This window comes from Pelobates fuscus, chromosome 10 (assembly GCF_036172605.1).
Source record: "Pelobates fuscus isolate aPelFus1 chromosome 10, aPelFus1.pri, whole genome shotgun sequence".
Taxonomy (NCBI): Eukaryota; Metazoa; Chordata; class Amphibia; order Anura; family Pelobatidae; genus Pelobates; species Pelobates fuscus.
Window position 1 is genome coordinate 97,994,335 of NC_086326.1, and position 144,179 is coordinate 98,138,513.

At 43.6% G+C, this 144,179-nt stretch overlaps 3 protein-coding genes across 4 annotated transcripts; 1 reads left to right on the forward strand and 2 right to left on the reverse strand.

Annotated features, from left to right (window-relative positions):
- Window positions 1-4,152: 4,152 nt before the first annotated feature.
- On the reverse strand, window positions 4,153-29,142 carry VDAC2 (voltage dependent anion channel 2). The gene is made up of 9 exons (XM_063434242.1): window positions 29,035-29,142; window positions 18,620-18,691; window positions 16,343-16,392; window positions 11,797-11,949; window positions 11,452-11,504; window positions 10,922-11,149; window positions 10,073-10,223; window positions 5,988-6,045; window positions 4,153-4,761 (listed from the first exon to the last, which is right to left on the reverse strand). Exons 2-9 carry the CDS (start codon window positions 18,684-18,686, stop codon window positions 4,670-4,672), a joined length of 852 nt encoding a protein of 283 aa, XP_063290312.1. The 5' UTR covers window positions 18,687-18,691; window positions 29,035-29,142; the 3' UTR covers window positions 4,153-4,669.
- Window positions 29,143-34,587: 5,445 nt separating this feature from the next.
- Window positions 34,588-96,222, reverse strand: SAMD8 (sterile alpha motif domain containing 8). Of its 2 annotated transcripts, XM_063435359.1 has the most exons (7): window positions 96,095-96,222; window positions 72,985-73,167; window positions 59,196-59,782; window positions 42,996-43,091; window positions 41,926-42,043; window positions 39,063-39,213; window positions 34,588-35,971 (listed from the first exon to the last, which is right to left on the reverse strand). In XM_063435359.1, the coding sequence occupies exons 2-7, from the start codon at window positions 72,994-72,996 to the stop codon at window positions 35,667-35,669; spliced, it is 1,269 nt and encodes a 422-aa protein (XP_063291429.1). In that variant the 5' UTR covers window positions 72,997-73,167; window positions 96,095-96,222; the 3' UTR covers window positions 34,588-35,666. The 2 variants fall into 2 exon arrangements, with proteins under 2 accessions (XP_063291429.1, XP_063291430.1); XM_063435360.1 differs by lacking the exon at window positions 72,985-73,167.
- Window positions 96,223-118,601: 22,379 nt separating this feature from the next.
- Window positions 118,602-128,185, forward strand: LOC134575911 (dual specificity protein phosphatase 13A-like). Its single transcript, XM_063435361.1, has 3 exons — window positions 118,602-118,791; window positions 121,931-122,148; window positions 127,902-128,185. Exons 1-3 carry the CDS (start codon window positions 118,640-118,642, stop codon window positions 128,132-128,134), a joined length of 603 nt encoding a protein of 200 aa, XP_063291431.1. The 5' UTR covers window positions 118,602-118,639; the 3' UTR covers window positions 128,135-128,185.
- Window positions 128,186-144,179: the final 15,994 nt, after the last annotated feature.

Here is a 144,179-nt window from a genome sequence, read left to right on the forward strand (position 1 = left end):
GTCTCGTCTTTCCTCCAAGCTATACATGTTAAGATCCTTTAACCTTTCCTGGTAAGTTTTATCCTGTAATCCATGAACAAGTTTAGTAGCCCTTCTTTGAACTCTCTCTAAGGTATCAATATCCTTCTGAAGATATGGTCTCCAGTACTGTGTACAGTACTCCAAGTGAGGTCTCACCAGTGTTCTGTACAATGGCATGAGCACTTCCCTCTTTCTACTGCTAATACCTCTCCCTATACAACCAAGCATTCTGCTAGCATTTCCTGCTGCTCTATTACATTGTCTGCCTACCTTTAAGTCCTCAGAAATAATCACCCCTAAATCCCTTTCCTCAGATGTTGAGGTTAGGACTCTATCAAATATTCTGTACTCTGCCCTTGGGTTTTTACGTCCAAGATGCATTATCTTGCACTTATCCACATTAAATGTCAGTTGCCACAACTCTGACCATTTTTCTAGTTTACCTAAATCATTTGCCATTTGGCTTATCCCTCCTGGAACATCAACCCTGTTACATATCTTAGTATCATCCGCAAAAAGACACACCTTACCATCAAGACCTTCTGCAATATCACTAATAAAAATATTAAAGAGAATGGGTCCAAGTACAGATCCCTGAGGTACCCCACTGGTGACAAGCCCAAGCTTCGAATATACTCCATTGACTACAACCCTCTGTTGCCTGTCACTCAGCCACTGCCTTACCCATTCAACAATATTGGAATCCAAACTCAAAGATTGCAGTTTATTGATAAGCCTTCTATGTGCAACAGTGTCAAAAGCCTTACTGAAATCTAGGTAAGCAATGTCTACTGCACCACCCTTATCTATAATTTTAGTTACCCAATCAAAAAAATCAATAAGATTAGTTTGGCATGATCTCCCTGAAGTAAACCCATGTTGTCTCTGATCTTGAAATTCATGTGTTTTTAGATGTTCAATCCTATCCTTTAACATGGTTTCCATCACTTTCCCCACTACTGAAGTAAGGCTTACTGGCCTATAGTTGCCCGACTCCTCCCCATTACCTTTCTTGTGAATGGGCACAACATTCGCTAACTTCCAATCTTCTGGGACTACTCCTGTTAACAATGATTGGTTAAATAAATCTGTTAATGGTTTTGCTAGTACACCACTAAGCTCTTTTAATAGCTTTGGGTGTATTCCATCAGGTCCCATTGACTTATTTGTCTTTACTTTTGACAGTTGAAATAGAACCTCTTCCTCTGTAAACTCACATGTAATAAATGACTCATTTATCCCTTTTTTTTAACAGAGGTCCCTTTCCTTCATTTTCAGCTGTAAATACCGAACAAAAATATTCATTGAGGCAGTCAGCTAGACCTTTATCCTCATCTACATACCTTCCTTCTTTTGTTTTTAATCTAACTAATCCTTGTTTTACTTTTCTTTTCTCATTTATGTATCTAAAAAAAGTTTTGTCCCCCTTTTTTACTGACTGTGCTATTTTCTCTTCTGTGTGTGATTTGGAAGCTCTTATAACTTGCTTAGCCTCTTTCTGCCTAATCTTATAGGTCATTCTGTCTTCCTCACTCTGGGTTTTTTTATAATTACTAAATGCTAACTTTTTGTTTTTTACTATTTTGGCCACATCTGCGGAGTACCACAGTGGTTTCTTGAATTTTTTGCTTTTACTGACAAGCCTAATGCAATTTTATGTTGCCTTCAGTAGTGCAGCTTTTAACCCCTTAAGGACACATGACATGTGTGACATGTCATTATTCCCTTTTATTCCAGAAGTTTGGTCCTTAAGGGGTTAAATAATCCCATTTATTTTGGACTCCATTTAAGTTGCTCCAGTCTGATAATGACTCCTTTACACATATTCTAATTTTAGAAAAGTCTGTTTTTCTAAAGTCTAAAACTTTTGTTTTTGTGTGGTGTGACTCAGTCACTGTTCTTATATTAAACCACACTGACTGATGATCACTGGATCCTAAACTTTCACCTACAGTAATATCTGATACCAAATCTCCATTTGTGAACACTAAATCTAGTATGACCTCTTTACGAGTTGGCTCCTCAACGACTTGTTTTAGAGACAATCCCAGTAGGGAGTTTAGAATATGTGTGCTTCTGGCACAAGTAGCTATTTTTGTTTTCCAATTCACATCAGGAAGATTAGTCACCCATGGTGATAACTTCCCCCTTCATTGTCATTTTAGCTATTTCTTCAACTAGTAGATTATCTAACTCTTCAATTTGTCCTGGGGGCCTATAAATCACACCTACACGAACTACTGTGTGATTACCAAATTCTAACGTAACCCAAATGGACTCTATGTTCGTCTCACTAACCTTTATTAGGCTAGATTTTATGCTATCCTTCACATACAGAGCCACCCCTCCCCCTTTCTTGCCTTCCCTGTCTTTTCTATATAAAGAGTACCCTGGTATTGCTATGTCCCAGTCATTTTTTTCATTATACCATGTCTCAGTAACAGCGACTAAATCTACACTATCAGTTGCCATTATTGGCACAAGTTCATGGATCTTATTCCCTAAACTGCGAGCATTTGTAGACATGACTCTAAGCTTATCATTTTTTAACACACTTGCTACAGGCACCTTCTGTCCTTGTTTTGGGGGACAATTGGATTGATGAATGGGCGGTGTTGTGTATGGGTTGCTTGTAGTATTGGGTGTGTGGTGGTGTTGCGATGACTGAATTATGTCTATATTAGGATGGCAGGGGGTATTTACTAAACGTGTAGAACAGCATATTTTGCTTTCATCCTCCCGCTTTCCTAACTTTGGAAAGAGAGCAGGAATTTGTTCTAATACCGGTTGGTCCAATGGTGGAACGGTCTATAGTGCATCCTCCATAGGTGGTAACATGACAGGTTATCCATTGCCATGGTAACCTGCAGCAGTGCTCTGACTTATTACTAGTACTGGATTGTAGTGTCAGCCTGCTCTGTGGGTGGAGAACACAGGCTCCCTTGCTCTTAGATTGCTGGGAGAGCCTCACATGCCCTAGGTTACAAACCCCTGCACTAAGCTTTAGTGCAGGCTTCCTCAAACTCCGGCCCTCCCAGATGTTGCTGAACTACAACTCCTATAATGCTCAGCCTATTTCATTCATAGAATCATGAGAGTTGTAGTTCAGCAACATCTGGAGGGCCGGAGTTTGAGGAAGCCTGCTTTAGTCGTTAAATGGATACTATAGTGCTAGGAATACACGTCGGTATTCCTAGCATTATACTTCCCTCAACCCTAGCAAGCAGGAAGTGCTTCTAGTAGCTCTATGATTGGCAGCCACCAGAGGCAGTCTTAGTCCTGCAATGTAAATGATTGCCTTTAAGAAACTGCAATAATTACATTGCAGTACTAAGTGGGACTGTGCCACTGCACCCTGACAACTTGATCTTAAGTGATCTGGGTGCCTATAGTCTCCCTTTAAGGTGCAAGTTTTGTGTGCTCTATAAATACCATGTTCTTAAACTTGCAGGTAGGGCAGACCTCCTTAAATCTGTATAGTCAAACCTTGTACTGTGTATCCAGTAGTGCAGAATCTGTTTCATTTCATATAAATAATACCTTTCTAAAAGGGTAGTTAAAGGACCACTCTAGGCACCCAGACCACTTCAGCTTAATGAAGTGGTCTGGGTGCCAGGTCCAGCTAGGGTTAACTAATTGTTTTATAAACATAGCAGTTTCAGAGAAACTGCCATGTTTATCAATTAGTTAAGCCTTCCCCCTAATCCTCTAGTGGCTGTCTCACTGACAGCCACTAGAGGCGCTTGCGTGATTCTCACTGTGAAAATCACAGTGAGAGCACGCAAGCGTCCATAGGAAAGCATTATGAATGCTTTCCTATGTGACCGGCTGAATGCGCGCGCAGCTGTTGCCGCGCGTGCGCATTCAGCCGACGGGGAGGAACGGAGGAGGAGAGCTCCCCGCCCAGCGCTGGAAAAAGGTAAGTTTTAACCCTTTTCCCCCTTTCCACAGCCGGGCGGGAGGGGGTCCCTGAGGGTGAGGGCACCCTCAGGGCACTCTAGTGCCAGGAAAACGAGTATGCTTTCCTGGCACTAGAGTGGTCCTTTAAAGCTTGCCGTTTGCAAACACCAACCTATTTTTTGGTAAAACACATGTACATTAACAAAAAAAATGAGAAGGGCACAAGTCACATGTTGGTTTTTGTTTTTATTCATAATTCTTACTTTTAAGGATATCAAAAACCGTCACAAAATAAAGTTGACTTCTACAAACCGTCAGTCCCTCTGGCTGAAGAGACCTACGTTTGTTGCTTGCTTCAGAGTTGGCATTTTCAAATGTTAAAAGGAACATAAAAAACAGACATGCAAAACATGTACATTTGTGTTTTTAATAGGAGAGGTTTATTTAATCTGTGGTGGGAAGCACTACGAAATATAATAAGAGTTGTACACATTTTAATAAATGTGTAAGGGAGTGCTTCATGGTAGGATCCCAACCAGGAGGGATAACTAGGCTCATCCAGATCGGATGGGATATCTACCTCAATACAGCTCCTTTCCTATGATGACAACAATGACAATTTGTAAGGGTGGGAAAGAAAAGAGGGAAGTACATATAAGTTTTGCTGGTTCTGGAAACAAAATATATAGGTAAGGCCAATTTTCCTGGATATCCCTTGGCGCTAATTTTAGACAGAACAAATGGACACTTAAGCCTCCATTTCTAGACCCATGCCAAGTTTGTGTCCTCCGGCATTTATGTTCTTTCCGTCTACCAAGGCGGCAAGAGTGAGTTTCACTCCTAAACAGAGAGAAGAAGAATGGTATTGGTCAATCTGTGGCATCTGCTTCTTTGGAAGTTTAAAACACATTCCACCATTGTATAATATAGTTTAAAAAAATAAAAAAAATCAAATATATGCAACACTATGTGCGTGTTTTTAATTATTGAGAAATCCAGGATTGTGACCAAGAACAAAACATGCAAACTGAAAGAGATGTAGAGTAAAACTATATAAACATGACATTATCCTACTGTTATATGGAGTGGAAGTATGTTTTGTACTGCATTAAAAAATGCATTGCTGTTTTAAAGTTAATGTATCTGCTATAAAAGCCCAGGCTTTAGTTTATGGTGAGCGCTCTACAGACCAGTAAGAGGCTCAGTCAGTAAAAGCAACTTATTTCCTCTTAAACCGTATGGACTGCAGCAGTCCATTCAGCTTGAACGAATAGCAGAGAATGCCATTTAAAACTGGTGAAGACACAGAGGGGTCTATTCACAAAATGCCAATTTAATTTGGTTCCGTTCTTCTGTTTGATAAAATTCCTTTGAGATTGACTGTATTCATGAATAACTGAATGTCAGCAGAAAGGATCTCTGATATTTCTGAAGGGAAATAGCGGGAACTGCAGCTTACTTAGCACAGAATCGGAACACATTCTGCATTGTATTGGGATGCTTTTAACAGGACACGATTAGTCCTTTATGTTCATATCTTTCCATTATAACCAACCAAAAAGTTAAGTGTTCATAAAAAGAATTCAGCAGAATACTTTAGCAATTAGTTTTTTGATGGTTCTAGGGGGGGAAAAAAGTTCAGGTACTACAAGGCACTGCAGGGGATAAGCTGAGCTTCTGCTCAATCATCAGTCAATCTGTTGCTACAATAAAGCACAACCCCAGCAGCTGCTATTGTCTGTGGATGTGATGGTACCTGTAGGAAATGGAGTTAAGCCTGACAAAGCAGATAGGATTGACTATTTGATCAGCCTTGTACTTATGCAGCTGCAACCTCAGGAAGGTTAAAAGGCAAAGGGGACAGGTCATTGGAATATGGTTTAGATGCAGTTCCCCTGGTCGACATCAGGGGAACTGAAACTACCAAACAAGGCTAATTTTATTAGGTTATTGACTGACAGTGTGAGGATAATGGGCCAAATACAGATAGATAAATGAAGGCTACTGTTCTGCTGCACACATAGCTGCTTCTCAAACAGGTTATGACTTACACCAAAAGCACTTACCTGGCCTGAGGGTTTGGGTGTATCCTACACCAACAAGGCTGGAATTATCCACCTTTGCCTGGAAGGGGGAGAAACATTTTTTTAGCGGTTAGCATAGCATTGAAGAACCAAAATCCCATAGTTGTGACTTTTCACACAGAATATACCACTTCATCAGTTCTAAAACCAAGATAAAGAATGTGTAGTTGTGCAACTTTGTCTGCAGTGAAACATGGGCATTTTTTAGTGAAGGCGTCACTGGGGCCGTCCTATTAAACAGGAAAGAGGAGTGCAGTCCCCTTTCCCACACAGCGAGATATTATTTATCAAAATATTCTGAAATCAGACTATTAAGTTCAATCATGTCGATTGTATTTATTAAAAAGTGTTCTAAAAGTGATTGAAATGTGACTGTTTTATGTAACGTTTGCCAGTTTTGGCAGCAGTTATAGAGGACATCCACATTTAAAATGGTGGGAAAAAGGTTAAGTAGAACACTTATTGGACAAAGTGGAGGAAAATTGATAAATATGTTGCCTCCCCCCAAAAATCATATATTCAGATATTACTGGTTTGTTTTGGGTTGTTTTTTTGGCACCCAAACAGCAACAGCCTAAAAAAGTTCAACTGATTTAGTCAATTCCATCTAAGATTTGATATACAAGTGTCTAAAATACTATGTGATGTCAATTAATTGCCTCAAAAGAAATAAATTAAACAAAATTATGTTTTTCAGACTTTAATATCTCCCAATGTGTCCTGTGCTTATATTTAATAGAGCAGGTGGTCTTAAATATGTCCATCTATTTAATGTAGGATTTCTTACCACTATTTATATTTTCTACCAGCAACAAACCTCTATTATCAAGTTTAGAGTAAGTAATCCAACTTACATTGGCTTTTTAACAACCGTTATTAATGTTCAGGGTAACAGTATCAGCAGAAGAGAAGAATCAGCACAGCCCAACAATGGGTGAATATTGTGCACTTTGTAAGCTGTAGAGTGGTACTTGCCATTATTACTATTCCAGTTATTATTACTGTACACGTTAACCCCTTAACGACGAGTGACGGACGAGGTCCGTCACTCAGGGGAATGCGTTAATGACGAGTGACGGACCTCGTCCGTCACCCGTTAAAATTAACCCCAGATCGCCGCAATCGCGGCGATCGCGGGGTTAATGGTGCTCCGGTCTGCCTCTGCATTAGAGGCAGACCGGGAGCACCGGATCGGGCTGTCAGAGTACATGTGCCCGCTCTGACAGCATGCCAGAGCGGGCACATGTGCTCTCTATACTCACCTCCGCCTCCCTGCACTTCCTGGTTCTGTGTGAAGTGCAGGGAGCCGGATCTTCAGTGATCCTGCCCCCTGGTGGAAAGAAAATATAGTCAAATTAAAATCCCCCCCCCCTTTACCCATTTTAATAAAAAATTAACCCCTTCCCTGCCAATTGATCACTGACTACAGTGATCAATTGGCAGGGATTACATTTTACTAAGATCTGATTTTTTTTTTAACCCCTGAGGGTTAATTCTTTTTTTTTTAACCCTCAGGGGTTCAATTTATTTAATTAATTAATTTAAATATTTTAAAATTATAAATTTAGCTAGCTGGGGAGGGTGGAAGTTAGTGGGGAATTGGGGGATTTAGTATTACGCTAACTAGGGGTTAACGTTAAAAAAAGTTTAAAAATACGCTTTAAAAAGTTAAAAAAGTTTTAATAACATTTAAGTAAAAAATGTAAAAAAATAAACCCTTTACCCAGTCCAAATAAAAATTAACCCCTTCCCTGCCAGTCGATCACTGCCTACAGTGATCAAAATACAGATCACAGTATTATACTGTTCTAATTTTTTTTTTAACCCCTGACGATTAACTTTTATTTATTTTTTAACCCTCAGGGGTTAAATTTATTTAATTAACTAATTTAAATATTGTATAATTAAATATTTTGCTAGCTGGGGTGGGTGGGAGTTATGGGAAAATGGGGAATTTACTGTTAGTGCTGCTTACTGCTAGTTAGGGGTTAACGTAAAAAAAAAAGCTTAGAAAAATGTTAAATCTGTAAAAAAAAAGTTTTACGAAAGTTTAGGAAACTTTAAAAAAATGAATAATCAAAACAAAAGTTTAAAAAATAGTTTTAAAAAGTAAAAAAAGTTTTAAAAAGTAAAAAAATACATTTAATAACGCTCATTACCACTACACCTGGTACAAGCTAGCGGAAAAATGATCCCACGCTAAGGTTCAAAATATGCCTTTTGAAATACCCTGGGATTTCTTCTTTAAGAAATGGTATGGCTTTATGGGGTATTTGGTTTATATAGCCTGGTAAAATACTCTAAAATGGGACATGGGCACAGCGTAAAAATTTAAAGTTTGAAAAAAAATGGAATGGCTGTGTCCCAAATGTGCCCCTCCGATGTCCACATATACCTGGCAAAGGTACATACGGGGGTATTTTTGTACTCAGCAGACATAGCTGAGCAACATATGAAGTATTATACAATGGTAGTACACATAAGGTTTGCAAAATATACTGTGCAAACGCACTTTGTGTGTCAAAAAGGCAGAAAAAACGCTTATTACCACTACACCTGGTACAAGCTAGCGGAAAAATGATCCCACGCTAAGGTTCAAAATATGCCTTTTGAAATACCCTGGGGTGTCTACTTTAAGAAATGGTAGGCCTTTGTGGGGTAGTTTGAATTTAAAACCTGCAAAGATGCTTGGAAATTGCACATAGGCCCGGCGTCAAAATTCAAAGTTCGGTCAAAACTGATATGGCTTGGTCTCCTATATGGCACTGTAGCTTCACAAAATAGTGCCATAGACATACAATGGGGGTGTCCTTTTACTCAGAAGACTTAGCTGAGCATAATTTGGGGGGTTTGAACTTAGTGGCACACATGAAATATACAAAATGCCCAGCAAAAATGCAATCCGTATGTAAAAAATGCACAAAATTATTTTTTACCACATACTTTGGCATGTAATGGTAAAAAAATGGGGGCATGTTAAGGCACAATATGCACCTTATGAGATACCCTGGAGTGTCTTCTTTTACAAATGGTAGGCCTTTGTGGGGTGTTTTGAACAGTCAAACTGTTATAATACCCCAAATGGAAGCATAGGCTCATTAAATCCGTCTCTCAAAATTCTACTGTGAATACTGAAAAGGACAGGTCTCCTGTATGGCACTGTAGCTTCACGAAATAGTGCCATAGACATACAATGGGGGTGTCGTTGTACTCAGCAGAAGTAACTGAACACATAATAAAACTTTGTACAGGAATAGCACACACCAAATTTACAAAATACACGAGAAGTTCTTTGTTATAAGTTTGTGTGCGAAAACCCCCAAAAAACACAATTTTACTCCAATATTTAGCAGAGGTTGGCGGTAAAATGGCTACGTAGAAAGTGTCAAAACAACCTTAGGTAAATAGCCTGTGGTGTCTGCTTTATATAAATATATACTTTTGTGTGGCAATTTTGTTTTCTTTTATGGCCATTAGGCTTACAAGACAAACATACCAAATTCTAAAATCGCTCCACATAAAAAGTTTATTTTACTCCTTGTGCTTTGTGACCTGTAACTACCAAAAAAACTGAAAATCCCAGACACATTATATATTCTGTAATTCAGAACAACTAAATGAATTTATTTTTAATTACTTTCCTTAACCTGCACTAATTATGTACACATTATTATTGCAAAAACTGTAAAAAAAAACACACAAAAATTCATTTTTTTGCATATTTCTGTATTTTTTTTATAATAAATAAGCATTTATATATACATGTGTTACATCAAATTAAAGCCCTTTCTGTCCTTTAAAAAACGGTATATAATATGTGTCGGTGCAATAAATTAGTAAAATGCAAATTGCAGTTGAACGCAAATAGCAAAAAATGCCGTTGTCATTAAGTGAAAGACAAGCTTCTGAAGCTCTGTCCTTAAGGGGTTAACATGTCCATGGCTTGTTAATGCTGCATCAATAACTGCTCTTGCACCACTTTAAAAGTAAACAATGCACAAATCACTTTGTAACGTGTTAAGGGGACAACACAGTTTTAGTTCATTAAAAAAAACATATACACTTACAGAGATGGAGGCGTTTGAGTCCAACTGGTATTTGGCTGCAATTCCAAAGCGAGTGCTGTTGTTACCAGATGTCCAGGCAAGGTTGACTGAGGTTTCCATTTTGTCGCTAACTTTCTGGTAGATAGATCCTGCAAATTCTGAACCGTCATTGCTGAAGTCAAAAGAAGAATAGATGTGGTTAACCAATGACTAAAAGCGTAATAAATAATGCTTCTTTAAAGTAAACACTCACTAGACCAACTAGGCAAAAATGCAAAATGAAATAAGAAAATACTTAGAAATGCAAAACAAAAACAGACAAAGGTGTAAGAAATGTAAAATGGTTTAGTTCTACCAAACTGGATGAGTAATTTTAACTAGATGTAGTAAAAAAACATTTTATACATAACCAGTACATCCACGGAGTTTTGTATGAAAAACAAAGAACATTTGTAGCCAATAGTAACTATTTGCCACGTGCTCCCTGGTTCCTTCTTAAGAAATGTACACCATCAATAAATTACTATATGGTAAACCCATTAACAATATGAGAGATCTGTGCTGTGAATCTACATTGGGGTTGATGGGACACTTTACAAACACATCACTTGCTCATGTAACGCCACTTCGAGGGTGGCCAGTGAGGCAAGGAATGTGCTACAACAAAGGTTGATCAGATGCTGTACAATCTGTGATAATTAGTACTAAACAATGTATTACCATTAAAGAGGACTTTTGACCCCAGTGTTTCCAGTTACCCTTCCACGGTAAGAATGTGCTTGTGTGTGCTTTCAAACTTACAGGCAGTGTGCTATTTTAGAATCACCACAAACATGAGAAGTTACACAGGACAAATATCAGATCACTCACACGTTGGTGTGGAGCTGGAAATCCCCTGTCTTGTAACCAACAGCAAAGTTATTCTTGGTCAGCTTTGATTTGGCACTATCAAATGTCATCTGGTAGCCAGCAAGCCAACCTTCATAACCCACAACTGCAGATCCATGGATAGCAGGGCCAGCAAAATCAAAGTCCACATCACAGCCTAAGTTTACATATTCACGCTTGTAGGCAGCCTTAACTTTACCGCTCTTTTTCCTGAAATACAAAGAGAGAAAAAAAAAAAATGAGATGTTGTCCTTAACTTGAACTAATGCATTCTACAGAGATAGAAGGAAGTAAGGATTACCCTAAAAACGACTGTGGAATCCAAGCAAGAAGGTGGCTAAGCACTTCAATAAGATAAAAATGCCATGAAAATGATTTTAACATTCCTATTCCCATGTCAAAAATTAACATCACTGTAAAGTTATTGTTTGTTTCCATTTTACAGTCCGGTTTGCGATTCTGTTTCCTGCTATCCATTAGGTAAAATGCATTAAATATTTATAGTCACTTACCCAGTGTTTGGGGAAAATGTTGTGTCAAATGTCAACTTCAAGCCCTTTGCAATCTAAGAGAGAAAATACGGAACAAAATCAGGACTCTAGTGACAAATACGCCAGACTCTCAGATCTACACAGAACTATGTTTTTTTTTTTTTTTTTTTAGAATTGCTTTACTTTGATTTATTTTTAATTTAAAACGAACCAAAGTTGCCTCTTTAAATGCAACTTTCTGACGTATGCCCAGCATTGTCACAGTTTCATTAAGTTTTGTAAATAACTTTATTCAATTTAATGCGAAAACTTAAACAAATTAAATAATGTCTTCCAACAGCTCAGGATGCATGACAGAACGGTTACCTGGTCTTCAATGGTGATTTCTGTTCCCAAAGTGTTGTCAGTGTTCCACTTTTCTGTGAAAGTCAGGCCATATTCTCCCCATTTATATTTGGTCTCTAGGCTGCCATTTACTTTACCGGTATCTGTGTTAGATGATCCAGATGTTGTAAATTCCTTTTAGAAAATAAAAAAATAAAAAAGGATTAAAACAACCAAACAGAAACTTGTCTAACTTACAGTACAGTCAATTTTAAAAGTTATCTTGAATAAGTTATAAAAAGGTTTTCACCAGCCAAGACACAGCTTTGCCTAGGTGCCAAACTCAGCACACTGCTGTGGCTTCCAGAACCTATGTGATCAATGAAAAACGAATCAATCCCAATGTGATTTTGGAATAAAATTTAGGTTTAAATTGTGTCTGTGTAAGGCGAGAGCTGAATTATGAACCTAGAATTTAACATTCCAATAAAAAAAAAAAATATATACACACACACTAACATCCCAGATATGTGCTTGTCTCCCTTTGTCAGGATAGACTAGCACAGGAGAGATATTTACAATGTGAATTTGTCTAACTTTTTATATTCAGTCTTTATTGTAAAACATGAACACAAGAATTCCATAACTTACTCTTGATTTGTTGCTAAATAAAAGGTGTAATAATGAATTCCCAAAAGAACTAATTTATGATATTGCCAAGAGAAAAAAAAAAATGTACATACAAGTCTTGTTTGAAATTAACTTCAAGAGAGGTTGCAAGACAGTATCACATAACCCATTTACTTTTCACATTAATACAGGGCAACCAGCACTGTTTTTACTGATAAACTTTGGTTTCATACACAGCCAGGCATTCATAGAAAAAGTAGCAACATTAGAGCGGTTTCTCCCAGGTTCTGCACGCGCCTATATATCAAGAAGAGAGAGTCAAATACAGCAATGCCCCAATGCAGCTAAGAGGAATATTAAATGCTCAGGAGAAAAGGATTTACATTTTTATGAACAATTTCTTTTTTTTTCAAACATATACTATTAATTTGTTTACCAGACCCTAACCCTTCCATTACAGTGTTTAAGTCAGTATGCCATGTCATTTGGTGGAAGTACTGACAATGTTGTATGTTAATGGCTCCCATTGAGGTTCATTCCATCCTGCAATGTATGATCTATGGATATAAATATTTAGATGCAGTCTTTACACTACTTTTCCCCACAACTAGTAGACTGAGTTGTAATAAATTTGAAAAAACAAACCCAAACACAACACACTATTCCCTTTTAGAACATTAATATTCTTTTTAGGGGACTACTGTTTACTAGGCTAAAATACAAACCCAGAATTGTGGAAACCTCAGCCAAATCTTGGTCCCTGGCACATGGCCCACAATGACACTTCATTAGGTTAGGAATTAGGTTAGAGATATCAAACTGGGTTGGGGAGCAAACTCCTGCCGGTGGGATGGTTTTGGGAGGGTGAGGGGAAGAAAGGAAACCGTTTTCTCGCAGAGAAAAGAAAATAGACTCACACAGTTTTGATTGAAAGGACAAAATAAATAATTAGACACAATACAGTACAACTAGGACACGGACAGGCTCTCCATTCTGTGTTTCATCTGTACTGAAAGAGGCTTTTAATGGGCTACTTTGGGAAAGTGCCAGAGTTATCAGAGACTTCATTCCCGCACATATGCTGCACAGCTATGCATGGTCTGCTCAATGACTGACTAAAGCAGAAATATGCTGCCATGGTTCATCCTATATCAAAGGCCCTGTTTTATGGCTTTACTCAAGACTCCCTGTGGATTGGTTTCCTCGTTTTGCCTTTATGACTCACACTCAACAGTGGTCACACTTCATAAAATTAATCAATATTGTTGGACTTCCCTCTATTAAAGAAGGCTCAGGTGGATTTTGGGTAGTGTGGGCACCATGAAGACTAAGAGTTACACTGTAATAAAAATATTTATTTCTAACAAAAAAATGCTGTATGTTGAATTATAATATATATACATATACATACACACACACACACACACACACACACACACCTCCAAAAAATAAAGGGAACACAAAAAGAACACATCCTAGATCTGAATGAATTAAATATTCTTCTGAAATACTTTGTTGTTTACATAGTTGAATGTGCTGACAACAAAAATCACACAAAAATTAAAAAAAATGGAAATCAAAATTTTCACCCATGGAGGTCTGAATTTGGAGTCACACTCAAAATTAAAGTGGAAAAGCACACTACAGGCTGATCCAACTTTGATGTAATGTCCTTAAAACAAGTCAAAATGAGGCTCAGTAGTGTGTGTGTGGCCTCCACGTGCCTGTATGACCTCCCTACAACGCCTGTGCATGCTCCTGATGAGGTGGCGGATGGTCTCCTGAGGGATCTCCTCCCAGACCTGGACTAAAGCATCTGCCAACTCCTGGACAGTCTGTGGTGCAACGTGACGTTGGTGGATGGAGTGAGACATGATGTCCCACATGTGCTCAATTGGATTCAAGTCTGGGCAACGGGCAGACCAGTCCATAGCATCAATGCCTTCGTCTTGCAGGAACAGCTGACACTCTCCAGCCACATGAGGTGTAGCATTGTCTTGCATTAGGAGGAACCCAGGGCCAACCGCACCAGCATATGGTCTCACAAGGGGTCGGAGGATCTCATCTCGGTACCTAATGGCAGTCAGACTACCTCTGGCGAGCACATGGAGGGCTGTGCGGCCCCCCAAAGAAATGCCACCCCACACCATTACTGACCCACTGCCACACCAATCATGCTGGAGGATGTTGCAGGCAGCAGAACGTTCTCCACGGCGTGTCAAGTCTGTCACATGTGCTCAGTGTGAACCTGCTTTCAATCTTGCCGTTCTCTGGCAAATGCCAAACATCCTGCATGGTGTTGGGCTGTAAGCACAGCCCCCACCTATGGACATCGGGCCCTCATGGAGTCTGTTTCTGACCGTTTGAGCAGACACATGCACATTTGTGGCCTGCTAGAGGTCATTTTGCAGGGCTCTGGCAGTGCTCCTCCAGTTCCTCCTTGAACAAAGGCGGAGGTAGCGGTCCTGCTGCTGGGTTGTTGCCCTCCTGCAGTCTCCTCCATGTCTCCTGATGTACTGGCCTGTCTCCTGGTAGCGCCTCCATGCTCTGGAAACTACGCTGACAGACACAGCAAACCACCTTCTTGCCACAGCTCGGATTGATGTGCCATCCTGGATGAGCTGCACTACCTGAGCCACTTGAGTGGGTTGTAGACTCCGTCTCATGCTACCACTAGAATGAAAGCACCACTAGCATTCAAAAGTGACCAAAACATCAGCCAGGAAGCAAAGGAACTGAGAAGTGGTCTGTGGTCACCACCTGCAGAACCACTCCTTTATTGGGGGTGTCTTGCTAATTGCCTATAATTTCCACCTGTTGTCTATCCCATTTGCACAACAGCATGTGGAATTTATTGTCACTCAGTGTTGCTTCCTAAGTGGACAGTTTGATTTCACAGAAGTGTGATTGACTTGGAGTTACATTGTGTTGTTTAAGTGTTCCCTTTATTTTTTTGAGAGAATAAGCGCAGATTTTATAACGGACAGTTTTTTTCTATTGCATTTACTGATTACACGGATATGTGGCTTTTCAAAAGCATGGTTTTGAAGTAGTTACATCAATAAACATTAACCATCTATGACAGAACTTCAACAAAATAAAGCAAATCGTGCTACCGGTCGGTGTGGCCTTTTTTTTTTATTGGGGACACAAGAAGTTCCATTTAAACTCATTTTAGTGGTTAGAAATCCCCTTTAAAGAAACTATAGTCTGGATGCCACGTTTCAAAGGGAAATTAGATACAAGAAGCAAGAAAAGACCAAGTATTGTATTTCTATCTGTATGCAACAGTACCGGTATAAGCTATACTGAAATTCTAGCAATGCCCCACATACTGTAACTCTGTTTTTAGTTTTCCCACACATACTGTAGCAAAGTACCTAATTTTTCTGTATAATTCTGAACGTACAATAATCCAACATATTTAACTAAAGCATCATCTGCAGGTTACCTATTATGATCTATGGATAAAATGCATACCACTGTATACATAAATATACCCATTAAAACAGCAGCACAGCCATGTGTCACTATTCAGAAAAACAAGTGATACAAAGAAGCGCTCTCCTGAATAAGCATGTATTTGAAAAGCACTGCTAAAAATATGAACCAGATTCATTTAAAATGAATGGCAATTAATTATGAATGACTTTACAAAACTGGAACTTTATTGCCACAGTGTAAAGCTGAACATGATAATCCCAAACATCTGAGAAGTGATACATTTTATGTAGTGCCACTTTCCGTATGTGTAAAATGTTCAGTCATTTCAGCAAACTGTTTGTAGATGCATTTTCACAAATGTTCCCCTATTTTTTGCATAATATCTGACAACAAATTAAGTAGCAGACCTGCTTACGTGCCAACATTTATTTATTTTACCTTCTCGTGAATGGATTAGGATACAGTGCACAAACAGTATAATGTAGTAAATAAGATTGTTTGGATATTAGCTTACCACTCCACTTGCAGACTTGGTCTTTACATCGAGTTTCACTATGCCAAAACCTGAGCACACAAAAGGAAAGCATTATTGAAATCCATTTACAAAAAAAAAAAAAAAAAAAAGTAATACAGGTCTAGTGCAGCAGTAGAAAGACTAGGCCATTGTTTAACTGCATCCAAAGCAAATAAATCAGTGCTCACTTTGTACTGGTTGGAGTAAAACAATTATGTGATGCATTAATACACAGGGGATATTACTGCACAGCCATAATAACTGAAAGCTGCTTATATATGCAGAATTGATTGATAAATCCTGAACGGAGCAGTTGTGGTTGTTTTTTTTAAACATATAATTGAGGTACAATGTCTTTAGTGAGCAGTTAAACATAAACTACTGTATATACTCGAGTATAAGCCGAGTTTTTCAGCACATTTTTTGTGCTGAAAAACCCCAACTCGGCTTATACTCGAGTCAATAGTCTGTATTATGGCAATTTGCATTGCCATAATACAGACAGGGGCTGTGAGAGATCGTTACTTACCTCTCCTGCAGCTCCTGTCAGCTCTCTCCTCCTCCGCGCCGTCCGTTCAGCACCTCGGTCAGCTCCCAGTGTAAGTCTCGCGAGACTTACACTGGGAGCTGACAGAGGGAGCTGCACGGACGGCGCGGAGGAGGAGAGAGCTGACAGGAGCTGCAGGAGAGGTAAGTAACGCTCTCTGCAGCCCCCACAGCCCCCACTGAACTACCAATGCTGGACCACCAGGGAGTAAGAGCCCCCCTCCCTGGCCAGCTAGCAAGCAGGGAGGGGGGACGAAAAAAATTATAATAAAAAAAATAATAATAATATTTAAAAATAAAATAATAATGAATAAAAATTAATAATAGAACAATCAAAATGCCCACCAACACACGCACTCCATTCATATACACACACGCACTCCATTCATATACACACACACACACGCACTCCATTCATATACACACACACACACGCACTCCATTCACATACACACACACACACGCACTCCATACACACACACACACGCACTCCATACACACACACACACGCACTCCATACACACACACACACGCACTCCATACACACACACACACGCACTCCATACACACACACACACGCACTCCATACACACACACACACACACACGCACTCCATACACACACGCACTCCATACACACACACACACACGCACGCACTCCATACACACACACACACGCACTCCATACACACACACACACACGCACTCCATACACACACACACACACGCACTCCATACACACACACACACGCACTCCATACACATACACACACGCACTCCATACACATACACACACGCACTCCATACACATACACACACGCACTCCATTCATATACACACACGCACTGCACTCATATACGCACTGCACTCATATACGCACTGCACTCATATACGCACTGCACTCATACGCACTGCACTCATACGCACTGCACTCATACGCACTGCACTCATACGCACTGCACTCATACGCACTGCACTCATACGCACTGCACTCATACGCACTGCACTCATACGCACTGCACTCATACGCACTGCACTCATACGCACTGCACTCATACGCACTGCACTCATACGCACTGCACTCATACGCACTGCACTCATACGCACTGCACTCATACGCACTGCACTCATACGCACTGCACTCATACGCACTGCACTCATACGCACTGCACTCATACGCACTGCACTCATTATATACACACTGTAAATAAATATTCAATTAATATATACACACACACACAATGCACTCATACACACCCACTGCACTCACACACACACACACACACAGCATTCATTATATACACACACTGTAAATAAATGTTCAATTAATATAATTTTTTTAGGATCTAATTTTATTTAGAAATTTACCAATAGCTGCTGCATTTCCCACCCTAGTCTTATACTCGAGTCAATAAGTTTTCCCAGTTTTTTGGGGTAAAATTAGGGGCCTCGGCTTATACTCGAGTATATATGGTAACTGGAAAAGTGTGCGAAGTGACTGTAAACCAAATAAATAGAAGTGTCAAGACTAAAATTGAAAACACTGTCCTTATAGTTTGTGTGTGTGTGTGTGTGTGTGTGTGTGTGTGTGTGTATGTGTATGTGTGGAGGACAACAACACATTCTATAAGGACGACGTTCGTGCTTAAAGACACTACACTGAAATATAAAATGTAAATTATACTGTTTTTGCGAAGAGTTCTTCAAAATAAACATTTTAGGAAAAACTCACCAAATCCTTTGCCAAATATATCTCTGGCAGATTTGCCAAGATCAGCATATGATGGAGGTACAGCCATTGTTTCTGAAACAGAAATAATTAAGGGATTGAAACATTAATTATGTTAGAAACAGTAAAATGCAGATTACAAGCAACAAAAGAGTAAATCGAAAATAAGAAGATTTCAAATATATAAAAACAGAAAACAAGACATGACAGAATGAATGGCACCATCACAACTTAAGTGTACTTTATTTTCTCCACATTTAGATCTCAGTTTTGTTTATACATTTTTTTTTATATTAAAACATTTGTTTAATGCAAAATAACACCAGCCCTCTTTTCCACCCCCCAACCCCTACAAAGTAACTTGGTAAGATGTACTCTGAGTACATACTCAGCCAATGAAGTATCAGTTTGAACAGTTTTCTTTGTCCCATGGATTTGAAACACTATATACATAATAGGAGGATATTGAATAGGTGTGGAGGAGAAGTCAGGTCAACAGCTCAGCTCACACGCATCTCTCACTGGATGAGCTACACTGTTCATCTTACAATGAGGAAGAGGTTTTGTGAAAAAAGGAGGTGTGGCTAAGGAGGTGGAGTTATGGTGCAGAAAGCACCCAACCTTTTTTAAATCAAAATTGAAAGTTTTCAACAGGTATATAAATACCGCGATAATGAGGCCATATGCACTGAACTACACAACCTCCCTACACACTTCCTGAAAAAGAATAAACATTGTTTTGAATCCTTCCTTGCCAGGGCAGTAGTAAGGTCATGAGGTGCCAAGCAAGGGGGCAAGTCCTTTAATGCCAGCATAGTGCATAGTTATACAGGCAAAAGATGTATTAAAAATTAAAATTGGACCAAAGTGACCATTCACAGCACTTCAAAATAGCTGCTTTAAACAGATATGAGCAACAGCATACATTCAATGTTTCAGTCCAATTGCCCTACTGTCTAGTGAAAAATCAGGTAATGAGATTGAAATATTGATTGTATGCCGGATTAAAATAAAGAAGTTATTTTTTGGTTTTAAATATTAGTGTAGCGGAATGTATTAAGCCTGTCCCATAACCTGCATATTTGACTGTATTCGTTTATTGTATTCATGTGTTTTGGTATGCTTTCGTATGTGGGTTCGGTAGTTTCATGGGAATGAAACTACCGAACCATTGGACCACCCCAGTGAGAAGTGTGTGCCTCGTTAGGCGTTCACACTTCTCACAAAACCGCAACTTGAACTTTAATTACGGATGCCTGGGTGGGCGCTGTTCGGTATACGAACCACGTGCGGCGGCCATCTTACGCATCAAAATCTCAGCGGTGTTTGGTCGTCGAGTGTCTGAAACTCAAATCGGACACTCAAACAACCGAACACCGCTGAGACCTCCAGAGCTCCGTAACTACTGAACGGAGGGACCTAACAAATCCCCATTCGGTAGAAACAAAGTACCGAACGAGGGATCTATAATACAGGTGAATTTAAGTGTTACTGCCAAACGGAGACCGACCGCAGGGCCCAAACGCATGGAACCCTTTTCGGATACCACCTCGTGTGCGGTCGGTCAAACTTCACCCTCCACCTAACTACCGAACCCCTGATCCGATCTGGGTGAATTTTGGATATATTATTCACCCAGATCAGGGCTACCTGGCGGTACCCTAATATTGATGCTATGTACTAGTTTAGGGGTACATCCAGGTTTGGGGTAATGTACAGTATAAGTTAAGGGGATTATGAGTCACTCTGAGGGGAGGAGATGTGTGGGAGGTAACAGTTACAGTATTGGTTACTGCCCTAATTTATGTGAATCCCTCCCTTGCATGGGAGCATGCTTTATAAGGAACCCTGGAATAAAGATTGTTAGTTCTGCTCCTGAAACTGTGTGTCGTCCAGTTATTGGGATTGCTGTTGGGATATTGCTGTGTTACTTTGCCTGCTGGAAACTCTGCTTGTGGATTTACAATTGCCTTGTTCCTGAGCCTCACTGGGATCGTAAGTGGAGAATAGCTGTGGGATATCAGCTCTCCGCCACAATTAGATGTGCCCTACTAGGAGGCTGAAGTTTGACACCAGGACAAGAAACTGGGAGACAGACAGGGTTATTCAGTAAACAAAGAATTTTTATAAATAAAATGCAAGACGAAAATGGGTTAAAAATAGTCAAACTGTCACTATAGCGTTTTTGGAGAATTTTTCCATATCAGCAGTTTTTGGTTTTAAAAGACACTGTAGGCACCCAGACAACTTCAGCTCATTTAAGTGGTCTTGGTGCAAACACCCATCAACCTTAAAGGGAAACTCCAGTGCCAGGAAAACGATCCGTTTTCCTGGCACTGGAGGGTCCCTCTCCCTCCCACCCCCCAATCCCCAGTTGCTGAAGGGGTGAAAACCCCTTCAGTGACTTACCAGAGGCAGCGACATGTCCCACGTCGCTGCTTCCTCCTTCCCCGCCGCTCCTCCTCCTGCTTATGTCGGCCGGTGGGCGAGACTGATCTTGCCCGCCGGCCGAGGAGACCTAATGCGCATGCGCGGCAATAGGAAAGCATTGAAAATGAATTTCAATGCTTCCCTATGGGGAATAGAGCGACGCTGGAGGTCCTCACACAGCGTGAGGACGTCCAGCGACGCTCTAGCACAGAAAACCTGTGCTAGAAACCAGGAAGTTCCCTCTAGTGGCTGTCTAATAGACAGCCACTAGGGGAGGACTTAACCCTGCAAGGTAATTATTGCAGTTTAAAGAAAACTGCAATAATTACACTTGCAGGGTTAAGGGTAGTGGGAGTTGGCACCCAGACCACTCCAATGAGCAGAAGTGGTCTGGGTGCCTGGAGTGTCCCTTTAACCCTGCAGTGGTAATTATTGCAGTTTTTATAAACTGCAATAATTACCTGCTAGGGTTAACTCCTCCTCTAGTGGCTGTCTACCAGACTTGCAGAACTGAAACTGACTTTTGGTCCGTTGCCTGACACTGGACGTCCTCACGCTCTGCATTAAGACCTCCAGCGTCAGATTTCCCCCATAGGAAAACACTGAATAATGCTTTCCTATGGGGAGATTCTAATGCGATCACGGTCAAAGCTGAGCCAAATCCGAGGGACATCGGCACTGACCCAGGTAAGTGACTGACGGACTTATTAACACCTTCAGCGCCAAGGGAGGAGGAAGTTATAGTGCCAGGAAAAAGTTTGTTTTCCTGGCACTATAGTTTCCCTTTAAGTATTTCTTAAAGGGACTCTATAGGCACAGACCATTTCATCTTCTTAAAGTGGTCTGGGTGCCATGTTCCTATAGTTTTAACCCTTTAACATTGACTTTGTGAACTGACGCTGGACTTCTTCACGCATTGCTCACTGCACATGCACATTAGGCTCCCCCTCAGCGCTGAGGGACTTAATCGCTGGAATAAGGTGAGTGAAAGAAAAGGTTATGTAACCCCTTCTGCTTTCTGGTTGGGGGGCAGCCAGAGGAACACTTTAGTGTTTTGAATACGGTTTTGTATTCCTAACATGTGTTCCTTTCACCCTAGCGGGGGGAGGATGGGTCGCCTAAACACTGAATAGGACACAATAGCATTAGGAATACACATTTTTATTCCCAATGCTCTACTGTTCCTTTAATAATCTTGTGAGAAAAGAAAAGGACCTATATCTAAATCACAAGGAATCTTTGGGAGGAATGGATGTACTGTTGGTCAGTAATCAGCAGTGAGTGTGTGTCATACAGTTTTACTGACCCATACATGCACATCTTCAGATAAACATACGCTCATTGACACACCATAACTGATGCCCACATGCACTCATTAAGACACACACACAGTGACGCAAACAACAACACAATCAAAGTACGCAGTCAACACATGGAGTGTCGAAGGTACCTACCCCTGCGCCTAAATGCTTTTCGACCAACAAAGCAGGGACTGTCCATGATGTTTTGTATGCATGTTTTTCTGATTGATTGAAAAATAAGTGAAACTGGCAGAAGACCTCTAGCAATTTGGCTATTTATAAATGGAGAAATCCAGGAAGATAGGGGATTTAAATTCAATATCATGAGTTAGATAACTGGATTCCTAAACATCCACAGAAGACGGGCAGTATGAGCAGACACATAGTGATTTAACCCCTTCACTGTGGGAATCATGTACACCATATCCCAGAGGCATATACAGGGATACAAATTCACACACAGATAAACATACAGAGATATACACATATAATCCAATACACACTGCCACATACACTCACTAAGAAATACTACAAAACCAGGTACAAGCAGTCAGACACACAAGCACTGGCAGATACAGACACACAGTCCCACAGATCAGATGGCTGCAATGTGAGGGGGTAATGGGCATGCCATGGTAATGTGGCCACATATACAATATACATAGGGTGACATACATATATGCAAGTGTGTGAGGATTATAGAATATGTGGGTAAAAATGTAATAGTTTTTTTTATTTCTTATTAGTAACTTTATTTTCGGGAATTTTATTTTCGGGAATCTCTGGGAACCCTTATTCATCACAGGGACTTGGAGCCAATGTCAGATCTATTCTCTCACACCATATGCAATTTATTATACTATGTCAGTGGGATAAAATGTTTTTACTGACTACACAGTAACTTTAACGCTAAATTAGTGCCCTCAGTACCCCACCCTCTCTGTGCTTCTCTGGTTAATGATGATGCATTAGCCTGAGCAGCTATGACTAGCTGAGACAGTCTACGGACTGCTTTCAGCCAGTCACAGCTAACATTGCTGGTATGAATTGGTATTGCTACAAGGAAAAGTGTAACGGACAACTTGCATGTCAGTATAGAGGGGATCAAAAACTAGAGGAATCACCCAACATTAGAAGTATGTAGGTTTGTATTTCTAACATGAGAGTTTCCCTTTAAAAGTTAAACAGGCCCAACAACCACACCACAACTTGTAAACAGTAAACAAGCACAAAAAACAAAACTAAGTACACATTCACACAATTCATTTTACTGGGGAGAGAGATAGTCTGGATCCTCTTTAGACCTCGGAAAGATTTGCCAATGTGTTAATGGAAATGTTTTGGCAAAGATCAAAGCAGTGGTCGAATGAAAACTCAAAGAAAGGCGGGGCTCAGAAAGGCATGAAAACGTTAACTAGTATAAAAAAAAACAACCAAAGAGAATAAAACACTAAAGAGTGTTATTGTAGTCCGAAAGGATTCAGGGTACTGCCTCAGACACAAAGAGAAAGTAAAATAAAGAGATAATAAATAAATAAGACTAAGAGAAATTGTAAAAAGCTGAAGAGTGAGACGACTTTTCAATAGAAACAAACAAATATTACGGTGTGAAAATATAGGCTGTGTATGATGGCTAGCGATGCATATGTATTTAGAAAGAATGTTAAACCTACAGCAAAGATGCACTGAATCTAAAAAGGATTTTTTTTTTGAATAGCTGTGAATCACAGCCATGCCTCGGTTAGAAATAGGATTACCAGGATATGCTCTACATACTTCACCTCAGACCTCTCCCTCAACGTGCCCTCAGGGTAACATTATACCAAACCTACACACATTACAAGTGTCAAAGTGCATTAAAGAATAGACTGAATGATGCTGCGTTCAGCACGGGTCATGTGCTAAAACGCTTGTATTACAAACACCTGTGCAACTTCGGTTCCACTGTCATTAAAGGGGCATTATAGTCACCAGAACCAATACAGCTTAGTGTCCCTCTCCATGCAGGCTTTTTAATGTAGACACTACCTTTTCAGAGAAAAGTCAGTATTTACATTGCTGCCCGTAACACCTCTAGTGGCAGTCACTCAGAAAGCCACTAGAAGTGCGTCCTGGGTTAGTGCTGCACAATGCGCAGCACTGACATTAAGCGTCTCCACGTTGATTGTTCCCCATAGAGAAGCATTGATAGGATGTATCTCTATGGGGCAATATTGACTGGCGCAGCATGGATTTTTTGCTATGCATGCGCAATAACCTCCCGATGTTTTCCTATGTGAAAGTATTGTAGCATTGCATTGGATTGATTAACTCAGACATGGAGGCGAGACCTGCGCAGAGAGGGAGAAAAGATGAGTAAAAGCACCCTTTCAGCTGTCAGAGCGGGGGTTTGTATTCCTGACACTACAATGTTCCTTTAACTTAGCAGTAACAAATGCTATAGCAAATGTTAATAAACACTTGGACTTAACAGAATTAATTGCAATAACTCCTTATTAAATTAATTGTATGTGCACTTGGTTTCAGCTCAGATCAGAGCAATCAGCTTCTATTCCCAAAACTGTTAAAGGGACACTATAACGTTTGAAATACAAAGCTGTATTCCTAAAGCATAGTCTTTGCTTTAGGACTAGCCTCCTGTGGGCACTCTAAAAATAAAAAAAATATTATATTCACCCTTACGCCAGTGAAGAGTCTCATTTGGCCATGCCACAGGCTCCTCCTCCCAGATTACTCCAATGAGATGAAGTGGGCTTGGTGCCTATAGTGTGTCTTTAATGCCACAAGCATGTAAACACTACAGCCCAATGTACTCTCACTGCCTAACAAGTGTGCTCGCTACAAAATCCAAAGACTTAAGGAACAAACTACAATAATTTTCTTCTACATTTATGCTTACATTGCAAATAACATTTGTGACAATAGGGACCATTACTGGGAGCATAATACTGACACTTTACACGTGCCTGGATGGCTTATGTGCCTATTACAGGTGCAGTGTGGTGTCAGAGTAGCAGTTTCATTGCCATGGTGATAACTCTGCAGTGCCCTCAGCTGACTGAATAGGAATATGAACATTTACATAATGTTGGTATGCAAATCAATGCACCCAAATAAGTAGTTGAATGTGTATATTGTTGCATTTTATGGTGTTTGAAAAAGTCGTATTGTATATTTCCAGTATTAATCATAATTGCAATGTTCTGTATATTTGTATTTTAAATGTTTTTCATCACATGTTTAAGGACAAAGGCTAGCACTTATTCAAAAATAAAGCATTGCAAGGTAGTTTCATTGAGGACTGTGTGTCCTGTCTGGTTTGTTTGGGGAATCCAGTAACATAGTTTTGGACATGTTTACTGGCTGCACTAGTTCCTGGTGCTAGGGATGTATCAAGCCAAATCTATGCCTGAGAGCCACAAGTGCCTTTGTAAAGGCAGTATTTGGAAGTAGGACAGGTAGAGGGGTCAATACCTGCTTCAGAGAAGCAAGACAGGCAAAGGTGTCCATACCTACTGGGGAGAAGCAGGATGGGCAGAGGGGACATTACCTGCCTGGGAGAAGCAGACAAGGGCTACCTGCCTGAGAGGACAAGCCCTTATGGAGGCCAGCCCAGCTGGGGTAGCTGCTGGTCTGACCTCTGGTTCATAAAAAACAAGATAACTGACTATTCAAGGCAAAAGATCACTTTCCACATGAACAGGTTTTATTTTTAAAAGCATTCTACACGTATGTGTATTAAAAACATAACCCAGAGATCTTTGCAAGTAGCAAGTAGTTGATGTCCATTATGTTATACCATAAAATAGAATCAGTCACAAAAAGAGCTTTGAATACTGTTTAAGGAATTAGAATAATAAAAAAATAAAAACAATACCATGTTGTGAAAATGATATCGCAAAGACTAAGTAAAAATACCACTATTTATCTGGCTCTTTTCAGTGCCAGAGTGAACATGCCTGCTGTTAAGGTCACAATGAAGGGGAAAAAATACAGTCACATGTTAAGGAATCCTATATATAGCACAGACTACATGGATGTGAGTGACGGCAAGGGGGCAGACATCTTGAAAGCATGCTTCCCACACGGAGTGAAAGACTGTTCTTTTATCTACAGTGAGTAATTCAATACGAAGAATAAAAGGACATGAATGAAGGTTTACCATTTGTCCAGCTGGAGGAGCTAGGGTTCCCAAACTAACCAGAAGCTTATAAAATTCAGGAAATCCCATTCAGAGGCGAAAGGGAGGAGGGGACGGAAGCCGTTGAAATAGAAGCACATGCTTTTAACTCCAGGCACAAAAGAAAGGCTGGGACAACTGCCACCATTCCTTCAGCTATAAAAAGAATGTGCTCCTGCAGATAAAAACTAGAAACATGCTAAACAGGAAGTGATTTAAGAATTTACATTAAACTACACCAGGTGTTGCTCAAGGAATGGAATGACAATTTATGTAATGTCCTTGAGTGCTCAGGGTCACTAAATGCACACATTACAAGGTTATAAAAGGTGACTTTAACCAGGTACCAGTGACATTCTAGAATTAATGATGCAACACAGGATAGGTAAACAAAACCCATTACATAAGCATTTACTTTCCTTTAGCATCAAACTGATAATATGGCCATACATGGCACAAATTTGTTGCAAAACGGGGAAATAGGACAATATGGAATATGGTTCTTAACGTCCAGAAAAGGAAAACAATTTACCAAGTTGTAACTTGCACAGGAGGATGGCTCTTAACAATTTGAGATGCATTATAAATGCTGAATTGTAAGTCCTTGGGCTGTCCTTAATTGATCCTCTCTGCAGGGTTACTCTAGTCTAGACCCTGAATTGTTCCAAATAAATTCCAAAATTCAGGCTAAACTAACCAAGCCGTTCCTATAGCAGAGATGGGGAATGTTTCCAGATTCGTTATTTCAACCTCAATTTTGACATTTGGATTTCAATTAATCCTGTCTACATGTAATGAGAGTATTTTTGTGCTTTACGTGCAAGATGTAAACTATTGCTCTGAATTTATATAGTAAATGGACAATAATGGAAACCATTTTAAATGGTTTAATAATTTATGAATCTGGTGGTGTTAAAAGAAGCCATTTCATACTAATGTAAAACATAAAAATACTCCATCTGGGTTTATACTGTTTCTCATGGATGTCTACAAGCAAATTATTAAAAACTACCAATTGGGAAAATTTAGATTTAATAAAATAAAAAACGTAAAACAATTTGACGGATTATATAGGAGTAGAAATGACATGTGGTTATAAATCCTAACTAGTTGTATAAAAAAAATAATAATAATAATTATATATTACACACACACAGGTTTATGGGCAGATAATGACTTATTTCACAGTATTTGATAGCATTTTGAGAATGCGGTTAATATTATTTAGTAGGGTTGGTGCATGCTGTAGGTTTTAGTGATTTGAAAATCAATTTGCAGAAATTGGAAAAAATATATAAATCACCTAAATGTCAACATATGTAGGATTATTTACTAGAGTCAAAACTGCAGTGAATTAAAATCTGAACGGTAGAACCTAGATTATAACAGCTGATTTAGATAAATTCTTCATTGATATTAGTACACACACACACACACACACCCTCCCCACTCCCATATTACATGGTATGTATATCTATATAATTCCATATACTGGTCCCATATATCTGTATAGATCTATATATTATATTGGTCCCATATGTCAGCATATCTCTCTATGCTTATCCCATAGATCAGTATTTGATGCCATATATCTATATCATTTCTCATACAGGCCCCATATTTCATATGGTATTTATCAATATATATTTCTCCATAGAGGCCCCATATTACATGATATATCAGTAATAGAGATTTTTTATATATATATATATATATATATATATATATATATATATATATATATATATATATATATCTCTCCACACTGGTCCCATATTACAGGATCTCTCTCTCTCTCTCCTGGCCCCATATTACATGATGATATTTCTCTATATAGGTCCCATATTACAAGACATATCACTATATCTCCATACTGATTCCATATTATCTGATATTTCAGCATATTTCTCTATATTGGTCCCATGTTACATGATCTCTCTATACTGATCCCATATTACGGGATATATCTGCATATATCAGTATACTGATCCCATATTACGGGATATATCTGCATATATCAGTATACTGATCCCATATTACAGTATCTCTCTCTCTCTCTCTATATATATATATATATATATATATATACTGGTCCCATATTAGTGGATAGATATATCTATATTCTCCTATATTCCATGTTAGGTATTATTATATTGCTCTATATTCTCTATATTCCATGTGAGGTGTCAGTATATTCTCTATATTCCATGTTATATTCCATGTTAGGTATTATTATATTCTCCTATATCCCATGTTATATTCCATGTTAGATATTATATTCCATGTTAGGTATTATATCCCATGTTATATTCCATGTGAGGGTGTGGGTCACATGGCTGCCGGCTCTCTGCCCGGTTTCCAGGCCTCACAGTCAGTGTGTGATGTGGTCTCAGTGCCCCCCAGGTTGCCCTGTGCCCCCTCCCCCCCTGTCTGCCATGTCCCGCTCTGTGTCCATCCCGTGTGTCCCGGTGCGGGCTGTCCGTGCCAGCCCCCGGGGGCCGGAGTACCTGTGCTGGGCGATGCGCGGCCTGCTGTGTCCGGTGCGTGCGGCTGGAGGGCGAAGTGAAGGAGACACAGAGCCTGTCAGCTACAAGCTCCTCCCACCGACCCCGCCCAGGCCCCGCCCCCGGCTGTCTGTCCGCAATGCCGGCCTCCTCACCGCCTGTACACTCGGTGCACGATAATAAGAGCGCCCGGCTCCGCTGGTCCTCTAACCAGGCACATAGTGACCTGCTGGGGGTCAGCAGCGGACAGCAAGAACCCGGCTTCGGTCCAACACACAGAGCTGTTTGGAGCAGGCAGAGCGCGGACAGCCCAGGCTCTCAGGGGTCCTTCGAAGGGCGGGAGCAGAAACAGCGGCTGCGCGCTCCCATGCGCGCTCCTGTCTAACGGTGACCTCATAGCTGCCATCCAGCAGGGGGCGCTGCAGCCGCCGGTATAAAGCTGCATAGCGCTCCCAGCCCCCAATGGCACATACTGTATAGTAACACATTGCGGGAATTCCCAGCCTTTCTTTATAAGTAGCCCTGGGCAGCCCAGTGCCATGAAGTGTACCCCTGAGATTAGCAAAATGTTTGTCATTAATATAGGTGCACTTATTTCAAATGTGTACGTTTTTCTTTGACCCACCTGTGTCAGGGTACGTCGATGTGCGTATCTGTGCGTCAGGGTACGTCGATGTGCGTATCTGTGCGTCAGGGTACGTCGATGTGCGTATCTGTGCGTCAGGGTACGTCGATGTGCGTATCTGTGCGTCAGGGTACGTCGATGTGCGTATCTGTGCGTCAGGGTACGTCGATGTGCGTATCTGTGCGTCAGGGTACGTCGATGTGCGTATCTGTGCGTCAGGGTACGTCAATGTACGTATCTGACACACATACAGATCCATACACAGACTGATATGCAGATTCAGACACGGACAAACAGATACACATCCTCATGCACAGATACACACATTGACACACAGCAAATATATCCATACACTGACACACTTAAAAATACAAACAAACAGATACATACATACTCATCCTGACACACATTCAGGCCCGGACTGGCCATCAGACAAATACCCGGTGGGCCGAGGCTGGCAGGGGAGATCACAGGAACTCCCCGGCCGGCCCTGCTGTGTGCCTTCCTGGGCCGGTGGGGAGATCAAAGATTTCCCTCACCGGCCCACAGGCACTGTAACACTGCCGCTGGCTGGGGAGGGAGGGAGGGAGGGAGAGGAGGACCCGGTGGAGCTCTACCCTGCAGTTCAGCCGGGTTCCTCACGCAAGGTCCGAGCCTGTCCGCGATAACCACGGCAACGCTCAGATCTCGTGAGAGTGAACTCTACCCCAGGAACTATATGGTAGGGTTCACTCACCACTAGGACGGTGGTGGGGTGTGTGGTGTGTGTGTGTTAACCCTCAGTGAGTTAACAGACAAAGAAAATTAGACACATAGAATGTGATGGCAGACAAGAACACCCTCACACATACACACAGCGACCCTCACACATACAATACATCCAAATAAATATATATACATACATACATACATACACACACTAAATCTTCCAAATCAAGCGAGCACTCAAGGACTTGTGTAAACAATGAAAAAGGCTTTTAATCCATAGTTTTAGTCAACGTTTCAGTTTACAACAGCAAACTTTCATCAGGACATTGGGGGGTGGGTGGGGGCCCTAAATAAAAATATGGGGGGGGGGGACCTACTGTCCTACCCCCGGCTCCAACCCATGAGCGACGGGTTCCTCTAAATAAAAATGTTAACCCCCCTCAACCTAAAACTAGTGAGGGGGGGAAACAATAAAACTAAATCCCTGTAAATAAAAAATAACTAAATAACTTACCGTTTGAGGTCTTATTTCTAAAATCTTATTTTTTCAGCCCCAAAAGGCCAAATAAATGTCCATAATATATGTCAGACTTTGAAAATAAAATAAAACCCTGAGCACAAAAAACAAAACAAAAACCAGACGCAAAAAAAAAAAAATCCATCTTCACCCATGGAGAGCACCACGCAGACTGAGCTCCGGAGGGCGGGAAAAGGCTTATAAAGCATTCGCACATCCTGCAATTAGGCTCAGAGCTTAAACCAACCAATCCTAACAGGAAAATGAAGAGACTGCCAGGCAAGTCTCTAAATTTACCGGTCACAGCACTCTGGTTGGCTTGAAATCCAACCAGAGTGCTCTGTGTCATTTTACACAGCGTGGGAAAGTTCTTTGGAATTTTACCATGCGGTGTAATTTGTCTCATAACGCTCTGATTGGTTGTTTGATAGCAACCAAAGTGTTGTTATGAGTCTTTTGTTTTAAAGAAAACTAGAGCAGACAGGAAGAAATGAACAGATCCTGACAGAGGGAGAGAAGTGGAATTGATTAAAGAAAGGTAAGTTCGGCATGACAGTGCCGCTTTAAGGATACTTCCCATGACACACATATAGACACACACTGACACACACGTTGGCAAACAGTTACATAAACTGACACACATAAGGATACTCACCCTAACACACATACAGACACATAGATACATACCTTGATTAAAAAAGTAAAAATACAAAAAAAAAATTATATATAAAAAAAAAAAAATTAAAGTAACTCCTGTGTCTGTCACTTATTTCAACCACTGCAATCTCACACTATATAAGGTATACTCCAAAATACAGTCAACGTAAAGTACAGGTTTTCAGTAACCAGTTTAAAAAAGCATTCAAAGCACCATTGGATACGCTTATGTCACATACCATACTGGAAAAAAAAGGCACTAACAAGACAGTACAATTAAATCTCATCTTTAATACTCAACAGAAATGTAAACAGGTTGCATTACCCAAACAGAAGTTCAGATTAACGGAAACCAATCCTTTCACGAGGAAAATGATTCAACTAAATATTGTGACCAAAGGAATAAGAACCTATTAAAATGATTTAAATTAATAGAAGAAAAAAAAAAAACCGCAAATCTATATCTATACAGTGATACAATGGTAATATACACACATTCAAATTTAATAAAGAAATAGAATATATATACCAGCGTGGGTATATCCTTTACGTCACGGTATTACCCCAGGAGTAATGTGCACATAGGTGATCAGAAAACTTGGAATTTTGGTGAAATGAAAATTGCACTTGGTTAAATGTTTCCCATTTTTGACCTTAGGCAAAATATTTTAAATTGCTAAGTAATTAAATCCACTTGCTATGATCAGTTAAAAATAAACCTTAAAAAGAAATTGAAAAAAAAAGTGTTTTTTTTATTAATGTTTAAAATAAAAGGTTATATGTATTTAGCCTCTATGGATTTGTGTGTAATGCATACATACAAGTAAATACCTGGCTTACCCTTGGTCCATGGGTGTAACCATCTGTATGTCCTCGGTTGTAAATAGCAAAGTTTATGTAACCAAAGACCATGTGCAATGTAAAGCTTAAGAGTGTAGTTGGTTGGTTTATTTTTGCAAGACCTGAAGCTTATGGATGACATCAGGATTTGTTTAAAAAGCATCTTTGCTGTTGCTTATCAGTATGATTCTTGTTGCATTAAATGGTATTTCTGACCAAAGACAACGGGAGTCCCAAACAACAAGGTAAAGCCAGGAGTGAACTCAAAGAGGTATTTACTTATTTTTATACTTTACAGAACTATATATAGAGGATATATGAAATTGATTATTTTAAACAACGCAATATAAAGGCAGTTTTCATTTAGGCCAAAGTAGCACAATCCATATTGTAGATTTTGTTTCCATGTACAGTTGTTTAAGACTGACTTTTGCAAATTGACTGCTTCATTTTTAAACAAATGGCCTTACAGCAAATTTAATTACATTAAAGTAGACAATATCTGCTGATAAACTGTATTTCTCATGAAAACCAAATCTTATGTGTGTGTATATTATAGATACACACTAACACAAAACCAGTTGGAGCCTGCAACCGTATCCAAAAATACTCACAGAGACCTTTTCATATTTGAAATCATTGGGAATAAACAGAAGCATTATTGACCATTTGTGGCTGTTTTCTAAAAGCACAATATGATGACGGAGTTTTGAAGATAATGGTGATCTATGCTTACATCCCATCTAAACCGTATTAAGGTTTCCTTTCACATAATAGGGAACAATATTTATTACTGTAAAGGAGTGTGTCATACACACACACAGTCCAGATGAAGAGTGTTTAAATGGAAATGTATTGGTTGCAGTATGTTTGCACAACGCCATGATATTTTTTTCATGAAAATAAAAGCCTAATAATTATGTATTAAGACTCAAGAGTGCTCTTTATTTCTAAATCAGAGTGGCAGGCTGGAATGGAGTATCATAAAGATGCAGTAGGGGACCTTTTAGTGCCAGGTCTTAAAAAAATATAATAAAGAAACATAGATAAACAAAGAGAGAAAACAAAATCTGGCTCTTTAGAGCGAGCATCTCAAGCTCTGTCCCCCACAATGCAATTTCTAAAATACCAAACTAAATTATTTAATGTTTCAAAGATGATTAGCATACCTTGAAATGGCACAACATACTGTAATTTAACAGTATTTATGTTATAGTTGACATTTGGTGACAATAATTTAATGGGTTTATCAACAGCTATAGAGGATGTGTGCCTACATTGAGGTAGTTTGCATCAGAAAATGTAAAGGTGCCAACTTTTCTGATCCATGCTAACACGGACTAACTGAGAATCTGTGTTACACACATGGAGAAAATAATAATTAAAGATTGTGGCTTCAGATAAATCGAGGTATATTCCTAGGCCCTGCATTCCACTTTTCATTAAAACAAAATACAAGATAGTGGATGGTACAGATCTACTCTAAAACAATGTGAAGGAAGCAAAAAGTGTTTTAACATGTACATATATCAACTATACAAATCTTGGCAAAATGTCTTGGTCACCTTATTCTTTAGTGTTGCTGTCTCAATTTAGTGCTATATTATATTGATGTCTATGGATTTTGCAACGTTTCGTCTAGACATGAAAAAAAATACCATAATTCTTTCTTATATAAAAAAGTAGCTTTTTAAAAGACACAAGAAAATATTAAAATTGAACAAATAATAATTCACTAAATGTTAAATACAACACAGAGGCTGGTTTCAACCCCCCAAAAATATAGAGTAATACTGTGTAATCAAGGCAAAGTAATAAGATTAGAAGTCGTGTTTCACCCTTTTCCTCTTGAAAGCAAAGTTTGTTGATACTGTTAATTGCAAATAAACGCACGTTTTGTTTCTACAAACGGGGAAAAAAATCAAATAAAATATACTAAGTAAATACCCATTTACAACGAGCTGCTTTCTCACTAGATCATTCAGCACAAAAAAAAAAAAAGCTACAGTCTTCCCCCAGTGTTGAAGTCGCTGATTGATGCAATTTTTACATATCTTGGTGAGATACGAGACGTGTTCAATGATGGTTAGTCTTTGGTATCTCAGCTGTAGTGGGCTGTGTTATAGGATTCTCCACCAGCAAAGTGTAGCCATCATGAGCCTACAGACTGTACAAGGTTAAATGCAACTGACTTAATAAATAGCAAATGTTCTCTCTAAATACTTTTAATATAGCAGCCGTGTTACATAACTATAGTAAAACAATTTGGTGATTGTTTATAGTAGAGCAGATAAGAGAGCCAGGGACTTGCAAGGTTTTAAGTAGAGCAAAGACATGTCTGTCTGTGGAAGCTAGAGTTAAATCAACATTATCCGATGTCGGAAAGAAAAAAGGCTTTGCTTCACACCAAAAGGAACCGTCTAATTTCTCTCTATCAGCATCCTATTTTCACCTGCTTGTTTATGTATGTGTCAGACACTCTCAACTGGTCCAATAATTGTAAAGTTGGTTGCTTGATCATTTTAAGTGATTACCTCTATGTACTGGAACACCACCAGTTGTTTCTTTTATTACACTTGATTTAACTACGACAGCCATCTTTGAGCCATTGCACACAACACATTTTGGTTACACAGATGTTTATGGAAACCTCAATAACTCAGCTCGGGATAATCCTAGCTCCTTGGACTAAAACTATTCTCTAGAGCACATCCGCCTACAATATCATCTAATGATTACACTGCAAGTCCCAAGTCAAATGTGGGTGTTAAAGTTTTTATGTGATTAATGACGCTAAACAATCTGAAAATATAAATGAAAAAAAATATAAATAAATATCTGTTAATCTTACTCATTTGCTCTTTTGTTTTATAAATTAAGGCATAAAGACTGGAACACGTTCTGCCTAAACCTGTATGCATAATACCGTTATTTTTTTGCACATAATTTAAATGAACATTTTACTCATACTGAGAGTTCAATTTTTTTTTCTCATTTTAAGAATAGAAATTAAGAAAAATACTCTGCAGAGACTGGCGCTTTAAGGAGAATTATACGACGGCATTACAATCGGTCTTTCCAACAAGTGCCTACAATAGTATTCAAGCTTCATACCAAGATACACAACAGATGTTGTTCAGCCAATGTGGGTACTCCATGCTTCTTAGTACCTGCACCCACAACAAGCACAAACGGATAGCAGAAGTGAGATATGTGGTAACTCAGCTTCTTTATTCTCTATTCCTTCTTGGTGATTTTTGTTTGTTTTAAAGGGGGTGAAGGATTAGTTTAGCTGAATATATTCTTCATGAAAGCTGGACGGGAAAATGGCCAACAATATTCATTAGGAACAGGCCCTTTTACATTGCATTCGAAGAACGAGAACATGGGAAACCAAATGCGTGCACGCCGGCTGTGCTGGTAAGCCCGAGTGTTGGCCAGTGTGTGGTAATACAGGAACAGTCTTGTAGTGATGTAAAAGGCAATAAAGACATCGATGGAGTAATGTTCGTGTGCAGCCAGGATGAAAAAAATGCCAAACAAGTTCAGGACCCAGGACAAGGTGTGCAGAAAGTTCCAGCTTCTTGGGGTGTCTAAAATAAATAAAAAATAAAAAAACAGACAGAATATTAAAGCCCGGTCATTTGCTGAATATGATAAAAACCTGTCTACAACAGTTGGGGACCAGCAAAAAAACGTGCATACTATACACTAGTATATAAGTACTGCCGCCAGACTTTCCTCTCTAGTCGGTCCTCTCACACATCACTTCTCTGTCAGGCCTTACATTGGCTTCCTGTATCCTATAAGAGTCAATTCAAAGTGCTAAGCCATACCTAAAGAAGCACTGAACAATTCTAGGCCCTCTTATATCTCTTCACAGATCCATAGGTATGCCCCTTCTTAGTCTCTCCGCTCTGCCCGTGACCTTCTCCTGTTCGCTGCTCGCACCCGTACCGCCAACTCACGCTTGCAGGACTTCTCGCGGGCTGCTCCTTTCCTTTGGAATAGCCTGCCTACCGCCAGACTCTCGCCTAGTCTTCATTCGTTTAAGAAGTGCCTTAAAACCCATCTCTTTAGTAAAGCATATGGCCTCCCAGACTAACCTCTACCTCACACACCTGTCTCTTGCTCTCTCCTAAAGGGCAGCACTCTACTCTCTCCTTCAGCTCTGCTTCAATCCCACCTTATTTGATTGTAAATTCCTGTCCTATTGTATTTTACACCCCATCTCCTATAGACTGTAAGCTTGTTTGAACAGGGTCCTCTTCAACCTATCATTCCTGTAAGTTTTCTTGTAATTGTCCTTTTTATAGTTAAATCCCCCCTCTCATAATATTGTAAAGCGCTACGGAATCTGTTGGCAATAATAATAATAATAATAGAAGAAACAAAAATGGGTCTTATTCTTATATCCATGATAGAGCTGTAGAGTAAATAGTGATATTTTGACAAAACATAGGCCAAATAACTAAAATACCCCTTAATTTTAAAGGAAGAAACATCATTAAAAATAAATGTATTTTATTTTATATTATGCGACTTACCCATTCTATATTACAAAAACAAAAGTTAGGCTTACCTTTTTTAAAGTGGTAATACTCGTCTTGCCACAGCTCAATCCTCCCATGATTAAATTATCTCAGAGAAATACTGGGAACCTACTGTGTGGTAATCACTATGTTCCACAAACAGAATGATTCTGCATGGTAAGGTCTCTCTGTGACTTTTAACACCCGCTCAAAGTGAGTGAGAAGGAAACCTTCCTGGTTGTCAGTCAGGAGGTGTAGCCAGGAGGTGTAAGCTATGCCATATTTTCTTGAAACCTGCATTTTTATAAATTAAGTTAACCCCAGCTAATCACTAATCATTCCTTTTTAGGAAGCTGTAGAGCTTTAGAGGAATGGTGTGTCCCTTTAAGACCTTTTATTACAATGGAGACTTCAGTGGCACTGTGTAAGTGCAAGTGTAAACTGCGAGATTTCATTACTTAAGGACTAAGCACTGTACACACTTATCAGAGTCCACTAGATGCAATACCAGAGCTGGGTCAAGTTCCTTGTTGAAAACCAAGTAGCTATTAAATGTCATATTCCCAAATCTCACTTTGTCCGGGTTTGGGCAAACATACACTATATCAGTGCTCCTCAACCTTTTTTCTCAGCCAAGGCACACCAAAGCTCTCCAAAAAATAATAACCATATTTGATGATGTACTGCAAGGTATTTGCACTTACATAGACACACACACTCACAGACCAACACAGATACGCACACAGAGATTTGTGGCCCCCTCCCTGCTGTTATACCGCTCATAAAAGGTGACAACCGGCGCTCTATTGCCCTCCAAACTTATTTGCTTACGGAAAGAGAAAGAGACTGGATAGGGATTAGAATGGAATCCTCCCAATTCGCAGTCCCTATACCCCAAAGAGACACTTGTTCATAATAGAATGGCAAAAAATTCCCTAGTAAGTTTAATTTCTCAGATATGAGCATAAGTGCTAAGTAAGCTAGGGTAGCGATAGAAGGTACTGCATATTAGCCAAGATCCTAGGTCCCTAAGTCCTAAAAACCAACTAACCAACTCTCCTACTAAGAACTAAAGCAAACAGGATACCTAGACTGCCTGAACTTAAATATAGACCATGTGGTCGCGGTAAAAGCTCAACGCGCGTTTCGGCGCTGCTGATGCGCCTTTCTCAAAAGCTTACCGGACTGGGATCGCGCCACAATTTTAAACTATTAATGCCGGTGGAAGCAAGGAACTCTTCATCTATGGAATCAGCAGAGCGTTGACGACTTTTAAGCAACATGTGCCTCAAACGCCAGTCACCCCGCTCTGTGACTTTTCTTGGTCTTCCACTTCGTGGCTGATGTTCCTAAAAGCTTCCACTTTCAAATAATGCCACTTACAGTTGACAGTGGAATATCTAGCAGGGAAGAAATTTCATGAACTGACTTATTGCAAAGCTGGCATCCTATCATAGTATCATGCTTGAATTTACGGAGCTTTTTAAGAACGACCCATTTGTTTCACAAATGTTTGTAAATGCTGACTGCATGGAAAGGTGCTTGATTTTATACAGCTTTGGCAATGGGTCTGACAGAAACACCTGAATTCAATAATTAAGGTGTGTCCCAATACTTTTGTTTATATAGTGTATGTATTATTTACAAGCTAGTTCAACGTTCTCACCAGCAAAACAGATCTTAATAGAACACCAAACAAAACTTGGATTGATTTAGTGGTTCTGGTGTATAGCTCATGCCCACTCAGTCTCACTGCTCAATTGTCTGCCATTTACGAGTTAAATTATTTTGTTAATGCAACCCTAGCCACAGTATTTTTTTAAATTGGGATTCTGATCTCCTTCTATCTTAGTAGCTGCTAGGACCTACAGCATGCTGTGTGTCATTTTTGCACATAAATCTATCTGAATGTGCAGCATCTGTGCAAGCAGAAACACTGCACATACAGATTACTGCCACCATGACAACTTCTACGGGTTGTAGCAACCCTTTGAGGGACTAAGAATCAATCAAAAAATATATCCATTGCTATATACAATACAATCTTTAAAGACAACTGATGGATCTCTGACCATCAACATTAGGATAAAGAACAATCAAAACTTAATCTCATGTGACAAACAAATAAAGTTTAATTGTATGGCATGCTTACATTCTGTGACAAAGAAGTTCAGCATCGTCAGGACCACAGTATGGCCGCTAAACATGTAATCTCCACAGGTGTGCACTCCAGTTAGGGTCATCCCAAATCCACTCCAGATGGCAAAAGCTCGCTGAAGCTTGGCCCACATGTTATCATATAGCTAAAAGAAACACAATTGCAAAAAATAAAATAAATAAATGTTATGTCAGAGAATCAAGTACAACAGACTAATTGTTCATTAAATAGTAGCTGATGACAGAGTTAATGAAGTTTATTCGCTAACCTTTGAATTTAATTAAATCTGAATTAAAAACTGGGGAAATAATAGCTGATCTAGAAAAAAAATCTTCAACTCAGCCATAGTCACAATTTGACTATTTTTGCCTCAGTTTTGTCATTCAGATTTAATTCACGAGTTTAGTGCATAACCCCAATAGTTAAACAGACATTACAGAGACACCAAAATAAAAGTCTAATTATTTTGGATTTTGATACAATGGGTACACTTACATGTTTTGTATTAATGCAGGGTTATTTACTAATGCGAGAATTGAGAGGAATTCAAAGTGAATATAAAGGGTTATTGGAGTCTGTATGTACAGCCGTTTGTTTTGAAATGCTGCACATACAGAGTTTAACCTTCTCTGTGGCCGCGGGTGGCGCTAGCTCCGCAGAAGCCAGATGTGCATTACCAGCGAAGGAAGGAGCCACAGCACCCACCGGGGACACAAGTAAGAGGGTAATGCACTAAATAATGGCTTGTTCCTTCACTAGGAAACGGGCTGTGATGGTTATGATGCCATCAGTAACACTTTAAAGTGGCTCTCAAACTTGCCTCTCTCTTATTATTTCCTCTTCTCTTCCTCTTTCAGAATCTGTTCTTCTTTTCTTCATTTCTGATCTACTTCTATTGTAGGCTTGGCATGCAAAGCCTTAAAGCTCCACCATTTTGTCACACTTGTCAGGCGTAGGAAAAATACATAAAACAAAACAGATCCTACTTTGTCTTATGTTTTAAAGAGAACTAGACCAGAAACGAAGATTCCGAAAGAGAAGAGGGAACAATAGGAGAAAGTTAGATTCAGGTTCAGTTATTTTGGCCTTAAATTTTAAATTCACTCTGAATTCTCAGCAATTCCCAGTTTACTGAATAAGCCTGTCAGTGTGAGCTTGTGTATAATGTAATGGGATTTGTTGTATATACATGATTGAATACAAAGTTTTCCTTAGCAACAGCCCTTTCCATTTGCAGCAGTTGTCCCAGTGCTGGCTTGTTTAGTACATGCAACTACTCTAGCTTACTCAGAGAAAACACATACATCCTCCATAATCTCTGATTAAAGGGCAGGAACTTCTGTTACTTAATGTCTCTTAACCAGTAAATCGGAAATTACTCTTATCCTTTAAATTTCTACCAAAAGTATGAATAAACTAATTTATAAACATCTTATTTCAAAATATTCAAGTGAATTCAGTTACAGCATCCAGGAAAATGTATGGTTGTATTCACTAAATAGTGAATTCTGGTCAAATAAAAATCTAACGGACAACTTGAGATGAACATAGCCATGCCTTGACTAAAGCTGAATTTGAGAATTTCTCCAAATCAGCTATTTTGGTCTGACTTTTCCACTAAGCTTTCAATTAGGGATCGACCGATACTGATTTTTTTAGAGACAATACCAATAATCAGTGAAATTTCAGGCCGATAACCGACAACTTACCGATACCGATATTCTGTACATTTATCATTTTTTAAAAATAAAACTATTTCTACAAAAATCTACTGTTACCTGAACATGTTTATTATTTATTTATTTGCAAATCTTTTTTTTTTTTTAATTAAGGTAAATGCACAAAATATACATGCCAGTAAGAATTTTGTATGTTTTCAAGAATATGTGTATGTGTATGTGTAGTGAATGCAGTGTGTGTGTTTGTGTAGTGGATGCAGTGTGTGTGTTTGTGTAGTGCGGTGTATAGTGAATGCAGTGAGTGTTTGTGCAGTGTGTATATAATGACTGCAGAGTGTGTGTGTTTGTTTAGTGTGTGTATAGTGAATGCAGAGTTTGTGTAGTGTGTGTATAGTGGATGCAGTGTGTGTTTGTGTAGTGTGTATATAATGAATGCAAAGTGTGTGTTTGTGTAGTGTGTGTATAGTAAATGCAGTGTGTGTATAGTGAATGCAGTGTGTTTGTGTAGTGTGTATATAATGAATGATGAGTGTGTGTTTGTGTAGTGTGTATAGTGAATGCAGTATGTTTGTGTAGTGTGTATATATAATGAATGCAGAGTGTGTGTGTTTGTGTAGTGTGTGTTTGTGCAGTGAGCATTTGTGCAGGTATATTCAATTTTTTTACATTTTGTTTTAGTCCCCCCCACCCTGCTTCTTACCTAGTCAGGGAGCGGGGATATGGCATTCCCTGGGGGCCCAGCAACAGTCTTAACTACCTTCCCAGCAGCTCCCCTCTAACTCTCGCTGCCTGCGTGCTGCTCGGAGAGTTGCCATGGTAACCCGTGGCAATACTCTGGCAGCCGCGGGACTCGCGAGAGTAAGACAGGGGAGCTGAAGGGAGCTTCTAGATAAGTAAGAGTGTGCTGGGCCCCCCAGGACCCTGATGGTGGCCCTGGTCTGCATTATCTGTATCTTTATTAGCCGATAATGATATTGCTGAAAATACTGAATATCTGCCGATAAATATCGGCCAGACCGATAATCGATCGATCCCTACTTTTAATTCATTAACATTCATTGTTTAGTGAATGGACCCTAAGGTGGTAGGAACCAATTTACTAAGTTTTTGGTTTATGGAATTGGAATTTTGAGTAACTTGGGATTAATGGGAAAATGTTAAATAAAATACAAGGTTACCTTTCCGGAACACTGAAGATGTTCACCCGGGACAGAAAGTGATGTTACAAACATAGTGATACATCTCAGGAGAAAAACTGTTCCCATCAGACTACAGAGCCGACGCAACAGAATGGACCTTGGTCAAAACAAAACCAAAAAAAGCAAAGTTAAAATGTGCACATATTGAAATTAATATAACAGATCACATTTGGCATTACTGATGGGTTACTCCAAGGATCATGAAAACTGTACTGATTTAAAGTGGTCATGGTGCCTTGAGTCTGTATGTACAGCGATTTGCTATAAAATGCTTTACATATAAAGTTTAACCCCTCTACTGCTGGAGCATCATTTGTGTATCATTAGCCAGCATTGAGCAAGAGTTCTGGGCTGGCTAATGTCAACTCTGTGCGTTTTTGACATATTTCATCAGCAAATACAGCATGCCACAGAAAGCCAATGGCGGCACGCCCCCTCCCGGCAACATATGTCCTCCCATCAGTCCGTCCACTCGGGCAGCTATCGAAGAGACATGGAAGAGGATTGTCCTGGTTTTGGTGGAAAGGTCCTGATTTAGTTCCCTTGTGTCCTGAATCAGGGAACACCAGGGGATTGTCCCAGTGAAGCACAGTGTGAGTGCATCATTAAATGGGCTCTCGCTGTGCAGCTGACACTACGACCATGTAGAAAGTACTACAGCATTGCTCACTATATGGTCCTGAAGGCTTGGGGCCAGCCAGACAGAATGTCAAAGGGTAGGCAGGCCCTCCCATTATCAATGCCACCCATGGCTAAGCTTCTCCCTCATTATATTGCTAATGTGGCTATTACACACTAAGCTAATAAACGCCATGCAGATATTTTTTTTAATATTTCTTGGATAAAAGGAACATGAAGCAGTTTTACAGAAATACTAAAGTTATCAATATACTTTTTTATTGTATCCCTTCACCCACCCAATGTTCTTCACAAATTGTCACAGAGTTCAGCTCTAACTTTAGAGTTTTTTCTTTCATTATTGATTTATTTTGGGAAGAAGCAAAATAACAGTTCATTAATGATTTTGAGGTTACATTTCCATCTAATACCTGTATTTATGAAGCAACAGCACAAGCAGCCAGATATAGCAAAGGACCACTCCACACATCTCTGTCATTGCAAAGGCCCATGGGATTCGAGGGACACTGCACAAAAGAAAAGAAAAAAATCAACACAAATAGTGCATAATATCCCAATATCTCCACTATTACAATTATTTATAATCCTTACAATGAGCACTAGATGGTGCTGTCATCACAATGATACCAGTTATAGATTCACAAGGCCTAAACTAATTTTGTTTTGATATGTGTACTGTGCCTAGGGTAGTTGGTCCTAGTGCTAAAACCACCATTTAGGTGACTCGACCTCTCCCTCTCCCCCTCCCCCCCCCCCCCCTTTCCGCCCTTAAAAGGTAATAAGACATTTCCAGCACCACACAGGTGGTGCTGTGCTCACTCGATCCACCTCCTTGACTGACAATTTCAGCCAATCAAATGCTTTCCCTATTGGCTGAGATTGACAAGGAAGTGGAAGCAGGGTGGGGGAAAACTCCGGCTTGGCCATTCCGCACCTCCTCATAGAGATGCATTGAATCAATGCATCTCTACAAGGAAAGTTCAGGGTCTCCATGCAGATGGTGGCGACACTGAGGAGTGGCCACTGGAGGTGTCTCTAGGGGGCAATGTAAACACTGCAGTGTTTATAGCAAAAAGGCTGCAAGGATGAACTATACTCACCAAAACAACTACAATAAGCTGTAGTTGTTCTGGTGACCATAGTATCACTTCAAAGTAAGATAAATCTGAACACACACACACACACAGAGCCTATCTGGCATGCTCTTTGGTGCTTGCCCATATTCATATAATATTCCAATAAAAGGTTGATTTTATTGTGTCAAACTCCAGACATGGGCAAATATGCAGTTTAACATTTCGAACATTTATTAAGATATCCAAAAATAGAGCACATTGTGGCAGGCTTATGCAATGTATGATCGCATATTGTAAGTAAATCCGCCTTATTTTTGGAAAAATTGTTGAAACTTAAAAAAATATACTTAAGAGGTATATTCAAACTTCTTCAAATCTCGCTTTTGCAGAAGATGTGGTACTAAAACACAAAATCCTCATTCTAATGCACTTTAAAGGAACATTTCACCTTAACTAAGACTTTTTTACATGGGGTCCGCTGTGCGCTACTTCCCATCTCGATTGCAGGAGAGCTGTAAACACTCTGTCTGAGCTAAGCCTGCTAAGTGCAGGGCTTGGATCTGAAAAGCTAATGGAACTGTCCTGGCTGCTGAGAGGAAGCAGGGAGCAGCTCTTTGGCATCATAATGTACCCGTAGCTGTTATTGTGCCTGCCATGTACATTTAATGCATTATCTATATAACCAAATTTTTTAAAAAATTGTTGCAACTTGTATTCAATTATTGTTTGTCCATTTGTTCTGTGATATGAAAAAAAAATACTTTATTATATTTAAGTTTACCTTGCATAAACTTCTTTTAGCATTTATATTTGTCCACAATCTATATAGGTGTATATCATTGGTGCTGAGCGTGCAGCTAGATCAGTAATTTGTCATATGACAACTTGCCAGACACAAAGACTGACCAAACAGTGCCTCGTTATCAAAAACCAAGTTAAGGTTTTCAGTAAAACAAAAATATTTTTGTCTGGCTACCAGCTAAACAGCCTGAGAGCAGAACAGGGGTACTCCCGTGGGCCGCACCGGCAGGGGGCAGCAGACTGGGAAGATGGCCGGGGAAAACACCCTAACAGAACCCTGCTCCCTCACCCCCCCTTTTTTTTCTCTCTCTCTCTTGGTTTTCTTCTCCTCCCTCCTTCTTCTAACTCACTCACCTCTAACACTTGAAACCCACTCACCCCTGCCAGCAAACGTAGACCATGAGATGCCGCAGGACAACCCTGACAGGTCAGACCGACCAACCCCATAGACCCAACCCCACGCACACGCCCCACACACTAACAAAAGACAGAGGATAATCCACAGGCGACCCAGCAAAACCTGAGACACAACAATCACCCATACCAAGTAAATCCAATCTCCTGCCAGAAAAAACACACAAGAACAACAGTCAGATACACCACTCAACACCTCAAGAAAACACTGACACACGCCCTGACCTACGACATTGACAACGAACCTATCCTTCAACGTGAATATGACAAAAAAACGAGCTGTAACTGAACCTCAAAATAAGTACTAAAAATATAAACATTCCCCTGAGTGGGAAACCCATTAAAAAAAAAGCTGATCTCAACAATATCAGAGATCATATATAATAAGCCTCTGTGAAGGCACATGCTAAAATGCTACTGATATACCGATTCTGTATTCTATGTTACTTGTCAGCCATCCATTGCAACCCGTGCGTGGGCACACCGTATTGAATCCGCTTTTATTGAGATCAGCATGAGGAACCGTTCCTCATGCTGATCTCAATAAAAACGGATTCAATACAAAAATATTTGTGCAATTAAAAATACTAGCATAAAAATGTAAACGTCATTTAATCAAAGGATGGATTAATAAATTATGGATTTTTAATTACATCTTACAAGCCTGCCCTTTCAGACTAGTATACACAAGAACATATACACATAAGATAAACGTTTGCTTTAAAGGAGGAGAAAGTTAAGTTTCAATGTGAACTTCTGCTTTTATTCATGTTAGCAACTTGCTGACATGGCACAGATTACAACTGTTTCAGCTACAGCCAAGAATGGACGTTTTGCTAAAATAGCAACTGTACATGTGTCAGATTAGATTAGAGAGAGCAAAACATGAATAGGCTTGTTATAGTTATATAAGCAGTAATTTAGACGTATTTATTATTTTGGAACATTTGTAAAAAAATATTGGGATATTTAGTTAAATACAATATAATGTATTTAAAGGGAATCTCTTGCACACTAGAAAAGGTAGGTTATGGTGCCAGGAGTCGTCTGCCTTTAACCTGTCAAACTGTTTACGAATATCGTTGCATTGAATGTCGTTGTCCTTCTAGTCAGTAAAAATGGAAGTTAATACATCCACATTAACTTACCTGCTCATACCAGCTTTAAACATTATCCATTGGCCAAGAGCCATCAGTGGACACTCCCAGCCAACGTCGAGAGCTGACACAGCAAGGTAAGCGTCATTGGCTTATTAAACGTGGAATTGTAGAGAATAGGAAAGAGAAACTGGAAATGTCAGGTCAAAAAGTACATTTTTATAAATGGATGAGTTGGAGATTTTTCACCTAAAATAAGCAATTCCCTTGTCAATTCCTTCCACAATTCTTTAATAAATGAATAATTACCAAAGTCGTCAATGGTCTTGCTAGACATAAGAGATTTTGATGTAAATCCAGTTAAGGTCTCAATTACCCACAGCTTGCATTTTACTCATGAATGTATGTTGATAAACAATGCTGTCATTTTTCAATAGGCCTCCATATAATAATTGGTTTGGATGGTTGCCTGTCTGGACAAGTCAAGAGAGGTATTATTTTGAACAAGTCTGATAACCCAACCTCTTCACAGAGACAGAAGTTACTTTAGTTCACATTTCTGGGAGCACGTGACCACAGCAGCTGCAGTGTCAGACGCTTGTAGTGGCATATTCTCTTATACAATGGCCTCTTCTAAAGATGTAACACGTTGGAATGGAAATGCAGTCTTATGAAACTTGGCTATGTTTGATATATTTATACGCAAGTAATAATCACGCTGGACAAGCTGCAAAAGAAGATTTGTGACAAAAATATATTTTGGCTGTTTGTTAGAAGAGCATTTCCAAATGCTTGTACATGAGAAGAACAAAGACTACAAACACCTACCCTGACTCAATGTGCATTAGTAATTAGTAACCAAGGACTCCTCATTAGTTACAGGTCAAATTTGCAGTGCAACGAAATTATAAAGGTAAAAAAATAAATAAACAAAATAACAAACCTGAAATGTCTATTTAAAACATACCTTAATCCCCATGTGATGGATGCCACCTCTCCACACAAGGTATGGCAGCCATTACAAAGTGCTGTGACAAAGCCAGTCTTGCCAGGATCGGCAAGACGGGGCGTTTTCTAATAATGAAAAAAATAATGTGAGAACAGTCACTCCTGCATCTACTGCTATGCCAATCATGTACAGCCAGCCGGGAAGACTTTTATTGAGAATAGTACAAGCCACGTTCACATGTTATTACTGGACAGCCTCACTCTCGATGATGTTTAGTAATGGCCTGAATAGATCCCACGTGGCACAGAACAACCAGGACTGTGGTCCTATGTCATGATTGACAACCAATGCATGGCTGAAGCAGTGCATGCTGGGATCAGTGGTCAAATGGCACGTCTTTAACCCTGCAAAAAGTGACTTTATGGGGGGGGGGGGTAAATTTTGCGTTCTCAGACTACTAAGCTCAAACAAAATCACTAATTATTTCTGCTTTTACTGTTGTCCAGGGTTTAATGTAGGGATAGATCGATTATCGGTTTGGCCGATATTATCAGCCGATATTTAGGATTTTGTCAAATATCGGCCACTATTGATACCGATAATGTAATGTAAGTGTAGCACTTCCTGTCAGTCCGGCCGGGTACAGGAAACTGAAGCTCCTCCCTTCCCTGTCCCTTGGTGTTCCTCTCCCCTCCCTGTCCCTTAGTATTCCTCTCCCCTCCCCATTCCCCCCCCCCCCCCGCCCTGCCCTTAATGTTTCTCTCCCTTCCTGTCCTTTAGAGCCCCCCCTCACTACCCTTTAGTGGTCCTCTCCCCTCCATGGTGTGCCTCATTGCCTCTCTTGTAGCGTGGCTGAGCGGTATAAAGAGACTAAGGGATTTTAAAAACCCTTTTCTATGTTGCGGCAGTATTCACAAATTTTTACTTTAAGGGGTCTTATAGTTCTCCCTATGTATTGTAAGCCGCAAGGGCATTCTAACATATAAACAACATTGTTTTTGTATGGCATGTAATGGTATTCTTAATGTTGTATATTTTATTAGTGTTGTTAAATTTAAAACTGTGGATATGTCTATCCGGTTCAGTCGTTTTCTTGCATGCTATACAGCAATTGCATCTAAAACAAAATCCTTGTTTAGGTTTTTTTTTTTTTAATGATTTTGTTCTGTGAAATGTTTTGTTAAAGGATCACTATAGGGTCAGGAACACAAACATGTATTCCTGACCCTATAGTGTTAAAACCACCATCTAGCCCCCTGGGCCCCTCATGCCTCCATAAATATAGCAAAATCTTACTGTATTCAAGCCTGAAGCTGTAGATCTGCATGCTGTTTGCCTTAAGAAAAACAAGCTGTCTGCTGACATCATCAGAAGTGTTAGCCTGATCCAATCACAATGATTCCCCACAGGGTTGGCTAAGACTGACAAAGAGGCAGATCAGGGGCAGAGCCAGCATGATTCAAACACAGCCCTGGCCAATCAGCATCTCCTCATAGAGATGAATTGAATCAATGAATCTCTATGAGGAAAGTTCAGTGTCTGCATGCAGAGGGAGGAGATACTGAATGTTTGGATACATTTTAGGCAGCCTTGAGCCAGGAAGGATCTCTAACAGCCATCTGAGGAGTGGCCAGTGAAGTTATCACTAGGCTGTAATGTAAACACTGCATTTTCTCTTAAAAAACATTGTTTACAGCAAAAAGCCTGAAGGTAATGATTCTACTCACCAGAACAAATTCAATAAGCTGTAGTTGTTCTGGTGACTATAGTGTCCCTTCAAATGCATTTTTTAAGTTAGGAGCTCCTCTAAATACTTTCTTTGGGTTTTCAGGGAGGATCTTCTTTAATATTTCATCCTCCTTGAGCAAGTGCCAGTGCATTTTTTGTTTTCAAGAGTATATATTTGTTATTGTAGTCTAATAATTTAGGTAGCATAAAATCCCTTTAATTATTGGTTTTAGGGTTTTCATACTTTATTAGATTATCTCTATCTACATTCGAAGTTATACTGATAACTTCGTCCAATGTTTTGGGATTATACCCTTTCTATATTAATTTTTATTTCCCACCCCTGGTGGTATTTTTTCACAGTTACTATGTAAGTTTTAGATTTAAAAAAAAAAAAAAAAGTGAAGTGGTCTTCGCGCAAAGGCACTGTCCCTGCAGCCTTCCTTTTTTTTTTTTTATGTTTATTTGTTTCTGAGAGCAGAGCTGCTTCCCTGGCAGGTCAGTCAGCTGGAATACTCCCTTCCAATTGGCAACGTTGGTTCTGTGCAAACTTCGTGTCTGGTTTTAGCACACACAGAATGCCAAGCTCAGATCCCTTTGGACAAGCTGCCCATGTCTGAGTGAGTTACATGCACTGTGTCAAAGCTCCAGTTTGACTATATCCCTGATAAAGAAAGAAATAGGGGGAAAAACACAAACATAAATGTTGTCCCATTAAATTGAGTGAATGAAGCTGCCTGTCCCTGCTGGACTGCAACTCCTATGAAGCTCAGTGAAATTCTGGGTGTGCCTAGTGACACAAACTTTATTAAAGACATGGAGGCTCCTATTTCCGCTAGTTTCTCCGGATCCTATGGGCTAGTCAACTCTTGGGTCTTCTAAGTTTGTAGTATAGTTTCCATTTACTTTTCCTACTGCTACTGTTAATATTCAGTATGATCAGGAGATGAGATGACTCTTCTGGGTCTCACGCCATCCTTAGGATTCCCTTAGGGACTTTCCCCTACAGTCTCAGGGAATGAAGATGAATTCTGAGGAGCTACAGGCTATACTCGGCTTTTATGTCCAGATCCATGACTGTCATGTCATATTCTCTTTCCCAAACGTTCACCTAAGCCTTTTTAGAGGCCCAGAGATCAGTTCCTCTGGCCTTTCAAAAGGCCGTAGCAGCTCATGATCAAAAACCTGAACATACAGGCCGTAAGGAAGGGATTGACAAATTTGCTTGGAATCTAGGAGCCAGCTAAAAAAGTTAGGAACCAGGTTTTTCAATGTCAAAAATACAATTATTAAAGGGACACTATAGGCAACCAGACCACTTCACCTCATTGAAGTGGTCTAGGTGCATAATCACAGGTCCCTTAACCCTGCACAGATAATTATTGCAGTTTTTAATAAACTGCAATAATTACCTTTGAGGGTTAACTCTACCAGACAGCGACTAAATTATTACTTTTTTTTATTGTCATTTAAATCCATCCAGCCTCCCTACCTTTGGGAGAGCTGGAGTGGATCAGCTTTCCCAAGCGCCCAGTGGGGCTGTGGTCATCTCCCTGTTTAGTAATGTGGGGCCAGACTGACGTGATAACCTGGCTATCAGCATCACTGGAGGGCATGCACAGCAGGGAGATGACAACTCCCTCCCCTCGAGCCGCCTGCCTGTCTACCTGACTACCTCAGCCCTACATGAGCCGACTGCCTGCCTCAGCTCTCAGGCAGCCGGTCACCTCCAGGGCTTAACTGACCAAAATTTCTGGTCGCCATGGCGACCTAGTGCCTGGGATTTGTCGAGTCCACCCGTAAGTTCTTGTCTAAAACAAAAAACACTTCTCCAAAAAAGGACTGATGGACAGTTATACACCATCATTAATGGCGCGCAATTCGAACCACCGTAAAAGAGCCCTTAGCCATGAGCATCTGGGGATCTACCTGTAACGGATCGCCTGGCACCCCGACTTGGTACCTCCATTAATGGATGCTCCTAGTGCTTCCTGAGGACTCCAAGCACTCTGGCAGACACCACAATCACCGAACCGATGCAGCATATGAACCTTCTCAAGCATAGGAATGCTGTAGACCATTGAATAGGAACCATACGAATAGGCTTGTACTCCTAGCAGTCAACTGGAACAGCATGCAATAAATCCTTCCCCCCAATAATGAGACGACACATCACTTTGAGGGTAAAACAGGAACTCTGGACTGGCTCATCCAGCCTGGCTTTTATTTCCAACTCACACATACAGGCCACACCCAGGGGGAGGCATAAAAGAACCAATGACATAGATGTTACCTCCCACACATCCCCTCCCCTTAGTGTGACACATAATCCCATTATGCATACAGTGTAAAATATACTTTTACACAACTTTCATAACTTTAAAACCATACATCACATTCACATAAAAATACATATCCACAATCAATCCATTCAGGGGAACAACATATTAAAAAATGGCATGAATCCGACCAGGGGTTCAAAAGTTACTAAAAGTATCTTTTGTTCCTTTCTGGCTGGCAGAAAAACATCCCCACAATGCACCCTGGTTTCCTCCCTTCTGCCCTGGAGTTAATTGGAGAAGTAATCCAATTACCCAGGACTAAAGGCAGACTCCATTAACCACATGGTTGCAAAACAACATAAAACACTTTAAAATACATAAAGTCACATTTACACATAACACACAGACATTTCACCTATCCCCAGATAGCTGGGATCTGCACGCACAAAACTACCGAATAGCGCGCAGATCCTACTCACACAGTACAATTGCCATGGAGCTAAAGTATTTCCCATTGTATTTCATTATATGAATAGGCTCCATGGTATGGCTATCTGGGGTATCACATTCCCATAAAGTCTGGTCCATAGTCCAAAGGCAAGAGGCGGGCAATCAGCCCCCTCCAAGGACACGTGGCGAGGTCGGTTTCGCCACACTTCTCCCCTTTACCCCCCAGACTAACAGGGTACTTGACCTCCTGCCGGTCAGTGCCCTTGTTAGTCCAGCAGCCCACCCACAAGACAGAAACAGCAGAGCAGCCCACCCACAATAAACAGTTACTACACCTGGGTGAGGGAGAATCTTGTCCAGGTTCAGGTGCCTCACCACGGCTGTGTGGGGGACTGGTAGGCTGCCTTGGTAGGTTGCTGAGGGGGCAGAGACCAGCGGTACTCTGTCCTGTTGCCAGCACTACCACGGGAGTAGTCTGGTTGGAGCCTGGTTGCTGGAGACCGACTGTCTCCCCTTTAAATACACCGCTCTGCTGCTGGAGACCGACTGTCTCCCCTTGAGTTACACAACTCTGCTGCTGGAGACCGACTGTCTCCCCTTTAGTTACACAGCTCTGCTGCTGGAGACAGACTGTCTCCCCTTTGGCTAAACAGCCCTGTTGTGGGGGTGCAGGACCGACCGTCCCTACCCCCTGTGCTGGAAGTGCAGAGACCACGGTCCCATCTGCACAGGTGTGGGGCTTACAGTCTCCCCCTGGTACATTAAGCTGCCACTGGGGAGAGGTGAGAGGTGGTAACCAGCTCCTCTCCCATTAGAACACTCTGCCGCTGGGGAATGGAGACTGGGCTCTCTATTCCCTGTACATTAATGATCCGCCGCTGGGGAGAGGTGGTAACAATCTCCTCTCCCATGCATACTTCCCGTCTCTGTGGAGGGAGACCGACTGTCTCTCCTCCCAGCACAGAGTCCTGCTGTGGGGAAAAGGGGGCTGGGCTCTCCATTCCCAACAAATCACACTGCCGCTGGGGAGGGAGGACGGCCCCTTTAGCTCCCTGTAACTTGGGCGCAGAGACCACGGTCCCATCTGCGCTGGTGTGGGGCTTACTGTCTCCCCTTGGTGCGCTAAGCTGCCGCTGGGGAGAGGGGGTAACAAACTCCTCTCCCTTACACACTTTCAGCCGCTTGGGAGCAGGGCTGACCCTCTGTACTCCCTGTAGGCAGGGCGCAGAGACCACGGTCCCATCTGCGCTGGTGAGAGGCTTACTGTCTCCCCTTGGTGAGCTGCGCTGCCGCTGGGGAGAGGGAATAACAAACTCCTCTCCCTTACACACCTTCAGCCGCTGGGGAGAGGGGATAACAGGCTCCTCTCCCTGCACCGTAGACTGCCGCTGGGGAGCAAGAACGGCACCTTCAGCTCCCTGTAAAGCACACTGCCGCTGGGGATCTGGGCCGACTGCCCAGCATCCCTGTAGGGCCGGTAGAGAGACCGCAGTCCCATCTCCACCTGCCCTCTGTGGGTCTTCCCAGGACCAATCCGTGAGGCCCCTCAACATTTGTGAGTAAGGGCCACCTGCTTCCCCACCTGGCAACTCTGGCTGCTGCTGGGGATCTGGGCCGGCTGCCCAGCATCCCGGTGGGCCCGGTGGAGAGACCTTGGTCCCATCTCTACCTGCCTGTTGTGGTTCCTCACAGGACCAGTCTATGAGGACCCCCACTTCGGGTTCCTCCCGCCGCCTCAGGGAAAGACGGCTAACCTCCTCGGATGCAGCCTCTACTCGGCTGCTGTAACGCTCCTGCTGCTGAGCATACTTCCTCTCTTTTGCCAACCGGAATTCTCGGTCCAGCCTTGTGTTTCGCTCAGCCATGACCTGGTTCCAGATCACCCGGCGTGTCTCCATGGGTATATCATCCCCATACTCGGCCACTCGCTGCCTCACCTCGGCCAGCCAATCATCTCCAGAGCCAGAACCTTCCATACTTGTCTGCTCCCAGGGGCGCTGCACGACTGCTAGCGTTGCCCTCAATTTGTAAATCCAAACAGTGTCTCTGAGCTGCTTTACCTCACACTAGGACGCCATCCCACCGCTTGCCACCAATGTAACGGATCGCCTGGCACCCCGACTTGGTACCTCCGTTAATGGATGCTCCTAGTGCTTCCTGAGGACTCCAAGCACTCTGGCAGACACCACAATCACCGAACCGATGCAGCATATGAACCTTCTCAAGCATAGGAATGCTGTAGACCATTGAATAGGAACCATACGAATAGGCTTGTACTCCTAGCAGTCAACTGGAACAGCATGCAATAAATCCTTCCCCCCAATAATGAGACGACACATCACTTTGAGGGTAAAACAGGAACTCTGGACTGGCTCATCCAGCCTGGCTTTTATTTCCAACTCACACATACAGGCCACACCCAGGGGGAGGCATAAAAGAACCAATGACATAGATGTTACCTCCCACACATCCCCTCCCCTTAGTGTGACACATAATCCCATTATGCATACAGTGTAAAATATACTTTTACACAACTTTCATAACTTTAAAACCATACATCACATTCACATAAAAATACATATCCACAATCAATCCATTCAGGGGAACAACATATTAAAAAATGGCATGAATCCGACCAGGGGTTCAAAAGTTACTAAAAGTATCTTTTGTTCCTTTCTGGCTGGCAGAAAAACATCCCCACAATGCACCCTGGTTTCCTCCCTTCTGCCCTGGAGTTAATTGGAGAAGTAATCCAATTACCCAGGACTAAAGGCAGACTCCATTAACCACATGGTTGCAAAACAACATAAAACACTTTAAAATACATAAAGTCACATTTACACATAACACACAGACATTTCACCTATCCCCAGATAGCTGGGATCTGCACGCACAAAACTACCGAATAGCGCGCAGATCCTACTCACACAGTACAATTGCCATGGAGCTAAAGTCTTTCCCATTGTATTTCATTATATGAATAGGCTCCATGGTATGGCTATCTGGGGTATCACATTCCCATAAAGTCTGGTCCATAGTCCAAAGGCAAGAGGCGGGCAATCAGCCCCCTCCAAGGACACGTGGCGAGGTCGGTTTCGCCACACTACCTTTTGGGCACCCTTGAACTAGAGGTAAGGAATAATACTCACCTCCATGTCTTTAAAGGGATTTTATGATGTATAGTGTTTTATTTCTAACACTATAGTGCCCTGTGGTTCCCAACTTCCTCATGCTCCTAGCGGCCAATAAAAGGTATAAAAACCCTTTAATCACTTACCTGATTCCAGCACTGAGCTCTGCCTCCTCTGACATCATCCGACAGGGGACCTAATGCGCATTTGCGGCGAGTGTCGCAAGGGCATTAGGCCCTCCCCATAGGAAAGTATTGAATTAAAGCTTTCCTATGGGGATTTCACGAACACCGGATGTCCTCATGCAAAGCGCGAGGACATCCAGTGTTGCTAAGGTGACATGGAGTCCGGTAAACTCCTGGAAGCGCCTCTAGTGGCTGTCTCTAAAACTGCAATGTTTTATATTAGGGATCGACCGATATTGATTTTTTAGAGCCGATACCGATATTCTGTGAACTTTCAGGCCGATATAATTTGCCGATATTCTGTACATTTACCATTTTGGAAAATAAAAACTATTTCTAAAGGTAAATGCACAAAATATACATGCCACGTGTAGTGGATGGAGTGTGTTTAGACAGGGGAGCTGTGTATGTTTGTGTAGTGTGTGTGTAGGGGATGCAATGTTTGTTTAGTGTGTGTGTAGTGGATGCAGTGTGTGTGTAGTGGATGCAGGGTGTGTGTAGTGGATGCAGGGTGTGTGTAGTGGATGCAGGGTGTGTGTAGTGGATGCAGGGTGTGTGTAGTGGATGCAGGGTGTGTGTAGTGGATGCAGGGTGTGTGTAGTGGATGCAGTGTGTGTTTGTGTAGTGTGAGTGTTGTGGATGCAGTGTTTGTGTTGTGGATGCAGTGTGTGTGTGTAGTGGATGCAGTGTGTGTGTGTAGTGTGTGGGTAGTGTGCGTAAAGTGAATGCAGTGTGTGTGTAAAGTGAATGCTGTATATACTAAATGCAAAGTGTGTGTGTTTGTGTAGTGTGTGTATATAAGGAATGCAGAGTGTGTGTATTTGTGTAGTGTGTGTATAGTGAATGTAGTGTGTTTATATAATGCAGAGTGTGTGTGTTTGTATAGTGTATGTATATAATGCAGAGTGTGTGTGTGTAGTGTGCATTATATAAACACACTACACAAACACACACTGAATTATATAAACACACTGTGTATATAATGCAGTGTTTATATAATGTAGTGTGTTTGTATAGTTTGTATAATGCAGTGTGTTTGTATAGTGTGTGTATAATGCAGTGTGTTTGTATAGTGTGTGTGTATATATAATGCAGTGTGTGTTTGTATAGTGTGTGTGTATATAATGTTGTGTGTGTTTGTATAGTGTGTGTGTTTGTATATAATGCAGTGTGTGTGTGTATAATGCAGTGTGTGTTTGTATAGTGAGTGTGTATATAATGCTGTGTGTCTGTATAGTGTGTGTGTCTATACAAACACACTGCATTATACACACACACACACACACACACACTATACAAACACACTGCATTATATACACACACACACTATACAAACACACACTGCATTATTATACACACACACACACACTGCATTATATAAACACACTATTCAAACACACTGAATTATATACACAGTGTGTTTGTGTAGTGTATGTGTATAATAATAGAGTGTATGTGTGTGAGGGGGCATTTTTATTAAAAAAAAAAAATTACTTTTTTTTATATTAAATTAATATTTTTTTTATATGTTTAATTATTATTATTTATTTTTTGTTGTCCCCCCTCCCTGTTTGTTGCCTTGCCAGTGAGGGGGGTCCAGTCAGTGACATTGGCTTAGCTGTGGGGGGCAGCAAGCGTTTACTCACCTCCCAGCAGCTCCTCCAGCTCCCCAGTGTAAATCTCGCGAGACCCGCGGCCGTCAGAGCTGGCCGCGGGTCTCGCGAGATTTACACTGGGGAGCTGGAGGAGCTGCTGGGAGGTGAGTAAACGCTTGCTGCCCGCCCCCCCCAGGACCGCCGGGCTTGTAATGAGCCTGGCTATCCTGGGAGGTATTATCGGCAATATCGGTGTCCCTATTAGCCGATACCGATATTGCCGAAAATACCGAATATCGGCCGATTATATCGGTAAAACCGATAATCGGTTGATCCCTATTTTATATTGCAGAACTAAGTAGGACAGGGACGCAGCATTCAGACTACTTCAATGAGCTGAAGTCGTCTGGGTGCTAACAGTGTCCCTTTAATAAAATCATGACTTTACATCATGTTAATAGTAAAATCTGGGAATTTTAGATCACAATGGTAACAGCACAATAATGAACACATACAAATGAATACTTCTAAAAATGGACTTGACCTATTACTTGTCTTAAACTATGCATTTTTTTATAGAAATCCCTACAATCACAAAAACTCCACCCATGTCAGTGTGAAGCTATGAGAAGCATGTGACTGGACAATGTTCACCACTAAAAAGGAGCTAAACGGGAGCAGATCTTTTAATTTTAACCGATAGTTTCCATTTAATTAAAGGGACACTATAGTCACTAGAATAACTACAGCTTAATGTAGTTATTCTGGTATGTATAGGATGTCCCTGCAGGCTATTTAAAGGACCACTATAGTGCCAGGGAAACATTCGTTTTCCTGGCTCTATAGTGCCCTGAGGGTGCCCCCACCCTCAGGGACCCCCTCCCGCCCGGCTCTGGGGAGAGGAAAGGGTAAAAACTTACCTTTATTCCCGCGCCGGGCGGGGAGCTCTCCTCCTCCTCTCCGCCTCCGATCCTCCCTTTCGGCTGAATGCGCATGCGCGGCAAGAGCTGCGCACGCATTCAGCCGGTCGCATTGGAAAGCATTTACAATGCTTTCCTATGGACGCTTGCGTGCTCTCACTGTGATTTTCACAGTGAGAATCACGCAAGCGCCTCTAGCGGCTGTCAGTAAGACAGCCACTAGAGGATTTAGAGGCTGGCTTAACCCTTATATAAACATAGCAGTTTCTCTGAAACTGCTATGTTTATATAAAAAAGGGTTAAACCTAGCTGGACCTGGCACCCAGACCACTTCATTAAGCTGAAGTGGTCTGGGTGCCTAGAGTGGTCCTTTAATGTAAGCACTGCATTATATATACACATTAAAAATATGTAAATGAAAAATTGGGAAAAAACTTAAGTTCTTAAAACATATCAAATAATTTTTTTTTAAAAATACTCTTACAGTGACAGGATTGAAAGTAAAATATCATTATCCCAACTAAAGCTTAAACAGGACAGTCTAGACTGAATTATCTAGTTACACCCCTTTGGGCTTTCAAGCAGAGAACAGCTCCTGTTACTTCCTGGTTCAGTTAGCTCAGCGGAGCTAAATTCAAGAGGCAGCAATTGCCCAGAGCACCTGTATTGGGAAATCTGTGATTGGACAGACACAGAAAGTCTGGGTGGTTTGTAAGGGGAGGGTTTGCAAGGGCAGCAGACAAGTGATATACAGGTTTCGCAAGCTATTTTTAGATATACCCCAATGAAAAAAAAAGTTTTCGTTTGCGGTGTTTCTACTAAACAGTGATCTTTATTTATTTTGTATTTGGGCAGTGGAGGGTCCCTTTAAGTAATAATGTACAATATCCTGCAATATTCTATTATCTACATACACATACAAAGACGCAAACACACAGTGTTTGATGAACTACACCAGGACTATATACAAACCAAACCTGGTATACAATTATCATAATCCTGTAATAGTCTAAACAATTGGTCATAGGAGATGATAGATGTAGTCAAGCAATATTTGAATCATACCAACGCTACACAAGTTAGAAAGCATCTAAAATATATATATATATATATATATATATATATATATATATATATATATATATATATATATATATATATATATATATATATATGTGATACCATCACTAATTTCATCTTCCTGAAAGATCGAGTGCAACAGTGCAGTTCTGCTGATGTGTGCACAGCCCTTCAATAGCACAAATCTTTGTGTATTAATTTCCCATCATGCATCAGCTTCTGGTAGCAAAACAATCACTGTAGCCTTAATAAAATAGGGCAAAGAGCCATATAAATTTCTGTACTAAACAAAATATAACTCCAGTTCACAAACGTCTGGGAAGAGGTTTGGTGGAGCAAGTGACTTATCCATTACTTATACCGAAACATAATCTGGTAACTGGACACAAGTAAACGACTGGAATAATGTAGCATTATCAGGAAACAATAGCTATATTTTACATGTTACAAAAGAATGCTTATTATTAAGAAAAGGGGGGGGGGGGAGACACAGAAAAAAAAAACAATGATGATGGTATACACCTGTTACAGTACATGTACATGATGCTCAGTATTCATATACTAGATATGGTAATCTGATTCAACATCAGGTCGTAGGCATCTCTACTTCAAGCTCATGATTTACGTAAAAAACAGTACCTATGAGTATGTAGAATTCATATGCTACAGGAAAAGGGAAGTCAAATGATGAAGACAGTGCTCCTTTGGTATGCATTTTTTATAGTTCCTCCTTCAACATGTGGATTCTACAGGACATCCATTTCCATGCATTGACAAGAGTATATAAAACTGTATATGTTAGATTAGTTTATCATGCTTGTGTTACATAAAATGATGACGGTAATATAAATCAAAGACATTAACAATAAAAATACCAGTTATTTTTTAGAATGGTCACTCACCTGTCTAGGAAAATGTCTGGAAGAGGTGGATAAGTTTGCATGTCAGGGACACGTTCATGAACAATAACCATGACAAAGGAGGTAAACCCAAACACTATAAAGACATAGACACAGCTGATGGCAGTTTTCCAGTACTCCGGGTCCATTCTTTTCAGTGGGTGCTTCTGCTTCCCGTTAGAGTACTGATGCTGATCCATGCTAGAGTCTGTTGCATGCCCATCGTAGTCCCGAGACAACTCACCATTGCACATCCAGTCCGTGCGAGATTGGGAGCTTATGGCGACTGTTCCTGTGGATAATTCGCTATTCAGTCCTAACTCCTCCAGAACGCTGGCATGCTGTTTCTGCAGCTTACGGATAGATAACATAAGACGCTTGATGTCTCCCAGAACCTTGATCTCCAATGGTGGAGACCGCAAGTCGTATTCTGTCAGAGCCAATAAAGCTGTGCCATCTAAACGATGTTTAACGCACAGGATATCCACATAGTCACAGAATCCTTCCTCTCTAAGCCATTTAGCCACATGTTTTGTAGTCCAACGTCTTATACACAGCTGGGTGTTACTTGCCATTGTTTTAGGCGTTACCTGTGTCAAAAGATATGTATAATTCAGTTTATTTATATTAAACCAGTCCCCATACAGGTTAAGCAAGATTCCTATTTTTAGAAAATGTAAAGTCCAAATTAACATATCAATTCATTTTTGCAGAGTTCTCTCAGAATCAAAGAGTAAAGATATAAAATTTTAAAGACATGTTCAAATGTTCAACCATGATATGAGAGAGAGAGAGAGAGAGAGAGAGAATAAATATATATATATATATATATATATATATATATTTATTTATTTATTTATTTATTTCCAGGCCATATCAATGGCAGCACTTAGGAGAGGAAAGCTCTCCCGCGTAGGAAAGCCTTAGAATCAAAGCTTTCACCAATAGGAAAGCTTTCATTCTTTGATTGGACCAATGCAGAGGAAGCCATGCCTCTTCTGTGAAGTCGTAGGAGGCGGGTAAATAAACAGTGAGCCTTAGCACTGGAAAAATGTATTGTGTGAAACCTTAAAGGACGAGTATAGGCACGCAGACCACTTCAGCTTAATGAAGTGGTCTGGGTACCAGGTCCCTCTAGTTTTAACCCTGAAGCAGAAAACATAGCAGTTTCAGAGAAACTGAGGGTTAATCCAGCCTCTAGTGGCTGTCTCACTGACAGTCGCTAGAGGCGCTTGTACGATTCTCACTGTGAAAATCACACACATTGAGTAATGCTTTCCCATGGGCGGTTTGAATGCGCGCGCGGCTCTTGCCGTGCACTCTGATCTGACGTCAGCAGGGGGTGGAGAGTTCCCCAGCACAGAGGGAGCCCAGTGCTGGAGAAAGGCAAGGGACTGAAGGGGTTTTAACCCCTTCAGCCCAGCGGGAGGGGGGCCCTGAGGGTGGGGAGGACCTAATGACCCTATAGTGCCAGGAAAACAAGTTTGTTTTCCTTGACCTATAGTGCTCCTTTAATACAAGTAGGGACAGGGGCACTATTGCATTAGGAATAAAGGTTTGCATTCCTAACGCTATAATGTTCCACTAAGGAGTCTGGCCTGTTTTCACAACTCCCCCAAATAAAATCACCAAATCACCATTAAATGACTTGGAAGTAAAAGAGACAGAAAAAGGCTGTTGCAAATCCAGTAACAGAGGTATCAGTAGTTTTACACAGGGAAACACTAATCTTATAGTTCAAAGTATTCAAGGTTACACCTTGCCACATGAGCAAAATGTGATTTATTTAGATTACCGTATGTGCTTAATCAGCAAGCAAAAAGATAAATAGTTGCTGATTTCATTTTCTTTTCAAACTGACAAAATCCATTTGTAAAAAACACAACTACCATAACAAGTTAAATCACATATCCCAAAACACACCTAAGCATCCCACTAAGCAAGAGAGAAGGTACAATGTTCTTTGAACTTTGATGATGCCCTGTGCCCAATATATTCAAAGATCAACACAACCCTGTTTAACAATAAAATATAAATAAATAACACAACACAGAAAAACATAGACACAAAAGCAAGTGTTGTGATAGAAACATAGAATGTGACGGCAGATAAGAACCACTTGGTTCCAGTCTGCCCAATTTTCTAAATACTTTCATTAGTCCTTGGCCTTTTCTTATAGTTAGGATAGCCTTATGCCTATCCCACGCATGTTTAAACTCCTTCAATGTGTTAACCTCTACCACTTCAACTGGAAGGCTATTCCATGCGTCCACTACCATCTCAGTAAAATAATACTTCCTGATATTTTTAAACCTTTGCCCCTCTAATTTAAGACTATGTCCTCTTATTGTGGTAGTTTTTCTTCTTTTAAATTTAGTCTCCTCCTTTACTGTGTTAATTCCCTTTATGTATTTAATGTCCTACGTGGATCTTGGTCAGCTATGTTTTTCAGATACTCTATTCACAGTCTTCCTTATTCTAGAGAAATCAGCTGTGTGCAAATGCACAAGATATCTCATTCACTTGAATGAGAGAAGGCAAACGCAAGAGATTGAACAGCTTTTATTTAGTTGCTTAACCCCTTAAGGACACATGACGTGTGTGACATGTCATGATTCCCTTTTATTCCAGAAGTTTGGTCCTTAAGGGGTTAAAGGGATTTTCAAGTGCCAGGAAAACAAACCCGTTTTTCTGGCACTGCAGAATCCTGTAGTGCCCCTCTCCCTCCCACCCCCCATCCCATGTTGCTGAAGAAGGTTAAAACCCCTTCAGTGACATATGAATCCAGCGCCGATGTCAGCCGGTGGGGGAGACCTAGTGCGCGGCAAAGGCTGTGAGCCTGCATTGGACCTCCCCATAGTAAAGCATTATGTTTTCCTATGGGGATTCCAGCGACGCTGGAGGTCCTCATGCATATCAGACCGTCACTAGAAGGACTTCCGGATTCTTAAAATACGAAAAGTGTTTTAAACAACGTTGGATGTCCTCGTGCTATGCATGAGGACCTCCAGCGTCGCTGGAATCCCCATAGGAAAACATAATGCTTTACTATGGGGAGGTCTAATGCGGGCACAGAGCCTTTAAATAAATCTTGTTTTATTTCAAGTGAATAAGCTGATTTGTACATGTGAGACTATGAGCAATCAGTGAGTATGTGCCTGTGTGATTTCACAGAAAGCAAGTGGGAGAGCATGGATTGGCTGAGAAAACTCATTCTCCTTCAATGATGTCCGCTCAAAGCACAAGCCTGAATCATGGTCTTTCTGTAAAAAGGGAGTATTAATTTTATCTGATCAAAGCAAAATAATTCATCTTAGAGTGGACATTTAATGTCCAACATAAAGTCATGATACAGGCAGAAACACACTGACTTTTCTTTTTTTTTTTATATTAGTAATCCGAGCAGCAGTAATATATTAGTACAGTGAGTTATACGTGCGTTAAACGGTTTACGTTTTACAGCTCTAGTAACAGGCTGTTTTAACTGGCTTCCTCTCTCACTGAAGTGGGAAAGCGGCATTCTTTAGCGGCATTAAGAGAAAGGTTTGAGAAAAAAAAACTTTAAAAAAACCAAAAAAACTTAACAATATGATTTCATTAAAGGGAACCGTTTCAGATGAAGTAAATCACAAGGATTACCAAAATTAACTCACATTAAGTTTCAAACAGGTGCCACATAGATGTTTGATACTAACATTAGACCGTTAAATAATAATGCATGTTACAGTTTAGTGTTTGATCGTTAATCACACAGTTACGCCAGTAGTATATTGCCTAGGCTGAGTATTTGCTTCGTAGCGCTTAGCCATAATTTGCAGCGTTTTAAGGGAGAGATTTATTCCCGTTGACGTTATTGCGGTAAATGTATATTTTTTTGTTTAATTTCGTTTTTATTGGTTTTCAAGTTGAGTCATCAATGCAAGGGGTACAGAAGGAATAAGGGTACGAAAATTGGTTGAACATAGTGGGGTTCACAGAATTTATACATAATCAAAAAAACATTCTAGCATGAGAGGTTGCAGAGGCGGCAAATGTATTGAGATAACATGCAGTATCTTTCACACTGACTTTTCTATCCATACAAGTATGTAGTATGTAGCCTCCAGTTACAAATCTTTAATAGCCTTTATCAATTATTGAAATCAAAGAATTACTTGAGGGCGTGGCCTGGACGAGCATGGTGCAGGGCGCACGGTGAACAAGCTCCGCACCCCCGGCCGATTAAACAGCTAAATCCAGCGATTACCCGGGTGGCAATGGTCCGGAATAGGAAGCATCTGGCTCCGGAGTCAGCCACAGACGGCTCCCCACGGAGACAAACGGGACCGATGGACGACTTTGTCGCCACGCCGTCGGACCTCAGAGGGCCTCCCCAGGCAGACAAAATGGCGCCTGCATCCCTGAGCTCGGTGAACACAGGGGAATCCGTAACGGAAGGCACACAGGCGAGTGACTTAGCCCAAATCAGAATGGAACTTACCCAAATATCAACAAGGATGCTCTCTAAGGCTGACACGGGTACCCTGGTGCAGGAGCTACGGGCGGCACTGCGTGAAGAACTTGCAGGCCTCCGCTCAGACCTGACCGCATTAGAGCAGAGAGTGGACGAAGTGGAGGCGGCAGCACAGGGATGCGAGGAAAAACACAGGGCAACGGAGGTAGTGGTTACCAGACAAGGTAACATGCTCCTCGCCCTACGAAGACAGGTGGAAGACTTGGAAAATCGGAGCAGGTGTAACAATATTCGTGTTCGCGGCCTGATGGAGGCAGGCACAGAACCGCTCCAGACCACGCTAACTGACCTGTTCAAACAGCTCCTAGGTGCAGAGGCCCCTGAAACGATCCATATCGACCGCGCACACAGAGCCCTAGGGCCGGCGAGGCAAGACGGAAGCCCTAGAGATGTGATTTGCTGCGTTTCCATGTATGGGCTAAGAGACCGGATAATGGCTGCTGCGAGACAGTTACCCTCCATCAGGTTCCGTGACACAGAGATCTCGCTGTACCAAGATTTATCCAGCCTCACCCTGGATGCCAGAAGGGCCTTGTGCCCTGGGACTGGCGCACTCCGAGACAGAAGGATCCCATACCGCTGGGGCTTCCCCTTCAGTCTTCAAGCGAAGCATGGCAACACTTGGCTAACCGCCCACTGGCCGGAAGATATCCCGAGACTCCAGAGGATGCTGGGCTTGCCGCAGACCAGACTGAGAAACTGGATCCTGGATGAAGCCATTACCATGAGAAGTGACCCGCTGGCCTCCACGCACCCGCCTACCACTGCATCCAGTGGGAATATCCCTACACGCAGGAGGGGGGTCCGGAAGGCCCCAAAGATTAACTTGGTTGGAGCCCAGACGGTGGTCGCGGGGGGACTGGTGAGTTACATACACAACTGTGGTCACAAAGGCCCATCGAGGGGTGGCTGAGTGAGGGGTCTGTTGCTCCGTCATGACTCCCCCCCCCCTTCTTTTACTATGACAGGGACGACCGGGCTACGCTGAACCACAGCGGGATGATTTAACGAACCACAGACAGGGAATTGATAGGTGACCACGAGATCACTGACCAGTACACAGGGCAGGAGTATAGAGACAGTATCCCGAAACCTCCTCCTCCCCCCCCCCCCCCCCCCCGAGACGTCAAGGGAACCCGACTGACCCCCAGCACCAGACACAGCGGACAATGAGCGAGGGTACACAACGGCCATAGCAGGCTTAGCGCGAGAGGGGACACACAGACGAAAGGGCGGCCCACCCCCCCGCCCTCACATGTTCCTGTGGGGGTGCCCCTCATGGATCTTGGGACTCCCTGGGCGGGAGCGGGTCCCTGGCAATGACCACAGACAAGCACGCAACCCCGTAGCGACTAACTGCAGACAACCTACCGAGAACCTTATGCCTCCTGTAAAGCCTTGGCATTATCGGCCAGGGGGGTGGGATGTTGATAACATAGAACACTAGACACCTATACTGACCCAAAAAACTAAACGGGACTTTGCACATTGTTACAGGTGCCTCATCACAAACACATTGCTATACTCACACTGGCGATACGCGCCATATCACTCGGTACACACAACGGTTGCGCGTTGCGCTACCGCTCCCCGGACCGGGTACCCCTAGACGGGCACCTCACTAGCTCTGGTGGGGGGGCTGTGGACTACCCTGATAGGGTGTCCACACGACGCCCCCACCACAGGTGTCGAAATCACCGCAAGCCCACATAGGGCTTGACACATTACTCTTTCCTCAGCGGCGGTGTGGCTAGGGGACCCGCCGACGGGTGCTCGAACCCGAAACCACCCGCTCATTGGAGCAACCCTAAGAATCTGGCACACAGCCAGGACTAAGCTAACATTATCTACCAACCCTGGCCCTCTGACCCCGATCACGCATAACCCAGACCTAGCCGGGGGTCTTACACCCCGAGATATCAAGGCCTTTGGAGACTCGGATTGGACACACATGCACCAGTGGTGTACAGAACACTCGCTGAAGCAACTACAAGACCTGCTGCCTGACAAGACACCGACGGGCTTGGAGAGATTCAGATACTTCCAGGTCAAAACCTTCTACCAATCCCAACGTGGAAGACATTTATTCCATAGACCCCTGACAGAATTCGAAAAACTCTGCACGAAACGCACACACATGATCAAAGGTATCTCGACCCTCTACGCAATGCTCCTGACCTTAACTCCACCTGAACCCCTGAAGCACATAGCGCGCTGGGAAGAGGCCACGGGAGTCACGCTGTCGGCCTCCCAATGGACGAAAATCCATATGCTAACACACCAAAGCTCTATGTGCACCAAACAACAGGAACTAAATTATAAACTGCTGACCAACTGGTACAGGACGCCGGAAAGAATACACAGAATGATCCCGGATGCCCCAGCGACCTGCTGGCGGTGCGAAGGTGAAGTGGGAACAGACCTCCATATATGGTGGTCATGTAGCGAAATAGCCCCGTACTGGCAGCAAATCCACACCCAGATCAAGGAAATCCTAGACACGGACCTCCCGTTCCAGCCCCTACAGATGCTTCTCCACCACACCCCGATGCCCCTCTCGAAATACAAAAAAAATCACTCACCGCCACTTCGATGGCGGACTACCCGAGTGCCCAACCTCCAACACTGGCTAGACAAGGTTGAGGAGATCCGCGGAATAGAACAACTCACAGCCTCACTCCGTGGAACAGCAGAACGCTACCTACAGACCTGGACCCCATGGCTCACGTTTATCTCAGGAGACCAGTCTGAACCATTAAGACACACGGCCAGGACCGGACGTGAAACGCAGACTGAGGCGGGGCTGGCGATTGCGGAGACGGGCCTCTAGACCACGGGCGGCGGGCCGGACTCTGGGGGGATGCCAGAACAAGTCAAACACAGCCCTGGTCAATCAGCATTTTCTCATAAAGATGCATGAATCAAAGTTCAGTGTCTCCACGCAGAGGGTAGAGACACCGAATGTCAGTGCTGTACACTGTGCAGCACTGCCCCAGGAAGAACCTCTAGTAGACATCTGATTGTGGCCAGTGGAGGTATCCCTAGGCTGTAATGTAAACACTGCCTTTTCTATGAAAACATTTGTGTTTACTGCAAAAAGCCTGAAGGGAATGATTCTACTCACCAGAACAGATACCATAAGCTGAATTTGTTCTGGTGACTAGTGTCCCTTTAACATATAACGCACAGCTTTGGCTAAAATGTAACAATACTTCTCACTGTATTTTGGAATATTACATTTGAATTCCATTCATGTGAATAAGCCTGAGATCACTTACCCCCAATGCTCTGTGTGTATATGATTTTTGTTTTATGCAAACATACTTAACAATGACTTAAGGTCAAACTAGCACAGAGTAAAACAGTATCATTCAAAGCTGCTGAACGGTTATTGTGAAATTCTCTTTGGAAGAATGTTTATAAACTTTGGCCTTGATAATTGTGTCAAACTGAAAACTTGTACTGCTTATGCACAGTCAGATAAATGGTCATTAACAATGTAATCGCTAGGCAGTCATTATAGATCAATCTATATGGAGCAAGAGTCAAACTCTGAGGCAACTGAACTGCATGCATCAGGATGTGTATTAGTTTTGGATTAGAAGATCAGCTTGATTCCAGCTACACTTGGCAAGTCATAGTTGGTAAACACGCCTTTCAACTTTACTTTAACGCTATACAAAATAGTCGCCTTACAACAAAGCAAACACTGGCAAATGAGAGCTGCCTCACACATTTAATAAAGTCCCTAACACAATGATTTTCCAAATGACAGATTCAGGTACCCGACACATTATGTCTAAATACCCTGAAATGAGCGGACTCCTAAATAATGACCCTTCAATATTACTTGGGGCTTTTGTAGTGACAGTCAAATATTTTAAGATATTAATAGTTACAAGTTAATCTGGTATAAAAGAGTACATTTAAAGGAGCACTAATATATACACAAAAGTTTAATTATGTGCATATTTTTACTTGTATCGCCCCTGATGTCAGCAATATATATAACATGGATAAGATGCCATAATTTGTTGTTTACCTGTGCCGTTTCTATCCCCTGACAAAGATTTAACAGAAACATTGATTACCGTGGATATAATGTTTATTTTAATATGTAAAAAAATATTTATTTCAGTATCTGCTTCCTCTAATATGCAGGTACTCATGAAAATGTACATAAACACACACACATCCATCAAGTTCACTGATAGCCCAAAGTCCAAACTCATCCTATCTACACACTCATCCTGTGAACCGAATCAAAAAATAAGACACTCTCTACATGGCTTGTGTTGTCATGCACAATAGAGGAGCAATCATCTTTTTTTTAATGTATTTATTTTTTTATCAAAACTGGTGATTATGCCATTTGAATCAACCTTCTTGGAGACAATTTTTGTTCCCTGATTTATGCTCTTCTTAAAGGAACATTATAGCGTCAGGAACATAAACATGTATTTTGACACTACAGTGGCAAAAACTACTATTTAAGTCCCCGAACCCTTTCTCCTTCAAGCAAAACAAGGTGTTTTTACCACGCTGATTTTGTTGATGATCTCAGCCAGTCCAATGCGTCTCATAGGAAAGCACTGAATCCAAAGCTTCCCAAAGAGCAGCTGCATCATGTGAGTTTTACTTGGTCATTGCAGCAGAAGCCTAGAGTTGTGTTTAACCCATCAAGGTAACAAACATTTTACTATTAAAGCGGCACTGTCATGCCGAATCCCGTTTTTTTTTTACCCCCCCTCCCACCTCCACTACATCCAATTGACCCCCTAGTCACCCCCAAATGCCCCTAAGCCCCCCACATTACCTATTTTTTATTCTTTATTCTCTGCCCCAATCTTTATTCAGGGCGCCGCCATCTTTGTGTGGGAAGGTGAAGTCCCTGAGGGACACGTCATCTGCCCACACTAGATAGACTGTGAGATTCCCGCACATGCCCAGTGATACACCTGGACATGCGAACGGGAATTTCACCTATTCATTCATTCATTCATTCATTCATTCATTCGACAGACAAATGAATGAATAGAAAAAAATCAAACGAACAAACAAACACCGAATATCAGTGTTCGTTTGTTTGTTCGGTTTATTACAAGGAGGGAGCTAACGGCGTGCAGCTCCCTCCTTGTAATATGTAAAGATAGAAGCGGCAGGGAGCAGTGCTCCCCAACACTTCATAAGCCCCACAGGTCCCCCCCCCCCCACTCTATGGGGGTCATATTGATTAAAATCTCCCGAATGCCCCTACTCGCTATACCTCGAGTAGGGGTATGTCCACTAAACAGTGAGCAGCCTGTGGCTGCTCACTGTAAAAAAAAAATGGTAATAAGGGGGGGAGGTGGACTTATAAAGCCTTGCCCCGCCCTGCAATTAGGCTAAGAACACTCTGATTGGTGGGTTTAAGCCAATCAGAGTGCTCTGTGTCATTTTACACAGCGTGGGAAAATTCCAAAGAACTTTCCCACGCTTGTAAAATGACACAGAGCACTGTGATTGGATGGCTTGAAATCCATCCAATCACAGTGCTCTGTGTCATTTTACAAGCGTGGGAAAGTTCTTTGGAATTTCCCCACGCTGTGTAAAATGACACAGAGCACTGTGATTGGATGGATTTCAAGCCATCCAATCACAGTGCTCTGTGTCATTTTACAAGCGTGGGAAAGTTATTTGGAATTTTCCCACGCTGTGTAAAATGACACAGAGCACTGTGATTGGATGGATTTCAAGCCATCCAATGACAGTGCTCTGTGTCATTTTACAAGCGTGGGAAAGTTATTTGGTAAAATAACTTTAAAATAAACGCTGTGTAAAATTACAAAGAGCACTCTGATTGGCTTAAACCCACCAATCAGAGTGTTCTTAGCCTAATTGCAGGGCGGGGCAAGGCTTTATAAGCCTTCCCCCGCCCTGCGGAGCTCAGTCTGCGCAGAGCCCTCCATGGGTGAAGATGGATTATTTTTTTTGCGCTCTGGTTTTTTATTTTATTTTTAGTTCGACGGGTATGATGGATTTTTATTTGGCCTTCTTGGTGGCTGAAGAAAGAAGATTTTAGAAAAAAGAAGACGTCAAATGGTAAGTTTAATTTTTTTTTATTTTTTTTTACAGGTTAGTTATTTTATTCCCCCCTCACTATTTTTAGGGTGAGGGGAGTAGGTAGGGGATAGTTTGTTTGGGGGGGGGGGGTGACTAGGGGCTTGGGACCCCTAGTCACCTTGATTGGGGGGGGTGTTTCATTTAGGGCCCCCACCCACCGCTCAGGGGTCGGGGCCGGGGGGAGGACAGTAGGTACCCCCCCTTATTGTTTTATTAGGGCCCCCACCCACCGCTCAGGGGTGGGGGCTGGGGGGGGGGACAGTAGGTCCCCCCCATCTTTATTTAGGGCCCCCACCCACCGCTCAGGGGTGGGGGCCAGGGGGGAGGACAGTAGGTCCCCCCCCCTTATTGTTTTATTAGGGGCCCCACCCACCGTGCAGGCGTGGGGGCCAGGACAGTAGGTCCCCCCCCTTATTGTTTTATTAGGGCCCCACCCACCGCGCAGGGGTGGGGGCCGGGGGGAGGACAGTAGGTACCCCCCCTTATTGTTTTATTAGGGCCCCCACCCACCGCTCAGGGGTGGGGGCTGGGGGGGAGGACAGTAGGTTCCCCCCATATCTTTATTTAGGGCCCCCACCCACCGCTCAGGGGTGGGGGCCAGGGGGGAGGACAGTAGGTCCCCCCCCCTTATTGTTTTATTAGGGGCCCCACCCACCGTGCAGGGGTGGGGGCCAGGACAGTAGGTCCCCCCCCTTATTGTTTTATTAGGGCCCCACCCACCGCGCAGGGGTGGGGGTGAGGGGGGAGGACAGTAGGTCCCCCCCCCTTATTGTTTTATTAGGGCCCCCACCCACCGTGCAGGGGTGGGGGCCAGGGGGGGAGGACAGTATGTCCCCCCCATCTTTATTTAGGGCCCCCACCCAGGACACTAGCCGCGCAGAGGGGGGGGGGGGTATTATTAGGTTTTTAGTTTTTTACAGTAAGCAGCTATAGGCTGCTCACTGCTTACTACACATGCCCCTACTCGCGATATAGCGAGTAGGGGCATATTATTTACTAATACTAAGTAATCTTTAATTAGTGGTAGTAAATTTGGCTGAAAGACCAATTTAGGTCTTTCAGCCTTTTAGTAGATAACTCCCTAATTCCCACGGTATCAGGGAGCTATCTACTAAGCGGCTGCAAGATGCAGCCACAGCAATGAATAGGATCGGAGTTTCATTCATTAGAATGAAATTCCGATACGAACAAAGTACCGAATTGCATCCTAACACCAATGGAGAAACTCTTCTCATTCTGTTAAGATGCAATTCGGCAGTTTTGCCGGCGTTCTGTCTAAGTGACAGGACAATCGGCAATACTGACAGGAAGCATTGTGGGAACAGGGAGGAAAGCTAGGGATCATGGGAAAATTGCTCTGACCAGCGGAAATGAAGCACACTTTGCTCCTCCGCTGGTCAGAGCTGGTCAAGCGGAGGAATCCTCCATAAGGCAAAGAGTCCCTACTTTGTCTTATGATTTTAAAGAATACTAAAGAAGACAGGAAGAAAAGAATAACAGATCCCGAGAGAGGGGGAGAAGAGGAAGAGATTGAAGAAAGGTAAGTTCGGCATGACAATGCCGCTTTAAGGGCTAAATATACAGGATGATTGCACCCACACACCACTTTAGATGAAGCAGTCTGGGTGACTTTAGTGGTACTTTAATAATACCTGATCCATATACTGAAACCTCAAATACTCTTATTTCCCCTCTTATTTCCCACTTAAAGAAACATTGAGGAGTTTATTGCACTGTATGGCATCATCATGGTTAAGCTATTATTGGTATATAAACAAACAGGTGGATTCATACAGTGGCATATTTTCACACATGTATACACTATATGGCCAAAAGCATGAAGAAACCCTACTAGTTGAGGTTATATCAGGAATTTTAGACTCATCTGTTGCCAACAGGTGTATTCAATCTAGCAGGAAGCCAAACAAGTTCCATAGACAAACATTGGCAGTTTCTGGATGCTACAGGTCAGCCCTGGTAAACTGTAAGTGTTATGACTGTAAAGTGGAAGCATCTATGACCAACATCAGTAGAGCCACAAAGGGGTAGTCCACACATACTCAGAATAAGGCACCGAGTGTTGAAGTGCTTAAACAGAAAACACAATTCTTGCATCTCTCACTGACTACAGGATTCCAAACTGCATCTGAAAGCAACATCAGCAAAGCAACAGTGTGCCAGGAGCTTTGGGAAATGGTTTTCCATGGCTCAGCAACTATGCACAAGCTTCACATTAACATGTGTAATGCCATCTAACGTCCTCAAAATCCCCATAGAAAAGGATTGATTCATGTTTTGTTATGCACTAATGCGCACACAGCACTTGCCGCCCATGCGCATTAGATTCCCCATCGTGTAGTGAGGGCAGTACTGGTACATACATGTCTGTCAAAGGCTAGTGGGAGTTACAATCCAGAGCAGTACTTTTACAGCTGCTGCCAGTGACTAACTCCCACTCATCTCAGGCAGCCCTAGGACACGCATGTCGCAATTCTGTCATTACGGTAATGCCCTTTCTTTAAAAGTAACTTACAAATTAACCCCTACATTACCAAAACAGAGAGCATTAACACCAGCAAAAAATTGTATTAGTTGAAAACAATGCCATTTCAGGGTTCTGAAGACATTTGCAAACCACTCGACCTTCAGCTGCCTAATTTATTACGAGGTCACTAGAACAACTTGATGGCATTATTTTCCCCATAGTATATAGTTCAGCATCCAATTATTTGAGTATCACATTTAATATATACTTTTTTGAGATCACAAAACTGATTAAACTTTATAAACAGACACGCACATCAATAACACAGCAGTTGTGTGAAATTACTTAGAGTTAGAAATCCCTTTCTCTGTGCCAAATGTATTCCTTTAGGAGCCAGGTAAGATGATTTTGCAAGAACAGATCTTCAAACAAAACATGATTCAATTTTTTTTTATTTTTTTTTAAACCTGTGTACTTTATATTATGTATCTATAGCCATTGTAACTCATCCTGAGATCAAGGTGGCTGAGCAAAATGACAGCGACAGAGTACATATGCAGTGCCACAGGTTATACATCACTTTGTTAGATGAAGTTAAGTATCTTTAACTACCAGAGATTAAGATATAGATCTACCAAAAACTTTTAAGATAGCTGTCCTAACAATCTAAAGACATGAGTTACACAACTTACCTGGGGGGTCATTTCTGTAGAATTTAGCCCAACAAGCACAGAGATATACGGTGGTGTAAGTCTGGCAATGTGTGTCCACTATCACCATCTAACTACCATGGATCAAGGTTTCAAGACACCTGATGTAAGTATTGAAGAAAACATCCATGTCGGGCGAAGCAGTAATGAAACGCCTGAGCTGCCCTGGAGAAATTTAAAGCCAAAAATAATAATAATAATATTATAATATTATAATAAAGAATGAAACCAAAGGGCTCCTTGGCAAATTTTAAGGCAAGTCTGTTTCGAATGCTATCAGTTCTCTGCTCTGATAATGTTAAAGAGAAATACAGTCCACATACACTGTGATCTGAAGGCGGAACTCTGGCGTAAGCAGCCCAGTAACTGCTGGGAGTGTTCACACAAAGTCATGTATTTGCATACCGATGATATATGTGCAGGGCCCTCTGGTAAGTTTTCATTGATGTCAGGGTGTTGTGATGTATGAATCACAGAAGTTCTCTAGCCCAGGAACTGGGAGTCTTGAGCAATTACTGTTGCAATGCCTATTGCTACTAAGAGACAGCTGACATGTAACTTGTGCTTGAACAGTAGACAAGCTGTTCCACTTGAACCACAAAGCATGGATATACGGATACACTTTTGAACTGCAAGCAAGTATGAAACAAAATCATATGGACTTTGTTTTGTATTTATTAACTAACCTCAACGGTTTGGTAATGCTCATGCTATTCAGCAAATGAATAAATCTCTTCTTTGACATTAAAGGACCACTATAGGCACCCAGACCACTTCAGCTCAATGAGACATTACAGTGCTAATGTTTACATATGGGTTAATCCAGTCTCTAGTGGCTGTCTCACTGTGATTTTCACAGTGAGAAGACGCCATCGTCCATAGGAAAGCATTGAGAATGCTTTCCTATGGACTGGCTGAATGTGCGCGAAGACGACCGAAGGAGGGGGAGAGTCCCCAGCGCCGAGGGAGCCCGGTGCTGGAGAAAGGTGAGGGTTTAATCCCCTTCCTCCCCCTTCAGCCTGGCAGGAGTGGGACCATGAGGGTGGGGGCACCCTCAGGGCACTATAGTGCCAGGAAAACGAGTTTGTTTTCCTGGCACTATAGTGGTCCTTTAACCCCTTAAGGACACATGACATGTCTGACATGTCATGATTCCCTTTTATTACAGAAGTTTGGTCCTTAAGGGGTTAATACAAATAGTGATTGAACCAGTGCACTCCTTAAAGGTGACCCTAAGCACTGTAATGTCTCATCTCACTGAAGTTGATATAGTTTCTGCAGTGCCCTGTAATCATCCTTCGGTCTGCATCATTTTGGTATGCAAATGCTAGTTTGGAGTCCCCAGCAGCCCGTCTCATCTGTGCTGTTTTGGCTAATGATTAAAGGGATTCTCCAATGCCAGGAAAACATTAGTTTTCCAGGCACTGTAGGACCCTGTAGTGCCCCTCTCTCTCCCACCCCCCATCCCACGTTGCTGAAGGGGTTAAAACCCCTTCAGTGACCTACCGGAGTCCAGCGCCGATGTCCCTCAGCGCTGGGTCAGGCTCCACTTACTCTCCTCCCCCGCCGACATCAGCCGACGGGGGAGACCTAATGCTTTCCTATTGGGATTTCGGCAACGCTGGAGGTCCTCACATAGAGTGAGGACGTCCAGCGTTGTATAACACACTTTTCGTGTTCTAAGAACACGGAAGTCCCTCTAGTGGCTGTCTGATGGACATCCACTAGAGGAGGACTTAACCCTGCAAGGTTATTATTGCAGTTTATGAAAACTGCAATAATTAAACTTGCAGGGTTAAGGGTAGTGGGAGTTGGCACCCAGACCACTCCAATGGGCAAAAGTGGTCTGGGTGCCTGGAGTATCCCTTAAAGCATTAGCCTGAGTAGCAATGAGTGGCTGTGACTGGCTGAGAGTGTCAGCTGACCGATGTTAGTCTATCACAGTCCCCATTTCTGGTATGTGGTATGGTATAAAACAAAAGCATGAGACCACCACAAAGGGCAACCCACAGAACAATCATGACACTTACAATAGACAAGTATTTAATTTTCCACAAAATTGTTCCTTAAATATTAAAATACTTGTAAGTAAGTCTCTTGATTTTTTTTTGTGGTTTGGTCCTTTGTGCGGGGTTCATTCCTATGTTTAATACTCTCTTTCTTTGCCATAGTTCCAGTGGTAGGCACTGGCAGATGGCTAGAGACCCTTATTTAGTGTCAAATTGCTCAAAACTGGATGTTGCTGGTACCGAAAGGAGGATCACCAACAGATGTCTACAGGCACTATAACGAATTCTATGAGATTATAATGTTATAGTGCCTACAGTGACCCTTTAATCATTATGCTGAAGTCCTGATAGTTAAACTAAGTTATATGCCAATTGTCCTCTAAAAAGATTCTAAACTAGGTTCTAAGTAGGCGGGCAATAGAGACATGTTTATCATGGCAATGATATTATAAATCTGGTTAAAAAAATACAACAAACTGTTGGCAACAAACCTGCAGTTATCTAGCTATTACTAAAATATAACCCCTATGACATAGGCTTTCAGAGGTCACTGGAGTAAGTTCGATTGATGGAAAGCTGCAGGTTATAAATATTAACAAACATAGCCTAACAAATAACTCAGGGAATTCACTATATGCTTAAAGGAACACTACAGAGTCAATAGCACAAACATGCTAGCCCCACTGCCCCACTTGACTTCCTTTATTTAGTAAAATCTTACTTGTATTCAAGTCTGCAGCTGATGCCCGCTGCCCCACAGTGTGCAGCACTGCTCCAGCAAGCACATCTAAGAATGGCCAGTGTAGGTATCACTAGGCTTTAACCCCTTAAGGACACATGACATGTGTGACATGTCATGATTCCCTTTTATTCCAGAAGTTTGGTCCTTAAGGGGTTAATGTAAACACTGCCTTTTCTCTGAAAAGACAGTGTTTACTGCAAAAAGCCTGAAGGGACGGACTATACTCCCCAGAACAAATACAATAAGCTGTAGTTCTGGTGACTATAGTGTCCCTTTAATTTTAATAAATTAAATCTAAATGGAAAAATGTAGGCCAAAATAGCTGATCTTCAACACAGTTCTAATTACTACTTTGATAACTTAGGCTTGGTTCTGCAATTAGGATTTAATCTGATATAAATTAACTGTTTAAATAATAACCCCAAACTCCTGACGTAAAAACATTTACAGACAGATTATCTGATGCTTCTCCCAAGTGGTCTACATGGCAAAATAGCAGAAGCACTCACCCCACAGTATAACATAGGTTTACAGTGAGTATCACATTCAAGGACATGTTAAGCTAATATTTGAGTGCAAGAACATTTTGCTCTCTAACTCTAGCTACTGAGTAAGCATGGGGTGGTGGCTCCCATCAGGCACGTGTTTGCTTGTAAAAATGCCATTGTCGGGATAAATGTTCACGGATAACATAAACAGTTACATCTTTAAAGAAAAAAACATTTTTAAAAATGAGCACTTCAACATTATAAAATGTATTTGTTTGTGGTTTTGATTACCCAATAGAATGCGCTTATAAGGAAGCATGAGACTAATGTTTTCCGGTGGAAGCTCTCACTTCCATTTAAACATCATTCAAGCTCTCTTAGCATTCAGCCTTGACTGCCAGTGGGGTCTTCCTGAAACAATTCATAAGAGTGCAGATTTCTCTTGAAACTGGCACTTTTATGAATTGTAACAAGGGGGATATGCATTCAACCCATAAATCAACATTTATAAGGTTTTCAATGCAATTACAGTTCAAAGTAGCATTGTCACCCCCCTCCTTGCAAAATATAGACTCTTTATGACGGGGTTTGACAAATTTGCTTGGAATCTGGGAGCCAGCTAGAAAAGTCAGGAGTCAGAGAAATCAATGCCCATTATACAATTCTTAAAGGAACACTATAGTCACCAGAACCACTACAGCTTCAAGGACCACTATAGGCACCCAGACCACTTCAGCTCAATGTGGTCTGGGTGCCAGGTCCATCTAGGTTTCACCCTGCCTGCTGTAAACATAGCAGTTTCAGAGAAAGGACCTCACTCTCACATGGCTGGCGGGGCCGCAGGAGGCAGGATCTGCCGCGGGGGACTCCCTGGGAGTCCCCCCAACTGCGATCGCCGGCGTGGGATCACCCTGCGGCGTTTAGAGCCGCTTAGAATAGGGCGTAATAGTGCGCCCTCCGGTTTTAAGGGTTTAAAGGACCACTATAGTGCCAGGAAAACAAACACACTCGTTTTCCTGGCACTATAGTGCCCTGAGGGTGCCCCCACCCTCAGGGTCCCACTCCCGTAGCGTTGAAGGGGGAGGAAGGGGTTAATCCCTTACCTTTTTTCCAGCGCTGGGCTCCCTCTTCTGACGTCCCTGGCTGAATGGGCATGCGCGGCAAGAGCAGCACGCGCATTCAGCCAGTCTCATAGGAAAGCATTCCCAATGCTTTCCTATGGACGCTGGCGTCTTCTCACTGTGAAGCCCGCCCAATCTCTCAAAATGAGGAAATCCCTACCGTCCACCTGGAATCCTGAAACGTCCACTAGTGGGCGGTAGGGACCAGGTTGACGACCCATGGTTTACACCATAACTGTAGTAAGTATTATTAACATCATCATAAGGTATATAGCGCCAATATTATCAAGGGGGAAATTTAACAAAAGATGAGACAATTACAAAATGTTACAGGCACAACAGGTGGAGGAAATCCCTGATTGAAAAAGCTTACAGTCTAGAACTCTAGGAATCTATGTTACATTGGCATTATAGGCTGTATATCAATATATATTTAAATAACCCATTACATTGCTGTATCTCTGTCTCTCTATCTGCATTTCTATCTACATACACACACAGTATATCTATAAGCTGTTTATCTTTATATAACCTCATATAGTGGCATTAACCCCCTCTATGCATCCATATCTATATATATATATATATTGTAAAGGAACGTTTCGCTCACAAGAGGATAAAAACCATTTAGGCGATAATCCCCTTTCCCATAGACCAGCAGCTACTGCAATCACCAACCTCCCGAAATCCAAACTGCACGTATTCACCAATTCTCGAACAGCAGACACACGAACCCTGGAAGCAGGCGAACAGGAAAAGCAATACGAACAGCTTACACTCCTGGCAATTGGCATACAGTCAAATTCCCCCCAAGAAAGAGACAATACTTCAGCTTCAGCGTTAAACAGCAACAACACTGATTTATTCACACAACAGGCTTATATGGGATTCTCCCATGCAAGGGAGGGATTTACAGTGCACCAATACAGTTTAAGGTACATCCCACACATCTCCTCCCTCTAACTTATCTGTCAACACAATTAGCATGTACATAGTTTTACCCAAGTCTTGGATGTACCCTAAATACTTGTGGTACATCCACAAATATATATACACACACACACTTATATAATAAGAAGCTACTGCTAAAACATATATTATATATCAGAGGTTCCCAAACTGTGTGCCGTGGTGCCCCGACAGACACACAGGGGAGCTGCTAGATATTTTCCGGGTGCTATGATTATAGCACCGGGAACTGTGCCTCACTCTCCCGTGACGGCTCTGCAGGAACGGAGGGGAGATCAGAGGTCTCCATCTCTGGCCCGCTAGCACTGTAATGCTGGCAGCCGGCAGAGGAGGGAGGGAGAGAGGACCCGGGGGAGCTCTAGCTTGCATCTCCGCCAGGTTCTCCTTTCACAAGCTCGGATCATTGCAGCGGTTACCACGGCAATGCTCCGAATCTCACGAGAGTGAACTCTAGCAGCTCCTTACAACCCCAACAACTTAGAAATAGGTAGAGGTACCCTGTCCCTCTGACAGTAGCCTGCAGAGATCTTGGCTTCCCCCACTGGTAGGGCACTTTCTTAGCCATTAATAAGCTGGTAACGGGACATAGGGTATGTCTCCATATCAGGCTAGAACTGGACAAATCCAAATAAAATAAAAGAGAGCATTGTTCGAATTACATGGTGGAGGAGTCTTTCATAGCCGCCATAAGCACCATTTTGTCAAAATGAGTGACAGTCCCCTCTTGTGCCCCATATATGACGTTGATTTTGTCAAGTATGAAGCAGTCTGTTCATTAGCTTATTCTACCTCTTTATTTAAAACATTCAATAAAATCACGTATTAACATTCTACATGGCAATAAAGTAGCACTCTAAGCATAACCACTACACCTCAGCGTAGTGGTTATGGTGCAAAGAGGAGTTGTAAACCATCCATCCCTGAATTATGCCAAGTGTCAGCATGACACTCCTTTTGGGTTTTTTTTTGTATGTTTTTAAGATAAAAAATATGCTGTATTTTTATTTCTTACATTTAATAAATGACAGCTTCCAAGAGCAGAAGACAAGAAACAATGTGATCCGAGAATTGTGGATTAATGAAATTGGTCAGTAACAATATATATGGAAAAAAGTTGGTTTCAGGTTGGTGTTCAAATGTCCACTGGTCAACACAACAACACAATGTACCAATCCAAACGTTATTCTTATCTTAACCCCTTAAGACCGCAGCCAAATGTACAAGTTGTGATCCCAAAAAAAACGTAAACAAAACCTGGCATTTGCGCTATATGTCTGTCCAACCGTAATTCACCTCTTTCATATTAAATGCACCCAAACTTATTATATATCATTTTATTCAGGGGAAACATGGCTTTCATTTAACATCAAATATTTAGGTATGGAACATAACTTAATATGAATACAATATAAAAAAAATGAGAGAAAATAAGATTTTTTTAAATTTTCTTAGTTCTATGTGACATTCTAACTGTGAATGTCAAAATACTGTTTGCTTTTACTGCAATAAAATACACATGTTTGTATTCAGTGATGTCTCACGTGTAAAACAGTACCCCCTATGTACAGGTTTTATGGTGTTTTGGGAAGTTACAGGGTCAAATAAAGCATGTTACACTTTTCAGTTTTTTCACATTGAAATTTGCCAGTTTAGTTATGTTGCCTTTGAGACTGTATGGTAGCCCAGGAATGAGAATTACCCCCATGATGGCATACCATTTGCAAAAGTAGACAACCCAAGGTATTGCAAATGGGGTATGTCCAGTCTTTTTTAGTAGCCACTTGGTCACAAACACTAGCCAAAGTTAACGTTAATATTTGTTTGTGTGTGAAAAATGCAAAAAACGAATTTGAAAGCCAATTTTGGCCAGTGTTTGTGACTAAGTGGCTACTAAAAAAGACTGAACATACCCCATTTCCAATACCTTGGGTTGTCTACTTTTGCAAATGGTATGCCATTATGGAGGTAATTCTTATTTCTGGGCTACTAAACGGTCTCAAAGCCAACGTAACCAATCTGGCGAATTTCATTGTGAAAAAACTGAAACGCAAGCCTTATGTTTGACTCTGTAACTTTTGAAAACACCCTAAAACCTGTACATGAGGGGTAATGTTATACTCAGGAGACTTTGCTGAACACAAATATTTGTGTTTCAAAACAGTAAAAAGTATTACAGCAAAAATATCGTCAGTGTAAGTGCCGTTTGTGTGCGAAAAATGCAATAAATTTCACTTTCCCCGACGATATCATTGTTGTAATACATTTTACGGGTTTGAAACACAAATATTTGTGTTCAGCGATGTCTCCCGAGTAAAACAGTACCCCCCATGTACAGGTTTTATAGTGTCTTGGAAAGTTATAGGGTTAAATATAGTGCTAGCAAATTAAATTCCCTATACTTTCGGCATGGGTTGTCAGGCAGGTCCCGCTAATTGTAATTAATTAGGATACCTAATTATGTAAAATTATTACATAAATATATATGTAAAATTATTATATATCCACGTGTGTGGATATATATATGTATATATATATATATATATGTATATAATTTTTTTACAATTATTTTTATTTATATATAGGTATACATATAGTGATGTATACGTATATACTTAGGTATATACATATATATATTATTTCGTTCTACGTGTATTTTGATATCAATATATATATATTAATATCAAAATACAGTTAGAACGAAATTACACACACATATATATATATATATTTTTAATTAATTTTTTAATTATTTTTTTTAACGTATTTATATTTTTTTTTATTATAAAATATATATATATAATTGATGTGGAATTATTAAAAATCTTTATTGTACTAACTCCATTTTAACTTTATACTGTGACTTCATCCTCCATTTTGTCCTCCTAACCTGACTTCTTCAATCCTCCATTTTGTCCTCATGACTTAACTTGTTCATTTTAAAACTACATTACGTGACTGAACTTCTCAACCCAATTAATACAGTAGACAAAGACCGTGTTTCCTTCAAGGACAAGTACCAGGAGGTGCTGGCTACTCCTTAAGATTTGCTGGCTACTCCTTAAGAGCCTGTAAGATAGTACAGTTTGAAGGCCACAGAACACAGTAGTAATGAAATGTTCTATTCATAAGAGACCTTGCACCTGGACATAAAGCCTGATATCATTGACCGTGTAAAATGACGCTTAGGACCCCCTTGTCCCCCACCCGTGTCCAGAATAATCCCACCTCTGATGGGTGGGCACGGGACTAACCTCTTAATTTTACTAACCAATAGGTAAGACACTAACTCCGTCACTTAATAATTAATCCAATTGATGATGTTTATTTGCTGATATTCTAATAATCAATGATGACGCAAAATGCCTCTTAAAAGGGCCTGCGCGCCCGCTTTTACTTCACTTGCCAATAAACTTTCTCGAAGTTATTTTAACCTGAACCTCGTGTGTCAGACTTAATTACTTCAGCGTATATACGCAATTTAATTTATTGATTTGGACAGGAACAGATAGACTTTGAACATTTTGGTTTACTTTCAAAAAGTACCATAACAACTTGGCGCCCAACGTGGGGCATCGGGCTATGTCTGGCCGGTGAGCCGTCCTAAGGAAGACAAGGGTGGACGGAGGAATCCAGGGGGAAGGAAGGGAGACTGATCACCTCCAGATACACGGTAGAGACTTCTGCAGAGCCACCGGTACGTTCCAGCCCCTTTGATTGACCCGTCCACGTGTCTGTGACTGCTTCCCGGGAGGACATCAAAGACAGGTAATATCTTGCCCGGTGTCTCGTTACTCACTTGTTTACCTGCATTTTAGTCTATCTGTTGCCTGGGTGTGTTTGAATTGTTTGCCTGTTTCCCCATTTTGAGATAAAGGGGGGGTGGACCTGCAGGGGATTTGCCTGGGGTTCTGTCTTGCTTGTTTTCCCCTTTTTGGGATAAAGGGGGGTGGACCTGAGGGGATTTGCCTGGGTCTTCGGTTTGTCTGTTTATCTGTTTGTATTTTACCTCTTTTGGGATAAAGGGGGGTGGACCTGAGGGGATTTGCCTAGGTCTTCTGTTGCCTGTTTTACTCCTTTTAGGAACCACTGTGCTGTGGTTGTAGGGAAAAAGGGGGGTTGACCTGTGGATGTGTTCCTGGGGGTCATCTTTTCCTGTTTAACTCTTTTAGGAGCCTCGTGGCTGGGGCTGTAGGGAAAAAGAGGTGTGTTGGATCTGTGGAGATTGTGTAGACTCATAGTTTCCTGGGGATCCTTCTTGTGTCACTTTGATAGCCTAGCTAGCTTCTCTGTGCACGTTACTCTGCTTGCAGAGTGGTGGTACCCTCCAGCTTTGAGCGCTGAGCTGGAGCCATTCCAATTTTTATTTTGTGGTGTGTGAATTCGGGCAGGCATTGCTGTCTTCATCACCACGGAGTAGTGGGACTTATAAAGTGGGTCTTTATGGGGGCACTACAAGAGTGAGGGTAGCGCAGACACTACGAGTGGGCTGCTGTGACGAGGGAGGCATATGGATTTCGGACCGGTGTTAGCTGTTATCCTTGGCCGTTGGTAGTAAGATACTACGGGATTGAGGGAGGTGACTTTGGAGTAAGCACACGAGTAAAGGAAAGGAATTATTGTTGATTTCATTTGAATTGTGATGCATGCACTGTATTTCAACTGTATTGTTGTCTTGTTTGTCTAATAGGAGTCTCATGAACTCCTGTGTCTGTCTCTAAGGATTTTCCTTGCCTTTCATCTTTTCTGTACTTCCTATATTATTATACTATCCACTCCCATTCCTCTTGAAGGAGAAGTGATTGGTCACACACTTCTCACCTCGCTCCAATCCGTGTCTACCACCCCGGGTAGGCGGATTCAGTGACTAGTCTACGTTTTGGGAAGACGCACCTGAGAAAGTTTTACGGTTCTCGGGTGGCAGTCGAGCATTGTAGACGTTCTTGTTCCGTTTTCCTTCTCTCTCCCTATATCTAGGACACTGGTATAGGGGTAAAGGGATTATGGGGCAGGATTTAAGCAAGCCCAATAAGGGCTGGTTAGCATGTGATTTGGTAGAAAACAGAGAGGGTGAGGAGATGGTTAAAGGTGTTGTAAAGATTGCAAAAGTATGTAAAATTACTGTACCAACGGGTGGAAGATTGCAACCAGAAAGTTGGCGTAAGTTACTGGCAGAAATGAAAGGCAAGCTTACAGATAATGGTTTATTAAAGACTGCTGAAGCATGGTACAGAGTAGCGAAGGCTATTCAGCTAGAAGGTTGGGTTGAGGAAGAAATAAATCACAAGGGTGTGAAATTGTTTGTGTATCATCAGAATTGTGTTGCTGGGGTCTACCCTCAGCCAGCGCCCCAAAGTGGCGCCCAGGGGACGTCTATCCCCAAGGTTCAGTCAGCAGTAGGTGATAGCCAGCTGACTATGTTCCCCGCTCCCAATCCTCCTAACACTCATCCCGCCACCTCCCCTGTTTGCCCGGTCCTGAATTCTGATGGATCTTTCTTTTCCCCCTCCCCGTCCCTAACATTCCCATCATCCTCGTCCATCCCTACGCTACCTGCTGTACCTCCCCCTAACATTTCATCTGCCATTCCTTCCCTACGCTCCCTCTCCGTTCATGACCCCCTCCCCTCCTCATCCGCCCAACTAACCACCTCTTCCACCCTCGCCCCGACTCCTCCCCCTCCCATCTCCACCCCAGTCCAATACCCCACCTCCTTCCCCTCCCCAGCCTGGCCCTACCCCTTCCCGTATCCCATGACTCTGCCCTATCCCGGATATCCACTACCCCTTCCCCAAGCCACTCCCCAGGTCCCGGTCATGCCCAGTCCGACACAGTCTGCCCCGGATGTGCCCTCTTCCAACATGGCCGCCGCTTCTTCCCTTAACCCTAATGTAGCACCTTCTCCGGCCACCAATATGGCGGCCCCCAGTTCGGCCCTGATGCCGGTAATCCCCGGTGACTACCTATCCCCAGGTTATGACTCACTAGCCACCCCTGCATCTGGGGCTCGTTCCCAACCACCGATCCTTTCACCTCATTCGGGCCCTGCACCACGCAAAAGAGCCAATATCATAGAATTCGATGATGACGAGATGGACAGGGTGTCCCATGTCTCATCGGAGCTTGCCGCGGGAGCCCCAACTCACCGTTCTATCGATGACCCTTTTGGCCACAAGGGTCGAGGAGAACAGGCCCCTTCTAAATATGTTGCCTTTAACCCCACTCAAGCTAGCGCATTAATGAAATCGCTCCCCGACCCAGAAAAACAGCCTATGCCTTTTTACCGAGGGATAGTTCAAATTCAAAAGACTTATTCCGCCGCATGGCGTGATCTACTCAGCATTTGTGCTATTAAAGCAGGGGATGCCTATTGGCCAAGTATGGCCCGTCACCTCAGTACAGATCTGCTTTCCAGTGATGTTGATTACCCCTCCGGGGTAACCTTTTGCACCCAATTAAGAGAATGGGCTAAGGACAAACTTGCAGATCAGGCTGCTGGCCTTACTGATGTTGTTCAAGAAAAAGGAGAATCAGTGGAAAAGTTTCATGCAAGATTGTATCAAATGTTCACAGATTTGGGGTTTGATCTTACTGACAAAATTCATTCACAAATGCTGTCAGGTGCGTTTGTCCAAGGCGTTAAAGACTCTATACGCAAGGGAATTATTGCTGCACGCCCTGAATATAAGGTTGTTCCCCTGGATACCCTGCTTTTAGTCGCTAGGGGCCTAGAATCTGCCCAGACCCCCAAAAGGCCAAGCTCTGCTCCTCTTATGGTATCACGCAGTATCCCTGTTCCCAGGGGCACCAGACCAGAGGATAGCTTCTGCTTTAATTGCAAAGCTAAAGGTCATTTTAAAAGTGATTGCCCGGAACCCAAAAGAGAGATAAGGAAACCATCCAGACCTGCCCCGGTCACTAAGACCGAAAAAGGGGTCCCAATAGTTGAGGAACCCGATGAATAGGAAACTGGCAAGCCTGTGTCTGTAACCCCTGTAATGGCAGTGTCTACAGGGGATAAGGGGGGGCCACTTGCCACAGTGACTTTGCCCATTGAAGGCCACCCCACCACATTTCTAGTTGACACAGGTGCAGCCCGTAGTGTTCTACGAGAACAAGACTTGCCAGACCCATCTTTTCTGTCAAATATTGATGTCTCTTGTGTTGGAGTGGATGGCCAACCGAGACATAGCCCTCTAACAACTCCACTACGAGTTGGTTCTAGCCTGCTCGCTCGCTTTGTAGTATCCTCCACATGCCCAATTAACCTGTTAGGTGCTGATGTTCTCTCACGCCTGCAAGCATCCATCACCTTTACCCCGGATGGGCAGGTAGAAATGTTTACACCTCTGTCTGTATCAGACACTTCAGCCCTATGCTCTTTGCCTCTGATGCTGCATTTAGAAAAGCCCCGTGAGGAGACAGCAGAATTAAGGTCCAATTTCCCAGAGGAATTAAAAACACAGGTGCCCGCAAAGTTATGGTCCTCAGGCCCAGAGGACATAGGTCACCTAAATGTTCCCCCTGTGGTGGTAAAGCTTATTTCAGGAGCTAAATTACCAAGAAAACCACAATATCCATTAAAACCAGCACAGTCTGCTGCAATTTCTGTCCACATTAAGGCACTCTTGGAGAAGGGTGCCCTTGTCAAATGTAAATCTGAATGCAACACCCCGTTATTTCCTGTGAAAAAGAAAACTCCGAAGGGTGAGCCAGAGAAGTACAGGATGGTTCAGGATCTCCGTGCTGTTAATGAAGCTACAGTCCTGGACACCCCTCTTGTACCAAATCCTCATACTCTGCTCTCTGGAGTCCCACCATCTGCAAAATTCTTCACAGTTATTGACCTAGCAAATGCTTTTTTCAGTGTCCCACTGGACCCATCCTGCCAATATCTGTTTGCTTTCACTCATGAGATGCAACAGTATACCTGGACTGTCATGCCCCAAGGGGCACAAAATTCACCAAGTCAATTTGCAAAGGCCATGGCCACCATCCTTGACCCATGGCAAGCCGAGCACCCAGAAGTTGTTCTGCTTCAGTATGTGGATGATTTGCTGCTCTGTGGAGATGACATACCCACTACCGAAGAGTGCTCAATTAGTCTGCTTTGTTATTTGGCAGAACAAGGATGCAAAGCTTCGCTCATCAAGCTACAGTTCTGCCAACCTTCAGTAATTTTCCTTGGACACTGCCTATCTCAAGGTACCAGACATCTTACTCGGGACCGGGTAAGAGCTGTGCTGGATATTCCGCCTCCAAGGACTTCTAAGTCTCTTCATGCCTTCCTAGGCCTCATTTCCTACTGCAGAGCATGGATCCCAGAAGCCTCTCTGCTCATGCAACCTCTCTATGACGCACTTAAGTCTGACCCTTTCTGTTTAACTAAAGAAGCTATGGACAATTTTAATGCTCTCAAACGAGCCATTGCTTCTGCTCCTGCCTTGGGCCTCCCTGACTACTCCAAAACTTTCAAATTGTTTGTCTCTGAAAGACAAGGCCACGCAACAGGAGTGCTCACCCAAACTAATGACTTAAGAGGCCGCCAGAGGCCTATTGGATATTTCTCATGTCAACTGGACATTGTGGCCAGAGGGACTCCTTCCTGTCTCAGGGCTGTTTTTGCTGCGAGAGAACTCATAGAGAAGACCTCAGACCTGGTCCTTGGCCACCCTCTGGTTGTTTTGGCCCCTCATGACATCTCTGCCATCATCAACCAAGTCCAGCTCAAGCACGTGTCTCCAGCCAGACACCTGCGCTTACAGTGTCATCTTCTTTTGCCTGACAACATTTCCATCCAAAGATGTCAGGTGCTTAATCCGTCCACTCTTCTTCCACTCCCTGAGGGGGGTATCTATTATGGATTTATCACGGATGAAACCTACATTCACCTGCTCTGTGGATGTATCAAGAAAGTCATGCATCCACATTTGACATTTTATGAAGGTGAAAAACCTCTCTGTGAAGGCCCAGATCACGCCTTCTGCACCATGTGGTACAAACCAAACATTACCCCTGAACCTTGCTATGAAGATGAGCTTTACCACCGGACCGATGTAAAGCTTACTGCACAAGACTTCTATTGTGACTCTGACGGCAATAGTATGGTCTTGATCCAGCTACCTCAACAACTTAACTACCTTTACCGTCATTGGGATACTGCTATCCCACATATTCCTGTTACCAAGTTGAAGACAAGGTCATGGAATGATCTTGGGCCCATGGCAAAACTATGGGCCACCATGAATGAAGAACAGCTACAGGAAAATGGTATTGTCAAATACCCAACAACTGACCTTCTAGAAGCATGGCCACGCCATTTCCTGGAAAAAGAATTTCAAGATCTGGTCATAAAGAATGATTATGACCTAGAAACACCTCATGACTGTTTTGAACAGATGAAAATGGAAACAGTGCACTTACCAACTGTGCATGAGAACCCATTACCAGATCCGGATTTTACCCTGTTTGTGGACGGATCGAGATATGCCGATGAAGGAGGAACATATCATACAGGATATGCCGTAACCACAACAGATGAAGTTATTAAATCATCATCCTTACCACCAGCAATGTCTGCACAAGAAGCTGAATTACAGGCTCTGACTTCAGCCTGCAAAATTTCCGAAGGAAAACGTGCCAACATCTATACAGATTCAAGATATGCTCTAGGCGTGGCACATGACTTCGGCCTAATTTGGAAGACTAGAGGATTTCTTACCACCGCCGGTACACCAGTCAAACACAGCACTGCAATCAAGGAGCTAATGGATGCCCTCCTACTCCCCAAAGAAGTGGCCGTTTTGAAAGTAAAGGCCCATGGGAAATTGGATACAGATGAAGCAAAGGGCAACCATTTGGCTGATCAGGCTGCTAAGTTAGCGGCCAGGGATTTGCAGGAAGTGGATGAAGAAGTGTCCGGACAAGAAGAAGAAGTCCCTATTTTTGCCCTGCAAACTCTTCCTACTGATTTGCGAATTTTACAAGAACAGCAAGCTGCAGTCACTCCTGAAGAAGTCCAGAAATGGAAAAAGAAAGGAGCTGTCCAAAAGGACGGAATATATTACAACAACTTCAAATTTTGCCTTCCCAGAAATTTGTATCCAGCAGTTGTCCAATGGGCACATGGGCCTGCACACCTGTCAAAAGAATTGATGGCCGCCCTCATACAGAAGTATTATGAAGCACCTGGAATCACAACATTGATCAATAGCTTCTGCAAGGCCTGTGTCATTTGTGCAAAATGCAATCCAGGAAGACCAGTTAAAGTACCTGCGAAACACCTGGCAAAGCCCATGTACCCCTTCCAGCGGATTCAAATTGACCACATCCAAATGCCCAAGAGTGGGCCCCATGAATATGCACTAGTAATAGTGGACATGTTCTCAGGCTGGCCAGAAGCCTACCCAGTGGCCAATATCACTGCAAAAACAACCGCAAAGCGCCTACTTACAGATATTGTATGTAGATTCGGACTCCCAGAAGTTATTGAGAGTGATCAAGGCCCAGCCTTTACAGCAACTGTGACTAAAGAAATTTGGACTGCTCTAGGGGTGACTCTAGCCTTCCACACCCCTTACCACCCACAAAGTAGTGGTAAAGTGGAGCGCATGAATGGCACCCTAAAAACTAGAATGTTAAAAATGTCACAAGAAACAAAGATGCCCTGGCCAGAAAGCCTACCGATAGCTCTATTTAGTGTTAGGCACACACCTAGAGGGAAGCATTCACTGTCCCCATATGAGGTTCTATTTGGGACAGCACCCAGACTAGGTTGTTATTATCCGCAGCAGTTGCAACTCCAATCAGATGTTTTAGTAGACTATGTAACTGAACTTGCAAATGTCCTAAACAAAATACATGCCCAAGTTTTCTCTTCAATTCCAGATCCCGAATTGGATACAGGTTCCCATAACCTACTTCCCGGAGATTGGGTCCTGGTCAAGAAGTTTGTGCGGAAAAATACCCTGGAACCAAGATTTGACGGTCCATTCCAAGTTCTCCTGATTACCGCAACCTCCGTCAAATTGGCCGGTAGGCCAAATTGGATCCACGCTTCCCACTGCAAGAAATCTCCTGCCCCAGAGGAAGCGAATATCGCACAAACATGTATCTCTGGTACATCTTCTCCTTAATTAGCCTTATGAAGGCCCAGCAAGTAGCCATTACCAAAGACATTAGTGGGTACACCTTCTGGTATAATTCATCATGCACCCAGGTGGCTACTTATACCTTTGACTACTGTGATATTGTAGAATGCCCATTTCCCACACCACAAATCCAGAGCATCTATAGAGATATCCCTCATTCGAAAGACCCATATGTTTGTGTAGTTGACAAACAATGGGGGCACAATTGTGATCACTGGGGGGCGGCGGGATGGAATGCCGGGCCTGCCTGGGGTTACAAACCAAAAAGTGCCGTAGCTAAAGTAGATGATCATGGTAGATCGCTTCTCCAGAGAATGACTTTGAGAAAGCCTGGGGGGAGCACACCAATGAAATTAATCCTTAACATTGAGCGCCCAAGCCCAACAGATGCAGACCAGTATGTGATGGGAATGTACTGGAAAAAGGGTTCCTACCAGAAATTAGGGCATTTCTACCTCAAAGATATGTGCAACTCTTCTGAGTGGCAAGGGGCCACCCATATGGTCCCTAACCCATTAAAACCCCATATCCAGACCTTTCAGGACATGATGGCCATTGCTAACCCCACTTTTGAAGATACCATGGCCGCTGAAACAGGTTTTAATGATGTAAACTTATGGTTAGAATGGATGAAATATAATGCTAATAAGCATAATAGAACCGCATGTTATGTGTGTGGAGGTGCCCGGCCTCACCTGGGTACCGTACCTTTAATCCTACCCGTAGATATAGAAGAATGTGTTTTAAGCCTTTTTGCCTATCACTATAATTTTAACAGGTCCATATGTATTGCATGGACAAAGGAGTATCCTCTTCTAGCCAAAGACGTCAAACCCCCTGATGGTATTACCGTATATAAAGGTAATTACACTTGCTATGCCATGTACGATGGTATTGGTAAATTTGTAGGTAACTTTTCCAAAGGCTATTGTGCTACATACAGAACTGTCCCTGTACGTTTGCTGCAACATCACACTAGGTCACTAGGAGACATTTATTGGTTGTGTGGGGATTTACAGCTAAGATCCAGAATGGACACAGAATGGTGGGGAGAGTGTACTTTGACTAAGGCCATTATGCCTATACATATTATTTCTGACACACACCTTAACACCCATGAGTTCAGCCACACTAAGGTTAAACGTGACGCCCCAGTGAAAGGAAGTTTTGATCCTCATGTATATATTGATGCCATTGGAGTGCCCAGGGGGGTGCCCAATGAGTTTAAAGCTAGGGATGAAGTTGCTGCAGGATTTGAATCAATTTTTACCATAGTCACCGCAAACAAGAATCTAAATTGGATAAATTACATTTATTATAATCAACAGCGTTTTGTCAATTACACCAGAGACGCCCTCCAGGGATTGGCCGAACAGTTACAGGCCACATCCCAAATGACTTTTCAGAATAGGATGGCCCTAGATATGATCTTAGCCGAAAAAGGAGGGGTTTGTAAGATTTTGCCCGACACTATGACATGTTGTACCTACATCCCAGAAAACACAGGCCCTAATGGTAAAGTCACACTAGCTATAGAAAAATTAAATGACCTGTCTGAAGAATTAAAAAGGAATTCTGGGATAAAAGATCCCTGGGAAAGATGGTTTGGTTGGATGACAGGATGGCAAAAGGCTTTAATGCAGATTGGTATGGCTATACTAATTTTTCTTTTTATTTTTGCTCTTCTCTTTTGTTGTGTCCTCCCATGTCTGAGAAAATCCCTCATGAAGACTGTTGACCAAGCGGCACCCGCTTTTACCCATCTCGAAGTTGATGACCAAGAATCTCAAGACATCAACTCACCCTGTCTGCCGCTGCAACTTATCCCCTTTGTTGATAAAGTGCAGGAATTCTAGGTAGGGACTAGATTAGGGACAGCATCTGTCAGTGAATGGTAAAGGCCCCATGTGGAGAAGTGGTGGGTTAGCTGCCATGGGATACCCTTGGGTGTGAAGCGTTCGAGAGCCATACTGACGGATGGTTAGCCTATTAGGGTCAGATCTAGGGACAGCCTTGCACTTTGCATTAACATCTAGCTAGCGGCCACGGGGATTCTGTGCCTTTGGGTTAACACGTCTTCTGATACTAACATAATAAAGTTTTATCTCTTAGAATCTAACATTTCATAGGGGGGACTGATGTGGAATTATTAAAAATCTTTATTGTACTTGTATTGAATTATTGTACTAACTCCATTTTAACTTTATACTGTGACTTCATCCTCCATTTTGTCCTCCTAACCTGACTTCTTCAATCCTCCATTTTGTCCTCATGACTTAACTTGTTCATTTTAAAACTACATTACGTGACTGAACTTCTCAACCCAATTAATACAGTAGACAAAGACCGTGTTTCCTTCAAGGACAAGTACCAGGAGGTGCTGGCTACTCCTTAAGATTTGCTGGCTACTCCTTAAGAGCCTGTAAGATAGTACAGTTTGAAGGCCACAGAACACAGTAGTAATGAAATGTTCTATTCATAAGAGACCTTGCACCTGGACATAAAGCCTGATATCATTGACCGTGTAAAATGACGCTTAGGACCCCCTTGTCCCCCACCCGTGTCCAGAATAATCCCACCTCTGATGGGTGGGCACGGGACTAACCTCTTAATTTTACTAACCAATAGGTAAGACACTAACTCCGTCACTTAATAATTAATCCAATTGATGATGTTTATTTGCTGATATTCTAATAATCAATGATGACGCAAAATGCCTCTTAAAAGGGCCTGCGCGCCCGCTTTTACTTCACTTGCCAATAAACTTTCTCGAAGTTATTTTAACCTGAACCTCGTGTGTCAGACTTAATTACTTCAGCGTATATACGCAATTTAATTTATTGATTTGGACAGGAACAGATAGACTTTGAACATTTTGGTTTACTTTCAAAAAGTACCATAACATAATTATAATTATGTATATATTTAATCAATATCCTTCTACGTGTATTTTGATATTAATATATACATATATAATTATATATATATATAAATATTAAAATACACTTAGTGTGTGTGTATATATATATATATATATATATATACTTAGATCATATATATAATATATATATATAAATGATCTAAGTATATTTGATGTGTAACTGTAATTTATTTATTTTTTTAACTAATATTTTATTTTTATTACAGGAGAGGGGCAGAGACAGTGTCAGCCAGTGATTTTACATCACTGGCTGACACACAGGATCAGTGATCACAGTGACAGGCTGTCACTGTGATCACCTCCTGCAGATCACGGTAATTGGCCACAGGGGGAGTGCCTGGGTGGCCAGGCATGCCCCCCACCGTGATCTGCAGGGGGATCCTGCCTGGAGTTACTATGGGTCAGCCAATAGGCTGACCCATAGTAACTCTGATCGCAGTGACAGGCTGTCACTGCGATCAGATCGCAGGGAGAGGCTGTCTCTGCATTCAGATCGCAGAGACAGCCTCTCCCTGCGATCAGACTCTGCAGATCGCGGTCACTGACCGCAGGGGGACTGCCTGGGGGGCCAGGCATGTCCCCCGACCGCGATCTGCAGATTAAAAATGCCGCGGCTCCATGTGTCAGCCGATTTTAAAATCGGCTGACACATGGTAAATACCGATCGCAGTGACAGCCTGTCACTGCGATCGGAAGCTGCAGACCGCGGTCCCCAGGCACAGGGGGGCTGCCTGGGGGGCCAGGCATGCCCCCCGACCGCGATCTGCAGCGGCCATGTGCCGCCGGCCACGTGGGGGGTAAGACCGCCCAGGACGTACTATGCCGTCCTGCGGCGTTTAGAGCCGCCCAAATAAGGACGGCATAGTACGTCTTGCGGTCTTAAGGGGTTAAAGGACCACTATAGTGCCAGCTGCCAGGAAAACATACTCGTTTCCTGGCTCTATAGGGTCTCTAGGTCCCCCCCACCCTCAGGGCCCCCTCCCACCCGGCTCTAGGGGGTGGAAGGGGTTAAATTTACCTCTTTTTCCAGCGCCGGGCGGGGAACTCTCCTCCTCCTCCATATCGCCGTCATCGGCTGAATGCGCATTCGCGGCAGGAGCCGCGCGCGCATTCAGCCAGTCCATAGGAGAGCATTCTCAATGCTTTCCAATGGACGCTGGCGTCTTCTCACTGTGAAAATCACAGTGAGAAGCGCGGAAGCGCCTCTAGCGGCTGTCAATGAGACAACCACTAGAGGCTGGAATAACCCTATTATAAACATAGCAGTTTCTCTGAAACTGCTATGTTTATAGAAGAAAGGGTTAATCCTAGCTGGACCTGGCACCCAGACCACTTCATTAAGCTGAAGTGGTCTGGGTGCCTATAGTGGTCCTTTAAAGGGAAACTCCAGTGCCAGAAAAACGATCCGTTTTTCTGGCACTGGAGGGTCCCTCTCCCTCCCACCCACCAATCCCCGGTTACTGAAGGGGTGAAAACCCCTTCAGTCACTTACCAGGGGCAGCGACAGGTCCCACGTCGCTGCTTCCTCCTCCCCCGCCGCTCCTCCTTCTGGTTACGTCGGCCGGTGGGCGAGACTGATCTCGCCCGCCGGCCGAGGAGACCTAATGCGCATGCGCGGCAATGCCGCGCATGCGCATTAGCGCACCCCATAGGAAAGCATTGAAAATGAATTTCAATGCTTCCCTATGGGGAATAGAGCGACGCTGGAGGTCCTCACACAGCGTGAGGACGTCCAGCGACGCTCTAGCACAGAAAACCTGTGCTATGAAGCAGGAAGTGTCCTCTAGTGGCTGTCTAATAGACAGCCACTAGGGGAGGACTTAACCCTGCAAGGTAAATATTGCAGTTTTAAAAAAACTGCAATAATTACACTTGCAGGGTTAAGGGTAGTGGGAGTTGGCACCCAGACCACTCCAATGAGCTGAAGTGGTCTGGGTGCCTGGAGTGTCCCTTTAAAGTAAACCTGCCATGACAGGCTCCACTTAACAGATAATACCTCCTAATACCAAGTATCATTTATCAACAAAACGTTGGTGGAAGGGCGGTAGAAAAGGCAAGCAATTGACCCAATACCGGGATGTCATATCCAGGAAACCGGCACTCTGTGCAAGAAGAGAAATGAAGAGGACAAGTTGCAAACAGACTGCAGGACCATGTATTAGTTTGTGTGTGAAAATGGAGTATGTATGGATCAGAGAGTGTGTGTTTGTGGGTATGTGTATCAAAATGACAGTGTGTTGGACAGTGATTGTGTGTAGCAGTGTATAAGTATATAGGTTAGTGATGACACATTCAACAACGTATACTTTAATTTTTATAGTGTACTATGCATATTTACATATACGTGTGTATAATAAAGGGACACTCAACCACCTAAATACAAAATGAATTACAAAAAAAAAAAAAAAAAAAAAAGCTGCTTAGTAGATATACCCCAAAAAGAAAACTTACATGCATTTAATTATGTATTTTATTTATTGGAGGTAAATCTAAAACCAGCTAGCAAAACCTGCCGTTCTCTTGTCTGCAGCCTTTGCAAGCCCTCCCCTTCTATAACAGCCTACACTGTATATGGCAGTCCAATCACAGACTTTTTAATACAGCTCAATGAGAAGTCTTTGCAAGGTAGGTGAAACCCAAAATCTAAATCACATTAATTAAAAAACAAACATACAACACACATACACTATGATAAAGGGAGAGACTACACTCAGAGTAATTCACAAAACGTGGAAGTTTTGCAAAACAAATCCAAATGGCAAAACACCCATCTTCTAAGCAGAGTTAGATAATATTTCCTGATCAGCTACTTTTGCCTGCTTTTTCCATTCAGATTTAATCTGTTAAAATGAGTTTAGTCAACGTTCACGACTCTAGGCTAGTGCCCCCTTTCTTTATAATTGATATTATTCTGTGTCAGGACAAGTAGATAGTCTTCACAGACAAGACAATTTAGACCAGGGGTCCTCAAACTCCGGGCCCCCAGATGTTTTGCTGAACTACAACTCCCATGATTCTCTGGCTATGTAATTCAAAGAATCATGGGAGTTGTAGTTCAGCAACATCTGGGAGGCCGGAGTTTGAGGACCCCTGATTTAGACCATTGGCAAAGTAGATTTTTTTTTTGTTTTTACATTTTAACCCCCTCCCTCCTAACACCCATGGATATATGTTTGAAAACACATTTAGATAAAACACAGAGAGGGAAAGAGTTATCCCAAAAGGAAGAGCTACCAGATCTGGAGCCAGGAATGTATCAGACTGTATACAATCAGAGCCTGCTGCCAGTGTTATTAGGGATGCTTTATCAATGCAGCCTGCAGGTTGTAGTGATGGTACGGATGTCCTGCAATATATTACATTCCCCTAATAAAATGTGAGCTGGGCCCCCTGTATATGGAGAGGGGAGCAGTGCCATTATACAGACTGCAGCAAAATGAGGTCATTAAACAATACTAATGGAAACCTATACACCACAGACACAGGAGTAACACATATAGTATCAGCTCTAACAGAATATATATATACCAGTGCGTATTGCACATACATTGTAAATGTACCCAGTCCCTGAAATATGGAATAATTAAAAATATAAACATGAATAAAATGTACTCAGGGCCCCAGGGCTATGTTTATCCTTATGAACAGGCAGGCTCCCCACACACAGCTTCCTACCTCCTCCCAGCACTGCTACTAGTCCGCAGGGACCCCGCTGTGCTTTATCCTCAGCGGGGCCCCTCTCCCAGGGCACTCTCTGGATTTACTGGAATGCAGGCTTCGCTCACACAGGTAGGCCGCTCCCGTGTCCATAGAAACGCCAGTAACAAGAGCAGAGCGCATAGCAAGTGATACAGGCAGGCGGATGACGCTATGTTCCACTCCGACGGCCGCATGCTTGGCAGCGCCACCTGCTGTGTGACCGTGACATTACATGGGCACCACCAATGCGTACAATGAACCACCAAGGGGAGTATCCACTAAACTCCGAACCAGGGGAGTCATACACCACAGGGGCCAATAGTATAGAGTGGTCTGTGTGCTGCTGCCTATCAGCAAAGTTATATATATATATTTATTAAATTAACAAAATACAACAATATTACAGTTTGCCTTGTTGACAATTGCATTAAGTTATAGGGTTATTTACTAAAGTCCAAATTCGGACTGCTAAATCCGGACGCTGCTTGTAAGATTAACAGGGTTACTAACTAAAGCGAGAATTCAAGGGGAATTTTAAATTTAAATTCAAAATAGCCGAAAGGGAAACATTCTCTAAACCTGCAATGCCTCTTAGTTCGGCCTTGAATTCACTTTGAATTCTTGATACCGGAGAAACTGACGGAAGCCAAGCACAGAGAGATGGACACAGGTTTCTTCAGGAAGGAAGAGATTCTTTATTGGATCACCGATCGGGACTCAGAGGGACTAGCGTCACCAAAATACAGCAAGTTCTGAGTCCCAGACAATAGTGCAGGCTCCTTATATAGGCACATAACTCCTCCCATATTAAGCTCCACCCGCACATTCTCTTAACCAATCAATACAAATAAGAATTAACTTCCTGTTTGACCGCATGGCTTGTCCAGCACAATGGAGGAGGGGGAATACTACATCCTGTATTCTTGCACATGCTCCGTACACTACTGATCGTATCTTGCCTCGTGCAACCAACTGATCGATACGTCAGCATATGCACGTACACATGCCACGTGGTAATCTCGGCCTACTAAATTTATTTTTACCGAGATTCCACCACATTCCCCCCTTTGATGCCTCTTGATATTTCACAATTACTTGAGGCATCACTTAACCTTGGTTTGCATACACCGCAAGTTACCTTGAACCAGACCAGACTTATCTTATGATGTGAATCTTTTAACACTCATCTTCTTGCATTGGTTCTCCCTGATTTAGAGCCTTATACTTATAAATCGCCATTATCTGTGCAGCAGCCTTCCTCTCTGCTATATTTCCTATCAGGCTTTGCACAGACCTAACTACTAAGGGTATAAGACACGGCAGGAGTAGACACAACATTAAAATCAGTAGGACTCCACCTACCACTGCCTTAAGCCCTCCAAACCACTCATACCAGCTACCAAACCAACTACTTGGATTATACCCTTTCCATACCTGAGTAGGCACATGCGCTAGTTTAACCATATGGCTAGTAAGCTCAGCTATTGCTTGCCCTTCGTCATCTATTTGAAGACAGCAATTGCTCAGGTTAAACTTCCCACATACACCTCCCTCTACTGCCAAAAGGTAATCCAAGGCTAATCTATTTTGGTAGACTGCCGTCCTCATCCTGGTGTTATGCTTCGCTAGAAGATTGAGTGCTTGTGATGTCTCGTTGGTGATAATCTCAACCACCGCCTGTAATCTTATAATACGGTTGAGCATATAAATAGGGGTTCTGTAACCAAAGGTACCATCCTCAGCCCACGTGGCTGGCCCATAATAATCTATGATACGCTGGGGAGGCCATTCATTATCTTCCCAGGCGCCTATCTCTATGGGTCCCCTTTTCTTCCTATGATTCACATCATACACTTTAACACCTAAAGTCTCACCTGTTTCAATCGGTAACAAGAAGAAGGATGGTTTGAGCATACCCAACACACATGCCCCTTCCCAGTCCTGTGGCAACTCCGAATAGGCTTTCTTACCACAGATCCAGTACAAATTTGCTGGGGCTCTCCAGGTAGATGTGATGGATAAATCAAACCACACATCCTTTAAATTGGCGTATCTAGCAAACGGGTTAGATGGTTCTGAGACATTTGAAGCCGACCACCAAATTGTATTCTTTGTATCATCATCATAAGCTTTTTGCCCTAGACAAGTTAATTCTCCTACAGAAGTATTATACATTATTCCTTTCCTTGCTATGCAAACATAACCTATGATGGAGGTCTTTAATCTCCACTCAGATTTACCTCTAACACTCATATGATAATCGGCTTGTGTAGATATTAGTTGGTCAACTGCCTCAGAACCGGACATTACCTCCTTTGCTTCCCAAGGCCATTGGTCTCCCATGTTAGTACCTCCACACACATAGCAGTTGGTAACATTAAGACTACCGGCAATACTTTCGGCTAAATCGATGAACAGGTTTTTAGCATTATGGGGGATCTTATTATCTATACTCATCTCTTCATAAAAGGAATGGTATACTTGATGAGTTTGGGAGGATACCGTATCAGTCTCTATCCCTATAAACAATAATGTCCCAGGATCTAAACCCGTCCCGTATATCTGAAACCCAAATAAATTGCCATATTTGTCTAAGAACTTATCGGGGTTATTTATAAGTATATGGATGGGATTACATTCCATAGACTTACAATATGGGCTAGTCGGCAACTTAGTCACTATCATGTCTTTGTCTACTGTCTGTCCCCAAGTCGCCCACCACACACAAGACCAATATGGGCAAAAGTTATAGTCTTTATTTGGGCATCTAGGACTCACATATTTATTTTTACTACTGGGACAAATATATTTATCATTAGACCCATACGTCCTCTCCCATCTAAGATCCCCACATACATTCCACGGCTTTCTACCACTCAATATCGCTTTACACGCATCAAATAGCAGAACACCCGAAGAATGTACGGATTCTAACACCGTCTTATTAATTAGGGTCCCCTGAGGATCTCCATTCCTGAGAGTCAACCAAATTGTACGAGGTTGATACTCCGGACTGAAGCACTTAGGTTCTCCTACTCCTAAATGGCACACACTATAGTCTATATTTAAGTATCTACATCTCGATACATCTCCTTTACACTCGTATTGTGAATGCCAAATTAGGGTTTGGGAAATATGGTTACCTGTTCTCGTAGTCTTAATGCATACCTCACAGCTAGGAGTGTCGGTACCTCTACCTTCCTGAATATAAAAACACATATAAATAAACACTATCAAAAGCACATCTTTCGCCGTCATCCTCAGTCTTCGTCCGTGCGAAGGCACCTCAGCTTCCAGGATGTGAGGGCTGCAGGGAATGGAGTTCTGCTCGTCTTCACAGGTGTCCCTTCGAGACTTTCCTGGCTTATATACTATGTGTTGGTAAGCGGACAGGCTTTATTATGGCCTTCTCACTCACGCACCAAATCCCTGTAACAATAAAATTTGTAATCCACACGATTCCTCGTTACTCCGACTGAGTAGTGCGTTTTAACCGGATCTTGCAGGGATTCTCTGGATCTGCTGTGACTTGCCAAGAATCGACTGCTGCTGGTTTAACCCTGGAGTGATGTATCCACGGAGTCACTTCGGCTACTTTTATTGCTGTAGGGGTAGACAAAAGAACAACATAAGGACCTCTCCACTTGGGCCCTAACGGTACATTATTCCACTCTTTAATCCACACTTGATCTCCTGGATGATAACTATGAACAGGGGGATAAATATTCACAGGCAATCTATCTTGTACCCATTTCTGTACCTCCTCCATAGTCTTACCCAACTCTACAACCTGCTGCCGGGTAATTCCTTCTCCCAACTGACTCAAATCCCCCCTTAAGTTACCAAGTACGGGAGGTGGTCGCCCATACATAATTTCAAAAGGAGAGAGGCCCATCCTTCTGGTAGGGGTACTGCGGATTCGCAATAGAGCTATGGGTAAGAGAACGTTCCACTTAAGTTGGGTTTCCTGACACATTTTAGCCAACTGGTTCTTAATAGTTCTATTCATTCTCTCTACCTTACCAGAACTCTGGGGTCTATATGCAGTATGAAGCCTCCACTTTATACCAAGCATATGAGTCAGTTGTTGTAGGCACTGATGAACAAAAGCTGGACCATTGTCCGATCCTATAGAACAGGGTAGTCCATATCGGGGTATTATTTCTCGTAGCAGGAATCTTACAACTTCTCCTGCTTTCTCTGTACGAGTAGGACACGCTTCTACCCAGCCTGAATAGGTGCACACAATTACCAACAGGTAACGATGTCCACCCGATTTAGGCATCACTGTAAAGTCTATTTGTAGATCGGACATGGGGAGTCCCCCCATAAACTGGACTCCTGGTGGCTTTACTGGTCCTTGTCTTGCATTATTTTTAGCACACGTTACACATCTTCGTACAATGGCCTGAGTCAAGTTGGACAATCTTGGTATGTAGAAATGTTTTCTGAGAGATTCTTCAGTGCTGTCTCTCCCAGAATGTGTCCCGTTGTGATAATTTTGGACAATTTCTACCGCTAGTGATGCTGGTATGACTATTCTTCCATCTTCTAGCTGATACCACTTGTTCTCCAAATACTTTCCTGGTTCAGTCTTTAACCACTCCTCTTCTTGAGCTGTATAAACTGGAGTCCATTGGGACAGTGGAGTTGGTATAAGAGCAGCTATATGCCCCACATACTCCTGTCTTCCTGATTCAGCAGCACGCTTAGCTGCACTATCTGCCATCCGATTTCCCTTGGTTACATCACCATCTCCTCTCAGATGCGCTCGACAATGTATGATACCGACTTCTTTCGGCTCCCACACTGCTTCCAATAGTTGTAGGATTTCAGCTGCGTATTTGATTTCTTTGCCTTCTGAATTCAGTAGTCCTCTTTCTTTATACAGAGCTCCGTGGGCATGAGTGGTTAAAAATGCATACTTAGAGTCCGTATAGATATTCACTCTTAAACCTTCAGCCAATTGTAACGCTCGTGTCAGTGCTATCAGTTCTGCCTTTTGTGCTGATGTTCCTTTCGCCAGTGGCCGAGCTTCTATCACCTTGTCTATTGTTGTTACTGCATATCCTGCATAGCGGATCCCTTCTTTCACATAACTACTGCCGTCGGTATAATATTGAACATCGGGGTTCTGGATGGGAAAATCACGAAGATCTGGTCTACTTGAAAATACTTCATCCATTACTTCCAAACAATCATGTTGACTTTCAGTAGGTTGTGGCAAAAGGGTAGCTGGATTTAAGGTGTTTACAGTCTCTAAATGCACTCTTGGGTTTTCACACAACATTGCTTGATACTTGGTCATACGGCTGTTACTAAACCAATGATTTCCTTTGTAATCCAACAACGTCTGTACTGCATGTGGGACTCGTACATAAAGTTCTTGACCCAGAGTGAGTTTATCGGCTTCAGCTACTAGCAGGGCGGCTGCAGCTACTGCTCTTAGACAAGGTGGAAGTCCGCTGGCCACTGCATCCAATTGCTTAGACATGTAGGCAACAGGTCTTTGCCATGATCCCAAGTACTGTGTCAATACTCCCACAGCCATTCTTCTTTGCTCGTGTACATATAAGTAGAATGGTCGTGTGTGATCAGGTAGACCTAATGCTGGGGCACTCATCAAAGCCTTCTTCTCATCTTCAAATGCCGTTTGCTGTTCTTGGGTCCATAAGAAGGGGTCGTGCTCTGTACCTTTGATAGCTGCGTACAGAGGTTTTGCCAGTATCGCATAGCTGGGAATCCATATCCTACAGAAGCCTGCTGCCCCCAAGAATTCTCGCACTTGTCTTCTATTCTTGGGTATTGGTATTTGGCAGACAGCTTCTTTTCTCTCTGGCCCCATAATTCTTTGACCTTCAGAGATATGGAATCCCAGATATTTGACAGTTGGCAAACACAACTGAGCCTTCTTTCTAGACACCTTGTATCCTGCCTTCCAGAGAATGTGTAGTAGATCGTGCGTTGCTTGCTGACAGATTTCTTTTGTAACTGCTGCTATCAACAAGTCATCTACATATTGTAACAATACACACTCTCCTGGGATGGACTTGAAATCCAGTAGATCTTGACTTAGGGCTGAACCAAATAGGGTAGGTGAATTTTTAAACCCTTGGGGCAGTCTTGTCCAAGTCATCTGGCGTTTTGAGCCCGTTACAGCGTTCTCCCATTGGAAAGCGAAAATACATTGACTTTCTGCGGCAATTCGGAGGCAAAAGAAGGCATCTTTGAGATCTAAGACTGTGAAGTAAGTAGCCCCGCCCGGAATTAAAGCAAGCAGGTTATATGGATTGGGTACAACTGGATGTATACTAACAACCGCATCATTGACTGCTCTCAAGTCCTGCACAGGTCGATACTCATCTGTACCGGGCTTTTGAACAGGCAGCAATGGGGTGTTCCAGGGGGAAGTACAGAATTTTAGGATACCATACCGTATGAACTTATCCAGATAGGATTGGATGTTCTTCTTAGCCTTCTGCGGGATGTGGTATTGTCTTAGGCTCACTGGATAAACCCCAAGTTTTAGTTCAATTTTTATAGGTGGAATATTGCGGGCCAGTCCTGGTGGGTTGTTCTCTGCCCAAACTCCTGGTATGTTAAATAATGTCTCATCACTCCTAGGGTTTTGGCTAGTCAACGCTGTATAAAGTCGCCACTCTTCTTCCTTTGGTACGGATAATGTCATGATACCTGAAGGTCCATTAAACTTTAAAGATGTTGTTCCATTTGGTAGGAACGTAATCTGCGCTTGTAATTTTGATAGCATATCACGTCCCAGCAATTGGACTGGACATTCAGGCATATAAAGGAATTGATGTTTTACTACGTGGCCTCCCAATGTACAGAGTCGACTTTTAAGAACCGGTTTTTCAGCACTTCTTCCAGTTGCTCCTATCACAGTAATAGTCCTTCCAGATGGAGGAGCAACTAGATTAGTCACCACTGAATGTTCAGCACCAGTGTCGATCATGAACGCACTCCTTTTTCCCCCTATTGATACCTCGACCATAGGCTCCGCTCGACCAAGGGGGATGGAGCCCGGTCGGTATCAATAGTCCTCCATGACCGTGTCAGCCAATCCTACGAAGTCCCTGCCTTCTCTATCGCGGGACCTTTGCGCTGCTGGAATATACCTGTCTTCCCTAACACTTCCTCTGTTCCCATTACTCCCTCCGGGGCCTCCTCTACCTCTCGCTCTGCCTCTAAAGTTTCCGTAGCCTGCCCTGGGTAGGTCTCTCTCGTACTGCTCTCTTTGCGGACATTCGTTCCTCCAATGCCCTTCTTCCTTGCAATACGCGCACTGATTCCTACTCAAAGGCTCCCTACTCCATCTACTATCGCCTCTATCTGGTCCCCGTCTATCTACGCCTGCGATCGCTACCGCTAGCATATCAGCCTTTTTACGCATCTTGCGCTCTTCCTCTTTCTTACTTTCTGTTTCCCTATTCATATAAACCTTATTCGCTACCTCCATTAGTTGGGTGATTGACATACCTGCAAACCCTTCTAACTTTTGTAGCTTGCGCTTAATATCTCCGTAAGCTTGGCTGACAAAGGCGGAGTTCACCATTCGGGAATTGTCTGCGTCTTCCGGATTAAAGGGGGTATACAAGCGGTATGCCTCCAATAATCGGTCATAAAAGACACTGGGCGCTTCATCGCTTTTCTGAATCACCTCAACTGTCTTCGACATGTTAATAGCTTTCTTTCCTCCGGCTTTCATGCCAGCAATTATAGCGTCTCTATAGGCTCTGAGTTGAACCATATCAGCACCATTTACATTCCAATCGGGATCGGTGTTGGGATAATGTGTTGCGGCCCATGCTGATGGATTGGCTTGGTTTAAAGTACGGGCTTTATCCTCTAGTGCTTTAATGGCCGCTTGGTTAATCCTTGTCCTTTCCTCATTGTTAAATAAAGTCATTAATAACTGCTGGCAATCAGCCCATGTCGGGTTATGTGTCTGTACTATTGAGGTGAACAGATCAGTCATAGCTTGTGGTTTCTCAGTATACGAGGAATTGTGGGTCTTCCAATTTAAAAGATCGGTTGTCGTGAATGGGACATATACAAAGACTGGGTCAGCATGTGCCATTTGGCCTGCGGCATCGATATAGGCTGACCCAGGATTCAGACGAAGAGGCATCTGATAGTGTCTTAATTGTTGGGCACCGGTCAACTGTCGGGTCTGTATGGGGCTACGTGGAGGGGCGTCAGTCATAGGTTCCAGTCGGGGAGAAATAGGGTATGGGGATATGGGAGCTTGGTTTTGGGAAAAGGTTGTAAATAAAACACTTCGAGCCGAGCTAGATGAAGCTTGACCGGAAGTCTGAAGTGGCGCCAAATCAGAATATTCGTTTTTAATGGGGGTTGGTTCTGATTCCGGAAGGGGAGATTTAGTACGAGGGGGGGTGGATCCTGTACTGGAGGAGGAAGCGGAAGTGGATGGGGGTAATGAGGGGAGGGTTGCAGGACTTCCTGCATTTGCGTCACTTCCTCTTAACGGAAAGTAAGGGGGCAGCAAAGGGATCTCGGACTCAGGGGGCGTGTCCAAAATGGGCCTAACACCAGTCCTAGTGGACGAACAAGTCCTAGCTACCATGAGGCGACACTGCTCCTCGTGGCATGTCCGGAGCCATTTTGGCGAGTCATTTACGGCCTGTCTCCAACAATCAATATAAGGAAACTGGCCGTAAAGTTCAGGCCTACCTGATACAGCCACGTGTAAGCGCTGTACCTGAGTTGGATCCAAACTGCCACGTGGCGGCCATGCCGCAACCAAAGTAGGCCACTCCCTAGTACACAAAGTGACCAAACGTACAGGAGACATTTTAACCCCAAAATCACAAGTTTTGAATCCCTTTTTAAAATTCTTCACCATACAACCTAAGGGATCCGGGATCGTTGACTGCGACGCACCCATACTTAACAATGGAACGTCGTCGACAACGAATACTATACACGCGTACTATTCAACAGTCACACCCGTTTCCTCTGGCAACAGCACCACGTGGTACGGTTACCAAGTGAAACGTACACAATAACAATAAACACTCAGGGAATTCCCGTACACACACAGCTGTTACACCAGTCACTATATAATCAATATTATGCCCTTTGGCGTAACTATACAGTCACCCACGCTATAATTCTCTATATACGAATTACCCGTCTATAACACACCCCAGTAACATCGTCTTTTACAAATAGCGGTTACAGTACGGTTAGCATAGGTCAAAGCACAAGTTAAGGTCACAATACAATTATTAGTGGTTATGGTGTTAAACATGCAATGGACGACAATGATTAGTACTTATATACAGTGTCAGTAAATATACAGGGTTATGGTACCGTGCACTATAATACAGCAACACACTATTAACACTCTCGCTAGACGGCTGAGCTCGCGCTATCTAACAAGATATACACTTTACTAAACAATCGTTAACACATTTACAATTCCCAACTAAACTATTGGCCAGTACCTTGAATGGACTACCTAAAACTATATACACCCGTTTTGGTTAGCCACACTGCCCAATCACCACATATAGCGAGCTAGAGAACCGAATTTACACAGGCGCCTCTTAGTCGCACTATCAAAAGTCTAGTGGGTTCCAAATTTACACGCCTTCCCACTTAGCCCAGATAGGTTGAGAGCTAGCGAACCGAATTTACACAGGCGCCGCTTAGTCTCCCGGTCCCTCCGACCTAGCGAACGTAATATACACCCTAGAACGCTAGTCTAGACAAGACACCGGTGTCCGGCTAGGGCTATTTACACCAGGACCCCGCCTGACTAACAAAATCAAACGGTCTGACTAAAGAGCGTTCGATCGAGCGGTGCGCCTTCGCTCCTTCCCTCCGACAGAGGGGGCAGATACACAGATTCAAACCCCTTTGGGCCTACCGCACAATCGGTATACCCCTAGTGGGTCCTGCCGTCTAAAACAGCAGTTGTCTTACCTCCTCGTTCCTGAACCTGAGTTCACACTCATCGACGGGGACACCCCAGCACTTCTCACGTAGAGGCCGATGATCTCCTGGACAACAGACCAGTGGCGCCGAGACGAAGGGAGGTCCACGCAGAAGTTCAGGGGTGCAGCCGTAGAGAACGTGGGCAAAGATAGACCGTCTCACGCCTCTGCCTCTCAGCTACCGTTGAACGATGAGCTTCCCGGCCAATGCACCAAATGATACCGGAGAAACTGACGGAAGCCAAGCACAGAGAGATGGACACAGGTTTCTTCAGGAAGGAAGAGATTCTTTATTGGATCACCGATCGGGACTCAGAGGGACTAGCGTCACCAAAATACAGCAAGTTCTGAGTCCCAGACAATAGTGCAGGCTCCTTATATAGGCACATAACTCCTCCCATATTAAGCTCCACCCGCACATTCTCTTAACCAATCAATACAAATAAGAATTAACTTCCTGTTTGACCGCATGGCTTGTCCAGCACAATGGAGGAGGGGGAATACTACATCCTGTATTCTTGCACATGCTCCGTACACTACTGATCGTATCTTGCCTCGTGCAACCAACTGATCGATACGTCAGCATATGCACGTACACATGCCACGTGGTAATCTCGGCCTACTAAATTTATTTTTACCGAGATTCCACCACATTCTCACTGTAGTGAATATGTATGTCTGGATTTTTGCCATTCAGATATGGATTTCAGCCATTTGGTGAAGCTGAAACTCTGAATCAATTCAAGCCTATTCAAAGTCTGTTTTGACTTTAAATAGGCTTGAATTGATTCAGAGTTCCGGCTTCACCAAATGGCTGAAATCCATATCTGAATAGTAAAATACAGATCCAGACTGGTAAAATGTGGACTCGTATTTTAGAAAATCCACATTATTTGCCGGCAGGCAGAGCTAGCACTCAACAGACAAACAGAGGAGCACAAGAAGGCACCATAACCACTACCACCGGCTGGCATGCTTATTGTCCAAGAAGTACCTTGGTGCCCTTCTAGTGTACCTACCTAGTTAAACCATTTAAGAAAGGTTTGACAACTTATCTGGGATATGCCGGTCATTTCCTCCTCTGTAGCGGAATGTCAGTGGTTGCCGCCCTGCAACACCGGGTGGCTTAGTTCAGTAGAGGGAGCTTCTAGGGCTACAGAGGAAAAGATGACTGGCAACCGGCAAGCCCCAGGTAAGTTGTTAAACCGTTCTTAAATGTCTTGACCGCTTTCAATGAGAAGGCACCAGGGCACTCCTGGCACCATAACCATTACAGCAGGCTTTAGAATTTATGGTGCTTGAAGTGCTGCTTTAAAATAAGAACTCCTTGGCAGTGCCAGGGTTAAGTGTGTGGCAGCTATCTAGCAGCTGGGATTAAGAAACTGGCATCTGGGCAGCTGTTGCTGCCATATTGATCCCCATACGGTTATTTTTTACTTTTTACTATGGTGGTTTGCTAGTAAGCACTGTCCAGCTACCACATAATTAACCTTTGCAATACCGCAGGTTATTAACCTATTTGCCCACTGTTTGCTAGGCAAATAGTCCTGATTTCTACCATTTGTTTGCAAAAAGTAGAGAAGTGATCATTTCTGAATGTAAATCAACTCAGGCCCTCATTCAAATTAAAAGGCCACAAGAAGGAAATGAAATAATAAATAAAATAAATCATAGTTTAATACTGTTTTAAATAAATTATAAAACTCTTCAATCTGATATACATAGGTAAACATAAATTAACCAAAATACAGAATAAGCAATATTTGTACTTTACTTTTTAAGAAGTAAGCAAACCAAAAAAAGAGCAATCTACCCATTTTCTATATATCCATCAGCACAAACAAATAAGAGGTCAGCTGAAAGCCCCATCACCATAAGCAGCGGTGATGAAGCTTTAGGATGGTGGGGAAATTCCTGAAATTCCTACCTAAAGAACCATAGGCATGTGCAAAACTTGCTGAAACAGGGCAGATTTTAAACCAGATGCGTTTTTTGACGTGCCTAGATGCACAGGTAATTTTCTCAAAACAGCTACCAGTAAACGGGAAGGGGCCCTTCAGAAATTAAACTTATTATTAAATTAAAGAGACACTATTTTTTTTTACCATATTATTTTTTGGATAACCACCATCCCCTAATCTAAATGTTTCTAAACTTCTGCAAATTATATCAATCCCGGCATAAATACTGGTGCCAAGTGCTGCTCTGGTCAAGCCTCCACTGACCCTAAGCCAGCACATGGGATGCTATGCAAAGAGTTCACTTTCACCGGGATGAGAAACCCACAGGAAATGTCTGCATCTACAAAACCTATGCAGGTATGTGCTTTATGTATGGTGCAGAGATATAAGGCCATAATCGTGTGCCCTTCCTGGATAATTAATGCCAGTGCATAGGCTCATTCTCATTAAAGGGACACTATCACCACCTGAGCACTTTGCAGAGTTTGCAAAGACCCCAAAGGTTACATTGCTTCTGGGGGTCTGGTGGCCAGGGAGCGCAAAGCTCTATTTTAGCCTGCTTTCCCCTCTGTCACAGACCTCAAAGCAGCTCCTCGCACAGCTGACACGCACGCACACGCAACGGCGTGTACACATGTGCAAGAGCAGGCGTGCGCCTCCACATGACCACTCAATGAGAAGCCTCTGAAAGTCTCTACCAGGAAAAAAGGGGAGTGCCTACAAAGGCTGCAAACTCTTTTAAGATATACGCCCAGTAAATACATGCATGGTAATTCATGCATGTATGCTTTGGAGGTATATCTACAAAACAGTTATTTTTTTTACGGATATCTTGATACCAAGCCAAGGTCAGGTAGACCAAGAAAGATTTCAGCCACAACTGCCAGAAGAATTGTTCGAGATACAAAGAAAAGCCCACAGGTAACCCCAGGAAAAAATACAGGCTTCTTTGGAAAAAGACAATGTTGTTGTTTCAAGGAGCACAGCAGTGGCGTACATACCAGGGTCGCGGCTGCGACCGGGCCCGGCCCACCAGGGGGCCCGGCCGCCCCTGCGACCCGGTATGTACGCTCTGGGCCAGCCTCTTCTCCTGGGGGGCCCAGGAGCCGGCCACCTCCGGGCCCCCCGAGGCTGGCCCTCCTTACACCCGGCGGCCGGCTGGTGCGCGAGGGAGCACTCTCCCCTGAGTGCTTCCTCTTCAGCTCCCTCGCGCACCGCACTGATACCGGAGCCGGAAGATGACATCATCTTCCGGCGCCGGTATCAGTACGCGTCGCGCGAGGGAGCTGAAGAGGAAGCACTCAGGGGAGAGTGCTCCCTCGCGCGCCCGCAGGACCAGCCAGCCCGCCGGGTGACCGGCCCCCCCAGGAGCCCAGCAGCACCACTGGACCCCAGGGAATCCCATCAGCACTCCAAAAGGTAAGGAGGCTGGGGGGATTAAATAAAAAAAAAACATGTGTAAGTGTAAGTGTGTGTATGTGTGTGTGCGCGAGTGTGAGTGTGAGTGTTAGTGTGTGTGTGTGTTAGTGTGTGTGTTAGTGTGTGTGTGTGTGTGAGTGTTAGTGTGTGTGAGTGTTAGTGTGTGTGAGTGTTAGTGTGTGTGAGTGTTAGTGTGTGTGTGAGTGAGTGTTAGTGTGTGTGTGTGTGTTAGTGTGTGTGTGAGCGTGTGTGTGTGTTAGTGTGTGTGAGCGTTAGTGTGTGTGTGTGTGTGTGTTAGTGTGAGTGTTGGTGTTTGTGTTAGAGTGTGTGTCTGCTAGTGAGTGTGTTACTGCGTGTGTCTGTTACTGAGTGTGTGTGTGTGTTAGTGAGTCTGTTTGATGTCTGTTAGTGAGTGTGTGTTTGTCAGTGAGAGTGTATGTTTTGTAAGTGAGTGTGTATGTATGTCTGCCGCTGAGTGTGTCTTTGTCAGTAAATGTGTGTGTCTGTTAGCTAGTGTGTATGCATTTGTTCATGAGAGTGTGTGTGTGTGTGTCTTCAGCACTTACCTTTCTCCAGCGCCGGACTCCCATGGCGCTGGGGATCCCTCCGCCTCTCAGCTCCGAATGCGCATGCACGGCAAGAGCTGCACACGCATTCAAACCGCCCATAGGAAAGCATTACTCAATGCTTTCCTATGGACGTTCAGTGTCTTAAAATGGCGGAAGCGCCTCTAGCGGCTGTCAGTGAGACAGCCACTAGAGGCTGGATTAACCCTCAGTGAAACATAACAGTTTCTCTGAAACTGCTATGCTTTCAGCTGCAGGGTTAAAACTAGAGGGACCTGACACCCAGACCACTTCATTGAGCTGATGTGATCTGGGTGTCTGTAGTGGTCCTTTAAGTGTGTGTGCATCTGCATGCAGTGGCGTACATACCACGGTCGCAACCCCTGCGACCAGGTGCCCGCCGCCATGTGTTGCTGCCCCGGCCCCCGCAGAGTAAGCGCGAGGGGGGGGCCCCACGGATCAATTTTCGCACCGGGGCCCCATGGGTCATGTGTACGCCACTGGAGCACAGTATGACAATACTTGAACAAAAATGAGCTGCATGGTCAAGTTGCTAGAGAGAAGCCTTTACTGCGGCAATGCCACAAAAAAGCCCAGTTACAACATCTTAAACCAAAATAGAGCCTTATGTGTGTGCTAGAAGCATAAGTGCTATATTTAGAGAGAAGTCAACAATAGACATGTGCAATTTGTTTTGGTCCGAATGTAAATGCATTAAAATTTCGGCAATTCCGATATTTGGGTATTCGGGTGCTTCCGAATGTCCGAATCGGCGAATTTCCGAAGTGCCAAACCGAAGTCCCGAATTGTCGAAATGCTGAATTGCCGAAGTGGCGAACTGAATTGCGGAAGTGCTGAAGTGCTTCGGATTTCTGAATAGTGGCAAAACAGGAGAGGGAGGGAAAATTAAGGAAATGATGACAGGAATCTAACCCTACCCCTAACCTCAACCCTACCCCTAGTAGGGTTAGGGGTAGGGTTTGGGTTAGGCGTAGGTTAGGGGTAGAGTTGGGGTTAGGGGTAAGGTTAGGGGTTTGGGTAGGGTTAGGGGTTTGGGTAGGGTTAAGGGTTAGGCTTAGGGGTAGGATTAGGGTTAGGGAATTGCCAGAGTCCCGAAGTGCCGAACTGCTGAAGTCCCGAATTTCGGAAGTGCCGGACCGAACTGAAGTGCCGAAGTCCCGAATTTCGGCAGTGCCAAACCGAATCAAATTTTTTGCCATGCACATCCATAGAAGGCCTATATTTAAAAAAATACCATCCCCACTGCGAAGTAAGATGGTTTCTCAATGATGTTTTGGGGGTGTATGAGCTTCAAAAGGCATAGGGAATCCTGTGAAAATTTATAGCAAGATGAATGCAGCATGTCATCAGAAAATACTGGCAGACAATTTGCATTGTTCTGCACAAAGGCTGTGCATGAGACGGTCTTGGACTTTCCAGCATGACAATGATCCTAAGCACAAGGCCAAGTTGGCCCTCCAGTGGTTACAGCAGAAAAAGGTGAAGGTTCTCGAGCAGCTATCAGTCTCCTGACTTTAATATCTTCTAGCCACTCTGGGGAGATCTCAAACATACGGTTCATGCAAGATGCCCAAAGACTTTGCATGACCTGGAGGCATTTTGCGAAGACAAATGGGCAGCTATACCACCTGCAATAATTAGGGCCCTCATAGACAACTATAAAAAAAGGCTGCACACTGTCATTGATGCTAAAGCGGGCAATACACAGTTGTGTAATTAACCAATTAAGAACTGAGGGTATGCAGATTTTTTAACGGGGGACATTTTATTTTTTTATTTGTTGCCATGTTTGGTTTTATGATTGTGCCATTCTGTTTTAATTAGAGATGTCCCGAACAGTTCGCTGGCGAATAGTTCCTGGCGAACATCGCTTGTTCGCGTTCGCCACGGTGGGCGAACATATGCGATGTTCGGTCCGCCCCCTATTCCATATCATTGAGTAAACTTTGACAACCCCCCCACCTGCCGCTTGGGGGTGTGGGCGGGGGGGGATGTCAAAGTTTATTCAATGAAATGGGGAGGGGACCTACTGTCCTCCCCCGGCCCCCACCCCTGAGCGGCGGGTGGGGGCCCTAAATACTAAAAAGGGGGGGGACCTAAGGTCCTCCTCCCTGGCATCCACCCCTGAGCGGCAGGTGGGGGCCCTAAAAAAAATGTGTCCCCCCCAGGTGACTAAGGGTCCCCAAACCCCTAGTCACCCCCTCCCCCCCAAAAAAAATTAACCCCCTACCTACCCCCCTCACCCTAAAAATAATGAGGGGGGACCTTTAACTAAGTACCTGTAAAAAAAAAAAAAAATTACCATTCAATGTTTTCTTTCTTCTAAATCTTCTTTTTTCAGCCCCAAAAAAGGGCAAATAAAAAAACATAATAACCGACGCAATTAAACCCCCCCCCCCCCAAAAAAAACGAGCGCAAAAAAAATAATCCATGTTCACCGACGAGGGCTCCGTGCAGACTGAGCTCTGCAGGGCGGGGGAAGGCTTATAAAGCCTTGCCCCGCCCTGCAATTAGGCTCAGAGCACTCTGATTGGTGGCCATCCAATCAGAGTGCTCTGACAGGTAAATGAAGAGACTGACAGGTAAGTCTCTACATTTACCTGTCACAGCACTCTGATTGGTTGGTTTGAAATCCACCAATTAGAGTGCTCTGTGTCATTTTACACAGCGTGGGAAAGTTCTTTGGAATTTTCCAACGCTGTGTAATTTGACTCATAACTTTCTGATTGGTTACTTAAAGGGAAACTCCAGTGCCAGAAAAACGATCCGTTTTTCTGGCACTGGAGGGTCCCTCTCCCTCCCACCCACCAATCCCCGGTTACTGAAGGGGTGAAAACCCCTTCAGTCACTTACCTGGGACAGCGGCGATGTCCCTCGCCGCTGTGTCCGCTCCGCTCCTCCTAGTGATTACGTCGGCCGGTGGGCGAGACTAATCTCGCTCACCGGCCGAGGAGACCTAATGCGCATGCGCGGAAATTCCGCGCATGCGCATTACGTCTCCCCATAGGAAAGCATTGAAAAATCATTTCAATGCTTTCCTATGGGGTTTTGAGCGACGCTGGAGGTCCTCACACAGCGTGAGGACGTCCAGCGACGCTCTAGCACAGGAAACCTGTGCTAGAACCCAGGAAGTGACCTCTAGTGGCTGTCTAATAGACAGCCACTAGAGGTGGAGTTAACCCTGCAATGTAAATATTGCAGTTTATGAAAAACTGCAATAATTACAGTTGCAGGGTTAAGGGTAGTGGGAGTTGGCACCCAGACCACTCCAATGAGCAGAAGTGGTCTGGGTGCCTGGAGTGTCCCTTTAATCCACCATTTGGGGGGGGGGAGGGGGTGACCAGGTGTTTGGAGACCCCTAGTCACCTGGGGGGGTGACATTTTTTTTAGGGCCCCCACCTGCCGCTCAGGGGTGGGGGCCGGGGGGGAGGACATTAGGTCCCCCCCCCCTTTTAGTATTTAGGGCCCCCACCCGCCGCTCAGGGGTGGGGGCCAGGGGGGAGGACCTTAGGTCCCCCCCTTTTTAGTATTTAGGGCCCCCACCCGCCGCTCAGGAGTGGGGGCCAGGGGGGAGGACAGTAGGTCCCCCCTCATTATTTTTATGGCCCCCACCCACCATGCAGGGGTGGGGGCGGGGGGGGGAGGACAGTAGGTCCCGTCCCTCATTATCTTTATGGCCCCCACCCGCCGCTCAGGGGTGGGGGCCGGGAGGAGGAAAGGAGATCCTCCCCCCCCATTGTAATTTATGGCCCCCACCCGTCGCACAGGGGTGGGAGCCAATAGGTTGTTTTTGTGTGTGTGTGTGTGTTTTTTTATTTTTTACAGTGAGCAAACACAGGCTGCTCACTGCTTACTAGACATGCCCCTACTCGCGGTATAGCGAGTAGGGGCAGAATTTGCTAATACTAAGTAATCTTTATTACTTAGTAAATGTGGCTGAAAGACCAATTTAGGTCCTCCTCCCTTCCCCCCACCCCTGAGCGGCAGGTGGGGGCCCTAAAAAAATTGTGTCCCCCCCCCAGGTGAATTGGGGTCCCCAAACCCCTAGTCACCCCCTCCCCCCCCAAAAAAAATTAACCCCCTACCTACCCCCCTCACCCTAAAAATAATGAGGGGGGGACCTTTAACTAAGTACCTTTAAAAAAAACAAAAAAAAAACTTACCCTTCGATGTTTTCTTTCTTCTAAATCTTCTTTTTTCAGCCCCAAAAAAGGGCAAGTAAAAAACCATAATAACCGACGCAATTAAAAAAGAAAAAAAAAAAAGGAGCGCAAAAAAAATAATCCATGTTCACCGACGAGGGCTCCGTGCAGACTGAGCTCTGCAGGGCGGGGGAAGGCTTATAAAGCCTTGCCCCGCCCTGCAATTACGCTCAGAGCACTCTGATTGGTGGGTTTAAGCCATCCAATCAGAGTGCTCTGACAGGTAAATGAAGAGACTGACAGTTAAGTCTCTACATTTACCTGTCTCAGCACTCTGATTGGTTGGTTTGAAATCCACCAATTAGAGTGCTCTGTGTTCTTTGGAATTTTCTCACGCTGTGTACTTTGACTCATAACTCTCTGATTGGTTACTTAATCCACCATTTTGGGGGGGGAGGGGGCGACCAGGGGTTTGGGGACCCCTAGTCACCTGGGGGGTGAAATTTTTTTAGGGCCCCCACCTGCCGCTCAGGGGTGGGGGCCGGGGGGGGAGGACATTAGGTCCCCCTTTTTAGTATTTAGGGCCCCCACCCGCCGCTCAGGGGTGGGGGCCAGGGGGAGGACCTTAGGTAGGGCCTCCACCCGCCGCTCAGGGGTGGGGGCCAGGGGAGGGGACCTTAGGTCCCCCCCCTTTTTAGTATTTAGGGCCCCCACCCGCCGCTCAGGGGTGGGGGCCAAGGAGGAGGACCTTAGGCCCCCCCTTTTTAATATTTAGGGCCCCACCTGCCGCTCACGGGTGGGGGCCAGGGGGGAGGACCTTAGGTCCCCCCCCTTTTTAGTATTTAAGGCCCCCACCCGCCGCTCAGGGGTGGGGGCCAGGGGGGAGGACCTTAGGTCCCCCCCCTTTTTAGTATTTAGGGCCCCCACCCACCACTCAGGGGTGGGGGCCGGGGGGAAGGACAGTAGGTCCCCCCCTTTTTAGTATTTAGGGCCCCCACCCGCCGCTCAGGGGTGGGGGCCAGGTGGGAGGACCTTAGGTATCCCACCTTTTTAGTATTTAGGGCCTCCACCCGCCGCTCAGGGGTGGGGGCCAGGGGAGGGGACCTTAGGTCCCCCCCTTTTTAGTATTTAGAGCCCCCACCCGCCGCTCAGGGGTGGGGGCCAGGGGGGAGGACCTTAGGTCCCACCCCTTTTTAGTATTTAGGGCCCCCACCCGCCGCTCAGGGGTGGGGGCCAGGGGGGAGGACCTTAGGTCCCCCCCCTTTTTAGTATTTAGGGCCCCCACCCACCACTCAGGGGTGGGGGCCGGGGGGAAGGACAGTAGGTCCCCCCCCCTTTTTAGTATTTAGGGCCCCCACCCACCGCTCAGGGGTGGGGGCCAGGTGGGAGGACCTTAGGTATTTAGGGCCCCCACCCGCTGCTCAGGGGTGGGGGCCAGGAGGGAGGACCTTAGGTCCCCCCCCTTTTTAGTATTTAGGGCCCCCACCCGCCGCTCAGGGGTGGGGGCCAGGAGGGAGGACCTTAGCTCCCCCCCCTTTTTAATATTTAGGGCCCCCACCCGCCGCTCACGGGTGGGGGTCAGGGGGGAGGACCTTAGGTCCCTCCCTTTTTAGTATTTAGGGCCCCCACCCGCCGCTCAGGTGTGGGGGCCAGGGGGGAGGACCTTAGGTCCCCCCCCTTTTTAGTATTTAGGGCCCCCACCCACCACTCAGGGGTGAGGGCCGGGGGGAAGGACAGTAGGTCCCCCCCTCATTATTTTGATGGCCCTCACCCACCGTGCAGGGGTGGGGGGGGGAGGACAGTAGGTCCCCCCTCATTATTTTTATGGCCCCCACCCACCATGCAGGGGTGGGGGCGGGGGGGAGGACAGTAGGTCCCCCCCCCTCATTATCTTTATGGCCCCCACCTGCCGCCCAGGGGTGGGGGCCGGGGGGGAGGACAGGAGATCCTCCCCCCCATTGTAATTTATGGCCCCCACCCGTCGCACAGGGGTGGGAGCCAATAGGTTGTTTTTGTGTGTGTGTGTGTTTTTTTTTATTTTTTACAGTGAGCAAACACAGGCTGCTCACTGCTTACTAGACATGCCCCTACTCGTGGTATAGCGAGTAGGGGCAGAATTTGCTAATACTAAGTAATCTTTATTACTTAGTAAATGTGGCTGAAAGACCAATTTAGGTCTTTCAGCCTTTTAGTAGATAACTCCCTAATACTGTGGGAATTAGGGAGTTATCTACTAAGCGGCTGCAAGATGCAGCCGCGGATCGGAGTTTGCATGCCACAGTCCAGGTGTTAGTCCCCTTGAAACAACTTGTGGGTTTTAAAATTCGCCTGCCTATTGAAGTCTATGGCGGTTCGCCCGGTTCGCGGGTTCGCGAACATTTGCCGAAATTCGCGTTCACCGTTCGCGAACCGAAAATTTAATGTTTGCGACATCACTAGTTATAATCTACAGTTGAAAATGAATCCCATAAGAAATAAAAGAAATGGTACAAAAAATGGTAAATGTATTACCAATTCTCCAATGGTATGCCAACCTTTGAGCAAAACTGTAGCTTTAAATTACAGTGGGACAAATATATAACATAAATTCTAGGTTTTGTTTTGGGTCAAAACTTGGACAACTGCCTCCATCCTTAAAGGGTAAATCCTGCAATGAAGTTATTGAATACAAAAATCTCTTTCTAATTAAACTTCATATTGACAATTACTCTTTCTTCCTGTTGCACAGGTACATCTGCATAATCTCCGCGAGAAGTAACTTAGTTACAAATGTTTAAACAAATATATCCCTCAAGTTAAAGCTTTTACTCTTCTGTTGCTATGGTTGCAAATGACACATCTACAAATTTCCCTGTCAGTCTACACAGGATATCTAGGTAAGTTTGTCCAATTTGCTTTCGGTACTATACTCTGATAAGTAGTTTCCTGGTGTCTGTATGTGTTTATTGACTGTTTAATATTTATATATGTATAAGTGAGGTACGTAAGACTCCCCGTTTTTATATTATTGTCTTAACACATTTTGTTCTGTTGCTTGCCTTTTCTATTATGTTTACAAACCCATCATGTACTACTGCAGTAGTGGATATTCAGTTGTTTATCTCACTGTACATCTTTTGAAAATAAAACTTTAATAAACTACGTCAGGTGAAAATTATTTAAACCAAGCATGTCAAACTCGCGGGCCGCGTGCGGCCCACAAGGACCATCTTTGCAGCCCGAGGCACCTGCTTTCCCCACATTGCAGGTGCCTTCTCTGCTAAAATATGCCCGGCAAGGAAGGATGGCCAGCGTGTGTGTGTCTGTCTGTCAATTAGTATGTGTGTGTGTGTCTGTCAGCAAGTATGTGTGTGTGTCTGTCAATGTGTCTGTATGTGTGTGTGTGTATCTGTCAGTGTGTGTGTGTGTGTGTGTGTCTGTCTGTCTGTCAGTGTGTGTGTGTCTGTCAGTGAGTGTGTGTGTGTCTGTCAGCAAGTATGTGTGTGTCTGTCAGTGAGTGTGTGTGTCTGTATGTGTGTGTGTCTGTCAGTGTGTGTCTGTCAGTGAGTATGTGTGTGTCTGTCAGTGAGTATGTGTGTGTGTGCGTGTGTGTCTGTCAGTGTGTCTGTATGTATGTGTCTGTCTGTGAGTGTGTGTGTCTGTCTGTGAGTATGTGTGTGAGTCTGTGAGTATGTGTGTGTCTCTGTCAGTGAGTATCTGTGTGTCAGTGTGTGTCAGCAAGTATGTGTGCATCTGTCAGTGAGTATGTGTGTCTGTCAGTGTGTCTGTATGTGTGTGTCTGTCTGTGAGTATGTGTGTGTGTCTGGCAGTGATTATGTGTGTGTCAGTGTGTCTGTATGTGTGTCTGTCAGTGAATGTGTTTGTGACAGCGGGATGATCAGATTTGGCACAGGGTGGTAGAGGGAGGTGCTGTGGTTTAGTAGAGGGGTGGCTGGGATTTAGTAGAGGGGGGTGCTTTGGTTTAGTAGAGGGGGATGCTGTTTTTTTTTTATATACTGTACTTTTTAAAATAAACCTACGTTTCTCTGAAAATTTACGGCATTTTTTTTTGGCGACCCACATACACTTTAACCTTGTTTATGTGGCCCGATCCAGACTATGAGTTTGACAGGCTTGTTTTGAACAGTGATGCTTCTATTACAGGGATCATTGTTTTGTTTTGCATTAAGAGAGTTATTTTGTTTTGCAGAACATTTAACTTCAATGAGCTTCCTTTTTAATAAAATTATTAATAAACAGATCACAGTGTGGCAAAATATAGAAATATTTCCATTAATAAGTTGGAGTAATTTCTCTTACACACATATCTGACGTGCATGTATAATTAAAAAAAAGCTTTTGAGAACCAGCTGTCACCTGTCATAAGTAACCACAGACTCTCTGTCAGAGTTCCTGCAAGCACTCTACACACTTCTAATCTGTGTGTACTATTATGGCGGACACAGCAGTGACATCTCAGGAACAGGAGCCCGAGACAAATGCGTGTCCTACTTTAGAGGAACTGCAAAGCATTCTGAACAGCAAGCGTACATGTTTCGCTCATCATGTGGATGAAGTGTGGCCCAATCTCTACTTAGGAGATCTGTGAGTATAAAATTATTCTTATAAAAAGTGCTGATAAAGAGCTGAAGGTATAGTACTGTAAGGGCCGGACTGGGAAGAAAATTCGCCCGGGCATTTTTTAATTACAGCAGCCTACTCTAAAGGGGGCGGGGCCAGATAGGGTGTGTTTTGTCATCACCAATGACAAGTACGCCCCATCACAAAGTGAGCATATTGGTTCAATGCTCTTCCAGGGTAGACCATATGCAGAGCTCTGCTGAAGAGCTCTAGCATGAGAAAAAGTTTGTGTGTGTTCTGCACAGCGCAAGCAAATTAAATAACTTGCTTGCACTGTGTTTGCTTGAAATTTGTCTCTTGTGTCTCCATAGATAGGATACCAGGAGACAAAAATGCTAGGAAAGCGTATTGTGCAGTGTGTGTGAGGGTTCTGTGTGTGAGTGATGGGTGCTGTGTTTACGTGATGGTGCTATGTGGGTAAAGGTGATGTGTGTGTGATGGGTGCAGTGTGTGTGTGCTGTGTGTGAGTGATGGGTGCTGTGTTTGCGTGAGGGTGCTATGTGCGTGTGAGATAGCAGTGTGTGTGTGTCAGGGTGCTGTGAGTGTCAGGGGTTGACTGTGTGTGAGTGACGGCTGCTGTGTTTGCGTGAGGGTGCTATGTTGGTAAAGGTGCTGTGTGTTATGGGTGCAGTGTGTGTGTGCTGTGTGTGAGTGATGGGTGCTGTGTTTGCGTGAGGGTGCTATGTGCGTGTGAGGAAGCTGTGTGTGAGGGTGCAGTGGTTGTGTGTGTGAGGGTGCTTTGAGTGTCAGGGGTTCAGTGTGTGTGAGTGATGGGTGCTGTGTTTGCGTGAGGGTGCTATGTACATGTGAGGAAGCTGTGTGTGTGAGGGTGCTGTGAGTATCAGGGGTTCAGTGTGTGTTTGTGTGAGTGAGGCTGCAGTCCGTGTCAGGGGTGCAGTGTGTGTGTGTGTGCTGTGAGTGTCAGGGGTGCAGTGTGTGTGTGAGTGAAGGTGCTGTGAGTGTGAGGGGTGCAGTGTGTGTGTGTGTGAGTGAGGGTGCTGTGAGTGTCAGGGGTGCAGTGTATGTGTGTGTGAGTAAGGGGGCTGTCAGTGTCAGGGGTGCAGTGTGTGTGTGTGTGTGTGAGTGAGGGGGCTGTGAGTGCCAGGGGGGCATGGTGTGTGTGTGAGGGTGCTGGGAGTGTCAGGGGTGCAGTGTGTGTGTGTGTGTGTGTGTGTGTGAGGGTGCTATGAGTGAGGGTATGTGTGAGTGAGTGAGGGTGCTGGGAGTGGTTATATCCCCTCTCCCTTCTTATATTTAGCCTGGGAGGGGGGATCCTGCTGCTGCTGCAATCCCTGGTGGTCCTAGTGGTGAGTGAACTCTAGCCTGTGGGACCAGAATTCACTCTCGCGAGACCCGGAGCCTTGCCATGGCAACGCTCCGAATCTCGCGAGAGGCACCCGACGGAGTTGTAAGTTAGAGCTCCTCCGGTTTCCTTTCCTGTCTCCCTCCCTCTCTCTCTCCCCCGCCAGCCGCAATATACTACATGTGGGCCGGTGAGGGAGATCTTTGATCTCCCCACCGGCCCGCCATGGAATGCAGCAGGGCCGGCGCTCGGATAGTACAGGCCCTGCATAGACCGGCAGAGGAGATCCTGTGATCTCCCCTGCCAGCCCCGGCCCATGGCCACCGTGCGCTTGCCCAGTGTGCCCGATGGCCAGTCTGGGCCTGAGTACTGTTATTTAGTTTGTTAATCTAAAATGGGTTTGCTTAGTGCTATGTAAGCTCTTGTGATCTTTTCAGAATGCAAAAAATCTCAGAATGTTGAAAATATTTGTATTTTTTAGGAAATTATTCAACTCCTTTCCATTTGTTTAAATGATAGTTTCAGTAATCTGGTGTTGAGATAGCATTGGTAAAAAGGACACTATAGCCACCCAGACCACTTCATAGTGATGAAGTGTTATGGGTGCCGTGTTCTTGCAGTTTTAACCCTGCAATTAAAACACTGCTGTTTTGCAGGAACGGCAATGTTTACATTGCATGGTTTAGATGCCTCTCTCGGACAGCCACTAGAGGTGCTTCTGTCAAAATTTATCAGATGGTAACACAGAGACCGTCTGATCGGCACAGCACAACATTTTGCTGCGCATGCACATTAGCCTCCCAATGCTTTTTAATGGGAAAGCATTGGATTGGCAGAGATCGTCAAGACTGGTGATCTCAGCCAAGGAGGCTTGGTGACCACAGAAAGAGCTGCGTGGCTTGGGAGTAATTATATGTAAATTACCTTTTTAACCCTTGTAGGGGAGGTGCATTTTTATTCCTAATATTATAGTGCTCCTTCCTATTTCTCCACCTCCAGTTCTCCACAAAAAACATAGATTATTTAGCATTCAGTGGTATAATAAAATATGTGGTGTATTCATTCCTCTTACTCTACATAATTCTGATGGAAGCCGTCTTGCTTTAAAACAGTGCACAATGTGTTGTAAACACTTATGTTTTCAGGAACAAGAGTTCCGGCCTGGCTCATGTCAATTCTGTGCATATTTCTATGCACAGAATGTCATTCATTGGCTGAGAGTGGTCAGCTGACTCTCTCAGCCAATGAACAGCAACATGATTGGAACCCAGTTTCTGTAGCTCTGCAGAAGCCTGATGCATGTCACCATATCAATTTGACCCCAAACGATGCACAATAAAACCCTCAAAGCTGGATTCAAACCATTTAAACATAAGCCTCAATTAAATATTTTTGGATAAGCTTTTCAAATGATTTAATTTTTTGTATAAAATGTATAAAATCATTTTAAAGGTTTATCCAAAAATATTTAACCATTTGAAAAGCTTGTCCAACAATATTAAATTGAGGCCATAATTTAACAAATTTGCAGGTGACAACTTCTAGGTCATCAGCATAGTGGTGAAAAATGTAGAAAGTAGCAAATACAACATTACACAATTTACAGCTTAAATGGTATTTGTATTCTGCCAAGTATATTTTGCATGACAGATGCACGTCAGTATTGATAATTGGTAAACAATTTTATATTATTATTAATATGTAACATTTATCCAGGGGCCTGAAATATCTTTTGTAGTGTGGCTAGCACTTCAACATTTGTTGGTGTTGTAAGAAAAATTATTGTCTTTCTTCCCTCAGTTCCACAGCTAATAACAGGTTTGAACTGTGGAAAATGGGAATTACACATGTGCTGAATGCTGCTCATGGGAACAGATTTTCGGAGGGCAATCCGGACTTTTATGGTTCAAGGATCTATTATCATGGAGTTCCTGCGTATGACCTGCCAGATTTTGACATGAGCAAATATTTCTACTCTGCCTCAGAGTTTATCCACAAGGCTCTCAACAACACTGAAGGTACAGACAGTAAAATAAATGCCTCACAAATGTGTATTTCACTGAAAGTTATAGTATTCAGCCATCCTAGGTATAGCAGAAGAAATCTAGAGTATCTGTTCGAATTTGTGTTGTTTTCGTTTTTCTTTTTTTTTTTTCTTAAATTCTTTATTTTTGAAGTGCAGATAATTACACACTATCTCGTCATGCCCCAACAGCATGCGGCAAGGGAAACAGGTTACACAGCTTGTAAGCATGAAGGCATTGGTAAAAAAAAACATGCACATTTTTTTTTTTTTTTAATGGTATAACGACAGGATTAGGAGCAAGCTTAGTAGTACTTTCCTAGAGCTATATTATAACGTAGGTTCGTTTTGTATAGGAAAATAGACAAGATCATATCGTGAGCTTCACTATAACAAAAGTAAAACAGTAGCTTAGGTTCACCGATTGGTATCACAATTTTAGGTAAAATAGGGAGATAGGTCATGCTATAACATTGCATTTTGTGATTAGGTTGAGCGCACTTGGCTTAGTGCCTGGCTGAACCTGCTTTTGTGAGCAATGTGGTGAGACAAGGAAACATATGGTGATATTACTCATATTCTGCTTATTTACAGTACAAAAGGGAAATAATAAAACAAGAACACTAAACTATTGTTGTACATTAAGGAGGTGTTTAAGACATTTGTGTGGTGTCGTATTTGGAGTGCGTATCTACAAGGGCCTGCATAGCCACAGGAGCAGGTGCTAGCCCATTTATATCTCCAACATTTATAATTCATATTTTTGTGTGCAGAAGGTAACGGGCATTTGTATATCGCCACAACAGCGTTTGCAATCATCACATCGGTATATAGGTTCAGACTGTAGTTTGGCAATTGTGACGAGTACTGCTTATTTTTATTTTATGATATAGTAAAGCTATTAAGTGAATAGATGTTGTTGGTAATGATTGAGTTAAGGTGTGCAAACTGTCATATCAGGAGCAAGCTATGTATTATAGCAGGAGTGTTATGTGGTAACCTATGTGTATTAGTAGTTTGTTGCGTGTGGTGTGCTGGTTTTCTTGTGTAACCAAACAGGTTTAGTGTGATCCACTTTGAGGCGGTGGGGAGGCATAACGGGACTGTGCAGGAATGACAACCTATGTACATAATAGCTTATAGCTAAAAGGAGGGCTCTTATCTGTGGATGAAGTCAGACCCCTAAGGCCCCTTATGATAAGTGTGGGATGCCGATTAGCGTGTGGTAAAGCGGGGTTTAACAGCGTGGTCTGGAGCCTGGTTTTCACATTTGTATTATCAGGGCGTCCCTGAACAGCAGTACGTATGTACTCCTGTGGATGTGCCTCGCTGTTCTCAGGGGACGTGTTAGGGACCTACCCTGTGGGTGCACTGTACCTATTGAGGTAAGGAGTGCCGCACTGCATTCTAAGGAGTATGCTGCGGGTGTAATGATAGCGCCTGGTTTAAGTGCGGCCCAGTGTGAGTGAGACCTATAATATAAGCAGAGAATATAACAAAAAATAAAACTGCAACTGTTTAAAGTTCGTGCGGGTAGAGCAGGAGGGTTGGAATGGTGCTCAAGTAGTGGCAGCCTTGTATGCGTCCGCTAAGGAACAAATGGAGCCGTGCTGGCCGGGTCCCAGATGTGCGTTGCGGCCGCCGTCCCTGTCCCTCTGTTGGTTAAAGAGTCTTGTGGGAGACCCAAAATCTCTAAGATGGCCACTGCCCCTTCGAGATCCTGGACAGGGTACGGAAATGTTGCCTTGGAGGACTGCTAGAGTGCGGGATCCTTTCCATCTGTAGGTTATGCTTCGTTTACGAAGGAGCAATGTTAAGGGCTGTAGTGTTTTGCGCCATGCCAGAGTGCTCCCTGATAAGTCATCGAAAAAGGTAAGTGGTGAGTTCTTAAAGTTGTAGGGGTTTTTTCCCTTTAGTGCTCCCAGAACTGCTGCTTTGTCTTGCCCTGATTGGGGGCCCTAAAGTAAAATAATGGGGGGCCCTAAATACTAATTAGGGGGGGACCTAATGTCCTCCCCCCGGCCCCCAACCCTGAGCGGTGGGTGGGGGCCCTAAATTAGAATGAGGGGGGAGGACCTAATGTCCTCCACCCTGGCCCCCACCCCTGAGCGGTGGGTGGGGGCCCTAAAATACTAATTAGGGGGGACCTAATATCCTCCCCCCTGGCCCCCACCTCTGAGCGGTGGGTGGGGGCCCTAAAATAACCCCCCCTCCCCCGGGTGACTAGGGGTCCCCAAACCCCTAGTCACCCCCTCACCCCAAATATTAACCCCTACCTACCCGCCTCACCCTAAAAATAATGAGGGGGGACCATTTAACTAAGTACCTGAAAAAAAATAAAACTTACCATTTGATGTTTTCTTTCTTCTAAAATCTTCTTTTTTCAGCCACAAAAAAGGCCAAATAAAAAAACATAATAACTGACGCACTTAAAAAATAAATAAAAAATCCTTCTTCACCCGTCGAGGGCTCCGCGCAGACTGAGCTCTGCAGGGCAGGGGCAGGCTTATAAGGCCTTGCCCCGCCCTGCAATTAGGCTCAGAGCACTCTGATTGGTGGGTTTAAGCCATCCAATCAGAGTGCTCTGACAGGTAAATGAAGAGACTGACAGGTAAGTCTCTACATTTACCTGTCACCGCACTCTGATTGGTTGGTTTGAAATCCACCAATCAGAGTGCTCTGTGTCATTTTACACAGTGTGGGAAAGTTCTTTGGAATTTTCCCACGCTGTGTAATTTGACTCATAACACTCTGATTGGTTACCTAATCCACCAATCAGAGAGTTATGAGTCAAATTACACAGCGTGGGAAAATTCCAAAGAACTTTCCCACGCTGTGTAAAATGACACAGAGCACTCTGATTAGTGGATTTTCAAACCAATCAATCAGAGTGCTGTGACAGGTAAATGTAGAGACGTACCTGTCAGTCTCTTCATTTACCTGTCAGAGCACTCTGATTTTTTTTAAGTGCGTCCGTTATAATGGCTTTTTAATTTTTTTTTCAGGTACTTAGTTAAATTGTCCCTCCTCATTATTTTTAGGGTGAGGGGGGGTAGGTAGGAGTTCATTTTTTGGGGGAGGGGGTGACTAGGGGTTTGGGGACCCCTAGTCACCCGGGGGAGGGGGTTTATTTTTTTTATTTAGGGTCCCCACCCACGGCTCAGGGGTGGGGGCAAGGGGGAAGGACATTAGGTCCTCCCCCCTCATTATAATTTAGGGCCCCCACCCACCCTCTAATACTAAGTAATCTTTACTTAGTATTAGTAAATTTGTCTGAAAGACCAATCCAGGTCTTTCAGCCTTTTAGTAGATAGCTCCCTAATACCGTGGGAATTAGGGAGTTATCTACTTATTCATTCCTGTCATTACACTGACTGGCCATGTAACTTACATTTTATATGAATGTATGCTACTTGATTGTTGTAAGTGTTGCAAATGCTTACAGCTGAATCCTGGCTATGTTTGTATACTTTTTATTTAAAATTGTATACAGTGTAACATTCTTCTTCCACTGGGTAAGTATATTAGTACTTAGGCAATACTGTACTTCGGCAATTTGGCACTTCGGCAACTTCGGAACTTCAGCACTTCAGCACTTTGGCAACTTCGGAACTTCAGCACTTCGGCACTTCAAAAATTCGGTAATTTCAGAACTTCGGGACCTCGGTAATTCGGCACTTCGGAAATTCGGCACTTCGGCTATTCGGACATTCGGAAGTACCCGAAATTCTTCCGAATTGCCCGAAATTCGTCCGAATTCATATTTGGCCCGAAACGAATTGCACATGTCTAATTTATGATTATTTTAGCAGTTTTAAATATACTTATTTTACAAATATATGATTTAACTGTATTTACTGTATGTGAGCATTATGTTCCAATGCAAGCAATTATTTGCCATTTCTTATAAGCTGTATGGCTAGTAGTGCGTTTTAGGGTCCTTCCATAAAGGAAGGTATTTGACTATTTTTATTTATCTATTTTCATCACATTTACTGTATTTGAGAAAATTTTCATTTTTGTGTTATACTAACTTTTCAGACCCTGTGTGAAATACTGCAAAATAAAGGACACTGTATACTGTCTAAATATTTTTATTTCCTAAAATTGTATTTTTAAAAAAAAATATTTATTTTTGTAGTGCATAAAGAGATTAAACATACCAGCTTGTAATGCCTCAACATTCGTGGCAAGCACAGCTACAATGACAGTGAAATAGACATGTGGCATTGTGGATTGACAGCACAAATTTTACATTTTAATAGTCGGTTCAGGCTAGTCACATATCTTTGGTGCTTGGGTGAAACTTGGTGATTAAACTAGCAACACAATCAAGACATCAGATTAATATCATGAAAATAATATGGAAAACATGCTTAACTACAGTGTTGTTCCGTTAAGATAGTTTAAAAGATAGATGACAAATGCACCAGCTCTGTTATAGCTAAACTAAGCTTAAACCCCTTATGAGCAGTGAGCTAGGATGCAGCGTGAGCTCAAGATAAGTAAGACATCCCAGAGGCTCCCAATTAAAAAGTGAGTGCCTTGGTATACCCTCTCCCCATAAACAAAGCAGACCCAGAAAATAACAGTATGAAAGGGTAAACACAAGTGGTATGCAGTGTATTTGAAACTGGTGGAATTTGAGCAGTCCCATACGAGTCTCAGTCCCAGTTCACCCCATGCCCCTCTTGGGTAGCTCAGACTCAGAGACACGTTGTGGTAAGGTGGACTGCTGACTTAGAGGCCCAAGTGGAGGTCTCATGAACTGCAGGTTGGGACGTGTATAAGGGCTTGGTTCTTATTTCAATGAGCCTTCCATCGATCGAGTTTCAGGGGATGGATCAGGGGTGTAGAACTGCTTGCGCAGGCCACATAGTAGAATGTCCCTGGCTGCCTTCATTCTGCATCTGCCTGGGCGCCTCCGCCATGTTCGGGATTGCCGTAGTCCTGGACGGGGGAAACGGGGCACCAAGCATGGTGAGCTGGGTCTGGTGACGCCTTTACTTTACTCATTACTTTTTTATTTTAATCCCAAAATGATAAGGATGCTATCTGAAAGAAGCTGAAAGGCTAAAATTACAAAAAAGCCCTTACTTTTCACAATTTTGGTCTTTCAGACAACTTTCCTAATACTATGTAAAAAATACTTAGTAGTAGTAGTAAATAAGGGAGGTTAAATCCTCCCTCCTGCCCCCCTTGTCGTGTTAGGGGCATGTCTACTAAACAGCAAACAGCCACTGCTGCCCAGTCACAAATCTAATACAGGGCACCTACTAAAATAAGCCACCCCAGCCCCCACCTACTGGCGGCCCTAAATTATAAGGGGTAGTGTACCTACTGTCTGTCCCCAGCCCCCACCCAATGGCAGCAAGGAAGAGCTTTAAGTAATAAACTAAATACCTGTAAACTAAATATGAATACTTACCATTAGATGTCTTTTCTTCCATCTTCTTTCCATCTTCTTTATTTTAATGACTCCAACCCATGGTGATAACACTAAGTTCACTCCAGTTAATTATTTTAGTAGGTGCCCCAACATGGGGCCATGCCTGACCTATGCCAGGTCCCCTTTTATTGGATTAACGAATGGGCAGCCATAGCTCATACCTATATCACATGGTTCACATATATATATATATATATATATATATATATATATATCCTCTCTGTATTAACCATTTCACACATAATAAACACAATTATCCAAGTATGCAATGTAACAGTGTTAATATTTTTCTCTGACAGCCAGGCTGCTGGTTCACTGTGTCGTTGGCATCAGCAGGTCGGCCACACTAGTCCTGGCTTATCTTATGATCCATCACAATCTTTCCCTTATGGAGGCAATCAAGAAGGTACAGCAAAATCGCTGGATATCACCCAATCCCGGATTTCTACGTCAGCTACTAAACCTGGATAAAGAACTCCACCTGGCCAGGCAGCATCAACAACAGGCAAATGCACAGGAAGACAAAAGCTGACTTCTGAAGGACATTGATTTCTAATACATTTCTTAAAAGATAATTAAACCAGAAATTCTACCATTATATATTTTTATATTAAATCTTTACCACTGTTAATATCGTCACAACACTTAAAAATTAATGAATGTTGTTTTGTTTTTTTATAACAATATGGCTATATCTATTGTTCAAACTGGATGTGTGACAGATGTGCATGAGGAAAAAAATGTGTTTTGTTTTATTTACATTAGTTAAATTATGAATTCCAGTTAATCCAAAATTCGGAAAATATTGATTCAGACAAAGTGAATTTCATTCCAAAATGTTGTTGATTTACAAAATTCAGACGTTCATTAGGCATGTGCATGGGGAAAATTTTCGGTTCGGATCAGCATTCCGAAATTCTGAATTTTCGCAATTCGGCACTTCAGCACTTCGGAACTTCGGCACTTCGGCAGTTCCACACTTCGGAAATTCGGCAACTTCGGCATTTCAGCACTTCGGAACTTCGGCACTTCGGAACTTTGGCAACTTCGGAACTTCGGAATTTCGGGACTTCGGCACTTCTATTGCAGCCGCTTAGTAGATAACTCCCTAATTCCCACGGTTTTAATGAGTTATCTACCAAAAGGCTGAAAGACCTAAATTGGTATTTCAGACAAATTTACTAATACTAAGTGAAAATGACTTAGTATTAGTACATTTTGCCCCTACTCGCTATACCGCGAGTAGGGGCATGTCTCGTAAACAGTGAGCAGCCTGTGGCTGCTCACTGTAAAAAATAAAAAAATAAAATAGCCCCCCCCGGCGGCTGGGGGCCCTTAAGTAAAATGATGGGGGGGACCTATTGTCCTCCCCCCCGGCTCCCACCACTGAGCGGTGGGTGGGGCCCTAAATACTAATAGCGAGGGGACCTAATGTCCTCCCCCCTGGCCCCCACCCCTGAGCGGTGGGTGGGGGCTCTAAATACTAATAGGGGGGACCTAATGTCCTACCCCCTGGCCCCCACCCCTGAGCCACGGGTGGGGGCCCTAAATACTAATAAAGGGGGGACCTAATATCCTCCCCCCTGGCCCCCACCCCTGAGCGGTGGGTGGGGGCCCTAACTACAAAAAAGGGGGGGAACTAAGGTCCTTCCCCCTGACCCCCACCCCTGAGCGGCGGGTGGGGGCCCTAAATACTAATAATGGGGGGGACCTAATGTCCCCTCCCCCTGGCCCCCACCCCTGAGCGGCGGGTGGGGGCCCTAAATACCAATAGGGGGGACCTATTGTGTCCCCCCCGGCTCCCACCCCTGAGCGGTGGGTGGGGGCACTAAAAAAAAGTCCCCCCCAGGTGACTAGGGGTCCCCAAACCTCTAGTCACCCCCTCCCCCCCAAAAACAAATGATCCCCCTACCTACCCCCCTCACCCTAAAAATAATGAGGGGGGACCTTTAACTAAGAACCTGTTAAAATAATAATAATAATAACTTACCATTCGATGTTTTCTTTCTTCTAAAATCTTATTTTTTCAGCCCCCAAAAAGGCCAAATAAAAAACCATAATAACCAACGCAAAAAAAAAAAAAAACGAGTGTCAAAAAAAAATAATCCTTCTTCACCCATGGAGGGCTCCGCGCAGACTGAGCTCTGCAGGGCGGGGGAAGGCTGCTCACTGTTTAATAGACATGCCCCTACGGTGAAGTGTAATGTAGTTATTCACAAAAGTTTAAACTGAAGGGGCGGCGGAGCTAACCACTGAGCTCATTGATCGCATCCTAGGTTAGCTCTGCTATCCTTTGTGTAGAATCAGTTGTAATCGGGCAAACACAACGAACATGGGACACCCTAAAAGGTCCACATCATCGCAGCAAGCCCCCAGCAAGAACCCTGCGGGCAAATCAGGAGCTTTCACAAAGTATTTCCGCGACAGCGTAGACACGGAGGTGAGAGACATGCTGAGGAATATGTCCTCCAAACAAGATCTGGCAAGCATGCTAGGAAAATTGGAGGTAACATTCCAAACTAAGTTAGACGCCATAGGGGCTGATATTCGTCACGTGGGAGATAGAGTGGTCGCCTTGGAAGATGACAGGGATGTGATTTGCACACAACTGCACTCTCTACAAGATACAGTGGCTGCACAAACCTCCCATATGACAGCTATCCAAAGGTCCATGGACGACCTAGGCACTAGATGAAGGCGAAACACCCTCAGCATTAGAGGGCTCCCTGAAACTGATCATGAAGATATCCCACTGATGCTGAAAGAGCTTTTTAACCTGATCCTAAACAAACCGCCTGAAGCCCCAAAACTACTGGACAGAGCCCACCGCGCCCTGTGCCCAAAACGAGTGTTGGCGGACAACGCAAGGGACATAATTTGCAGGCTCCATTACTTCCGCTGTAAGGAAGACATTTTGGCTGCTTTACGGAACTCATCTCAGCCGTTATTGTTCCACAATGTTCCTATCACTGTATACCCAGATTTATCGTGGCTCACCCTACAAGCAAGAAGAACACTGAGACCATCTCAGGGCCAGAAACATATGATACCAGTGGGGTTTCCCTTTTGCCTTAAGTGCCACATACAAGGATGCTCAACATACCATCCACACCGTTCAGGACATGCTGGCATTTCAACAGGACTTGGACTTACCAAAGACTCCGGTGGGTGACTAGTATGGCCCAGTTTCGACACCAGAACAACCTCAACTCCTGCAGCATTAGAGAGGGCATCAGGAAGCAAAGAAGAGGAGAACAGATGCCGCAGAAGATCATCCGAACGCATCAGCTCGGCTGAGCGCATCGACCTGTCATTGATTTAGCAGGAATTCACCTGCTTGATGGACCTTAATGTTTGGTATGCAGCAGTGGATATCCTGCTTTCCCGGTATATTTGCATGTTAGTTGCTGTGGGCACTTCACTACCCACACCAGAGAGACAGAGACCTAGCGTTTGTTGCACTGGTGACCCGTAAGATATATGTAATATGTATGTGTTAATAATGTGCTTGAGACGGCTTTGCTCAAGCGGAGATAGATCACAATTTCTCCTCCTACCCCACTTTATTTGCATCCACACCCCCCTCCCACAGCACATAGGCATATGGAGGGATGCAGAATGCAGACATTCCCCATCTCAAAGGTTTATACCCCAAGATCTCACTGGCCCTGCTGTCAGCAGTTAACAAAAATTTGCCATACCATAATTCCGAAAGTAATACTGGTGTACCGGCCTGGTTATCCATGGTTGCGTATCAATATCTATAAAACCCCAATATACACCAAGCAATACTTGCCCTTAATCATTCTGGAAATAATTAAGTAAGGATTTTCACCGGGAATAGATGGTTCTGGCGACCATATAGATTCATCCCATTTATTCTCTTTAACACCAAACCCGCCCCACACCCTGTACACAACCCTCCTGAACCCTCATCCCCTACCCCTTATAGGTATTACACCGCTCCTGCGGTGACAAAGAGGCTCTCAGTCCACTGAACAAGTGGGATTTCAGACAGCCACCAAGGATCTCCCTACGCCCTTTTGTGTCAGGCTCAAGTTTTATCACATTTTAGTTTTGCTTTCATAATTTACCTGTATACAGTTATATTTTGAGGTTTATATCTGCTGCTCACATTTGCTGTGACCTGCCGGGGAGGGGACCACACTTCCCTCCCAATCCTACCAGATGGCCACACTCCGAGTCATAACCCTTAATGTTCGAGGTTTAAATTCTCCAGAAAAACGCTCCCTAGCTTTAACGGAATTTCATAAACTGAAGGCTAACATAGCCTTTGTGCGAGAAACAAACTTTAGAAAGGACGCAGCTCCAAATTTTCGAAACCGCAAATACCCAATAGGGTAGTTTGGCCACTACGCAGAGGCAAGGGCTCGAAGGGTTGCCATTCCATTTTTATTGCACAGGTGCCGTTCACTTATGTAGACCACAAGACGGATGACTCTGGAATGTTTATTTTGGTGAAAGGCAAGATAGGTCAAAACATGGTTACATTTGTAAACATATATTTACCTAGGAAACCATGTCAGACGCTTAAGAAATATCTATGCAGAGTGGAGAGTTTCATGGTGGGATTATTGATCATGGGGGGCGACTTTAATGTTTCGCTTGACTCAGTCCTAGATACAACCTCCAAAACATCCGCTCACCTGACATTGGTACGTAAACAATTCTCACACCTCTTAGATCAGTGGTATTCAACCTTTGCCTACCTACCGCCCACTAAAGCATCTTTCTTGATGGAAAAAGTTCCTTACAGCCCACCAGTTTTGGCACAAGTGCAGAATTTTTTTTAGAAAGGAGGGTGTTTAAAAATAAATAAATGTACGTATATTTATCTTTTTATTATGTTTATATTGTTTTTAACTTTATTAAGTTTAATGAGAAAACAATAAAGTAAATTGAAATTACCTTTACTAGTGATTAACCCCTTAAGGACTGAGCCAAATGTACACGTTGTGAACAAAACAAAACGTAAACAAAACCTGGCATTTGCGCTATATGTCTGTCCAACCGTAATTCACCTCTTTCATATTAAATGCACCCACCCTTATTATATATAATTTTATTCAGGGGAAACAGGGCTTTCATTTACGGTAATATCAAATATTTAGCTATGAAACATAATTTAATATGAAAAAAATGGGAGAAAATAAGAAATGTTATTTTTTTAGTTCTACATGACATTTTAACTGTCAATGTCATAATACTGTTTGCTTTTATTGCAATAAAATATACATATTTGTATTCAGCAAAGTCTCACGTGTAAAACAGTACCCCCTATGTACAGGTTTTATGGTGTTTTGGGAAGTTACAGGGTCAAATATAGCACGTTACATTTGAAATTGAAGTTTGCCAGATTGGTTACGTTGCCTTTGAGACTGTATACTAGCCCAGGAATTCAATTTACACCCATAATGGCATACCATTTGCAATAGTAGACAACCCAAGGTATTGCAAATGGGGTATGTCCAGTCTTTTTTCGTAGCCATTTGGTCACAAACACTGGCCAAAGTTAGCGTTAGTATTTGTTTGTGTGTGAAAAATGCAAACAACGCCAATTTTGGCCAGTGTTTGTGACTAAGTGGCTACTAAAAAAGACTGGACATACCCCATTTGCAATACCTTGAGTTGTCAACTATTACAAATGGTATGCCATCATAGGGTTCATTTTCATTCTTGGGCTACCATAGGGTCTCAAAGGCAACGTAACCAATCTGGCGAATTTTAATGTGAAAAAAATTAAACATAAGCCTTATATTTGACGCTGTAACTTTTGAAAACACCATAAAACCTGTACATGAGGGGTACTGTTGTACTCGGGAGAATACAAATATTTGTGTTTCAAAACAGTAAAAAGTATCACAGCAATAATATCGTCCGTGTAAGTGCTGTTTGTGCGTGAAAAATGCAAAAACCGTCACTTTTACTGGCGATATCATCGTTGTAATACATTTTACTGTTTTGAAACACTAATATTTGTGTTCAGCGAAGTCTCCCGAGTAAAACAGTACCCCCATGTACAGGTTTTATGGTGTCTTGGAAAGTTATAGGGTTAAATATAGTGCTAGCAAATTAAATTCCCTATACTTTCGGCATGGGTTGTCAGGCAGGTCCCGCAAATTATATTTAATTAAGATACCTAATTATGTAAAAATATTACATAAATATATATGTAGAATTTATATATATATATATATATATATATAACATTTTTTACAAATATTTTTATTTATATATAGGTATATATATAGTGATATATACGTATATATTTATTTATATAGATATATATTATTTCGTGTATTTCGTGTATTTTGATATAAATATATATATTAATATCACAATACAGTTAGAACGAAATAACACACATCTATATATTTTTTAATTATTTATTTTTAATTATTTTTTTAATTTTATTTTTTAACGTATTTACATTTTTTTATATTATATATAAATATATATATAACAATAATTATATATATATTTAATCAGTATCAGTCTAAGTGTAATTTGATATTAATATATATATATATAACTATATATATATATATTAATAGTAAAATACACATAGAAAGTGTATGTGTGTGTGTATATGTGTATATATATACTTAGATCATATATATATATATATATAACATATAATATATAATATATATATGATCTAAGTATATATTTTTTTTACACTTATTTTAATTTTATTTGATTTTATTTCCAGCCAGCAGAGGGACTAACTGTCATTACAGGCAGTCCCCCTGCTGGCAATGCAGCAGGCAGCTAACCCAGCCATGTGATTGTGAGGTCCTCGCAAGGACCTCACTCTCACATGGCCGAGGGGGCCACAGGAGGCAGGATCTGCTGAGGGGGACTCCCTGGGAGTCACCCCAACCGCGATCGCCGTCTGGGATCGCCGGCGACCGGGTAAGTAAAAATAAAACGGAGGGCGTACTATTACGCCCTGCGGCGTTTAGAGCCGCTTAGAATAGGGCGTAATAGTACGCCCTCTGGTTTTAAGGGGTTAATGGACCACTATAGTGCCAGGAAAACATACTCGTTTTCCTGGCACTATAGTGCCCTGAGGGTGCCCCCACCGTCAGGGTCCCACTCCCGTGGCGCTGAAGGGGGAGGAAGGGGTTAATCCCTTACCTTTTTTCCAGCGCTGGGCTCCCTCTTCTGACGTCCCTGGCTGAATGTGCATGCGCGGCAAGAGCCGCACGCGCATTCAGACAGTCTCTTAGGAAAGCATTCTTTTTTTTTTTTTTTTTTAAATTTGATTTTTATTAACGTATTTGCGATGTCACTCCAACAAGAAATAGGCAAGTAGTAATGGGACTCGCAGGTCCCTGGGAATAGTAACAAAAAGAATTTGCAGGTGGGCTCGCAGGCCCCAATAAACCATATGGACTCGCAGGTCCCGCTTGTTCTTGTCGACAGTATTGATTTTATGGAGTCATTGTTCAGTATCAGTCGTGAAGGTGAGACTCGCAGGTCTCTTTGTTTTTTTTTGTTTTTTTTTGGAGGTTCGTGGATGCGCAGATCCAATTGTTGCCATTTACGACTTCAAATATGTATAGTGGTCATGAGCCGTGTGGCTCTCGACTGGGGTCGTATATGTTCACATTTAAATTTCAAGTGTAAATTTCAACATCCTAAAATTCTAAGATTCTACCCCCTCTATCCTTAACAGTAGAATGCTGAGTTAGGTAGGTCATGTCCCAGCTGATTGAACTTGGTGGGTTCCACCCTATGTCCTACCCTTAATTGTCTAGGGGTGTAGTCACTAGTTGTCTACAGCTTTCAAGTGGCCGCTAGGGTGTCTTTATTTCGGGTAACATTGACCTACTGTATGTTTATAGAGTCGAGTGGGGTCTGTCGGTGCTTTCTCTTTGGGAATTGGGGAAGGGTAGGCAGGAGGGGGTGGGGTGGTCGGGTTGGTCCTCTGTCAGTAGTCCTCTGTCGCCTTGGGTGTTCAGTTTCCGTGTTCTATCAAGTGGTTGGGAGGTGGGCATCAGTGATTGTCCTAAGGTCTAGTTGGAATTTCGGTTTTGCCGTCTCTAGGATCCAGTATGTCCATATGTCAGTGTATGTCGTCGGGGTAGTGTTTGTCGTCATTGTCAGTTCCTCTATTGTCCTTAGTTCCTCCATTTGGTTGAACCAGGACAGCATTGATGGTGTCACAGGTTTCTTCCAGTATTGAGGGAGAACTCGTTTGGCTACATTTAGTATTCTGATAGTCATGGATTTTTTATATTTGGAGTGGGGAACTGGTGTATGGTGTAAGAGCATCGCTGCCGGTTCCAGGGGGGGTGGACGTTCTGTGAATTTCCCTAACATCTTGTGTATTCCCCGCCAGTACGGGGTGACCAGTGCGCAGTCCCACCAGATATGTTTCAGTGTGCCTTCCTCCCTTTCGCATCTCCAACACAGACTGGATAGGCTTGGGTTCATTTGGTGTAGGAGGTGTGGCGTCTTGTACCAGTGCGTCAGGAGTTTGTAGGCCGTTTCCTGCGTTTTACTGTGTGTGGAACAGTGGTGTGTGAGGTAGCATATTGATTCCCAGTCCGCTTCCGTGAGTGTGATACCTAGGGTCGCTTCCCATTTACCCATGAAACGGGGCGACTCAGTCGGGAGTTCCGACTGTAACATGGAGTACAAGGAGGCTATCCCGTGTGGGAGTGGGTCTGGGTGCGCGCTGATCCTCTCTATTGTGGTACATTCCCTGGCGAGTGCTGGTCCCTGTGGTAGGGTGTGTATGAAGTTTATAAGTTGGGCATAGCGAAAACGATGCATAAATGTTGGGGGTGTTTCCTCTAGCATGTCCGTTAGCCGTTTGCAGGTCCCTCCTTGGAGGGTGTGATGCAATCGTGGGGACGTGTTCGGGATGATGTCTCTGAGGGCTCGTGGGTCTAGTCCTGGGGGAAAGTCCTCATTATGTGTCAGTGGCATAAGGGGGGAGGGGTAGGGTGAAAGGTTTCCCTGTCGCTTGACCTTCCGCCATACTCCCAGGGTGTTTTTCGTGTATATGGACATGTCATGTCCTTCCGTCGAGTCGCGACTCCATGGGAGTCCTGCGATTGGTCTACCTGCCTCCGTCTCCTCTACCGTTTTCCACAGTTTATGTACCCCGTCCTTGGACCATTCTACAACCCTCTGTAGGTGCGTGGCCACATAGTATAGCTGAAAATCCGGGAGGGCTAATCCCCCTTTGTCCTTAGGTCTGGTCAGTGTGGAGAATTTTATTCTGGGTTTCCCCCCGCCCCATATGTATCTGGTCATCTCCTTCCTGAGTGTTATAAAGAAGGGTCTCGGAATTACAATGGGGATGGCCTGGAGAAGGTACAGGAGGCGCGGGAGGAAGTTCATTTTTATGACCTGTACTCTCCCTAGCCACGAGATATGGGGATATGACCATTCCCGCATGTCCCGCTGGAACGTCTGTAATATGACCGTAAAGTTGTCCCTGAACAAGTCTCCCGTGCATTTGGTCAGCCAAATTCCTAGATATTTAATCTTGTTTTCGGCCCATTGAAAGGGAAGGCTGCGTCTCAGGGATTCCGCTCTCGTGTGGGGTACGCTAACGTTTAGGATGTACGATTTTCCGTAGTTAATTTTCATATTGGATATGTCCCCAAATATTTGTAGTTCTTTCATTATATTCGGTAGGGTAATTACTGGGTTGGTCACCACGAAAAGCAGGTCATCGGCATATGCCGCTACCTTATGGTGTACTGGGCCCGTCGTCAGGCCTGTCACATCTGCGTTGTGTCTGATGTGTGTGAGGAACGGCTCCAGGGCCAGAGCGAATAGGAGCGGCGACAGGGGACACCCCTGACTGGTGCCATTGTGGATGGTGAAGGCATTAGTTAGCGCCCCGTTAACTAGTACCTGGGCAGTAGGTTCTCGATATAGTGCCTCTATCCATTGTCTTAAGTGGGGGCCCAGTCCCATGTGGGCGAGCGTTTCGAAGAGGTACTCCCATCTTACCCTATCGAAGGCCTTCTCCGCGTCTGTGGACAGCAGGAGAAGGCCTCCGATCGCCTTCCCGTTGCCGTGCATAAGGGTAAGTGCTCTGATGGTGTTGTCGCGGGCCTCGCGCCCCGTCACAAACCCCACCTGATCAGGATGGATCAGAGATGGGATGTGCTTCGTGAGGCGCGAGGCGAGGACCTTAGCTAGGAGTTTGACGTCGCAGTTAATTAGCGAGATTGGTCTATAGTTCCCACAATATTCCCTGTCTTTGCCGTCTTTGGGTATGACAGTTATGTGGGCCGTCAGGGCTTGCTTGGGGATATGTTCCCCTTCCCTCACTGCGTTGAACGCTTCCACCATTGGTGGCAGTAGCTCCTCCGCGTACGTCTTATAGTATTTCACCGGCAGGCCGTCCGGCCCTGGGCTTTTACCGGGTTTGGTGCTCTTAACTGCTGCCGACAGCTCCTCTATTGTGATGGGCTCGTCAAGCACATCGGCGGTTTCTGCGTCTAGGGTCGGCATTGGGTACTTTGTCAAGTATGTTTGGATCGAGTGGCGAAGGCGGGCCTTCGCTGGTTCGGTCTGTGGTTGCGGGAGTGTGTATAGCTCCGTGTAGTATGCGCGGATTGCGTTCATGATGTCCGATGGGAGGCGGTGTAGGGTACCCTTTTTATCTCTGATCTTGTCAATATACGTGTGTTGCCTTCGTTTCCGCAGCATAGCAGCCAGAAGCTTGCCGCTCTTGTTCCCGTGTAGGGTAAAGAAGGCTTTATGTCTAGCGGCGTCTCTATGGTGTTTAGAGTGGATTAACGTAGCTAAATCCCTCCTCAATTGTAGGAGTCGGGATTGGAGTGTGTGGTTCGGGTCGAGTTTGTTTTGGTCGTCTGTGTGGTGTATTTCCTCTAGGAGGCTTGCTAGTCTTAATTCAGTTTGTTTCTTTATGATCGCCCCTTGTTGAATGTAGTGTCCCCTTATTACTGATTTGTGCGCTTCCCATCGTACTGTCGGGGATGTATGTTCGGCTGTATTGAGGGATAGGTAGTCTCTGATTTTGTCGCCTATGAGGGTTACGACCTCCGGATTAGTAAGAAGATATTCGTTTAATCTCCATTTCGGGATAGTGGGGCGAAAAAGTGGCGATTTTAGTTTGAGGGTGACTGGCGCGTGGTCTGACCACGTCGCCGTTCCAATCGTGGCTTCGGTGACCAGTGAGAGATCGTAGTGTGTAGTGTATATGTGGTCTATTCGGGAGTATGAGTTGTGTGGGTGGGAAAAGAAGGTGTAATCTCTTGATGGGCTCTCCAGCAGTCAACCAGGCGGTGACTGCGTAGTAATGATTTAATGTTTTGCCGTTGTTGCGTGGGAATGTGGGAGGTGCCTGACGATGTGTCCCATGTTGGGTCTAATGCCATGTTGAAGTCCCCTCCTAGTATGAGGGTTCCCTCCCTAAACTCCATGAGTTTACGGAGTGTTTGCTTGAGGACGCGGTAGTGTCGTGTGTTGGGGGTATATACTGTCGCGAACGTGTATTGGCGCTCTGCTATTTTCCCTTTGAGGAACAAGTATCTGCCCTCGTCATCCGTCATGCATTCTCCCCCCTGGAACGGCACGCTCTTGTGAAGTAGTATCGCTGTTCCCCTAGCCTTTCCCCCGTGGTAATCACTGTAGTAGCCTTGCGTGTAGCGGTGATTAGTCAGTTTGGGTCTAGCCCCTTTCTTGAAATGTGTTTCCTGTATCATAACTACTGAGGCCCTCCGCTCGTGAAAGTCCCTCAGCGCCCCGGATCTTTTCTCCGGTTTGTTAAGTCCCTTCGCATTGATAGTGATAACGTGTAGGGGAGCTGGTGTCAGGGCCATGTCTATCGTCCTGTGTGTCTCGGGTGGGTGTCACTTCTAGTTCCTAGTCTCTGCTATATGGGCGGTTCAAAAGTAGGTCGTGTGTCTCGGTCGGTGGGGGTGTCCGGTGTCCAGTAAGGGTGGTAGTAGGGTATACAAGGGGGGGGTAGGATAACGTGTAGGTTGCGTCTCGGTCTCGCGACCGCTAGGTGTAGACGTCGGGGAGTCACAGTCCGCGGCACCACCTGTGGTGCCCATGGGTTGCTCACCGTTTGGTCGGCGTCTCTCCTACTAGGCGTAGGTCGGGTGTCCGGGCGTCAGTGTCGGCGTCTTAGTGACATGTCTCCAGGTGTCCCTGTGCGGCTCTTATGAGGTGGTATAATGGGATGTGTTCGTCTTCCCCGTCTCATGGTGTGTCTTTCCATGGGTTTGTGCGTGTTGGTCATCTCGCGTGTGTATTATGTCCGGTCGCTACTGTTAGGTGTGGCATAAACAACATTATTAACAGTGAATTATTCATCACAACAAGTATATACGATTAACTGGCAGTTCAAACATTTTAAAGAAAAAACATCAAACATGTCTCTTTCCCCCTCCCCCTTGGTCTCCCCGGCTAAGCTAGCTGGTGAGTAGTGTCTAGATCCCTTTTCCTTTGGGCCGCGTGCATAGGTCCTGATTAAGTGCTAGGGCCCCCGAGGTTGGGGTCAGTTCTGGGTCAGTCCTATTCCCCTTGAAGCTGTTAGGCTCACTATGAGCGTTTTGGACGTAGCTAGGGTAGCGGGCTCCCCAGGGCCCAGGTTCCCGCCTCCCCCGCGCCCCGTGGTGTCCGCCGTGTTGGCGGTTCCGGGCCGAGTGGTTTCCTCCTGACTATTGCCTCTCAGGCACCCCTATTGGTTGGGGTCCCCGCCCCAGGTGGGCCCCGCCGGCGCCACCGCCCGCCTGCTCCCCGAAGTTCGTCACAGGGCAGGTGGGTGACAGCGGCTGGGCCCAGCCGGCGCGAAGGGCCCCCCTCAGTTCTCATTAAACAGCACATTTGTTATAATAATAAATAACAGTGGTTACGTTCCCATCCCGCTACCCCCCTCCCGCCAAGTGGGAACCCCATCAGTGCGGAGGGCCCCCTTCAGATCTTATTAAACAGCACATTTGATATGATGATAAATGAATAACATTGATTACGTTCCCATCCCGCCACCCCCCACCCCCCAGGTGGGAACCCCTTTAGTGCCCTTTTAGTCCGATAGGTTACCCTGCTCCACTGAATTGTGGAGCTCACGTTGTGCGCTCAGTCTCCGCCACTTCTTTGTCATCGTAGGGGCTCTTGTCTCTCTTTGGAGTGGTTAGTTGCTGCAAAGCGGGGTCTATTTGATGTGTCCATAGTCTCTAGTTTCTCGGGCCGGAGATGGAATCGACCACTCAGTCCGTCAGTGGTGCCGGTGGGGGACTTCGGGTTGGGGGGGCTCAAAGTGTTCGGCTCTTTACATGTTGGCGCCCGAGGGGCGCGTGGTTTGTTGTCTCGTTCTCCGAGGCCTCGATGGTTGCTGCGGCCTGTTTTGTGTCTCAGGTGAGAAGGTGTAAAAGGCCATCGGGTCTGGCCAAGGCAGATGTATCTGTGGCAATTGGAGTTCCCGCGTAATGTCTCTAAGGTCTTCCTCGCTCTTCACCGTTAAGGGGCCTGTGCTCATAGTGATTTGTAATCCATTAGGGAAGCTCCAGCGGTACCTAATTTTGTTGGTTTGTAGCACTCTCGTGAGGGGGCGCATGGCCCTGCGGTATGCTAGGGTCGCCGGAGATAAATCTGGATAAAGTTGTATTTCTGCACCTTTGTGTTGGATTTGCCGTTGGTCTCTGGCGCTTTTCAAGATGTCTTCCTTGACTTGGAAGTGCATTAAGCAACAGATGACGTCCCGTGGTGGGGACTCCGGCGGGCCTCTGGGCCTGAGTGCCCTGTGTGCCCTGACAAACTCAACGGGCGTATTGGGCGGCCTCTGCAGGAGGGCATTAAATATTTACGTGAGAGTGTCGCGGATCGGTGTGGTCTGGTCCAGATCTTCGGGTAAACCCCGGATTCTGAGGTTCTGTCGTCGCCCCCTGTTATCTAGGTCTTCCATGTGGAGGGCCATTTGGCGTAGCTGTGTTTCTTGTCGTTTTATTATGCCTGCGGTTGCATTCTGCGCCGATGTGACGTGGTCGCAGTCAGCTTCTAGTTGTGCCAGTTTGTTGTGAATCCCCTGCATGTCCTCCCTCAGGGCGTGTAATTCCCCAGTTATGGATTACTCGAGTATAAGCCGACCCGAATATAAGCCGAGGACCCTAATTTTACCCCCCAAAAATGGGAAAACTTATTGACTCGAGTATAAGACTAGGGTGGGAAATGCAGCAGCTAGTGGTAAATTTCTAAATAAAATTAGATCCTAAAATAATTTACAGTGTGTGTATATAAAATTTACAGTGTGTGTACAGTGTGTGTATATAATGAATGCAGTGTGTGTGTGTATGAATGCAGCGTGTGTATGAGTGCAGCGTGTGTGTATGAGTGCAGCGTGTGTGTATGAGTGCAGCGTGTGTGTATGAGTGCAGCGTGTGTGTATGAGTGCAGTGTGTGTGTATGAGTGCAGTGTGTGTGTGTATGAGTGCAGTGTGTGTGTGTGTGTTGCAGAGCCTTGGTGGGGGGTGGGCAATTTTATTATTTTTTTAAATTATTTTTTATTTTATTTAATTATTTTTTATTTTATTGTATTATTTCATTTTTTTTCGTCCCCCCTCCCTGCTTGATACATGGCAGGGAGGGGGCCTCTCATTCCCTGGTGGTCCAGTGGATGGGCACTGTGTAGGAGGGGGCTGGCAGAGCTGTTACTTACCTTTCCTGCAGCTCCTGTCAGCTCCCTCCTCCTCCGCGCCGGTCCGTGCAGCTCCCAGTGTAAGTCCCAGTGTAATTCTCGCGGCCGCACTATGACCCCGCGGCTTTCGCGAGACTTACACTGGGCGCTGACAGAGGTGCTGAACGGACCAGCGTGGAGGCGGAGGGAGCTGGCAGGAGCTGCAGGAGAGGTAAGTAAACGCTCTGCAGCCCCCACAGCCCCCAGTCTGTATTATGGCAATGCAAATTGCCATAATACAGACAATTGACTCGAGTATAAGCCGAGTTGGAGTTTTTCAGCACAAAAAATGTGCTGAAAAACTCGGCTTATACTCTAGTATATACGTTACCATATGGTGAGATAGAAACTGTTAGGCTGATTACATCAGCGATACTATGTGAGGCATATGGCTCTATGTGGTGTCTGCTCAGGTCACCGCTGTTTTATTTTGGTCTCCTGTGGGGGTGAATGAGACAGTTCTCTCAGGATCCCATGTGTGAGGTGTGGATGTGGATGGTGTTTCTTGGGTCTTGTGAGAGTCCCAAGGCCTGAAGGAAAGCAGGGACTTCCACGAGAGAGGTGAGTTTTAGGACAGTGTCATTCAGTACCACTGCTTAGGTTCTTGGCAGCAGCCATCGGTAGTCTACCTTTGCGTTTTGAAGTTATAGGTGACTTTCGCCAGTGTAGTGTGGTGCGCGTGATGTCTTAAAAGAAAGTGAGTCTGGATGACTCAAAGTCCAGTGGGGTCTTGTTCCTGAGTGCATTTAGAAAGTGCTGTTTGTCTAGTATGGAGTGACAGCGCACAATTACATCCCGCGGGGCTGCAGGCGGTGCTTGTTTAGCCTTATTGATTCGGAAGTGTCCTTCGAATTCCAATTTCTTGTCCTGGGTGTGAGGCAACAGTGTAGCAGTTAACCTCTGTAGGTAGTGAGACAGTTCTGTTGGGCCTACAGTGTCCGGTATTCCCCAGATTTTGATGTTCGTCCACCAGTTGCGATCTTCCATAGTATCCAGTCTGAGTTGGAACGCAGAGTCAGAGGATTGTAGCTGGCGTTGGGTATCTCCCATTGTTTTCAGTTCTTATCGAATATCGGTCTTATCGAATATCTTCCTCTGAGGCCTGGACTCTTTGGAACACGGCCTGTATCTCCGTCCAAAAGCTAAGTTCATGTCAGCAGCTAAGCTTCATCTCCCTTGTTAGCTGCCTGATATCCGTGTACTGTTCCAGGCGTTGCGTCAGGATCTTCCCCGGTGAGAGCGTAAGGTAGGCACACATAACCTTATTGACGAAAACGGGGAAAGACCTCACAAGTTGCGGTAGTTACCGCCCAATATCCCTCATAAACGTTGATCTAAAACTATTCACGAAAATGTTGGCGACTAGACTGCCCCCTCACCTACAACACCTGGTTCATTCAGATCAAGCGGGCTTTGTCCCAGGCAGGGAAGCCAAACACAATACCACCAAGTTGCTCAACCTCATACACCTGTCCAAAACTTACCCCCATCCAAGTCTTCTGCTATCTGTCGATGCCGATGCCTATCTGTCGATATTCAAAAACACTATAAAGACCATGGGGTTCGGCATTAACTGGACAAATCCCATCGCCAAATTGAAAATCAATGGCCAACTCTCAGACCCAGTGGAAATACGAAATGGCACGAGACAGGGGTGCCCCCTTTCACCACTCCTTTTCATCCTAACGATGGAACCCTTCCTTCAGGGGATATGAGATAGATAAGACATTAATGGATTCCAGATTAACCAAGACGAATTTAAGATCTCAGCCTTTGCAGGTGATCTGCTATTCACACTGACGCCCCCTTCAACGTCCCTTCCTCCTCTAGTAGAAGAAATTTCTCAGTACAATAAGGTATCCAACTTTAAAGTTATTTT

Coding starts and splice junctions, on each gene's coding strand:
- LOC134575911 (XM_063435361.1), top strand. CDS start 118,640: ATGGCGGACACAGCAGTGACATCTCAGGAACAGGAGCCCGAGACAAAT. Junction 118,792..121,930: donor AATCTCTACTTAGGAGATCT/GTGAGTATAAAA, acceptor TTCTTCCCTCAG/TTCCACAGCTAATAACAGGT. Junction 122,149..127,901: donor GGCTCTCAACAACACTGAAG/GTACAGACAGTA, acceptor TTTCTCTGACAG/CCAGGCTGCTGGTTCACTGT.
- SAMD8 (XM_063435359.1), bottom strand. Junction 43,092..59,195: donor CCAGACATTTTCCTAGACAG/GTGAGTGACCAT, acceptor TCTTTTGTGCAG/TGTCCCTCGAATCCCATGGG. Junction 35,972..39,062: donor GAACTTCTTTGTCACAGAAT/GTAAGCATGCCA, acceptor TATTTATTTTAG/ACACCCCAAGAAGCTGGAAC.
- VDAC2 (XM_063434242.1), bottom strand. CDS start 18,686: ATGGCTGTACCTCCATCATATGCTGATCTTGGCAAATCTGCCAGAGAT. Junction 11,950..16,342: donor CCAAGTCTGCAAGTGGAGTG/GTAAGCTAATAT, acceptor ATTTTCTAAAAG/GAATTTACAACATCTGGATC. Junction 10,224..10,921: donor TTCCAGCTCCACACCAACGT/GTGAGTGATCTG, acceptor TTTTGACTTCAG/CAATGACGGTTCAGAATTTG.